The 140849-nt window shown below is 49.9% G+C and overlaps 2 protein-coding genes and 1 long non-coding RNA gene across 4 annotated transcripts in view; 2 read left to right on the forward strand and 1 right to left on the reverse strand.

Annotated features, from left to right (window-relative positions):
* Window positions 1-17842, forward strand: part of ATP9A (ATPase phospholipid transporting 9A (putative)) — a 50969-nt gene extending 33127 nt beyond the window's left edge. For both annotated transcript variants that reach the window (XM_053958583.1, XM_053958584.1), the window contains exons 17-28: window positions 1260-1343; window positions 3184-3354; window positions 5134-5232; window positions 5493-5582; window positions 6152-6296; window positions 7308-7372; window positions 8125-8280; window positions 8617-8681; window positions 9436-9544; window positions 10791-10848; window positions 12685-12888; window positions 14015-17842. In XM_053958583.1, coding sequence (XP_053814558.1) covers window positions 1260-1343; window positions 3184-3354; window positions 5134-5232; window positions 5493-5582; window positions 6152-6296; window positions 7308-7372; window positions 8125-8280; window positions 8617-8681; window positions 9436-9544; window positions 10791-10848; window positions 12685-12888; window positions 14015-14151 — 1383 coding nt within the window. In that variant the 3' untranslated portion in view covers window positions 14152-17842. The remainder of the gene's footprint in view (window positions 1-1259; window positions 1344-3183; window positions 3355-5133; window positions 5233-5492; window positions 5583-6151; window positions 6297-7307; window positions 7373-8124; window positions 8281-8616; window positions 8682-9435; window positions 9545-10790; window positions 10849-12684; window positions 12889-14014) is intronic.
* A 17657-nt stretch (window positions 17843-35499) lies between these two features.
* On the forward strand, window positions 35500-111378 carry NFATC2 (nuclear factor of activated T cells 2). Its single transcript, XM_053958731.1, has 11 exons — window positions 35500-35656; window positions 43645-44671; window positions 46080-46248; window positions 56996-57198; window positions 59001-59173; window positions 68473-68613; window positions 80104-80159; window positions 80979-81105; window positions 82642-83337; window positions 111203-111270; window positions 111354-111378. Exons 1-10 carry the CDS (start codon window positions 35500-35502, stop codon window positions 111256-111258), a joined length of 2805 nt encoding a protein of 934 aa, XP_053814706.1. The 3' UTR covers window positions 111259-111270; window positions 111354-111378.
* Window positions 37936-40984, reverse strand: LOC128796770 (uncharacterized). Its single transcript, XR_008433890.1, has 5 exons — window positions 40870-40984; window positions 40620-40718; window positions 39763-39940; window positions 38196-38351; window positions 37936-38071 (listed from the first exon to the last, which is right to left on the reverse strand). It is a non-coding gene; the product is annotated as an uncharacterized LOC128796770 (long non-coding RNA).
* Window positions 111379-140849: the final 29471 nt, after the last annotated feature.

A 140849-nucleotide genomic window follows, 5' to 3' on the forward strand; every position in this document is an offset into this window, starting at 1 on the left:
CGTGTCCCTGTGGCCGTGTCCCTGTGGCCGTGTCCCTGCGGCCGTGTCCCTGCGGCCGTGTCCCTGTGGCTGTGCCTGGGACACTGTGCAGACTTTGCAGCAGTGTGTCCGGAGTCACTGTGTCCCTGTGGCCGTGTCCCTGTGGCCGTGTCCCTGCGGCCGTGTCCCTGTGGCTGTGCCTGGGACACTGTGCAGACTTTGCAGCAGTGTGTCCGGAGTCACTGTGTCCCTGTGGCCGTGTCCCTGTGGCCGTGTCCCTGTGGCCGTGTCCCTGTGGCCGTGCCTGGGACACTGTGCAGACTTTGCAGCAGTGTGTCCGGAGTCACTGTGTCCCTTCCACTGTGCCCCTGCCACCGTGCTCGGGCCACTGTGTCCCTGCTGCTCTGCAGACCACTGCAGCAGGCGTGAAATACCCAACTAACTGCTGAAAAGTCTGCAAGCCAGAAGGTCACTGATCCTGGCAATCCCTTGGATTAGTCCTCCTCAGCCAAATCCATCCACAGGAGCAAGGGCGTCAGTGGCAAATTCAGCAAATTTAATGTGGAATAAGTCCTGCGAATAAAATGGGTTTTGCTCAAAACTGATGGACGCTCACCAGATTGGTGCTGGGCTTGATTCTGTGTTTGGATCTGTTCTAGCATGAAGGGTCTGATTTCAAAACTGCCTTTGGCAGCTCTGTACTGGGGTATGTTGGTCAGGGCAGCAGTAATGGTGGCACAGAGTTCATGGAATCCCAGAATGGGTTGGAGTCTCATCCCATTGCACCCCTGCCATGGGCAGGGACACCTTCCACTATCCCAGATTGCTCCAAGCCCTGTCTAGCCCAGCCTGGGACACAGCCAGGGATCCAGGGGCATCCTCAAATGTAGCTTCACTTACTGATTCTCTGGTGTTCAGAAAAATAATAATATCTTTGTCTTATTTTAAAGAGTTGCCAAAGATGTGAAGTCTACAAATCACAGGCTTGTGCCTTTTACTTAGAGACAGAGAAAATCTAATCAGTGGGGTTGTTTTTGCCACCCTGGTGTAGCAGAGAGGACATTTTTCTTCCTGATCACTGAGCTAGGTCACAAACTACTGCAGATCCCTCTTTCCTCTCGAGTTTATCATGCACTTTATCAGATATTGTAGACTCACTGGGGTTGCTCAAACGGGATGGTTATTTTCTTAACCTGCTATCTTACACTGCCATCTCCACACTGCTGTGCATAAATCATTTCAGTGGAGTTTATGGTTTACAATGTGATCCTTCTTTGCAGTGTGGTAACATGGCTCGGGAAGGCCTGAGGGTTCTTGTCGTGGCCAAGAAGTCTCTGACAGAAGAGCAGTATCAAGACTTTGAAGTAAGTTTTTATTTGTTTTTTTTTTTCCTTTGTTTTTAAACAAGCAATCATTGAAGTGATTCTCACAAAACTCTTGTGATAATGCTGCCTCTCACCTCCCAGCTCTCTGCTAGAATTGTTTTTCTGAAATGTCTTGATATTCTTTTAATCAAAGTTGCTTTTCAGGTGATAGGTATGAAGTGTTTATCCTAGGGAAGACCCTCCCAAGCAGTTCCTGAATCCTGAATAACCAGAATAGAAACCAGGCAGCTCCCTGGCAACACAGGCTCCACATGTGGGGTTTGGGTCTCTACCCAGGGCACTGCCTGGCTCCTCCAGGCAGGCAGAATGGGAAGGGGAACTGTTCAGTTAATGCAGGGATGTGGTGCAACTGCTTAGGGTTCTGTGGTGCCACTGTTTCTAGAAGTGTTGCCTGTGGTGGGAGGGAGCTGCTTGCAGGCCCTGCAGGTGCCACTCCAGCAGCTGCTGTGCCTTTGCGTGGCTGTGCTGCCCACCTGGAGCTGCCCAGGGACAAAACAGCAACAGCTCCCCGAAGCATTTCCCACCTTGAGCTCAGCAGCCCTTACAGGCTCCACCTCTGAATCCTGGAATCAGAACTGCATGGGTTGGAAGGCGCCTTAAAGATGATGTAGTTCCAAGCTGTGCGTGGGGACACCTTTCCCTAGAGCAGGTGGAAGGCCACAGAGGGAGGGTCACTGCTTCCCCCTGGAGCTGGCCAGCCCTGTGTCCCCAAAGCCAGGCTGGCTGTGCTGTGTCCCCAAAGCCAGTCTGGCTGTGCTGTGTCCCCAAAGCCAGCCTGGCTGTGCTGTGTGTCCCCAAAGCCAGGCTGGCTGTGCTGTGTCCCCAAAGCCAGGCTGGCTGTGCTGTGTGTCCTGGCTGGCTGTGCTGTGTGTCCCCAAAGCCAGGCTGGTTGTGCTGTGTGTCCCCAAAGCCAGGCTGGCTGTGCTGTGTCCCCAAAGCCAGGCTGGCTGTGCTGTGTGTCCTGGCTGGCTGTGCTGTGTGTCCCCAAAGCCAGGCTGGCTGTGCTGTGTCCCCAAAGCCAGGCTGGCTGTGCTGTGTCCCCAGAGCTGTGTCCCCAGAGCTGTGCTGTGTGTCCTGGCTGGCTGTGCTGTGTGTCCCCAGAGCCAGGCTGGCTGTGCTGTGTGTCCCCAAAGCCAGGCTGGCTGTGCTGTGTGTCCCCAAAGCCAGGCTGGCTGTGCTGTGTGTCCCCAAAGCCAGGCTGGCTGTGCTGTGTCCCCAAAGCCAGCCTGGCTGTGCTGTGTGTCCTGGCTGGCTGTGCTGTGTCCTCAAAGCCAGCCTGGCTGTGCTGTGTGTCCTGGCTGGCTGTGCTGTGTGTCCCCAGAGCCAGGCTGGCTGTGCTGTGTGTCCCCAAAGCCAGGCTGGCTGTGCTGTGTGTCCCCAAAGCCAGGCTGGCTGTGCTGTGTGTCCCCAGAGCCAGGCTGGCTGTGCTGTGTGTCCCCAAAGCCAGGCTGGCTGTGCTGTGTGTCCCCAAAGCCAGGCTGGCTGTGCTGTGTGTCCCCAAAGCCAGGCTGGCTGTGCTGTGTGTCCCCAAAGCCAGGCTGGCTGTGCTGTGTGTCCCCAAAGCCAGGCTGGCTGTGCTGTGTGTCCCCAAAGCCAGGCTGGCTGTGCTGTGTGTCCCCAAAGCCAGGCTGGCTGTGCTGTGTGTCCCCAAAGCCAGGCTGGCTGTGCTGTGTCCCCAAAGCCAGCCTGGCTGTGCTGTGTGTCCTGGCTGGCTGTGCTGTGTGTCCCCAAAGCCAGGCTGGCTGTGCTGTGTGTCCCCAAAGCCAGGCTGGCTGTGCTGTGTCCCCAAAGCCAGGCTGGCTGTGCTGTGTGTCCCCAGGCACGCTACGTCCAGGCCAAGCTGAGCGTGCACGACCGCTCCCTCAAAGTGGCCACAGTCATCGAGAGCCTGGAGATGGAGATGGAGCTGCTGTGTCTCACGGGGGTGGAGGATCAGCTGCAGACGGACGTCAGGCCCACGCTGGAGACGCTGAGGAACGCTGGCATCAAGGTCTGCCTAACCCAGGGTTGCTCCAGCAGGAGCACTGAGGCCCTCTGGAGTGCGTGGCACTGTCCCTCGGGCTGGAAATTCAAAGTTGGGGGGCCTTGTGGGGGTTTTAAACATCACTTTGGGAACAGAATGTGCTGCAGGTAGTGAGTCTTACCACGAGCGTGTCACCTCTTGTGCTTTTCATCCCCTCACGTGCTCTGGCTCCTCTGGCAGAGACAGGAGTGGTGTGGGCACGAGGAGGGGTCCAGCAGGAAACTTTGGGGCAGTTCTTCTTTCAGGGAGTTGCACAAGGCAGGTTTGGCTGTGTTTGCTTTGTGGTGCATGAACCCCCGTGCTGGGCTTGGAGCTGTGGATATCCACGTTTTCAGTAGCCACTAGAGGGGAGTCTGAGCCAAGAGAATCAGGGACTGGATTTTTTTTTTTCCCAGCTTTCTGGGCATCTGTGACTCCACACCTACAGCCTGAGCTGTGCTCAGCAGTGAGGGAGCTGCTGTGGTGCCTGTGTAGGTTCTCTCTCTGAAAACTTTGTCAGCCTTGCAAAAGTGGGGAAAAAATGTATTAAACATTCAGATTTGGGTAAGAAAAGTAGGTGAGAGGTCCTGGTTGTGGTTTCTCTGCTTCAGGTTGCAAAGTGAACAAAAATCTGAAGCCGTGCTGTGAATGCAAAGCAGGGCTGTGTGTTTGGGGCTGAGGTAGGAAAGGCAATTCAATACTTGGGATGAGCTTCCAAAAGTGCTTTTTTGTTTGGGGCCACCCCTGTAAGCAGAGACCTCAGCAGGGAAGTGAGACCGGGGGAATCAGAGTTCCTCAGTGGTGTTGTAGCCCTGGCCCAGCACTCCCAAGGCTTTTCCTGCCTCTCTTTCTCCTCAGCTTGGCTGGAGCTGGAGTGGAGGTGTGGGATGTGCTGAGCACTCCTTGCACTGCAGTGTTCATCAGGGCATTGCGTGTGAGCAGTGAATCCAGAGTGGAGGGGGTCTTGCAGTTCATGACAGGGACCGTCTTGTTAGGATCAAATCTCTTTCCAACCTCAGATTATTTAACAAATGAATGAGTCTTTGTGTGGGTTTTTTTTTTTTTTTTTGTTGATGTTTTGGGATTTTCTTAACGTTTTTGTATTTTTCATTAAATATTCTTGGGCAGTGTCTTGAAAGAATAAAAACACCAGTGGAAAAAAACACCCTCACTGTGATATATTTACACTGGAGAAGGAATTCCCAGCCATTGCTGCTGACATTGCTTTCTAACTGCCTCCCCTCAGCAGCACAAAATAAAAGGAGCAGTGTAAATTAAAAAAAAAAAAAAAATCTTAAAAAAAAAAAGCCCTCAACCAAGTTAGTGTGTTCCAGACGTACACATCAGCACTGAGCTAACCCCAGTTGCATCATCCACATTTCAGGCTGGGCCAGGAGGGATCTTTCTGCAGCAGGGCCCGGTTGAGAAATGGCCGGGGAGGGACACGTTAACACACAAATACACATTTTTTTTTTTTTAGCTTGCATTTCGTGGGTTTATCAGCAGAATCTTGAAATATTGCAGGCGGGAAAAATGTTACACAGAGTTTGTAACTTCCTTTGTGTCTCAGCCTCTTTAAGAGCTTTGCTTTCTTTCACGTGTGAGGATTTTCTTGCGTTTTTCAAAAATAGGGCTTTTTTAGAAGAATAATTTGTACACGTATTTTACCAGTCCTTTTGTAAGCCTGAAGAGGCAGGTGGTACTTGCAGAGGTCCTGCAGACGTGGCTGTTAAGCTTTACTGAGCACATGAAATGTTTGGATTTTAGGTGTGGATGCTGACAGGGGATAAGCTGGAGACAGCCACGTGTACAGCCAAGAACGCTCATCTGGTGACACGGACACAGGACATCCATATATTCAGACTAGTGAGTGACACCCACAGCCCCTGTCTCGAGGGGCCCAGACTCTGGGACAGGAGGGCTGTGAGATCACAACTGTTTTCCATCCAGCAGGGTATTTTTATTCTTTTGACCCAGCTTTCTGCCCCGAGTTTCTGTTTCTGTGACTGCACGCCCTAACCCAGTGTGCTGCCTGTCCTGGCTGTGTCCCCTTTGTTCCCTCTGGGATTCTTTGCTGGTTTCTCACGCCAGTGAAGCACACCTTGCTCAGTTCCATCCTCCCCCAGGTGACAAACCGAGGAGAAGCCCACCTGGAGCTGAACGCCTTCCGCCGCAAGCACGACTGTGCCCTGGTCATCTCGGGGGACTCGCTGGAGGTACTGATGCCTTAGGTGTTAGCTTTTATGTTTTCCAGATTCTGCACTGCATTGGTGTGTAACTCTGAACTCCATATGAAGTGTCAGCAAGTTCTCCTCACAGCTCAGGCACACAGAACAATCCTTTTCCAGCCCCACAACCAAGGACACCCTTGCAGCTTCAGGCCCAAAAAGTGCAAACAGCAGGGAATGGAGGAGAGCAACCTGGGAGGGTGGGACTGCACAACCTGGAGCTGGAATTGGGCAATGAACCCCAGTGTGGAAATGGACCCAAACTTATAATAAAAGTGTGAAAACTCATGACACACTGTCCATCTTGGGTCCATCTTGGGCTGAACCATGGCCAGGTTCTTGTACTGCCCAAGATGTATCCTTTGAAGGCCTTTTAATAAATCCCTACTTTATTAAAGTATTAATTTAGTTTATTCATAGTCTAGTTTATTAAATCTCTGCTGTCTAGCCTCTGTTCTAGGGAGCCTCTCAAGGCATCAGTAGGAGCAGCCCGGGCTGGAGAAAGCCTGGTGCCCACCGAGCAGGTGTGAGCCAGGTGTGTGCTGTGTGTAAACCAGGTGTGCCTGAAGTACTACGAGTACGAGTTCATGGAGCTGGCGTGCCAGTGCCCCGCTGTCGTGTGCTGCCGCTGCGCCCCCACGCAGAAAGCCCAGATCGTGCGGCTGCTGCAGGAGAGGACGGGCAAGCTCACCTGTGCCGTGGGTGAGTGACAGCCACCAGCGGGGGCCACGCAGAATGGCAGCTGCCAGTTCTTCCCTTTGAGCGAGCAGTCTCACGTTGTAGCAGCCACAGGCCCTGCGAGGCCTCCCTGGCTGTCACTTGTCTAAGATAAGAAATGCCGAGCCATGATGACTGGACCAAAGCAATCCCTCTTCTGCCCTCGGACCCTCGTTATCTCTCTGTAAGACCATGGGTCATATTCACCCTGACCCTGGCTGCTGGACATTTTCAACACCCCTGTACTCTATATAAACCCCCACTTCTGCCCAGTTTGGCAGAAGAGCTGTCACTGGAACCCTTCACAGGAGCTGCCAATAAAGACACTGCTGTGGAACCTCACACAGCCTTCTCCTCTCTCTCCCTGCATCTGCCCGGGGCACCTTAGCAAGCAAAGAGCTGAAACCACTGAAGAGCTGAATTCACCAAATGCTGATCTCACTTAAGAGCTGAGCTGCTTGCTAAGATTGCCTGAGGGAGCTGGACAGGTTGTGCCTGTCAGCCCAGTGCTGATAGTCCAGGACAGCTACAGCAGCCAGGGTTGGACAGACCCCTGGAACCCAGGGGTAATACCACACCTCCTGGAAGTGGTCATGTAGGGAGCGGTGGTTTTGTGGGGCGATAGAGAAAATGATGGAAATTTTGCACGTGGAAATTCAGTGCCAAACTCCTCATTACCCTTTCGGGTGGCATCTTTGCAAAGCAGAGCTTGACCCTCATCTGTTCGAGATTAACCACCACTGTTAATCTGAGCTGTGTTGCAGCATTGTAGAGGTAATGGTGCCACCTGCAAGTGAGATACATCAATCACTGATCTGGGGGTCTGTTAAAACAAAACTTAAGAGCTTAAATTCATGATTTCTGTTTAAAATCTTGCTTTTATTGACTGGGTTAAGTGTTTCTTACAATATTCCAGTGTGCTGCAGACGACTTTGGTGGGGTTGTCTGTTGCCCCTGTTGCTTAACTCCCAGTTTTGTTTGTGCTCTGCCCTGCAGGTGATGGAGGGAATGATGTTAGCATGATTCAGGAGGCTGACTGTGGTGTTGGAGTTGAAGGAAAGGTGAGATTACCTCATCTTTAATGGGAATTTCTGTGGCCAGTTTTCAAGCAACTCTTAAATGAATCCTCAGATATTTGTGCAAAAAGGGGAACAAGCTCCCACAAGAATCATCATCAGACCAGTAACCCTATAATGAGAAATAATTTGTCTATAAAGGAGACTACTGTTAAAGGGAGTTCAAATTCATTATTTGGTTATTGGCAGAATCCCTGAATTTGTACCCTCATGGTTAGTTTTGGGGGTTTCTGATGCTCCAGGTGCTGGAGTTATAATTACACTGATAAGATACACCCTACATGCACAATTAAAAACTGCTCAAATTAGTTTGCAAAACAAACTCTGGGTTAGAGCTCTGATTCCTGCACCTGGGACTGTGTGGAGCTGCAGGACTGGATTGGCAGTGGCAGACAGACTCTGCTTGCAGTGAGCCAAAATTTTGTGAACTTTTGAGGCTGAGAATTTGTTCAGCACTGACTTGATAGGAGTGTCACGTTAACATGTGTGTTGTGAATCAGAATCCAGAGGTTGCTTAGAACTGGAGGCCAAGGTTCAAATGGGAATTCTCCTCATATTTTTGCTCTTTGCTTAAAACCCGCAGTGGAAGGAGAAGTACTGAGGCAATGCTCTCCCTCACCTAACATACTGCAAATATTCCTGGAAATTCTGTCAGTGATAACTCAATAATAACATGACGTTCTTTGTTTCCAGTGCTGAAATGGTCTCACTGTGCTTCTCCTCGCTCTTGTTCCCAGGAAGGGAAGCAGGCATCGCTGGCAGCTGATTTCTCCATCACTCAGTTCAAGCACCTGGGTCGTTTGCTCATGGTCCATGGAAGGAACAGCTACAAGAGGTCTGCAGCCCTGAGCCAGTTTGTGATCCACAGGAGCCTCTGCATCAGCACCATGCAGGTAAATGGGCTGCCAGGAGGGGCTTTCCAAAAGAGGTGGAGAAGCCAAATCATAAAGGAAAGGTCCTGTGTCTCATTTGGAATGCTGCTATTTCTTCTCCTGAAAGTTTTCATGGGTTTGGACTTGAGGTTGTTACTTTGATATGAAAACACATGAGAAAATTCCTGGTATTGGACAAATAGCAACAACTGCTCCAAAGGAATAAAAAGGGTTGATATTCCATTAGTCTGTCTTCATTTCAGGAACTGGGAGAACCCACTGTTAGAATGTTCCAGTTTGAACAGAGTGTATTTTTACACAGTATTTCAGTGTCTAAAAAGCTCATTTCTTTTCTAGGCTGTTTTCTCATCAGTGTTTTACTTTGCTTCCGTTCCTCTCTACCAAGGCTTCCTCATCATTGGGTAAGAGCTCACTCTTTACTGGCAGTGAGGAAAACCTCTGCACAATGGACACTTTTGGGCTGATTAACATGCAAGCCATGCACATCTCCACTCTGCTCACAGCACTGCTTCAGGAGCTGGATGTGAGCCTTGTCCCCTTCCAGTGCAGACACTTGCAGAAACCTTTCCAGCAGGATGTTTGTCATGTTTGTGAAGCAGCCCATCCTCCAGGAATGTTCCTTTGATCCCAGTAAGAGGGACAGCTGTTATGGGCTGTTGTCTGCACAGCAGTGAGAGGCAGTGCCCAGCTCCTGGCAGTGCCAGGAAAAGAGACACCCCAACCTCAGTTCCTGTCCAAAAACTGTCTAAAACAGGGCATTGCAACTGTAATCCCAGTGTGGCTTTTTATTCTTTCAAGTACCTAATTTAAAAACCAGCAAATTCACCTCCATTGCCTTCTGATGCAAACAGAATCAGACCTGAGCTGCAGAGCAGACTTTGGATGGGCATAGGTCAGTCCTTGGCTCCCTTAAGAACCCACTGCAATCCTTGAACCAGTCACTTGTGTATGAGTGTTCCTGATCAAAAGTCACTCAAAAAGCCAATCCTGATGGGTTTTCCCTACCTGCAGAACTCTGGTGTGCTCCATTTGCCAGTTTTTATAATGTGTACGTTTTTGGGCACTTAAAGAACATGGTATTTCCTTTCTGCAGCCTAGCATTTGTTTGCTCATCTCCACCTGAGATAATTTACTGGTCTCCTGCCTTCTTCCCAGGTACTCCACAATTTACACCATGTTTCCCGTGTTTTCCCTTGTCCTGGACAAGGATGTGAAGTCTGAAGTTGCAATGTTGTACCCAGAGCTCTACAAAGACCTTCTTAAGGTATGGGAGACTCTTGTTTGTGTGCTTTGCATGAAGGCAAGATCCTCATCTTGATTTGAAACTGTAAATGTGTGAAGTTATATATATATATTGCCAGGAGATCCAGAGCTTTATCAGGCGTTTTCAGGCAAAATTCTGTTAAAGTCAAATTTCAATCAACAGGTAGAACAAGAATTCCTGGCAATTGTTTATTGAATGCTGCATAAAATGCAATTTATTAGAAACGGCTGGGCAAGTAGAAGTTCCATTCTGTGGGAAATTCTAGGGATTTAATATTACCAAGTTGTTCCATAATAAAGGGAAAAGAGAAATTGTTGGGGATTTGGCACTGTCCTGAAGCCAGAAAAGGAAGAGGGGAAGGGATGTGCTCATTTGATGGAGGCAGGGGGTTATCCCAGAGTTTCTTCAGTAGAAATTTGACTGGAGCATGAACTAGAGGTTTGCTTGCTGTGCCATTTTTGTAGCTTTAGCATCTAAAGGTCCTTCTCCTTAAACAAAGAAAACTTTATTTTATGTTTACCATAGAAATATCAGGAAGGTAAATCTTGTCTTAAGCTCCTTTTAAATTTTTTTTTCTCCCTCCCTGGAAAACGTTTCTAATAACTGGGGTATGCAGCCAGGATACATCTTTCTTAGCTGGAGGAAAGGGTGGACTGAGTCTTCCCCAGATCCTTTCCCTCAAGGATTCCTGTTAAACAGATACTCTGAGAAGCACAGCCTGTTTTTCCAGAGCCTCAATAAGTCTCCATCTGGTTTCACTTGGATGTTGTCTCTTATGTCATAAACCACTAATTCTTCAACCATCCTTAGGCCTGGTCTAAACATAGGGGGTTTTGTGCTGGTATAGCTGTGTTGGCTGGAGATGGAGTTTTAAAATCTATCTGCCTTCAATATGAGGGTGATTTGTGTGTGTCTAGAAATACAGTATTAATGTGTTCACGTCGATGTGTGTGCACACATCTTCTGTTTCACAGTACGGTGATTGAACTCCTGAGGCATCTTTGCACTGAATTAATTGTGTGTGCAGTGGGGGCCACGTTGTGCTGGGGGGACCCTGAGCTTTCACAGCCCCTTCATGCACCCAGAAAAATGAGAATAAAGGGGCACTACCTCAGCATTGCTTGATTTGTTTTATTTTCTTTTCCAAAGCACTTTCCAATTATCTTCTTAATTTCTAAGTTGATCAATAAGTGAATTTTCATAAAAGAAAACCCCAATGGAGCTTTGTCTTTTTTCCCCCACCCAGGGACGACCGTTGTCCTACAAAACATTTTTAATCTGGGTCTTGATAAGCATTTATCAAGGTAAGAAATCAACTTTGCCTTTAGATGTTGTAGTGTCTGTGTGGCTATCTAAGTTTCGGTGTTGCTGAAGTTAAGTAAGGCACGAAATGAATTTCCCAAAGCATCCTTGTGGTGATGAATATATGTTTTTTTTTGTCTCGGAAAATGTCGGTAGCGTTGCCAAAGGAAAAAATTATCTAAACCCAAATATTGGCAGTAATTGGTCAACCCTGTGATGCAGAATTCAAAGCATTGTGCCTCTTCCCTCAGAACCATCCACTCTGTGCAAGTTCCTTGCAGTGTGCTGCATTTACCCCATCTGTAAAGCAGAGCTCATCACTCTCCCTCCCCTTCTTTTGGGAAAAGTTCTCCAATCTATGGATTTTGCAGGTTGTTGTCGACATGGAAAATGCAGCATCTGTAGCCTTCTGTATTTTATCCAGGAATGGAAGTGGCAAGAGTTCTGGTTGCTTCTCAGGCATCTGTGATTCAGGGTCACAGTCGAGCTCACGTTCTTGATCATATCTCATACACTCTAATTAGGCTGCTAAAGCAATTAAGTAAATGCCTTAATTGCAATGCATTTTCAACAATGGATGTAGTAATTTGGGTATATATCTAAGAAAGTATTTTCTTTCATTTTGTCTTTTTTTTTTAATCAATTACCCTCAAATTCAAATTCTCTCTATATGTATTAATCAGGGAATTTTAGAAAACAGGTCAATAATGTGGAGCTGAAAGCTGAAGTGGCAAAATTCCTTGTTTTCTCTTTATCAACAAGAGTGATAATAAGGGGTCAAGATAACCAGGTAATTCTTACGGATTTAATTGACATTGCCATCCTAGCAGGGAGCGAATTGAGGAGTCTAAAATCTCTGTTAGCTTTATTTTCTGAAGTCTATCACAGGCATCCTGCAACAGGGATCGACAGCTTGGGATGCTGAGTAACACAATGGCAAAGCCAAGGCATTGAGAGGACACTCCCAAGTGGTGGAAGGCTGCAGCCAGAGGGTGATGCACAGGGGGAAAGATTCCTCCTTGAGCTAAGAGCACTCTCTGGTTACAGGGTTTGGTTAAAGTGACTTCACCAGTGCTGTGCTCAAGAACCAGCAAACAGCGGCCAAACAACGGGGCCAGTTGCTAGCAGAGATGAGCCCGACCAAAACTTGAGCAGTCCCAAAGTTTGGAAAGTTCACGGCTGGGTTTGAACTCTGTGGCTCGAGCTGGGTTCCCTCACAGGTTTTCCCTTCCGGAGGCGGCCTGAGTGATGGATGTTGGTGTGGATTACTCACATGAGTTATTTGTGCAGGTGGCCTGGAGGAGCCCTGCCAGCCAGCATAGGAGCACAAACAATGCCTCGTTAGCAGAGCTTTAATGGGATTCTCTTAGGGGGAGGTGTAAAGGGGAGAGACCTCGGCCCAGGCAGTGCAAATTGAGCCTTGCTTGTATCCACTGAGCTTTTCAACACTTGGCTGCCTCTTGGCACCGAGGCAGTGTGGTGGGATATAGAAGAATTTGATATCTTTTAGCTTCTGACTAGTGACCAAGTGCTTTTGTGGGAGGATAGAGTTTCATGAAGTTAGAGATCTCCAGTTGCCAAAACAGCATGTATTAATTTCCTATCTCCACGTGTCTATGAGCATGATAGACTGCTAGAAAACTTTGGGTACCTCTGCTGTAACTTTTCCCTGCCTTCTCATCAGTTCTGTCTCCTAAATAGTAACTGATTCGTTGTCATTACATTCATCAGTTTTCATGAAAAACAGCCTCAAGATAGGATTGTTTCAGCCTTTCCAAGACCTAACTGTGGGTTTTAGAGCTGAGCCTGGTGTTTGAAACAGTTCCATTCCCTTGCAGGTAGCATCATCATGTATGGAGCACTCCTCCTCTTTGAATCCGAATTTGTGCACATTGTTGCCATTTCCTTCACGTCCCTGATCCTCACCGAGCTGCTGATGGTGGCACTGACAATCCAGACGTGGCACTGGCTCATGATCGTGGCCGAGCTGCTCAGCCTCTCCTGCTACATCGCTTCCCTGGTCTTCTTGCACGAGTTCATTGGTGAGGTTTAATGCTCTCCTCCAGTCAGTTCATGGCCTGGATGGTAACAGGACTGAAGTGAGCAAAAGGCTCGTGGTGGGGCCAGCAGTAGAGGCACGGTGGTACCACAGTAAGCTCTCTGTGATTTGAAGGCACTTGGAAGATATTTTATGGTTTCTTCCCACAGCAAAATGCTAGAGAAGGTAAAGGTGGTCAGCAGAGTGTGCTACCCAGTGAATCTCATCCATTCTTTGAGCTCCAGCACGTGTCACCTGTCTCATGTAGCAGTGACCTTTATTTCCATATGGGAATTTGAGATGGGAGGTTGAAGTCTCTGCTGTTGGATTGAAAGATTTGGTCTTTTAAACTGGGAGAAGGAGCTGCCTCCTAAAACTTACCTTATTTTATCTGTTCACTGGGACCATTTTCTTACGGTTTTGGTTGTTGGTGTTTTAGTTCCCTGAAGCAGAGCTAATTCTATTCCCTGGGCAGAGGAGGAAGGGTGAGGAGTTCCAGATTCCTCAGTAACTGTTGAGTTGCAAATATCAGAGCCATGGGCTTGTTCAGTGTTCACTCAGGAACCACAAGATGTCACTGCTCCTTCCATAAAGCTCTTTCCTAACTGAAGGCAACAGGGATCACTTCCCCAGGCTGGGTCTGTCTCTTGCATGTGGTTATACCAGTTCCATTTTGAACGATGCTTTAACTCTTTTTGTAAAGGTTCTGAGGTGTTCTGAGTCAGGAGCTGTGTTTGCTGGGCTCAGCCAAGCAGCAGAGGCAGCTCCCAGAGTGGGAGGACACGCAGTGCTGGGCAGTGCCAGGAGGATGTCCCTGTTTCAGGTGGGGTTTGGGAGGGCAGTTACCTGTGAGAGCCACGTTCCGTGCACCCCGCTGCTCGGCGCATCTCTGCATCTTCTGGGGAAGAGAAGGGCAGAGCAGTGAGGAGCCAGGTATCATATGAGCTTTGGTCTTGGAGGTGGGGCAGCTTTAGGAATTGTAAAATCATAGAATGGCCTGGGTTGGAAGGGAGCTTAAAGATGATCTGAGTCCAGCCCTGTGCCGTGGGCAGAAGGAAGCAGTGGTGGATTTTGCTGCTTTTCTGCACCCCTCCCCGTGGTTTTGACTCCGTGCTCGTTTCTCCATGCAGATGTTTACTTCATTGCCACCTTGTCGTTCCTGTGGAAGGTCACTGTCATCACCCTGGTGAGCTGCCTGCCCCTCTACGTCCTCAAGTACCTGAGACGGAGGTTTTCTCCCCCCAGCTACTCGAAGCTCACGTCCTAGGGCTGCTCCTGGCACACAGAGACAGACATTGCCCAGGGCCCAGAGACAACCCCCAGCTGTTCCCACAACGAACACGTCCCGTCCCTGCCTCAGGACCCCGTGGTGATCTCTGTTACCTGCTGCTGTAGGGAGAGACTTCCAGACTGCCCTGGAAGAAGCTAACGCCAAACGGGAGTGTTTGGAGGGTGGAGGCTCTGAGTTCATCCAGTTCTTGGCACTTTTGTTCTGCTCAGCTGGGGTCCAATGCATGGAACTGCGATGGCAATGGGTTTCTCTTGCATGGTTCAAAGTCTGTGGAAGCTGCTACCTGACCTTGGGATTTACATTTGACAATTTAAAGTGAATTTTTTAAGTGTCTGCGCTGTTCTTTGCATTGTGTTACCTTTTTTTAAGTTTGTTATTTGTCTTTTTGATTCAAGTAGTTACATTCTTTTTACATCTTGGAAATCCCTTAATGTAGGTGATGCACTACCCTGCTGACAGCTGATTCCTGATTTATGGCATGTTGTTTCCATAATGGGGCTCCAGCCTGTCGGATCTACACACGCTGGAGAATCTGAGTGTGCCTGAGATTTTCCTTCCGTTGAAATGTGGTCACCCCAGTGATTTTGGAGGTATCCAGCCATTGATAAAGACAGGGAAGTGGTAGCTCAAAACCAGAGAATTCAGTTTTGTTTAGCTTTTGTGCTTCCTGTTAAAAGGAGCAGTGACATAATAGTTTTACTCTGTATTTATTTGTGTAGGAGAAAATTATCTAAACTAAAGCAAATCCTCTTTGGAACAGAACTTTGCAGTTGATCATCCTTGAAATGTGTCGACAACGTGAGAAGAGACTCGTACTGTTCTGCAGACAATGTGGCAGACGTGTCTTGAATCCTTGGAGACTGAAAGGAGAGGTCACAGAGCTGCTACTCCTCACAGCTCCATGAAATCTGTTTCCTGTTAGTGTGAAACTTTGAGGATGAGCTGCAAATAAGCAGAGGCATTCCCAGGTGGATGTTTTAATGACATGCTCCCTGCAGAGAGGCAGTTTTTGGAGCCTTGCACTCGCTTGGCTCTAAAAACCAAACCTGAATCACAGGAGTGGGTTCATACAAAGTCTTGTGTGCAGAGCAAATTTATGTGGTTTTAATTTTCAAAAATTAAACTCAATGAGTTCTGCCATTATTATAAATTTTGGTCCATGTGATAATATCATGAGGAGAGCCACACATACTTGGGCTTCTCAGTAGGACAGAGACTTACAGGGACCTTTTAGAGCTGGGTTGGTGCATCAAACACGGATGGGCTTTTAGTGGCAGCCATCCTTGTCTGAGGCTCTTCAGTCTGTGCTAAATTAGTTGCTTGCTGTCTTCTTCCCACATCAGAGAAACCACGGGCAGAGCTGGCACTGCTTGGTGCCCTTGTTCCTGGGCTCCCTTCTGGGAGGTGGGCTCACAGCCTCCTGTGAATTAATTAATGCCGTTTCGCCAGGAAAGTCCATAACATTGTCTTCATCATGCCTGGATAGTGTTGGCCATAATCACTGTTCTGGAGTCCCCAGACAGCATTTCACAGAATCATGGAATGGTTTGGGTTGGAAGGGACCTTAAAGCCCATCCAGTGCCACCCCTGCCACGGCAGGGACACCTCCCACTGTCCCAGGGGGCTACAAGCCCTGTCCAGCCTGGCCTGGGACACTGCCAGGGATCCAGGGGCAGCCCCAGCTGCTCTGGGAATTCTATTCCAGGACCTCCCCACCCTCAGAGGGCAGAACTTCTCAATATCCCATCTAATTTGCTTTCATTAGTTTAAGTGCAAGAAGCAAGAATTCCTTTTGTCCCCAGGTGGTGACTGAGCAGCCCAGTCCCCGTGGGCTCTGGTGCCCAGCCCTGCCCCTCTCTCCTGTCTGTTGGTAGTTCCATGTCCTGCAACAGCAGCAGTGCCAAGCTACTGTGTGTAAATATTTGAGACATATAAATGGTAGAATTCACTGTTTCCTCAAGTCAATACAGTTTACACTGAGTGGACCATATTTGCAAACTATTAGCTTACACCAAGAAAGGGAGTGAACTGTGATTTCATCTGTATTTATTGCATCATAAGTTGAGCAGCATATTTAGTAGAGTTGATAGTGATCTAGAGCTGTGTTTCGGGGTGTGGATTATGTTCTTTGCAGTTTGTGTTTTTGCACAAGGTAGTAAATCCAGAAGTCATTTCTGCCTGGATATACACTACATTTTTTCAAAGCAGTCAGAGACTAAAACTGCCATCTAACAAACAGCAGGAAAGAGGAACACTTCCATTTTTCAAGTTCAGCACTTTATGTTTGCAACCCATTTCTCTTAAGTTATTTAAAAATGTTTTTAAAAGAAAAATTTAATACACATGTTCCTATTTACTGTACATTAAAATAAATGGATTCTCTGCTGGAAATTTCATCTTTTCCTCTAGTATGCTCATAATTTGTACTCTTGGGGAGTGAAGCATTGTTTTCTTCTTCTGTGTAGTATCTTGTTTGTGGCTTTAGTGTTCTTCCTCTTCCTTTATCTGTGTGGGTTGTGCTGTAGCAGTTCATGTGTGACCTGTGAGCTTTGGGGCTGCTCCAGGTGACTCCCCGGGTGCCAGTGGAGTCTCACCGTGCTCCTGCTGCCCCTGGCTGCCACCACCCCGTGCTGAGCTGCTGCAGGGTGGGGTTTTGTGGCACACTCTGTTCTCTCCCTGCACCTCTGCAGCAATTCCAGGTGTGTCACAGCCCTCTCTGTCCCCTTACCTCTGGATTTCTCTCCTCTGCAGAGCTTGTCCTGTTCAAACATTTGTTTAGCTCCGCTCGTGGGGCAGTGGAAACCCAACGTTGTGTGTTCCACAGCCTGTGCAGGGTCTGATGAGAGCTGGCTGATGAGGGGAGGTCAGGACCATCCCTGGTGTCCACTGGGACCATCCCTGGTGTCCCCTCGGGGTGAGCACTGTGTGCTGGGGGCTGCACCAGGCGTGTTCTCCTGTGCTCCCCAGAGCTGTCCCAGCCCAGCCCCGGGACAGCCTCGGCCTCTGGAGCTGCCTGGGCAGCTGTGCTGGAGGTGAGCTGGGTTTGTCAGGGAGCCCCAGGAGTCCCTAAAGCTGCTCTGTGGGGTTTGTGTGTGAGAAAGCTGCTGCAGCTCTGCTGCATCACGAGGCCCTGGTTTGCACAGGCAGAGCTCTGTGAACCCCTGCCTTGTGCAGCTCAGTGTCCCGAGCTGTTCCTGTGCCACTGGGCTCATCCCACAGTGTCTGGGGCCAGCCAGAGCCCACTTCAGCAGGATGGGCTCTTTATTTATTATTGGTTCTTTCAGAAGGGTTAAACTCTATGATTTGCATGAAATCCTGTGGTTCACAGCTTTGCCAATATGGTCCATTACTACTGCCTACGACAACTTGTGTACTTATATGCCTTTGAGAACATTTTTAATTGTTAAAATTGTTGAAAAAAATCAGTGTTAATTTAATTTTTAATAGGGAAATGGATTCTGGTGTCAAAATGGTATTTACTGTGATGCTGATGTTTTGTACCTGTCATCCAGCTAAACAACCTGTAAATACCCTGAGTCAAGAGAAACATGAATGCCAATTATTTATTGTTCTGTGGAGTTAACATGTCGCAGATGTGTAAGACCTTAAAAGGGAATATTGTAAAACAAGGTGGAAAAAATAAATTTTATGCAACTTCTTTACTTCACCCCTGTATGATGCACCTGGTTAGTCCTGGCATGATCAGTCCCAGATGTGTGGGAATTGTCAGGACGTGGGGAAGTTGTGTGCCTTGAACCTGTGTGTGGGAAATTATCTCCAAGAAGTGATCAGAGCTGCTTCGTTAAATTCCTTTTTGGTTTTAACAGGGGTGGTCATTGCTGCTAGCAGCCACTGCTGGGGATGAGGAGGGAATTCCCATTGGAACACAGATCTGTCCTGCCCTGGGAAGAGCAGTGATGCAACAGCATTAGGAGCAGCTACTTTGGGCATGTTCTCATCCCTTGGACATCTGACTCAGAGAGTGGCTCGGCACGAGAGCAGTCCCAGGGTCAGGAGCAGGGGGAGAGGCAGGATTTAACACTGAAAATTCTGCACAGGGGAAACGTCAATAATGGTGGCTACAAACACAGTGCAGCAGTTTTCTACCAAAAATGTAATAGAGCCATAAACACTCTTAAAAAAAGAAAATTAAGAGTGCAATTGGATAAAGTAAATCTCTAACTTGGGAGACTGTTTACTGAAAGCAGTGATAAACTGTCCCTGGGATCACTGACCATCTATGGGAGTGTTTCTTTTAGATTCTATAGGACACAGACGCCCTTTTTCATGACTAACTTTTTTTGGTATAAAGTAGTTAATGCAAATATTAAATAAACCATTTTTGTGATGCTTGCACACATCAAATGAATGGTCTAGACTCCAGAAATCACAGGAACAGACTTTGCTCCCAAGTGTTACCAATTTCCCACTCTGAATGGGTTACATAAGCCCTGGCTAGTGGTTCCTTTAATTTATGGATGGTTTCTTTTTAATGGTGAAATGTGTAATTAAAAAAAGCTAGAAATAGTTTTTCTAAACTCACTCTGGAAGGGAAGGAGAATTTCAGCAAATTTTTTTTTTCACCCAAACATTGCATAATAGTAGAAATGTCAAAGATTTCCGTGGGGTTTCATTCCATTCTTCATGTGGCTGTGGTCATGCAAGAAGTTTGAACACTGCAGGGGCTGGCAGATTTTTGGAAGATCACACATCCTGGGGTAAGTTTTTACCAAAGAATGCCAGTGGCCTTGTTTTCCAAACTGGGCTTGTGTTAGACACTGGCGTGTCTCTGGTTTTCCTTTTTTCTGAGGAGAAAGAATAGGTGCTGGCTGGAGCTGGGTGTCTGGCTCTGAGCCTGGTGGAGCTGTACAGGCCTCCCTGCACATGAATAATTTGGGGAGAGGAAAACCTCGTTGAGCTGCTCTGTCCTCACCTTCAGCCACTGGCTCTTCGTCCCTGCATTGCTGTGGCATTAAATAATTGTCTTACATCTTCACTAGAGGGAGGGAACAGCTCCTGTTCCCCTTTCCCAGCTAGGAGATGGGGCCAGAGAGAACCAGTGGTCTGGGCTGGCCCCACAGGCAGAGCACAGGAACTAAAAAAAGAATTATTTTTTGGTGATAAGATTTTCTCAGCACCTTAAACATGGGAGTCAATCTTGCAGGAAAGTTCCTTCTTCCACAGAGTATTTGGATGTCTGGTTTTAAATGAGAAATGTGATTGCAGGCTCTAAAAACCTTCTGATTGGGAGTGCTGATAAGCCCCAGTCCAAACATTTCAGTGGATTCTCTTCTGTCTTCTTCTGGAGCTGCAGACCCACATCCCATCTGTGCTGAACGTTGAGCGTCAGTGCCTGTGGGAGCTGTGAGACTCCGGTGGGAGCAGCAGGGGAGGGAAGGCACCTCTGCAGCTGCACAGGCAGTCCAGGCAAACCTGGAGTGTGCCAGCACCGAGTGCTGCTGCTGCTCAGGGGCACTTTCAAAGCTGATGCTGAGGCTTCCTTAGGCCATGAGCATTTGATGGCCTGATCTGGGTGCTGTGGGGCTCTCTGGGTTACGTGGTGCATCTCCGAAATTTTGCTGCTGAAATTAAAGTTGATGAGCCTCTTGCAGGATCTGGCTGTGAGAAGAATGTCCTTCCCTCTGCTGCTCTTCCTCCCTTCATGGCCCAAGACCTGAGTGGGCTACAAAAAGGGCTTCAAAATCACTGCATGGCCACTTTAACGCCTCCCTCTCTTGGCTTGCTGGAATTGTCCACGTAAGGCAGAATGTTGTCTGCTCTTCAGATTCTCTCAGAAAGGAGGAGTAACAAGAACAAGCTGTGCAAAAGAATTTAACGCAGTAAAGATGGGGGTAATAGTCATTCTCATTTGTCCTTTTATGTGAAACAGATTTTATTTTAAATGTACACTCTGAGTAGCTTAACCATACCCAGAGAGCTGTTTACCAGGGTAAAAGCAGAGTCACCCACAGGATGAACTGAGCATGAGTGGAGGTGAGCGGGCTGCACTGAGTGGTGGTGCTCAGTCAGCTCAGAGCTCACCTTGGTGGCACTGGGACACAGGGGTGTCCTGCCCTGTGCTGGTGGCAGCAGATTGGCTCCTGTGCTGCACAGCTGCTGCAGAGAGCTGTGCTGCAGGTGTGGCACTCCTGTGCCTGCCCTGTGCTGCCTCTGCTGGCTTTAAAACCTCACCTCAGATTCCTTTCCTACAGATGCCACCAGCCTGTGACAAAAAGTGATGCAAATTGCTGTTGACCAGGACTCCTATTAAAAATAAGAACAAGTCAAATTTCCCGTAATGGTCTCACTGAAGCATTTCCCTGCTCCAGCAGCAGTGGTGTCACTGCCATGGGGAGAAGCTGCACTCAAAAAAACTCTGGGAAAGGCAAGGGAGGCAGAACTCCTCTGCACCTTTGTATTCTGAGATTAGGGTTTGGAATAAAAAGGCACATTTATAAGGAACAGCATTCCCTCTGTCAGATTTTAATACATGATTTTTCCTAGAGACGCTCCAGAAGACAAATTGTGAGTGAAATTCTGTTTGCAGCACTGACCCCTGAGGAGAGGAGCTTCCCAAAGCAGATGGAACATGAGCACGGGGTTGGTGTCTCGCTGGAAGGCCCAGGGCTGATGGAAAGGATCAGGCCCCACTCACCCACCCCTCACACACTCCTCGGGTTTTGTTCAAGCCCCAGCTGAATTCTTGCCAGTGCTCGTTACTGAAGAGTGGAGCTAATTCTTACAAGCACTGTGTTCTCTAAATTGCCTTCAAAGAAAGGAACTTCTTGTGTTTCCCAGGTGAGTGCCAGCCACTCCCTCCAGCGCCGAGGCGTCCCTGTGATGTCCCCAGCCAGGAGCCCAGGTCCCTGTGATGTCCCCAGCCAGGTTCCCGTGTCCCTGTGATGTCCCCAGCCAGGATCCCATGTCCCTGTGATGTCCCTCACCAGGATCCCAGGTCCCTGTGATGTCCCCAGCCAGGATCCCAGGTCCCTGTGATGTCCCCAGCCAGGATCCCGTGTCCCTGTGATGTCCCTCACCAGGAGCCCATGTCCCTGTGATGTCCCCAGCCAGGATCCCATGTCCCTGTGATGTCCCTCACCAGGATCCCGTGTCCCTGTGATGTCCCTCACCAGGATCCCATGTCCCTGTGATGTCCCTCACCAGGATCCCATGTCCCTGTGATGTCCCTCACCAGGATCCCATGTCCCTGTGATGTCCCTCACCAGGATCCCGTGTCCCTGTGATGTCCCCAGCCAGGATCCCGTGTCTCTGTGATGTCCCTCACCAGGATCCCGTGTCCCTGTGATGTCCCCAGCCAGGATCCCAGGTCCCTGTGATGTCCCCAGCCAGGATCCCGTGTCTCTGTGATGTCCCTCACCAGGATCCCATGTCCCTGTGATGTCCCCAGCCAGGATCCCATGTCCCTGTGATGTCCCTCACCAGGATCCCATGTCCCTGTGATGTCCCTCACCAGGATCCCATGTCCCTGTGATGTCCCCCACCAGGATCCCGTGTCCCTGTGATGTCCCCAGCCAGGATCCCGTGTCCCTGTGATGTCCCTCACCAAGATCCTGTGTCCCTGTGATGTCCCCAGCCAGGATCCCGTGTCTCTGTGATGTCCCTCACCAGGATCCCAGGTCCCTGTGATGTCCCCAGCCAGGATCCCAGGTCCCTGTGATGTCCCTCACCAGGAGCCCAGGTCCCTGTGATGTCCCTCACCAGGATCCCGTGTCCCTGTGATGTCCCCAGCCAGGATCCCAGGTCCCTGTGATGTCCCTCATCAGGATCCCAGGCCAGTGCTGATTTACACAGCCCCAGCTCATCCTTCCCTCCGCTCCTGCTGCCCCTCCAGGCCTGAAGAACAAAATACCACAAAGCCCCCGGTGAGGGCAGGGCCTGCAGGAAGTTCCAGGTGTTAAGGTGCAATAAAGGCTGCCACGCTTGGCTGAGCTGGGATGGCAGGGCCCGGCCCAGGCAGGCCTGACCTAATGCAGAGGTTTATGGAGGTGGCAGGTAAGGACTAATTATAGCCCCTGCACTCCATCACGGGCTGCCTTGTCAGCTTAACTTAGGGACTGAAGTGCCTACGGTCACTCGGGGGCTGCCTGCCCCCCCTCTGCATAACTGGATGCAGTTGGCTCCTAAAGAAACGTGGGGAGTAAATCTGAGGTGCTGAAAGAAATACTGCAGCAGAAATGACACTGTGGGGAAGGTTTTATATGTGTTGGGGTGAATTAATGAATGGGTTTGGGGGTTTTGGAGAGAAAGAAAAACACAACAAACTTTGTGCACAAATACATAGTTTAAAATATATTCTCTTTCAAACGCCAGCTATTTTAACAACAGTGTAAATCAGATTTTACAGACCACATATTTCAAGTATGAAGTTCATTAAATGTGTGAAATTCTAGATTAGCTGCCGGGTGTGGCCAGAGCCCCAGTAATGAATTGTAAATTCTGTTCAGGATATAATATCAGATTCCCTTGGTCTGGCGCTGATATGAAAGGACTAAAGCCACCTTTTCAAAACAGTCATAACCTTTCTTTATTATCTTTATTTAGTTTAGCCATCATATGATATAATGAATGACTGCATCAGTGTTTCCATCCTGAACCTAATGCACAGGTGTTTAACTTCATTAATTTGTGGGTTTATTATTATTAAACCAACTTATGTCTGAATGTAACTGAAATTAATGCTATCAATTTATACACATTTTCTGCCAGTGCCCTGATAGTGGGTGGTTGGCTGTCTTTAGACTGAACAATATCACTCTAAAATACAATTCCCTTGGAATTTGTGTGAAAAAAAATCAATTAATTAATGATGCTGTTCTCATTCCATAAGCCCTTCCATGAGCTGGGAGCAAGGTAGCAAAGGGATCAGATCTCCCTTGTGCTGCTGTGTGTGCAGTGACATTTAGGGACAGATCTCAGAGGTGTCCAGCTCCACTGGACAGAGCAGGCAGGACAGAAATCCGGGTGGAGCTGCAGGGATGCCGTGGCTGGACCCAGCACGTGCCTCTGGACCTGCACGGCCTGGCCTTGTTGTTTCTTCCTCTCCCTTCCCCTCCTGCACCACCCAAAGGGAAGGAGCTTCACCAGCCAGTTCTAATCCTGCTAGAACCAACAACGGGCATTTTCCAGGGCTAAGCAGAAGAATCGGCACCTCTCACTCATGGCTGTTGGTTGGAGACCTCTCCCCAAAGCAGAATTTCCAACGGTAGATGAAAAGCAAGTTCCCATTTGGAGGGAATTCAAGCAGCTCTGGGTGGGTGGATTCCCTGGGCCGGTGGAGCTCAGGGCAAGATCAGACACTCTGTAACTCAGCCAAGGGAGTGAAAGGTTACTGACACCCGCGGTCCCAGGCTGTGAGGATGCTCCAGGCCCGCTCGGGAAGGGGAGGGAGCTGCCACATCGCAGGACCGGGCGCTGCCGGGGCCGGGAGGGGCAGTGAGGTGTGGCAATCCTGCTCGGCCCCGCTCTGCAGCACGGCACGGACGCGTGCAGGCTGCTCCGGGAGCCTCGGGCGCGAGGGCACACTCGGGGAGAGCAGTATTTACTTTGGAAGGGCGAGCAGCTTTTGTCAGAAAAGCTTATTGTTGCTGTGAGACTGAAATACCTTCTGCAAGTGGAAAACAGAGATGTCTCCATGAAGTCTCTGATGATAAAATCCAGGCAGCTGCCCCAATGGCCTGAGAGCACATCCTCAGGAAGCCTTGATGCCTTATCTCCTAAAGAGCATGAGAAATAATAATAATTTAAGAAAATAATGGGTTTTATTGCCAAATGCCTGCGTGGAGCCAGGCAGGGAGGCTCATCCTCCTCAGGGCAATGCTGTGGGCGGCTGCCAGGGGAAGTCAGGGACCCCCCCCCGGGGCCGGGACCCCCCGGGACCCCCGGGACCGCGGCTCCCCAGAGCCCCCGAGCCCCCCGGGCCGGCCGCCGCTCTCCCCGGCCGCCTGCAGCTCTCCTCTGCCGGGCACGGAGCTCCTCGCTCGGCCTCCTGGGCTGCGAGCCCGGCGGTGAGCACCGGCCGGGCTGTCCCGGGGACAAGTTCAGCTTCCAAATCCACCCCCCCCGAGCCAGGGAGCTGCTCGGGGTCGGGGCCAGCAGATGCATCTCTCCCTGTCCCCAGAGCCAGGCATCTGCTGGGCACATCCCAGAGGGTGCCATGGGCATGGGGGGGGAGCTGGGTCGGTTTTTGGGGGGTGGGGATGCAGTTCAGAATGTGCCCCTAAAAGGAAGAGGAAGTATTCTCCTAAAGAGGGAATAAATAGCTAAAAATATTAGCTATTAATAGCTCCCTACCTCCAAAAATAAAATCCCTTAGTGATACCAAAATAAGAAAGCAAAGGAAAGTCGGAGGTATTTGGCCTTCCTTTGAAAAAGGCGGCTAAAAATAACTATATATATATAAAAATCTCTCGTTTCTAGGGAAAGTCTCTGCCCCCGCATCCAGCTTGCACAGTTATATAAGACTTGAACTACATCCCCCTCTCCTCCGCGGCCGCTCACAACGCGCTGGAGCCGCGGCCAGATGGAGAAAGGTTCCGTCAGGAAAGTTTAACTCAGCGGGGAAGCTGCAGCCAGTGGAGGACACGATTCTCTCGCTGAACTCTCCAAAAGCCTTGGAAATCTTACAGTTGTGTCATATGCTGGTTTGGGGAACGCTGGTCCGGAGGCAGCCGCCAGCCCTCTTTCACTTCTTTATTTATTTATTTCTTTTTTTTTTTTTTTTTTTTCGCGTTGCACCGAGTTTAATTTGGGTAGCAGGATTCAGCAGTTTTAAGTTGGAAAAAACTTAGTGGAAGAAGATATTTTAGGAAAAGCCTGTCATGTGAACTAGCGGGAGCCGATCAAACCGAGCTATTAAAAGCAAGACATTGTATTTTTAAACGGTGCAGCCTAGGGCAGCCAACCTGCGTGCCCAGAACCGCGGGCCGGGGCTGCTCCCCCGCGGCAGCTCCGCGTGGGCGGAGGCCGCGCTTTCCGTCGGGGTGGCCCATTCTCCGCTCGCTCCGGGATCCCCTTGGCCAGGTGCCCCCGGCTTGTGGCCCCCAGTTTGCCCCTTCCCGGCTCTGCCTCGCCGCCCCCCATCGCCCCAAGCCCCGTCCCCGCTGCCCTGGGCGCTCCCCAGTGCAGTTCCAGCAGGAGGGACTGGGGTCACTGGTCAGAGCCGCAGCGAGGAGCTGGGGCGGCGGCGGGGGAAGCTGCGCTAATTACTTATTTCTCCCGACTAGTAATTAATTAAATTCGTTTTGCTCTCCACGCAAAGCAGCAGCTTTAGGAAACCTCGGTTTCCCGGAACCGTTCCCAAACAGGAATCTGGCGAATCCGACTGTGCTGCTGCCGGTGGCGGATGCGCTCAGAGCCGGCGGGGAGCTCAGGTGTGCCACCCGTGCCGGGGATTTGGGGAGCTCAGGTGTGCCACCCGTGCCGGGGATTTGGGGAGCTCAGGTGTGCCACCCGTGCCCGGGATTTGGGGAGTTCAGGTGTGCCACCCGTGCCCGGGATGCGGGGAGCTCAGGTGTGCCACCCGTGCCGGGGATTTGGGGAGCTCAGGTGTGCCACCCGTGCCGGGGATGCGGGGAGCTCAGGTGTGCCACCCGTGCCCGGGATGTGGGGAGCTCAGGTGTGCCACCCGTGCCAGGGATGTGGGGAGCTCAGGTGTGCCACCCGTGCCCGGGATGTCAGGAGCTCAGGTGTGCCACCCGTGCCGGGGATTTGGGGAGCTCAGGTGTGCCACCCGTGCCCGGGATTTGGGGAGCTCAGGTGTGCCACCCGTGCCCGGGATTTGGGGAGCTCAGGTGTGCCACCCGTGCCGGGGATTTGGGGAGCTCAGGTGTGCCACCCGTGCCCGGGATGTGGGGAGCTCAGGTGTGCCACCCGTGCCCGGGATGTGGGGAGCTCAGGTGTGCCACCCGTGCCCGGGATGTGGGGAGCTCAGGTGTGCCACCCGTGCCGGGGATTTGGGGAGCTCAGGTGTGCCACCCGTGCCCGGGATGTGGGGAGCTCAGGTGTGCCACCCGTGCCCGGGATGTGGGGAGCTCAGGTGTGCCACCCGTGCCGGGGATTTGGGGAGCTCAGGTGTGCCACCCGTGCCGGGGATGTGGGGAGCTCAGGTGTGCCACCCGTGCCCGGGATGTGGGGAGCTCAGGTGTGCCACCCGTGCCGGGGATTTGGGGAGCTCAGGTGTGCCACCCGTGCCAGGGATGTGGGGAGCTCAGGTGTGCCACCCGTGCCGGGGATGTCAGGAGCTCAGGTGTGCCACCCGTGCCCGGGATGTGGGGAGCTCAGGTGTGCCACCCGTGCCGGGGATTTGGGGAGCTCAGGTGTGCCACCCGTGCCCGGGGATGTCAGGAGCTCAGGTGTGCCACCCGTGCCCGGGATTTGGGGAGCTCAGGTGTGCCACCCGTGCCGGGGATTTGGGGAGCTCAGGTGTGCCACCCGTGCCCGGGATTTGGGGAGCTCAGGTGTGCCACCCGTGCCCGGGGATGTCAGGAGCTCAGGTGTGCCACCCGTGCCCGGGATGTGGGGAGCTCAGGTGTGCCACCCGTGCCCGGGATTTGGGGAGTTCAGGTGTGCCACCCGTGCCCGGGGATGTCAGGAGCTCAGGTGTGCCACCCGTGCCCGGGATGTCAGGAGCTCAGGTGTGCCACCCGTGCCCGGGGGTGCCGGGCCCGCCTGCCGAGCAGCGCCGGGGCGTTGCGGGACCTCGCCCGTGGATGAAAGCTGCTCGTGGAGCGGGCTGTGCACGGGAAAAGCCTCCAGGTACGAGCCTGAGGGGCCGGTGCAACTTTTCGGCCCTGCCCCGCCATCCCAGGGCTCGGGCAGGAACATCCTCACGGGAGAGCGGCTCAGCCCTGCGGGCCGGGCAGGAAAAGGCTCCCCGAGAGCCGAGGGGTGCGAGGGGGTCCCGCAGCGGGGCTCGGGGCGAGCTGTGGCCAGCGGGGTGCCCGGGCCGGGGCTGCCCCGCTCCCCGGGGGAAGCCGGTTGCATAACGGGCCCGCGGGGCTGGGGAAGGTATTTCCGCGCCCGACGTGTCCAAAAATGACAGAGGATAGGAAAGTGAGGTGCGCTGAGTTTCCCTGGGCTGCCTGCAGTTGCTAGCCTGCAGGACAACAAACGCGAGCAGCAGAAAGTTTGATTGCGATACCTCCTTCGAGTCGATTTGGGGAGCGAGGGAGTGAAAAATGGAAATGCGGGGCGGGCGCCAGGCAGCCCTCGGCGCTCACCCGGCCAAGTCCGGCTGCCGTGACTCACCCGGGGCTCCGGCTGACCCCGGCGGCTCTCCCCGAGGGGCGGCAGAGCTGCCACCCTCCCCGGAGAATCGTTTATATATGTGACCTCTGCATCCCTGCTGGAATGAACTCTGCGCGAGTGCAGTGCCTGCGCCTCGCACGGAGATACCGAGCCCAGCGCCGGAGAGAGAGGCACATGCTCCTCACACAGCAGTGAAAACCATACATTGTGAGACCGCCGCGGTTCCTGACATCCCCGGCTTAATTTTCCTGTTTTCTTTTGCTTTATTTTCCTGTTTATACATAGGACTTGTAAACACACACGGGTTGTCTTGGTTTCGGAGGCTTCCTTGGCTATTTCATCCTTGCTGAGCTCCACGTGTATCAGTGGAAATCCATGGGGTTGCTCCTCTCCTAAATTGATCTAAAAATAGGAACAGAGAGGTCTGTGAAACGCCGCTAAACAAACTCACCGATTCTTAATTTTTCTTTTCGTCTTTGTAAGAAGAATTGAGCCAATGGTAATTAGAAGCCAAAACCTGTGCCAGTAACAAGATGGGTATTAATAGAGTGCTGCTGAATTTAAAAGACATAAATATAAGCTGGGGACTTCGCTTTTCTGAATGATTTATTCAAAGGTAAAAGCAGCAGCAGCCTGAGCTTGTCTCTGCTGGGAAGAAGGAAAACTTCTGCACAGAAGCCCTGTTGCTTTGAAAGGCTTTGCAGTTCCTGCAAGTTTTGTTTAAAAAGCACACACTGGGATTTTTAACATCATCCATATTTCTTTCTTACTCGCTCTCTAACTTTCTGCTCAACAATTAAGTGCTTGTGCTGCAGACTGAGAAAGCCGCAGAGCTGCCTTGGCCCGGAGCTGGGAGACGTCATGGATTCCTGAGTGTGAAGTTGCAGGAAAGCCCTCAGTTTGGGAGATGGAGGCGATCCAGGGGTTTCCATGGCACTGGGATAAACAGGAGGAAACAGTGAGGGAATCCCGTTATTTTACAGCATTCAAAGACTATAAACACTCGGAGCAGGGAAGGAAGTGGCCTTTCCCTCTCTAGTAACCCTCATCTCAGAGCAGAGAACTGACTTCACTTCAGGAACACGCTCAGCCCAGTTCGGATCCCTCTTTGCACCTCCAAACACTTACTGAGGAGGCGAGCAAGAGGGGTTCCCTCTGTCCGGGCGGCACTGGTTGAAGATGGTTTAAAGGAGAATTTTTTTTTTTTTCCTTTTTTTTTTTTTTTTTTTTTTTTTTTTTTTTTTTTTTTTTTTTTTTTTTTTTTTTTAATTCCTGATGCAGCGAGAAACTGCCTGCAGGCTGGTACACTACCACCACATCATGAGGTCTATGGATCAAGGTAGGGTGTGACTGCTGCGTGCCGGGGTGCTGTGTGTGCGTGTCGCTCCCGTGCCGGGGCTCGGGGCTCGGGGCTCGGGGCTCGGGGCTCGGGGCTCGGGGCTCGGGGCTCGGTCCGTCCCGCGGCTCCGGCCCGCTGGCAGGCGGGTGGGCAGGAGGGGTTCACGGCGAGAAGGACCCTCGGGGAAGGGACTGGGCTGGCTTTAGGTTTGGTTTGGTTTGAAGCGATCCGCCACGGCGATACGAATCTGTCTGGGGCAGCCTCTTTAAACTCCAGCCAGAGGGACTCTCCTCTTCCAAGCCATCACCCCAGGAGTCTCGCTGACTAGCCCGGCCGCTTAACCCTTGCGCCGCCTGCCCGGCTCGGGGGCTCGGGGCGCCGCGGCGCTGCCCCGGGCCCGGCGGAGGCTGCGGCAGCGCGGCCGGGCCGGGGCTTGGGCGGCCGCGGCCCCGGGGGCTGCCCGGGGGTCCCGTCGGGGCCGGTGCCCGCGGCGCGGGGGCGCGGCCGGGCCGTGCGGCGGGCGGGGGTCGGCGCTGGGGGCGGCGTGCGGGGCCGCGGGAGGAGGCAAGAGTTAAGCGCGGCGAGAGGAGGAGCCTGCCCCGCCGCCGGCCCCGTGCGCGGCCGCCCCGGCCCGAGCCGCCGGCCGCTCCGCAGCGCGGCCGTGCCCGCGGCCGCCCGGGGACGGGGCAGCCTTCGGGGATGCCGCGGCTCCCTCGGGCATCCTCCGTCCTGCCCCGCCGGCCAGCCGGGCTGCGGGCCCGGGGTAGGGCAGGGCGCGGCGCGGGCGCGGCCGGGCGTGCGGAGGCGGAGGGGCTCGGGCTCGCACGGAGCGGGGCACGGGGCACCCCTGCGGGCGGTGCCGGGCCGGGGGCTCCGCGTCCGGGCGGAGGATGCTCGGTGCGAGGGGAGCCCCCGCCGCCCGCAGCCCCGCTCCCGCACGGCAGCCGAGGACCAGCGAGCCCGGCCGCTCCCCCGGGCGCTCGGAGCGCTGCGCCCGCCGGGCGGGTGGGCTCGGCTGTGACAGCGCTGCCGGTGCGGGGAGAAGGGTCAGGAGGTGCAGGAGGAGCAGAAGGGAAGGGCTCTTCCACCGGGCCGCTCCATCCTCGATTCCCCCGCCCGCGCTGGCAGCGCCGCTCGGCCGCTGAGTCAGAGCCGGGGCCGCGGAGGCTGAGCGGGCTGCGGGGGACGGGGCGAGCGCGGCAGCGCTGCCTTGCAGGGGCCCTTAGTAGCGGCTGTTTGTTTTCTCCTACCGCAGCGAGCTCCCCGGGCACCTGCCAAAACACACTCGTTAACACCTACACCCAAAGGGGATCATCCGAGAGCTCCGATTCTCGGACAAGCCAATGGAAAGACTCTTGAGTGGCTTTATACCGCCTTAGGATCAGGCCATTGCCTTGCCTCCTGTCTCCTCGGCTTTCTCCAGACAAAACTCCCTCTCTCCTGAGCGCTCCAGCTGCTCTTAGTCACTCTCACAACAGACCGTGGAAGTTATTTTGCTGCAGAGCAGCAAAGGGAACGAAGAGGCTTCGTGCTCCTGCCAGGGACCTCACCTGCTGCAGGGCAGCAGCATCAAAGCACAGGGCAGCACCGTGGCAGCACCACAACCCCTCCCAGTGCTGGGCAGCTCTGCTTTCCCTGCAGCCACAGCCCAGAGTGAAAAGCAGTAATTTATTTTTTATTTCCAGATCTAATGGTTGAGAGCACAGTAGCCAGTGGAGCAGTGCAATCCGTTGCACGACAGAGCCTTGAGATGCTCCAGAAGGATCATGCTCCTGGGCCCCAGAATGTACTTTTGCCTTATGCAAACGCTTGCTCCTGTCAGTGGCTCAGGAGTGATTGGAGCAGCCTCTGCCCCCGACTTGCCTTTGTGTCACAAGGCTGCTCCCAACACTCCCACAAGGAAAAAGCAGCAGGAAACTGCAAGGGGTTAATAATGCATGCAACTTTTGGGATCGGTCTCTGCCTCTGGGAGGATTCCTGCACCCACAACAAAGTGTTAGAGTCTTACTAATGCAGGGTGTGTAAATGATGATGTGTTAATAATTTTAAGCCCTTCTCCCCTTTTATGATTGGAGCAGGCTTAGGATGAGGAATGAAGGCTCTGCACAAACACCCTGCCAGCAAAAAGCTGCTTCGGTGGCTTTGCTCCCCGAGCTGGGCTTCAGCAAGTCTCAGCCACGGCAGAGACCTTCCCCAGGTGCCCGAGGGGCCCCGTGTCATCCTGGGGTCCCACAGCTGTGAATTCTCTGTCACTTGACCTTTCTCTCCACCAGCCTGTCCTGTGGGACACCAGCTACAGCCAGCAAATGATTCCAAAGTCCTTCGTGCAGGGCAGGAATCACATTCACAGACGGGACCCTGACAGAACTGGAGCACTCTTCCATAATATTCCAATAGATATTCTAAGTGAAATTTCATCACTCATTTTTTTAAAAAAGATAGCCAAGGATAATAATATCCTAGAATTTATTTTCCACTACTGGTCTAATCTATTTTTTAGAAAAACCTATGATATGTGCATTCCTTTGGTTTGCCCAGCAGACTTCAGACCTTACTGGGAACGTGGAGATATGAGCAATTTTTCCATTGTCCTTTCTTGCCAAACCACTTTAAGCTTGAAATTGGGGGGTAATATCTCTGACTCAACCTGACCCCAAAATTGAAAAGTAGTGTGTGTGCCTGTGCCTCTCAAAGGAACTACCAGATATTTCTCCCTTCTCTCTCCCTCCTTTTTTTTCCTCTAATAACACTCCCCACTCTCCAGACCAAGCAACCAGTCACTCACAGTCTGAGCTCATTTTAAAGAGCTTGGATTAAGTCCATGTGCAAGTTTTAGTCGCCTGTTAAATTTCTAATGCCTGCCACATACACCATTAGAACACTTAGATTTTTAAGACAGCATTGACTCATATTTTCTTTGGGTTTTAGCAGCTAAATAGACATGCAGCTTTCTTAATCTGCTTTTTTTTTCTACCTCTTTTTCTTTTAAAAAGTTTAATGTGAAGGTATTGCAGTATTAGAGATCCAGAGTAAATTATGTATCGTGTGGGACAAATAATAATTAGCACAGACATTTCTGAGATCAAATAAAATTTCTTCATCTCAGAGCATCCTCTGCTCCCTTGCATTAGTGAAGTTATTGGTGCAGGGAATACAGTGGGGCAGTACAAGTAGAAACTGAAAATAGTAAATGAGAAGTTACATTGGCAGTGCATTTAATCACTGAGAAATACGTTAAGTACTCTCTAACTCCCAGTTTGTATTACACTAGAAGTGCTCTTTTTAGCTTTGTTTTTGGATTCCCCGTCCCCCAGTACCTAGGTAGTCCAGTATTCACATTCTTCTGAAGTTTTATTAAAGCACAGCCCTGCCAAAGGCCAGCACGGATCCAAGAATGTGGAAAAGGACTGCTCCCATTCTGCAGTTCCCTGAAATGGCAGCACAGTGGATTTCCAGTTCTGCTCTGTGTGGAGCCTGCTGCAAGCATACGTGGCTGCAAGTTTTGTTAACGCTGCCAAGGACAGGCTTTGCTTCAGTCCTTCAAACACCTTTTTGGCTCACGAAAACAGCTTCATAGAAAAAAACCCAGAGTTAATGCTGGCTCCTGGATCTCAGGGTGGGTGCTGAGAGCCCAAGCAGAGCTGGCACCAGGCTCCATGACCCTGGACACAGGAGAAACGCATGGGGGATCCCTGGAGAAAGCAAGGCTCTGATGTGAAAGAGATGGAGGTTTAGGAAAACCAAGTGGTGTTTCTGGTCTTTGGACCCTGTACTCCAGTGTTTCACTCCAGCCTTAAGGAAATCAAGCTTTGGGAAGCGTTTGTCACATTGCTTGGGTTTTTTTTCTTTGATGTTTCTGAGTGTATATGCTGGACTGAAGAACCCACAGTCTACTTAAGTCTAGGATCTTTCCTGCCTTTTCTTCACCACTAATTATTAATGACAGACTGTGGGCAGTATTTGTCAGTTATGTAGTTATTAACAGCTAAAACTTAATTTATAATGTTTTATTTTCATTGTGGGCTCAAGAGCCTGTTTTAGGTCTAAACTAAATTCCACTCAACCTTTGGAAGGCTCCAAAAACTTCAGCTGTCACTTGAGCTGGATTCTGCAGCTGCCTGCACCTACCAATGGCTTCATGCCCCTCTAATATTTAGGCCAGGTCTGTATTTTGTGCATTTGTAACATTTCTGCTCGAAATAACACACAGGTAGGCCCAAAGCCAGCCCCCAGAGTGTTCCAGCTCACATCTCTGTGCTCTCAGAGCGTGTGGAAACTCTCGTTCCTATGGGTTCTGAGCAGTGATCATATGGGAGCAGTGTCCTCGTGTGCCCTGAGAGCAGCAGGGACACACTCCACTAAAGCCTGGTGGCTCTTGCTCCCTGACGTCGGTCAAGTTGTCTGCTGGGCAAAAATCCTTGAATCCTACAAGCTGAGCTAATTCCTACGTTTCTCTAGCACTTTCCTCATTGCTGCCTTGTCACCCTCATTCCTGGGCAGAGCCAGAACTGATGATTACGTGTGCTAGCAGCCAGACTCTTTCGCATGACACAGTCCTCTTGGAAAGCAAAAGGTGCATTTTCCATTTGTGGAGTATTACTGATCCTAGGCGTAGCTGAGGATAAGCTTCAAGCTTCACCTGATGCCCAATGAGAAGTAAAGGACAGGACAGAGCTTTAGCAGAAGTCGGGGTCATCTCCCCCTGCCCTCCTGCCAGTCACCCGTGTCTCACTTAAAAAGCCCGGTGTTTTTGTGTCATTTCTTTCTGTGGCTAATACAACTGATGCTCTCCAGTCGTGCTCCGCGTGGTGTCAGCTGTGAGGATGACAGCTCTCTTTAGTGCTAAGCCAAGATCAGCAAGTATATTTTGTTTTTCTAATGAATTTTAAATAGCAGAGCTGATGGTAAAAGGCCAGTGCTCAGCAAACGGTAAGGATCACTGGACAAGAGATACAAACAATCCCATTTAATAGATGTCTAAACAATTCAGAACAAATCAGGCTCTCAGAGAGAGCAGCACACGTTCCCCAGGGGGCTGGCAGTGTCTGTGAATACCTCAGTGAACATTCTGTCTGCAGGCTCACCTGCCCTTTCTGACAGACCCTTTTCCCCATCCCCTGGCACCTCCCAGTAACCAATTAATGCCACAAGGCCCGATTCCAGTGTGGCTGCTGCCCACCTGGCCTGATGCAGCCTCCCAGCAGGTCTGGCTGCTCCCCGAGTGCCCTTTCAGCCCCAGCCCTGGGCGGTGGTTCTGCTCACCCAGGGGTGCCCCTGCTGCCACCCAGGAGCTGCAGTGGGACCAGCCAGTCCTGGGCATCTTCAAAACTCACTGAAGAACCCGACTGCAAACCGTAGGGAAAGTCTGAGCTCTTGTCCCCAGGGCGAGCAAAGGGTGTGATGAGAAGGCGATTTGTCATTACTTGGCTGGACACATTAATGGGAAAGGCAGTAGGTTAGAAGCCCAACTGCAGAGATTCTGGTTCATGTGTGCTTTAAAACAGACTTTCTGTGACCTTAGACAACGTAACTTAAAGATTTGTCCTGCAGTTAATGCCGCCGTGCTGACAGGCTTAGCAAATAAAAACAAGCTGAAGTAAACACCAAAATACTTTTTTAATGATCTTGGTCCCTCTGCCTTTTCCTCCCTGCCCTGTGTACAGACTAGGAGCGTTTTTCAAACTCACAGACCTGATGACAGCCATGTCATAAAGGGCACCACACAAACAGGTAAGCGAGGGAACAGCCCTCTGACCACAGGCGCTCTGAACACACAAAGCCAGGGTCCCCCGTCACCCACGAGCGAAGGCACTGCTGGTTGTAGCAGCCATCCCAGGGGCAGGAGGCTGTCGGGGGGCAGTGACCAGCACCCTGTGCGGGGCCAGGGGACACGGGATGAACGGAGTCAGTGTGGTGGAGGTGGCTGGGGGCACCTGGGGAAGCTGGCAGCGGGCGGCTGTGGTCAGCAGGGAACGCGGCGAGCGCCCATCCTCTGAGCCGCTGTTTGTGAGCGAGGCAGGAGGAGAACAGAGGCCTTGTGCACGCTGGACCCGGTGCCTCCGGAGGTGCTCCAGCTAGGAGAGGCTGTCCTGTGCTTACAGACACCCGCTGCTGCCGCAGCCTGCCGCGGGAGCGGGAGCACGTGGCGTGGGATGGGCGAAGCCCGGAGCCGGCAGGGGCAGCGGCCGCGCTGCCGGAGCGGCGGGGACCCTGCCAATCTCCGCAGAGAGGGGCTGCGGGACGGACAGCCGCTCACGCCGAACGGGGGGCATCAGGGCGGAGATGTTCGGCCAAAGGGCATCGTTTCTGGAGCCCCCCGTGCCGGGGCAGGCCCGTTATCCCCGCTGCTGCCAGCCCGGGCGCGGGGCCGGTGCGGTGCTGCCGGGCCGGTGCCGGCTCCTCCCCGGGGGCGGCCCCGGCGCAGGTGGCTGCGAGGAGCAGGAAGCTGCCCCGCTGCCGCCCGGCCTCCCGTGCCGTGCCGCTCCGAGCCGTGCCGCTCCAAGCCGAGCCGTGCCGTGCCGCTCCGAGCCGTGCCGCCCGGGGCTCGCCGCCCGCACCCGCCGTCGGGGCACCGCGCCCGCCGCAGCCTCCCCAGCCAGGGCATTTCTCGGTGTTTTCTCGCGTTGTTGCCTCCGTTTCCCCGCTCTGACCGCCCGGCTCCCGCTGCCGGAGGCTCCGCCGGGTCGCGGCTCTCGGGGCAGCCCCGCTCCCGGGCCGCCATGAGCGCCGCGGGCCCCGGGCCCGGGCCCGGCCCCGACCCCGGCCCGCAGGAGGGGGACCCCGGGCACGGCCCCGGCACGGCCCGGCCGGACAGCCCGCAGGAGGAGTTCGACTTCTCCATCCTCTTCGACTACGACTACCTGAAGCCGATCGAAGGTTGGTGAGGGGCCGCCCGGGCGCGGCGGAGCCCCCGGCAGCTCCTCGGGGCACGGCGGGCACCGCCCGGGGCCGGCCCGGCCGGGCCGCTGGCGTCTGGGGGCTGCTTGGCCGGCACGTGCTCGCCCAGGGCTACTGGAGCCGGGTGGCTCGGTGTCCGGCCGGGATGCAGAGTCCGGGATGCAGTGTAAATGCCGGGATGCAGTGTCCGGGCCGGGATGCAGTGTCCAGGTCGGGATGCAGTGTCCGGGATGCAGAGTCCAGGCCGGGATGCAGTGTCTGGGATGCAGTGTCGGGCCGGGATGCAGTGTCTGGGATGCAGTCCAGGCCGGGATGCAGTGTCTGGGATGCAGTGTCTATGCTGGGATGCAGTGTCCAGGCCGGGATGCAGTGTCCATGCCAGGATGCAGTGTCTGGGATGCAGTGTCCAGGCCGGGATGCAGTGTCTGGGATGCAGTGTCCAGGCCGGGATGCAGTGTCTGGGATGCAGTGTCCATGCCGGGATGCAGTGTCTGGGATGCAGTGTAAATGCCGGGATACAGTGTCCATGCCGGGATGCAGTGTCGGGCCGGGATGCATTATCCATGCCGGGATGCATTATCCATGCCGGGATGCAGTGTCGGGCCGGGATGCATTATCCATGCCGGGATGCAGTGTCGGGCCGGCTGCGGGCCATCCCCGCGGCCCCCGGAGCCGTGCCGCCGGCAGCGAGCGCTGCAGAGGCAGCGGAGGCGCTCGGCACAGCCCGGCCGGGCTCTTGCTGCCCCGCTCCGGGCACAGCGCGCTCCGGGAGCTCCCTGGCAGCCGGAGCGCTGGGGCGTGCAGCCCTCGGAGCTGCTGCCCGCCCTGAGCCCGACCCTCCCGCAGCGATGGCAGCGGGCCGGGCACAGCTGGCTCCAGCCTGGGGACAAACACCACCAGCTTCAGTTAAAATTGAGGAAAAAAGAGAGGTTTGCAGACTGTTCTGCTTTTCTGAGCTTCTGCTGTGATACTTAAAAGTGCAGTGACAAGTGTTCCCTGACTTTCTAAATGGTAATTCTGCTGTTGATGGTACTAAGCAGGGATACTTCCCATAAAATACAGATTTGTGTAAACCAAAGCTAAAAGAGAGGACCCAGAGGAATGATTTGTTGGGATGTTGTTTCTAAGATACATTGGTTTTGCTTCTGCACAGTGGAGAGCTGGTGTTTCCCTGGGGCCTCTCAGAGATGTTGTGCTCCTCTAAAGGAGGAGACCTTTGAGGCCTGAATCGTGGTGTCATCAGTGAAATGGAGAGCTGTTGCTGAGTTTTATCCTCTCTGCCCTTGTTTAAGTGTACAGATGTGCACCAGCATCGAAGCTGACTGGGCACGGTTCATGCCATCAGATGGACAAAGCTGAATTTTCCTTCCAGGCTTCATGTAGATCAAAATAAGCTACAATAAATCCCCGATGGGGAGGGGTTCCTTAATGGTTTTAATGAAAGCACACTGAATGTCAGTGAAAGCTTCAGATGCTGGTGTGTTCACATCTTTACAGTAGACAGTGCTGCTGTGAAGCCTAAAGTGGGAAGTTCTACAGAATATAATCATGTGTAGGTGGGGGGTAGGAAGTTTAATCTTCAAACCACATAAATGCAGAGCAGTGTGTGCTTGTTGTAGAAGTAACTTCCTTCTTGAGCCTGCTTTCTTCACTTTTGAATGACTGGAAACCATAATTAGTAGTAATTTTGTTTCAAAGATGGAAATCATTAGCATTAAAAAAAAAAAAAAAAAAAGAGATCCCAACAATATATATGAGCTTTGTAATCTGGAGAACATTCTGCCTGGCTTTGAACAGGCAGCAGCTCCAGTCTGTAAGCAATCCAGGATACACCCGCAACCTTTAATGTACAAAAGATTAAAGCATGTTTACATGAGAGCAGAAAATGATCAAATTCTGAGCAAGGGCTTTGTCCACATGCTGGTGGTAACTGATGCTCATTGTTCATGTGCAGTCCTGGCCTCATCTGAACTGCACTTGGGCAAACAAGTCCTGTGCAGAGGAGGATTCAAGGTGGAACCAAAACCAAAGGAGTGGGTCCCAGCACTTGAGTCTGGTTCCTGCATTTGGAGTCCTCCCAGCCTGGTCTGCTCCGCCCACTGCTCATGACAAATCCTAAAATAGCAAATATATAAGCATGCTAAAAGGGATTTTTTGAAATTTAAAAAAATGGGAAAATGTAAATTTTGGGCTCTAGGAATGGATTGGGGTGAACGTTTATTCCTGATAAACAATTTTTTAAAAGGAATTTGGCAGTATCCATCCAAAGTTGTGTTTGAAAAGCAGGACCTATATCACAACTTGTTGTCATGGGGATGGCAGAAATATCCTTCCTGAAAGTGTCTGGCATTCAGTAGTGCTTGTGTGTGCCCAGGCCAACAGGAACAGGGACTGCTATAAAAGCAACAGGAAAAAGAAGGGTCAACAGAAATCCTGCAGTCAATATTATGAATATTAGATGTTCCTCTTGAAGCCAGCCATTTCCAAAAGCAGCAGTGCTGCAGAGAGTGCTTTTTACCTTTACTTGCCAGACTTTAATTAGCAATCTTCTCAGGATTTGCAAACAAGAAACATCTGCCCAGGTGAACAGGATTTGGGGAGTGTGGGCAAGGCATTCGCTGCTTTCAGATGGGAGCTGTGATTTCATTTGGCCACTGAGGATGTTTTCTGTGTCCTTTAAGAGAAAAAGTGTTAGATGCGTTCTCTGCAGAGTTCCTGTGCAGGTGTTGCCAGCGGTATCAGTGACAGCCCAAACTTTAGCTCGTGTCAAACATGCCAGGTGAGTTAATGAGCATTTCCAAATGAGCTCCTACAAACAGGGCTCCCGGAGGAGCAAGCTCTGATAGCTGCTCCGTGTGCTCTTCCCAACCACCTGTTGCTGGCTGCTGTGAGACACAAAGCACTGAACTCCAGGCAGTGCTCTGCTCCAGCAGCTCCCTTCAGGTTTGTTGGGCTCCCTGTGTGCTGATCTGCTGAGAGGTAAAGCTGCCACATCATTTTTAATGTTTGAGGTCAACCCTTCTGGGAGCTGATGCTCTGAGGGGTGTTCTGCAAATCCAAACAAAACCTGTGCTTAAATAAGATTCCAGATGAAACCCTGCCCTGGGACAGCGGGTAAGAATGCAGACTGGTTTAGAGCATTTTCTCAAGGCTCAGGCCGTTGCTGTAGCTCATTAGACTCTGAGACTGCATCTGGTGATCTCAATCTACAAGGCCTGTGTGTGTGTAGTGTAGAGAGGGGAAGCAGGGAGCATCCATAAATATTAATATTCCTCCAAATGCCTGTTTGTATGTGGACAGGCTCCCAGGGACATTGCCACGTCTTGTAGGTGTCAAGCCCTGAATAATTTGCCTCGTTCCTTTTTTTTTTTTTTTTTCTTCTCCCAGATGCAAAGCTATTAAAAGGAAAAAAAAAATCTGAAAGTGCATGCAGTTGGGTCCTGGGGCTGGCTCAGGAACACAGGAGGCAGTGTTCAGCCCTGCCATAAAGAAACAAATATGCACATCTACCAGAGAATTCCAGATTTCACTCAGGAAACCAGCTCTCACTTGGAGCTTCCAAGCAGTTAGTGTAAATAGCAGACAACTCAGCTTTTGAAAAATGCAAAGTAGCTCTGGACTGGCCCCTTCAAATGACAATAAGCAAGTTAATTAAAAAAAGAAAATAGACTCTTTTACTTATGCAAATAAGGGACTGCAGTTAAATCCCGGGAGCTGCAGCCAGCGGATGTGAGGTCAAAACCCAACTTGTGCCCCTGGCCTGCACAGGGCTATCTTTAGCTTTTCCTAGAGGATGGTTTGGATAAACCCAGCATGGAATGCAGCTGCTGGGTGGGCCTCTATTCCCTAATTTCATGCTGATTGTCACATTTGGCTGAGTGGCTGGCTTTGAAGGCACTGCCTTGTTTTAAACCAGCGCGGGGTGGCCCTCCCCAAGCCATGTGTGCTCACACTGCTGTGCCCCGGGCTTGGGGAACCTCGGGAGCCTTTCCCTTTTCCTTTCTGCCCTGTAGAGAGGTGTGAGGAGGAGTTTGGTAAATCAAGGGCCAAGTCCTTTGAAACTGAAATCCCTTGATCTCTTTCACCTGTGATTCAAGTCTCGCTGGGTTCCGAAGGGCACACTTGAGGGTCTCCTCCTGGGGAGGCTGCCTGCCTTCCAGAGGGTTGGTGGAGCTGCCCGCACCCTTCCTGGGCCTGCCCAGAGGAGCTGGCTCGGTGGTTATTTGCAGTACAGGAGCATCCAGACCCCTGCTTCATTCCCTGCTGTGGTGAGGGAGACAGTCATGTGGGTGAAACCTGTGGGAAAAAGGGGCAGTGAGAGCTGGCAGCTTGTAGGCAGTTTGGGTGGGATCCCAGAGGGCTTGGGCGTCAGACTGCTCTAGGAAGAGGAGCTGAGTGACACAGGGAAGGAAGGCTGTTTGCTGGCAGCAAAGCTGACTGAGAGCAGGAGGCGGTGCCAGCGCTGCCTGGGTGTGAAACTCGCTTTCTTTTAACCCTGTCAAAGCAGAAGGATCTTTTGGTACTGAATCAGAGGGTGAATCAGCAGTGAAACCTCAGGCCGGGAAATGCTTGAGAGCAGGGAGTGGGGAAGTGCTGGAGCTGGCCGTGCTGGGGAGCTGTCTGTGAGATATCCATCAGAGCAGCAGTGGAGAGGACAGTCCTTCGCTGGAGAATTCCAGTCTGTGTTCTGGGATGCAATATGCAGAAATGGATGAACTCTGGAGGGTGGCACAGCCCTGGGAGCAAAGCTGTTATCTCCGAGTCGCTTCAGTCCTTGGAAAACACCTTTGCTGGGCTGATCCATCCTGTACCTGTTCTCTTGCGAGGGCTCTCCCTCCCTGGGGAGCCCAGCTGGAGGGTGGCAGGGCTGTTCCTTGCCATCCCCAGTGTGGCAGAGGGTCAGCAGTGTGAGGTTTGCTGCCCTGAGCTCCTGCAGCCCTACCCAAGCTCTTCTTGGCAGCTCAGGGAGAAGCCTGAGTGGTGCCGGGGTCATCTGCCTGGAGCCTTTGCTGTGTGCTGGGCTCTGTGTCCCCGCTGGCATCTGCAAGGGCAGAGAGAAGGCAGCTGAGCTGCTGGCCAGCAGCCTCGGCCCCTCACAAAGGCAGGGGCTTGACGCTCTTCACAGAAGCAAACTGCGCTGCCGCTCCTCTCCTGGGGCTCTGCTCTGCCCTTTCCTCGAGCAGATCCCTGACCTCAGCCGAGCTGGCCGGAGCAGAGCAGCCAGTCCCCTCCTGCTGGGGCAACAAGCAGAGTTCCTGCTTGGCAGAGCCGTTTATTGGTGGGAGCAGCGCTTGCTGCTTCAGCCCCGTGCCCGCATCCCTCCGCGGCGAGCTCAGCGCCCGCGCTGTGGCATCACCGGCGTTGCCACGGGGACAGACCGCGACGTCACCGGCGTGGGCAGGAGCGGCCGGGACAGTGATTTCATTGTGCCCGCAGCTCTGCGGGGCCGGCAGGGCTCCCCAGAGCCCCGAGCCGCGCTCCTGACGAAGCCGTGCCGATGAGTCAGGGCTCAGCCTCTCCCCTGCCCGGCCGGCTCAGCGCTGGCATCGCCGCTGCGGGCACTGCCCGGGGCAGCGCGGCGTTTGTGTGCGGCCGTGCCCGCTCTGCTGGCCCTTTGCCACGCGGGGGAAAGTCAATATTGTTGCTGCACAGAAGCTGTGGGTGTTTGCCGCGGTGGCAGGGGCAGGCTGGGGCTTGCTCCGTGTGTGTGTGAACGTTGTTATTCGCACCTGGAACGTGGGTCCTCCGGGAGGGGCAATGCCAGGGCGAAAGGGCTCTCCGAGGCACAGTGTTTCAGGGATAAGCCGAGAAAATGTAGGTTGGCTGAAGCCCGGGTTTTGACGGGCTGTCACAGTGGGTGAGGGGTGTGTTCCTATTCAGCAGACTTTTAAAATTCCACGTGCACATGCGAATACATTTGCTCTTCCCATACCCCTCAACACGAGGCTCTGCTGCTGGGTGTGTTGAGGTTTGGTTCTGTACCTGCAGTCTGCATCAGCTCATTCAGTCTAAGGGCTGTGCTGGGGCAGCTTTAGCCGCGGGTGCGCTGCACGGCGAGCTGCGAGGCTCACCTGCTCCTGGCGAGGTTTCTGCTCCTGCTGCTCACCGCACAGATCCTGCCCCGAGCCTGGCATCCAGCCTGGCTCTGCCTGGGGCGGGTTTTGCCCCCTGGCATCAGCTGGAGTCGGGGTGTTCTCCCCAGAGCGGCTGTGGGGGGTGTGTTCCTCTGCTCACTGCGGAGACGTGACGAGCTCTGCTCAAAGGGAATCTCGGCTGCAATCTCGAGGCTTGATGTGTCAGACCTGAGTGATGGGGATGACACACTGCTCCAGAGTGCCAAGGCTCTGAAATCAACGGCGCTAAAAATACGTTTGGCTCAGCAGCCAGTGACTCGTTGCTGCTTTCCTAGCCCCAAAACAGCTGTGTGCTGGGATTAAGAGCCAGAGGGAACCTTAAGAAATGTGCAAGCTGGGCTGTCCTGTGCAGCCCCTCCTGTCCCAGCCGTTCTGTGTGTTGGCTTGTTTGCTCGGCTCTTGGGGTTTCCCAGTGAGCACGAAGGCTCAGCAGTTCCTAAAAATGAACAGAAGCCTGCTGAAAATAAGTCAAAAATCTCTCTGCATGTAGACGTTTCACCAGGAACTTCTGCTACTTTTGCAGAAAGCACAGTCAGCTCCTGGCTGGCTTTCTGTGTGGTATTTTCTCATGGGAATTGCTGTTTCATGTCATGTAGTAGTAACAGAAAATGCTGGAACAGTAATTTAAATATTTAAATGAAACCCTCTGCCTGTGACATGCACTGATTTCTGCCCAGAGCAAGCAGATAGGGTGACTTAATCCCAAACTGTGGAGCTGGATCAGGTATTTCCTGCTGGATACACTGAAATCTTTAGAAACATATACAAATCCTGGTAATGTTTTGCATGTTTTTGTGTGATAATAAATATTCTTCGGCTCCCAGGCTGGGGCAGCTCCAGGAGCTGCTGTCCATGGGAATACCTGCCATGACTCTGCTCTCTGGGATGCTACTGCCACGGCACGCCCTCGGGTGCTGGGACCAGACTGGAGCTGGGCTCTGCAGGGCTGGTGGGAATTCTGTGTTCCTGAAGCATCCCTGTGCTCTGCAGCCTGGGCAGAGTTTGCAAAATCTCTGAAAACTGAGGATTTTTGGTCCCAGCAGAGAGAGGGTTCTACTGAACACTTACTTGTTATTGTGTATTTTATAATTCCTGTCTGAAAATGTTCCCTGGGCTGAAATTGGAATGTGATTGCCCTTAACCACAGGGCTGGATTCTTTCTCCCTCTCTCTCTTCTCTAACAAATAGTTGTGAATGTGTTTTCTGACTCACATGAAACCTGTCACCAAACTTGCTGTCATGATACAGAGCCAAACAAATCATCACACAGAACTGACTTTTCAGTTTAAGAGTTTGAGCTCAGCTTTGGTTCATGAAGCCTTTCCTGGCTGCGTTTGGCTGTGTAAGGAAGGTGTTTCTCCCTTCTCCAAAAGCTGTTCCTCAACGTCTGGTTTTATGTAGACCTGTTTGGAAGCGATTTTGTGATGTGCTGGTCTCAGTCCAGCTCCTAGTTGGCAAAATGTGACCAAAGTCACAGCACCCGAGGTGTCACTGAGGGCTGTCCTTGGCAGGAGGGCAGCCCTGCTGTGGACAGAGGGGCTGACACGCTGCTGACCTGCCCAGGGGATCCCTCAGGTGAGGCTCAGGCAGCAGGAGCCCGGCTGGAGTTGTCTGCAGTGCTTCAGTCCACGCTGCACCTGCCCTGAGCACTTGAGCTTCCCTGGCTCTTAATCCAGTACTTCTCACAGGCATTAACTGCAGTGAAAAAGAATTAAATAATAAGTTAATATCAGATGACAACCAGTTTATAAATATGCTTTTTTTTTTTTAATCCATGATTGCTCAGCTTCTGTAACAATATTTACAGTCTTAAAGAGACCCTTCTTTTTCCAGAAGAACCGACTCCACATAAAACCAACAGCCCACCCTCTGGAGTTACATACGCTCATGATGTCTTGGACTGTGGCCTCAAGCCATGCCCCCTGCCTTTTCCTAGCCTTTCTGCAGATCCCATGGGCAGATATGGACAGCCAGATAGCATAGGGCCAACACCTACACACCCTGCCAACGCCGCAGGGGCCTCTGCTCCGAGCCCTAGGATTGAAATAACTCCATATCATGAACTGATTCATTCGGGGGGTCCCTTCCGCAGCAGAGACACAGATGTTCTGTTGGTAGAACATCAGCCAAACTCAGCCACCACTAGCCCGAGGGTTACCCTGCCTGTCCCTGGCTTTGAGGGCTACAGAGAACCACTGTGTCTGAGCCCAGCTAGTAGCGGCTCCTCTGCAAGTTTCATTTCAGAGACAAATGTATCTCCTTGCACATCACCATGTGTTTCACCAAATAATGGTCCTAGTGATGACCTTTGTCCACAGTTTCAAAACATCCATACTCATTATTCTCCTAGAACCTCTCCAATAATGTCACCACGAACAAGCATCACGGAGGAAGCCTGCTTGGGACGCCATTCACCATCACCCTGTCCCAACTCAAGGTCTTCGTCGCCAGGTGCAAAGCGGAGGTACTCTTGCACCGGGCTCTACAGCACTCAGCTGCCCTCCGCCTCTCCTCGGCACTCACGGACCCCCTCTCCACAGCCCTCTCCTCGCGTGCCCCTGGGAGAAGACACCTCTGCAGTTACTTACACACAGCTGGCCAGCGCTCCCCTTTCCATGGATGCTATGAGCAGCCTTCCCACGGATCCTTCCTGTGGCGTCCCCACGAAAATCTGGAAAACCAGCCCGGATCCTCCATCCATGTCTTCCCACAAAAACAGCATTCCGTGTCACGTCTTTCAGACCGTTGACTTCCACGGGCCTTGTGAGCAGGAGGACAGGAGAAACTCGGCTCCAGAATCCATTCTGTTGGTTCCTCCGTCCTGGACAAAGCAGCTGGTGCCTGCAATACCGATCTGCAGGTATGTGATGCTTCCTGTGGGTGTGTTTTCCATGGTTTTTCATGGTTTGGTTCCTTCTGTCATGGCTGATGATCCCTAGGGAGGGTTTTCTTGGGCACGTCCTGCTGCAGACCAGAGCTGAGTGCTCAGGGACAGCACTGGTTATTGGGAGCCTGGTCCATTAGGATTCTGAGATGAAAAAATCAGGGCTTTGAAGAAGCATCACCAAAGAGGTTCACTGATAGCACAGCACGCTACAAATTTCCAGATGATTTGCCTAAATAGCAGATTGCAGACAGCCTTTGACAAAGGCCGAACACTCTGGTGCCATCCTGCTGCTCTTAACATGGTGGGACTGCTTTTGTAAAGTCACTTGCAAATTTCCACCAAGGAAATGCTTTAAATAATGCCTGACTCAAAACAGAGCTCCAGGTCAGACAACATTCGGTCAGCTCCAGTGACTTAGTGTTGGCTGTTAATTTGTCAGCTGTCCCTCAGCCCAAATCTCAGCCCTCCATTGTCTGGCTCTGTGGCAAATGCCAGGAGCGAGGGTGCCAAGTGTGTGACTGCTGCCAGTCCCTGCTGGCACCCTGTCAGTGCCATCCCGCTGGCCACTGGGGCTGTCCCCACGCCGACGTCGTCCCAGGGTGTTCCTGACCTGCTAAACACAAACTGTGAGTGAAAGAGCACAGGCTGTGACTTCCCTTGGCTTGTCAGACCGGTCCTGGCAGCAGCCTGGACTCAGAGTGGTTTAAAATCCAGTGCAGGCTTTAGGTGTACATTGCAGTGTATTCGTTTCATGTCATAAACCCTTATGTGTTTTCATAACAGGAAAACTAGTACCAGGTAAGAATATTTAGCACTTTATTGATGTGCATTTTAATATTTATGGAGATCATAACAATTGTTAATTTGCACAACTGGTAGGTAATGGCAAATGGAGTTAATATTTCACAATACGTGTTCTGTGATCCAAGTTTGAAACACACAGCAAAAGCTAGATAAAAGAGGGGGATCTTTGAAAAAACAAAAGCTAGATAAAAGTGGGGGATCTTTGAAAAAACAAAAGCTAGATAAAAGAGGGGGATCTTTGAAAAAACAAAAGCTAGATGAAAGAGGGGGCTCTTTGAAAAAACAAAAGCTAGATAAAAGTGGGGGATCTCTGAAGCAATGTAACTGCTACAGATATTTCTGTTTAAGGAACAGATATATCTTACTCTCTCCTGCAAGGAGATGGGCCCACAGAAATTGTCTTCTCAGCAGAGCTTGCAGCCAGATGCGAGCAGCTCAGCACAATCTCGTGGGAATCCGTAGCAGACACCTGAATGTTTCAGGTGGGGCGCTGGGAGGAAGGAGGGATCAGGCTTTGAGAAATCAGGTTCTCAGGAGTTTCCCTGGTGGTGTGTCTCTCTCTCTCTCTGTGTCCCAGCTTGCCCGTGCAGTCCCTCCCTCCCCTGGAGTGGCCCCTGTCCAGCCAGTCTGGCTCCTACGAGCTGCGCATCGAGGTGCAGCCCAAGCCCCACCACCGCGCGCACTACGAGACCGAGGGCAGCCGCGGCGCCGTCAAGGCTCCCACCGGGGGCCACCCCGTGGTCCAGGTAAGGCACTGGGGACCTCCTGGAGGAAAAGGGGGGGGGGCGCACAAATCCATCTCTGAAATGCTCGCTGGGGGCTGTCCCTGGGAGAGGAGCACCCTGTGAGCTTTTGGATGTGCTTAAAGGGTCTGAGCTGAGCCGTGGCGAAGTGCGGCGCCCCGGGAAGGTTGGTTTGGATTGGTTTCTGAAAGCTCAGAAATGTGGGCAATGGATTTCCTGCCTTTTCTGGGCTGTGTAAACCTCGTGTGATCCCCTGTCACGGCTGTCATAAGGTGCCTGGCAAGCCACTGCTGAAACAAGTGAGCAAAATTCAGGCTGCCAGTGGTGGAGAGAATGAATTTGTCCCTTTGCTGACCTGAGAGGTGAATGAGCTGAGCCCTTCTTCTGTTTGGAGTGTGAACAGCTTTTCCTTCACCTTTCAAAGGGTGCTATGAAATAGTGGCTGAGTAGCTGCAGTTGTAGCCAAGTGGGGGCACATCAGTCATTTCCCTCATTTCCCCTGTTTTCAGCCCATGTTTCCTGAAGGAAAGCCAAAGCCAGGCTGGGGTCGGGGCTGTGCTGTGTCAGTGGGAGAGTGCTGCAATGATGTGTGGAAGCTGAACAGGACAGCCACAGCTCCAGCCTTCACTAAACAAAGCTGGCTGCATCCCACAGATGTTCCTGACACGCTCAGGGCTTGCAGGAACCAGGAAAACATTAACATTTATGTGTAATTTCAAGCATGTGATCAATACCACTAATTTCACTGGGTTGATTTGTGCTTAACTTCAAACATATGTTCAGTATTCCCCTGCAGGCTCACTCCCTTTTAAAATCAAGCCATAAATTGTTAAATCAATGAATTTGTTTGCTTTGATGGAGCTGGACTTACATGCATGGCCTGGGTATTTGAGTAAAGGGTGCAGGGTAATAATAAACAGCAGTGCCATTTGCCATACCTCAGTAATGCAGGCTTTTTGCTTTGGGTCTGACAGGGTCGTAGCCTCCTGTGGTGTGTTTGAAGCTGCCTAGAAGCAGGAATGATACCAATCAGCACTTGCTCCTTTCTCAGTTTGCTTGCAACTGCAGTATCACTTACCCTGCCAAGGTATTCCTATCAACAGGGTCCCTATTGCAATGAAGGAGTTTCTTGTGATGTGCAGAAATAGAATTTGTTTCCTGCCTGCAATCAATATCAATCAAAGAGGCATTTATATTTTCTGTTGAAGACAGGAACCAATATTGCTAGTTTTATCGTAATTTGCCATCAAGCTTCAGGATCTAAAACTATAAATTCAAATGTCCACGTTAGTTCCCCGAGCAGATGTGCCTCTGCACAGCTGTGCCTGCATCTGGGGAAAATATGGACAGTTTCTTTCTGAAGGTTTATTGTAAAGCTGGAAGTATTTGTTGAATTTGTGTTCACTTGAACATAACCAAGTTCATATGGATGCCAAGTAATGAGATAGTTGCACCTGTATGGTTTATGACATCTCAGACTGGGGGATGCTAGTAAAATCCAAAGTTTTCATGTCAGAAGTTATTTGGCTTCGAGGGATCTTTTTTTTTTTTTCCCTCTCCTTCTTTCCCATCTGTGAAATTTAATTTTTGTGTTTTAAATGTAAACAGAGTATTTTTCTAAAATGCAATCTCTTTTGCAACAAATCTGATTTTAAAAAAAGCCTTCAATTAACCCTCCACGTGACTAATTAGCCAGCTGAACCTACTGGCAGAAGAGATCTTGGCTGGTTTTTGCAGCACAGGGTTGGTCTGCAATATTTATTTTTTGGAAAATGCATTTTGCATGCAGATTTCTTCTTCTGGGCGCTCTGAAGCTACAGACCAGCAGATCTCATATCCTCCAAGCCTTATCTTGTGGTTTATCTTTCTGATGCTGCTTCCTCTTCTTCACGTGTCACGCCTCGAGTTTGTGCTCAAGGCTCTGCACCAGTTGTGCACTCCAAGCATGGCAGGAGAAGGGTCTGGTGATCAAAGCCTCTGGGAAGCTGGACAGGCAGAGTGGGACATTGGCTGTGCCAGGAGGAGGGGGAGAAGCCATGCATGCCACGGAATGCTCACATCTCTGATTTCAGGGCCGTGTAGTCACGTGGAGAAGCACGGGCTCCCAGCTCAGGTGTTTGAGTCGCTCCTGGGAGGAACCTACAGCTTGTGTTAACTGTAGAGCAGCTCAGGTTTTAGGGATGTGAGTTCCCCTGCATGTTAAGGTGCTGAGAATAGCCAGGAGACGCTTTGTAGCCAGGACAAAGCTGAAGTTTCCATGCTCCTTCCAGCCTGCAGGTCCCCCCGGTCACTGAGACCACAGAGGAGGGGGAGGCGTGTTTGGTTCCCAGCTTTTTTATCCCCAAAACTGCTTATTTGTAGCCAGCTGCTCCAGTCAAGGCTGTGCAAGAGCCTGTCCGGTGGGAAAGGCAGTGGCTGCTCCTGTGCAAAGAGCTTGTGGATGTGGCTGGGAGAGAGGTGGCAGAGCAAGCACAACCCTGGAGTGTAATGGCAGAGGTTAAATCCACGGCCCAGCTGTTTACCTTGGTACAACATCCAACTGCAGAGCAGGGCTGCAAAACCCCAGTGCTCAGGTGAGGGCAGGGGCAGGCACAGGCACCCCCAGCCCCTCCACCCCTGTGTGCCAGGCTCCTCCTCGCTTCTCCTCTCCAGAGCAGGCAGGCTGTGCAGAGAGGGGCTCCTGTTCAGCACAGCCAGCCCAACGTTCCCCTGGGCTTTAACTTTTAAAATTGTGGTGACTTTCACTGCCTCTTTTCATTTTTCTTATTAAAAAGAAGCTGGAATGGCAGAGTTGTTAGTGGAGCTCACAGGAGCTGCTTTACAATAACAAACGTATGTTCCACTTTCCTTTTATATTTGAATTTTGCCCTCTGTGTTTTCTTGTGGTTTCGCAGTCAAAGGAGACATTGTTTCTTAGCCTGGGCTTCCCATGGGGCTCTGACTTTTAACTGTATGTGACTTCCAACATTCAGCTAATTCATTGGCGTGTTAGTGAAACCAGAGCCTTTGATGGAAACTCAAAACCAAATCACAGCTCACGGTGTGATTCGCGCTCTCACACCGGGGCCGGGCTGGAGCCCTGCTGAAACCCCGACAGCCCTCCCAGGGGGGTTTGCTGCCGAGGGCACATCCCAGCAGCTGAGTTTGTCCTTTTCCCCACCTTCCCGAGGCCCCTGTGCGGGGAAGGGCGAGGCCAGGCTGTGCTGGAGCCGGCTGGTGCTGCTCAGCATCTTCGTGCCGCTCTCGCGGCCGTCACTCGCCTGGTCTGGAGCTGGGTTTGGTGTGACAAAGCACCTGCACCTCTCACACCTGATTTACCTGCAGGACCACAGGGCTTGTTTGCACAATGGGGTCGTTGTAGGGGCCCCTTGAGCTTTGGGCTCTGGCCGTGGATGGATTTACTGTGGTTCTGTGAGCTGCTGCAGGGATTGACGTGCAGCGGCCAAAGCAGGGATTTTAGCTGCGCCTGGGAAATTCTCTTCAGAACTAATATGCCATCAAATGTAAGGGTAGGTCAGCAACCCCCCTGCTGGGCTGCGAGCATGGCTGTAACTCTGAGCAGAGGTGAATGAAAAGCTCTCACTGAAACTGTCCAGCCTAACTGAGAATACGTTGCTTTTGATGGAGCGGAGTTCTGGCAGAGGTGAGGGGAAGCAGCGTGTACCAGCTGGTTTGAGGGGGATGCCTGTGCTGTGCAGGTTTTGTGGGTCACAAATACTCCTGGAAGAGGCAGATGCAAGGTTTAGTTATTATTATTTCCTGTAGGTTCTCGCTGCAGGACTGTGTAAAGCAAAACTGGGATTTCAGATGTGGGTGCTTCCAGCACAGAGCTCACCCCATTCAGAGCCTGCTGGAGTACCTGCAGGAGTTCACACAGCGTGGGCAGTGTCCTGAAAACTCCCACCAGAGCTCTCTGCTCACGGGCTTCCCTGCCCAGCTGAGCCCCCAGCTCTCCCTTGCTCTCTCAAGACTGCTGTCTGTGCAGCTGGAAGTGCCCAGGTGAGGGCTCCCAGCCAGGTCTCCCGTGTCGTGGGGAGTGTCCTGCTCACCAGGCTCAGGGTGTTCAGGGGGGACAGGACTCCTCCTGCCTGCTGCTGCTGCTCAGGGACAATTATCTGGGGTCTCTCTGTCATTCTGAAACCACTGTTGAGCCCTGATGCTTACAGCAGACCTGAATTGTTCTCTCTAACCATGCCTCGTGTTGTGGGTTTCAGCATGAAAGAAACTGAGGAGGAGAGAGGTTCCTGAGACTCACTATTTTTTTACTTTTTCTCATTTTCCTTTTTTTTTTTTTTTCCCCACAAAAATGCTTTTTGGCCAAGATATTTTCAAGATCTGGCTGACATTGAGTCCATTGCCCAGTGCCTGAGCCAAGGCCAAGGTGGGTTCCTGGGCCCCAAAGCCACCTTGCAGGAGGCCCAGCACTGAGCCCTGGCAGAGGGCTCAGCTCTGGGGATTTGGCTCAGTGCAGTCAAATCCATCATTTTGGACTGGGATTCATCTCCAGGCTGTTCTTGGTGCTGCCACATCCTGCCCCCTGTCACCACGGCTGCCGTCAAGCTTTGTGCCACACCGGGGTTGCACAGGGGGATGCTCCTGGGGAAGGATGAGCTGAGTGTGGCAGAGGAAGGTGAGGTTTTAGAAGAGCCCTGCTTTGCCACCCTCTGCTCTGCTCCAGCTGGGCTGGGCTGGTTCTACAATGCCTCTGACAGCTGGCAAGGGTCCAGCTTTGCTGACTGCTGCCAGAGCCCCGTGCTCAGGGACTCTCCCAGTGTGATTCTGTCAAAATCATCCAATTTTCACCCTCTGGTTTCCTCGTGGCACAGTGAGTTCTGTCGTGCTGGGGAGGTTTAGCTCTTTTGACATGAGTGTGCATGGAAGAGCTTTAATGGCACAAGTTGGTTTTCTTAGCCAGCTGTGAAAATGAGATCTCCAAATCCTCCTCCCTGTACATGGACAGATGCATTGTGCCTCTTCTTTTAAACTGTTGTCTGAGATAGTCAAAGCATGCTGAAAACAGGAGCAGCTCTTCAGAGGGGCAGGGAAACTGGAGCCCAGAGAGGAAACAACTTGCTTACACTGCGGTGTGAGGTCAGCCAGGAGCAAACCCTCCCGACTGCTTTCTCCCAAGAGCTGCTGTCTCTGTCTCTGTCCCAGACCTGGGTTAACCCCATCTGAAAGCAGAAATCCCAGTGAGACACTGGGAGTTTGGTTCTCATTTACTGTAGGGAGCAGCAGAGCAAGTGAGATTCAGCCCTTGGAATTTTGGCTAAACTGTCACCAAAATAAGAAACACTTAAAACCGAGTGTCAAAAAAATCATAATTTAGCAGAATCAGATGTTCCAAAGGATTTCCTACAGAGGCCTTTTTCGACAGCTTTGGTAGGGAGCAAAAGGAACTAAGGCAAAGATTTCCTTCTGGTTTGCGTTCTTTTGCAGTGTCCCAAGTACATTAAATTGAACAAAACCATGTGAGAAGATTCGGCTTTGTTGCTCAATGTCAGCTCCAAGTGAGGCAGGCGGAGGAGCTGCTACATGATACAGTGGCTGGACGAGGTCTTTGTTGGAGTCCTGACAGTTATTGATAAGCCACTCTCCCTGAGACAATGCAGTGACACTTTCCATCTCGCTATGAGTATTGTTGAGCAAAGAACCTCCCCAGAAAAATCCTTGACATCATTGTGGTCAGCGGGGATTAACGATGGGGATTAACGACCCAAATCCAGGGCTGGAGCTGCGTGCGGCAGGAAAAGGGGACAGAAACGGGGCTGTTGGCCCAGAACATCTTCTCAGAGGGTCTGGAAGGCTCGGAGCGAGCGCTGGGGCTGGCGCAGGGCTGGTTGGCGGTGTCGGAGCGCTGGCGGGGCTTGGGCTTCGCTTTGGCCGGAGCGGAGGAGGGCGGGCAGCGCAGCCCCGGCTCGCAGCGCTTATCTCCGGCACGGCAGCAGGAAGGGGAGCCGCGGGAGGAAGCGATTTCTCACGGCTTTGTGCTCTCTTCTCATTAAACGCTGCTCGCCGGGCTCTGTTTTCCCACTTGTCGCTGCCGGCCGGGACGAGTGTGAATCGCCCGAGCTGACCACACGCGTGCACGCCCCGAGTGACTTCCAGGGAACACAGCCAGAGGGACACAGTCACGGACCCTGAGCCCGGAGACCCGGCCAGCTGAGTGCTTTCGAGCAGATAAAAGCTAGAGAAGCCAAGTGAATCCCTTCCCCACATCGATACTTTCCTGCTGGCCACGGCTTGCGTTGTCTGGACAGGAAGGTGCTCTAAAGATTCAGCTTTGTCCATCCCAGGGAGAAAGACCTAAATGCCCCACAGGCAGAGCTCTGTTGGGATGAATAAATTGGGAAATAAATTACTCCTCTGTAGTCTCTAGAGCAGTCGGTCTCACAGGCTCTTTCTGGGGCTCTTCAAACACCCCAGCACGGGTTGCAGATGCTGCTGCTTTCACCGTGCAAAGCCCAGCACTGCACGGAGGATTTTGATGTGCAACAGCTAAAGCAGAAATCCCCAAGAAAATCTGGCTCTGCAGCCCAGCAGTGAAAAGGCAAAGCTTGCAATACTGCTGGGAACTGGGGTGCTGAGTGGTGCCTGAAGTGCCAGTTTGGGGTGCCTGCAGGACGGGGTCAGCATTCCCTGTCAGCGTTCCCTGCAGCAGGGCGCAGGGCACCACGGGTTTCTCACTGGGCTTTGGCTGCTCATCCCCTGCAGGACCTGGGAAATCACTGCCCCTCTCTGGCCTGGCTCCTGGGCAAGAATAAAAAAGTTATCTATTTCCTATGAATCTCTCTTTTTCCTGCTAATAATGTAATTCTACATAAATTATAATAATATTTAAATTCAAGAAAGCACATCCCAGATTGAAAGATCTAAACTTCAAAATTGCACTGATTTCCCTCTGTAGAGACATGTTGTATCTACAGGTGATCACTTAGAGAATCTTTAAAGAGTTCCTTGCTTTCTGACTCTGCTGTGGATTTATCCCTCGGTTTTAGCACAGTTAAGCAGTGTTGCAGCCTTCACCTGTGCAGAGATCTGCTCTTTGTGCAGCACAGCAAAGGTGACCCTGTGTTTCACATCCCCCAGCCAGCTGGTCGGGTGCAGGGTTTGGGCCATCTCAGCACTGGGTAGGGAATGGTTTAGAAGGGAATTAACACCTCTGGCTGTAAGTGCTGTGTATTTGGAGCTGGGGCCTCTGAGTTTTGGAACAGAGCAGGAGGAGAGAAGTGTTTCATGTGCCTGGTGTGTGCTCCTGATGGCTGCGCTGCCGGGGCCATCACAGGGCTGGTGCTGGGTGTGTAACTGAGCAAACTCAGCAGCTAAGGGCACATCTGCTCATTTTTGCATGCAGAACTACACGGGTGCCTTCTGCAAATGGCACCCAAATCCCCCCCTTTCCCAAATTTGACTGGTATTGATCCATGGATGAAGTGCAGAACGAATTTGATTTCTGCAGAGGTGAGATGATGCTTTTAATCGTGCCACACATTTCCATTTTGTTTAGAAACCCAATCATAGCAGCAAACCAAACAAGAAAACTCTCCTTGTTTTTGGAATGATGTTATTTGTTTATCTGCCAAAGTGCTTTGCATTTCCTCAGGTCACAGACCAGCCCATGTCTGGCTGTGTTAATATTGTAAGAGTCGGGTAAAAGCAAAGTTTAAGAAAAATCTTTCAACTGAAAGAAATAGGATCTTAAAGTCCCAAAATAGAGTATGGAAAGGTACACATCATGTCTGGCTTCTCTTTCCCCTTGTGGCAAATGTGACTCAAAGGAGTTGGGTTTTTTCCAGCTCGATCTGTATACAGTTTGGGGGAGTTTTATTGTGAATAGGTCACCTTATAATACACAAAAATATTTCCTCCCCGAGTTCTGTATTCATAAATCTTTCTTGATCCTCGCTCTCTTGAAACTGAAATCCAGATGATTTTGTTTTCTCCATGGAAAGAAGAGTGAGAAAGAGTGAAAGCACACCTTGGTGTGGGGCTGGTGCTCCCCTGGAAGGGCTTGCGGGGAGCAGCTCTGATGAGCAGAACAACACTGAAACACAGAGATTTTAGAGCAGCTTGGTTGTTGCTAAGGGAGGAAAAAAAAAAATGAATTTCAAAGTTAGTGTTTTAAAAAGCATTTTAAATCTTCACTTCTCACAGTTTGTTTAAGGGTCAAATTTATTCCTCCTTTGCTTCTCCAAAGAAAAGATCGGCGCTTTGGTTAAATATTAAAGCAGCTGCCTGGGATAGTGGAGGCGAGTGTTTATTGACAGTGGCAATCTTCAGCAGGTCAGTTTTAAGAAGAGACATCTCTCTGAAGCGTAGCTTTGATGTATTCATTCATTCTAGCTCGCAGTGAATTTTCTCCACACAAAAGCAGCACAGATCCTCCACAGCATCACTGTTCCCTGGTGCTGGTGAAGAGAGAGCTGCTGTGACATGACCAGAGCTGTGCTAAATTGGAGGTGAAGATGAGTGTAAAACTCTGATTTTAAAGCTCCTGGAGTGTTTCTGTGAGCTGTTCATCTCCATTTTTTTTTGATCTTAAGTCATCCTGCTGTGTTCATAGCAAGTGAAAGGTAGATGGAAATGGTTATGGTAAATGATCAGCTATATTAGCCCTGAAAATGCAATTAGCTCAAGGATAATCCCTTTAAAACACTTGACTCTTTTGAATATATCTTTTTTTTCTCTTTGTATTTGCATTTTATAATGCTATTCCGATTTTACAATTACATCATCCCACAGCATTGCCATAATACCATAAATTATAAAAAAAAAAAAAAAAAAGTAATTTTCTTCCACTGACCAAACAACTGATTTAAAATCTGGTTCTGTGGAGGATCAGGAGGCCTTTTACTGTGTGTTTTATGCCCCTGGGCCAGCAGATAATACAGACAGTGCCATATGAACAGGGAATCAATTCCTCTCTTCTTTAAGTCTGCATGCATTTATACAACACACACCCACAGACGTGCACATTATTGGACATCCATGAGCAGTTTTGTCTTGGGAACTCATTCTGTGTATGAGCAAACACCACTTAAAATTACTTTTAAAGGTGGCCACTATTAAACCCTGTGTATGTAGCCAGTTCTGGTACAGCTGCTACTGACTGTGCTCACTGGGGGCAGATTTTCTTTTGTAATTTATGATCTGTTTTCCTCCATTTCAGTCTCCCACCCGTAACTCTGGGATTTTGTTCTGCCAGGACAGAGGGGAGAGCACAAGCTGCTTTGCTGTCACTGTAATAGCCCCTCCTGTCCAAAGGATGCTCTCGTTGTTGTAGCTGGATCCACCAAGAATTACTCTGTCAGGCGTGACAATAAACACGCTCAGTGCTTAAAAACTGCTCTTCCCCCTCGCCCCTTGTGAGGACAGGATGGCTTTTGGTGGCGCAAGGGCTTTGCACTGAAGGGCAGGAAATGCTGGATTTTGAAAGTCCCATGCTTAGGGCGAGTTCCCGTGTGGCTCCCAGTGGATCTGGGCTGTGGATCAGCAGGGGCTGATTGCCCCATCAGTGCCTGTTCCCAGCAGAGCTGTCGTTTTGGCCTCTGTTGCCTTTCATCTCCCATCTGCTTTATCCGTTTCTAAATGTGCCTGTGGCTGCTGCTGTGTTTATCACGTTCCTGGCCATCCCTCAATACCAGCCCTGGCACTCCTCCCCTGGCTCCCAGAGCCAGCTGAAGGTTTGCACAGAGCCTCCTGCCCCATTCCCCTCCTCCCCATCCCCAGAACACTGGTGCCAGCGAGGTATGGGAGGTGTCTGGGCTGTGCCTGGGCTGGGCTCTGCAGCTTGCTCTTGCTCAACCCCTGCCTAGGGCCTGGTGCCTTCAATGGAGCTATTCACGGAGCTGTTCATGCCAGGGGGGGGCTGCTCGCTCGGGCCTTGGCTGGAGGGGTCCCTGGGGCACAGCCCCTGCCTGTGTTGCCTCCAGGATGTGTGCTGGATGAGGAGTGATAGCTCTGGAGTGTCGCTTACATTTGCCGTGCTGGAGGAAGGCTGCCAGCGCTGCATTGATGCTGCATGTGGTCCCCTTCCAGGGGGGAATTAATCCTTCTGTGCAAGGATACCTCCTGCTGACTGGTGAAAAGAAAAAAGAGGAAAAAAAAAACCCTGGTTTGGCCATGAATACCATTAGCTTAATCTTCCTTTTCTCTGATCTTCCAGTACTATTTGCTTTGTATGGCTTCATCAAGGTTTTGTATGTGGACAGAGTAATTGAAAACAAATTTAGCATGTCTCAGACCATAAAGTTCCCTTTCAGCTCGGTCCCTGGCTATGTGGTAGATAAATGTCTGGTTCTCATTTTTGGTTATGTGAAAAATTTAGAATGGCTTGATTTGTAATTTTGAACGTTAATAAAGGAGGAGAAATTTCCTTGTCTCCCGCTCTATGGAGGCATTCTGGTTTCCTTGCAGCAAATGGTGTTTATAAAAAAAAAAAACCAACAACAAAACAGAAGAATCTGTGTCCTTGAGGCCTAGAAACCCCAGGCTCTAAGGTCAGCTAAGACATCCATGTGCTGTTCAGTCCCAGACCCAAAATGCCATCTCTACCTGTGCAGGTGCTGTTTTAATGTAGCGCAAGAGGAATGGTTGAAGGTGAACCAACACCTGGGGGAAGGGTGAGCTTCAAAGAGCAGGGAATCAAAGCCAGATACCGACATTTATCTCTACGTGTCTGCAAATCTCCTTGGTTCCCGAAGGCATTGCAGGCCCAGTGTGTGACAGCAGATGTTTAATGTCTTGCCAGCTGCACGGGTACATGGAGAACAAACCCCTGGGGCTGCAGATCTTCATCGGCACGGCGGACGAGCGCATCCTGAAGCCCCACGCCTTCTACCAGGTCCATCGCATCACGGGCAAAACCGTCACCACCACCAGCTACGAGAAGATCATTGGCAACACCAAAGTGCTGGAGATCCCCCTGGAACCCAAAAACAACATGAAGGCAACGTAAGTAGATTGCTTTTTTGTTAGCAAAGTTGAGGCGGATTAAGTTGGCACTGAAGTTCTTTCTCTTTGGAAAGGAGTCACTCAAAAGGATAGTGATGCTCTGGATCCCCCTTCCAGCACGCTGGGGTGGTTTACGAGGGCAAGACCCTTGTACAAAACCAGCTACAAGCACCTGGGTTAAAGCTGCTGGAAGAGTTCCCATGCAGCAGGTGACCATGCAGGCACTTCTGCTCTGTATTCCAGTTTCTGCAGTGCTGTAATCACAGAATGGTTTGGGTTGGAAGGGACCTTAAAGGCCATCCAGTGCCACCCCTGCCATGGCAGGGACACCTTCCATTGTCCCAGGCTGCTCCAAGCCCTGTCCAACCTGGCCTGGGGCACTGCCAGGGATCCAGGGGCAGCCAGTGTCTCACTAATCCATCATCTTCACAGTCACAATGGGTTTGTAGCGCTCTCAGGAAAGGTAGACTTGAATCTCAAGTCCTTGTGCTGCTGGGACACCGTGAGGAGCAGGGGTAGGATGCAATTTACAACATTTAATGGAATACAAAACCTCTCTTCTGAGCTCAGTCAAGTGCTGCTTTGGCCGTGAGATCTCCTCCTGTAATAGGTTAACAGAAAAGCAAGTACAGGCACATCTTGTCTGTATTACTCCTTGCAGTTTTATGGAAGCAGAGGGATGAAGTGGGCACCAGTCTGAAAACTTCAGGCTTGAATGTGTGCCAGGCATGAGAGTGATTGCTCTGCAGAGGGAAGAGCTGTATCTCCATCCTTCAGAGGAGCCTGACAAAATTGGCAGAGCAGTTATGTTTTTAAGCCCCCCTACTTCATTGCAAAATCCACATTCTTTCTTCATATTTTTAGAGAAAATATACCTCATTCCTAACAAGGAACCCTGGAATAATAAACCCCTGCACATATGCAAGGGCAAGGAACAGTGTGGGTGTAGGAAGCAGCTTTGGGCTTATACCTCCCCAAATGTGATTTTAATTCATATCAAGAGAAGAGAAATGATGTGTTTTTAGAACTGATATCAAAATGGGCTGGCAGTGCCTGTTTAATAGCAGTGCTCACTGCCTGCTCTGGGAACTATTGCTGAGCTTGACAAATAGTTGTCACATTTTCTTAACACAGGCATGTTTGCAAGGTTACACTGGACTCTGGAGAAGCCAGCCTGCACTCACACCAAATATTTAGCTGCAGTGCTGATTTAAGCAATCCTAATCCTCCCATTGCTGCTCAGCCCCCTCCTGCTCCCTGCACCCTCCCTTTGTGCAGGGACACAGTGAACGGGAGAATGCAGATCTGCTCTTGCCTCGCCTGGGAACAGCGTCCCCGGGCTTTGGAGGAGGACACAGTGACCTGGGCCAGGCTGCAGAGCCCGCCCTGTGCAAAAGGAGGACACAGCAGTCTGGTCGCTGCTTTGGAGCTGAATTCCACGTGCCTGGCTGGTGCGGGCAGTGGGGATTCTGTACCAGCTGCTGTGATTCCCCACGGGGCTGAGCTGCCCTGCCCGGGTGTGGAAGGGCTGCTGGGCAGTGCCTGGGGGCTGGGCTCTGGGGAGAGCTGCTGATGGAGGCTCCTGCCCTGGGGAGGAAAGAAAATTTGGGGTTTCAATGCTTGGAGAGCAGCTGCTGCTGTGGCCAGAGAGCGGGGAGAGGTCCAGCAGCACCCCCGGTGTGCTGCAGGGCTGGGGTTTGTTCCCCGGCTCCTGAGCAGAGCAAGTCCTTGGAGCTGCTCTCAGCCCAGAGCTGGAGCACACCCCGAGCAGAGCTGTGAGCCGGGGCTGTGTGTGTTTGCAGCATCGACTGCGCGGGGATCCTGAAGCTGCGCAACGCGGACATCGAGCTGCGCAAGGGCGAGACCGACATCGGCCGCAAGAACACGCGGGTGCGCCTGGTGTTCCGCGTGCACATCCCCGAGCCCAGCGGCAGGATCGTGTCCCTGCAGGCCGCCTCCAACCCCATCGAGTGCTGTGAGTATCCCCGGCGCTGCTCCTCCCCGTGCCCCGCTCCTCCGTGCCGGCCGCGCGGTGGCTGCGGCGCTTCCCTGCCGCCACTCCCTGTGCGGGAAGAGGTTCGGGGGCAGGTCGCTCTTCAAGGCGCCTGTGGCTTGTGAGGACAGCAAGCTCCGTGCTTGGTTTGGGGGCTTCTGCAAAGTCCATTTATTAGTGCATTGCTGCGTAGTGCATTTGTTAGTGCACATATTAGCGGGTCCTGCTGGCTCTCGGAGCAGCGCGGGGCTGCGTGCAGGGACACAGCTGGGCTGTCCCTGGTGGTAAAGTCTGCGAGCTGTCTGCTTTGCTGGCTTTATTTCGAGCGGAGGCACAATCAGAACTTGTCCTCCACAAAGTGGCAGGTGGCTGGAGGTCTGAATTCAGACTGGGCTGGCTCCAAGCACTGTGGCCAGTCCTGGGTGCCAGAGGAGTGACCAGATCAGACCCGAGCTGTGGCAGGAAGGCAGCTGAGATGGAGGGGCAGCTTTGGTTCCGAGGCTCAGGTGCATTCCGGTCTTTGTTTTTTTCTAGCTGTCAGTGCCAAGGCGTGCACAGCTCAGGAGGCTGAAGCAGGGAAAGCACAGGTGGTTCTGGTATTCCCCTGAGGGACAGAAGAAAAGTGGCAGTTTTGATTTTTGAAGTGCAAATCCCATAAGTGTGTGAGCTCAGAACCTGCACCTCCCACTCGTTATAACTGACTGGATCCTGAGAAAGAGAGGCCTCTGATGAGGCCCCCGGTGTCACAGTCATTTCTGGAAGGGCTCTGCCCACCTTACTGGTTCCTGTGCATCCTGTGATGCTTTTTGTTGTTAAGTGGTGCCTTTTTGGTGGTTTGGGGATTTCACAAATATGTAATGAACAGTTTTCCTCTACTTTTGCTGAATGACTCACCCCTTTAGCAGAACCTGTCTTGCCATAAGTCATGTGAAGAAAGCCATTGAGTCGCTCACGTGTGAGCTGTATTTATTGAGATGCACTTAAGTATTTATTGAGATTCACTTAAGTACAACTGCTTAGAATGAGAGGAGCCAGTCCTGGGTGGGAAATCAAACTGGCTGGTGAATTACTGAAGGCAGCTTTTCAAAAAGCAGTACAAGTGAATAACCCAGGCAAGGCTGGGAGAGGATGATGGCTATGGGTGATCTCTGGGCAGTGTTTCTGAGAAGGTACCAACTGTCAGAGCCTTTTAGCAGCTGACTGAAGTCTCTGGGCTCTGTGATGGGGAAGGGACAGCAGTGGGAGTAGCCACCACCTCTGTCCATAGGAAATTGTCCCGTTCCTCCGTGGGAGCAGATGGCTGAAACAATAGTGGCCTCCACCCCAAACGTGTCCCTGCTGGAACAAAGCTCCATTTGCTAAAGGAAGCGCTCAGTGAGGAGCTCCTGGGGTGGGGAAACTCCAGGTGTAACTCCTACACCCTGTGGGCAGGAAAACAGCACCGGCCCGGGGCAGGGGGAGGCTGGTCCTGGATCCCGCAGGGAGCCCCACAGATCACCCCCCACCTACTCAGATTCTCCTCAGGAAAAGCAAGCATGAGCAAGCCAGGCATTCCCAGGGCCCTTCCACAATGGCACGTTGTGTTTGTGCCCATCACTGCATCTAAAGCAGAAATCCAGGCATGGTTTGCAGAATAAATCACATTTTTCTGAGCTGTATGCACACACCTAATTTGCCTGTGCAGTGACTGCTGTGGCAGAGCCTTGGTTAAGATGTTGAGGTATTTATTCTGAGATGTCTTTGCATTGATGAGTCTTAGGGGTATTAAAAAGCCAAGAGTGGAGATACCAGTATAAGTGGCTTATTGTTAGTGGTTTTGGTGTTTTTTTTTTTTTTTTTTTTTTTTTTAATGAAAGTATTAAACTGTTGGCTGCATAGAAGACGGCAAAGCTTATACAAGGAAAAAAATGTATTTGATCCCCAAGGGAATAAAATGAGAAAGTTTTACTTTTGGAATAGTGGATATACAGGCAGTTTGGGGAGATATGTTAAGGACTGCTTTTCTGAACTCAAGGAAGCAGGGAATGAAGTGATCTGGAGTACTAAGCCTCTGCCATTTAGTGTGTATGTTGCATATTTAGCACTGGTTTTGCATTTCAGTGGCACTTCCTGATCTCAGCCTGGTTCTGGGAAGATAGTTAAAAACATCAGGGGGCTCAGCCAGCATTAGCAATGCAGCCTAAATCTCACTAGAGGTGGTAACCTCAGCTTGTCCCAGCCAATCTGCCCACCTTGCAGAGCTCCCAGGCACTCCCAGGTAAGCTCAGGTGCCCTGCCAAGAAGGGGCCCTGGGGCTGGGGGATGTTTTCTTCTTGCCCCACCTTCTGTGCTGCTGGGGTTCACTTTTTCCCCCTTTGTTTTCTGGTTTGTTCGGGTGTTTTTTGGCCACCTGAGAACCCTGATCCCCAGGGGCTCTCCTCAGGGTCCCTCCTGTCTGGTAGCAGTAATGATGTCCCTCTGGGAGAGCCCTGGTGAGCAGCAGCTCCAGGATCCCTCTGGGAGAGCCCTGGTGAGCAGCAGCTCCAGGATCACGGCCCATTTCCCTTCCCAGGGCTCCCCCCCGAGCACCGTTGCTACCAACAGAGTATCCGAGTGCTCTCCTCCCCAGAAGCTGATCCCGAGGAATTCCCACCAGTGTCAGCAGATCATTAGCTGCAGTGAAGCAAGAACTGTGAAACAGCTGCTTTTCAGAGGGCTGTTTGATTCCACCTCATCTGTGTCACATTCAGCACTTGACAGATTTTCGGAGGGGATTTCACAGGTTCAGAGCATCATCCGGAGCAGTTCCTCCCCAGGCAGCTGTGTGGGAGGACGAGGGGGTGATGTGTTGTTAAATGATCAGTCGTGCCTTAAAATGGACCTCAGACCCAGACAAGCCTGCACAATTCAGCAGCTTTTTTCTGCTGTTGCCTGTTGATTCATCCTGAAGCCACTGAGGAGGCAAAGGCATTTGAAATCCCTCTGACAATTGTAGCAACAGGCCATGGCTCAGCCAGGTGTGGGAAACCACGCTGCTGTAGGTGTGTGCTGGAAAGGTGAGAGAGATTCCTTCTGCTGGTGCAGGCTGAGTCAGTGAGGTGGCAGCGAGCCCCACGGGGCTGGGAGGGATCCAGAGCCCGTGTCCTGCTTGGCCTGGGCCTGCCCCTCACTCACTCTCAGGGCTGTCCCCTCACTCTCAGGGCTGTCCCCTCACTCTCAGGGCTGTCCCCTCACTCTCAGGGCTGTCCATGTCCACGTGCCCATCCCTGCCAGGACAGCTCGCTGCTTTGGGCTTGAAGCAGCTGCTGCTGGGTGAGCTCCTGCTGGGCCAGAGCTGCTGGTGACATTGCAGCTGAGGGGTGACTGAGTTCACCTGTCCCTTCAAACACAGCCACGTGGAAAATCACTCCTGGAGAGGTTTGACACTTGCAGACCGTTGTTTTTGAGCCATGAGGATGACTTCTGTAACATCAGCTCCGTTCCTTTGCCTTTCACCGAGAGCTGCAGCTCGGTTCTCGGGGAGTGGGTGGGCTCTGGTGTTACAGAAGTTGTTGACACGGGGCTGCCTCTCCAAGAGACAGATTTGTCATGACCTCTGGGAGCTCGGGCTGGGTGCCCCAATTCTCTTTCCACTCCTCGACTGAAGCATCCTGGAGCAGAGAAGGAGCAGGATGGAATCCAGGGTAGTAGGGCAGCTTGTTGTGCTCCATGCTGTCAGCAGCCTAAAACTGCTTCATGCAAATGTCTCAGGGTGCCCCAGTTTTTATTCTAATGAATCCTGTTAAACCTTCCCAAAGTCTGTCGCAGTTCTTGCTTTGTGGAATTCCTGTTTGCTGACTCTGAGCTCTGCTCATGAATCCCTTAAAATGCAAACTTAAATTGCACTTGGCACGAGAGAAGGAGACTAAAATCTTGTTCTTATAATAGATGTTCCGAGGTGGTAAAAAAGCAAAACAAACAAAACTTATTGCTAAAGAACCGTGTGTCCATCTAGAGGAATGTAAATAGTTTCTATTATTGACCGTATTTTGTTCCATTAAATTGGGTCAAATTTCTTATTTCCCTTTAATCAATTTCCCTGGAAGTTTCCTTTATTTTTCTCTCCTTCTAGTAGATTTTCCCATAATATTAGACAATCTGAGCCTATGATTTGTGACACATTAATAACTACAGAGGAAAGAGCTAGTCATGTAAAAGAATGTTGTCTTGGCAAGGCAGCGAGTGCTTTTCCTCAGCTGGGAGTTGTGCTGCTTGGAACAACAGCAGCAGGCAAGAAGGAGCCCTGCTTTATTCGGATAGAAAAGCAGAAACAAATGGTCTCTTTGCACTTGGGAGATACCTATTTGCAAATTTAACCATAACCATGATTAGTATGGGAGTATCACAATTTCCAGTTGAATTAAATGAATTTTTTCCCCCCTTTCGTTTCAACTTCAAGACAGTCACGCAGTTGGCTGCAAGTGCAGCTGACAGAAAAACTGCTGCTTTCTCTAAAGAACATCTTCTCTCTCCTGAAGCCCAGAATGTAAAAGCTAATTCTGACAGCATTTGCCACTCTGAACGTGCAGCCGAAATATTTCAGTCTTTAAAGCTGCAGTCAGAGCGAAGGGGATGCCTGCCCCTCCTGCAGCCTGCCAGCCTTGCTCTGGGCTCAGCTCCTGCTTGCTTCTTGTCTTCAGAGCTGCTGGTGGCAAAAGCAAGCAGCACAGCACAGGGAGCGTGGACTGCTGAGCAGCGTTTCAGCTGAGCAGAGCCTGCAGCAGGGACTGAAGGGAAGTGCTGTGTGTACCCACGGAGATGACTGGCCCAGGGGTGACCCCAGGGCTTTCTGTCATTCATCACACGCTGCCCTGCTGAGCTGGCTGCAGTTCACAGAAAGTGTCACACTTACCTGACACTGCTGCTTGTCACTCCTCCTTTGCGAGGACATCATAAATTATCTGCAGAGGAGGAGGTGGAGAAAAGCTCTCTGTTTTTTGTGCTTTTTGCTTGGATGGCTCTGCACAAACTGCTGATTAAGTCTTGCTGGCAGCAAATTAGAAACTGTTGTCAGTCACACTGCGTTCTTCTTTGCAGAGTTTAGACCACATTCTCAAGGTTTCCCCACGAGGGCTGGAAATTAGCTTTATTTACTTGGTTTGTACGTCTTCCACTGCTCCCTGCTCCTACCAGCAGGGAAATGATCCTGTCCCTCTGATCAGAAATTTGCTTCTCTCCAGGCTGCTTTGCTGATGTCTCCCTGGCTGCTGGAGGTGTCTCCTGCCCTTGGTCCTCCCCTGGCTGCCCAGCCTTTGTCTTTTCCCTCACTGCAGAGCTCAGGATGCTTCAGGGAGTGATGGAGGGCATCAAAGTCTCTCAAACATTAATGACTTGGATAAGTGTTGAGCACAGCAGCTCTGCTCCTATCAATCCTACCACAGGCAGCTCGTGGTAAATAAACCCAGTGTGACAGCAGGAATGAAATATTTGCTTTGGCTCTCTGAGGTTTGCACCGAGGTGGAAGAATTAATCCCATAACAAATTACACCTCTGCTATTGCTTCCAGGGGTCAGGGTTTCTTTAGCAGCAGACATCCTGCTCTATGTGCTCTTCTCAAACCCAACAGCAATCAGTGGCTGGATCAAGAGCCTTTGGGGGTTTGGAAAGACATGTCAGGGGTGGTGAGTCCCAGCTCAAAGGCTTCCAGCAAGCTGGGGTGAACTGGGGCTGCTCTGGGCAGGGTAAGGACAGAGGTGTCCAGAGAGGGATCTGAATAATTGTTCTGGTGAGGCCACTGCACTGGGGTGCCAGTTGTGACCCCACCCCTCCTGAACAGCCACATTTTTGGTTTATTGGCTTGTGAGTTAGTCACAGGTAGCAGTGACTTTGTCCTCACTGAGCTGCACGTGAGCCTCAGTCCAGCTCCTCCTGATCAGGTGTCACAAGGACACAATCTCTGATGTCTCACTGTCAGCACTGGGGACAGCAGAGAACCTAAGATCTGTGCTGCAGGCGTTGGAGGGTGTGGAGGGGCTTCATCACAGAATTCTAGAATGTCTTGGCTTGGAGGGCACCTTAAAGCTCCTCCAGTCCCACCCCCTGCCGTGGGCAGGGACACCTTCCACCAGGCCAGGCTGCTCCAGCTGAGATTGTCCCTTGTCACCTCCCAGCAGCAACGGGTGGCACCCTCGTGGGGGAGATTTGGAGCTGCAACAGACTTCTGCAGGTCAAAATACCCTTTTTTTTTTTTTTTTTTTTTTTCCCTGAAAGCCAGATCTCCTCTCTGCTGCAAAAGGAGAGGTGTGGATACTGTGGGGAAGCAGGAGCCACCTTTGCCTGCCTTGGCACAGTCCCCGTGGTCAGGTGTGCATCCCCTGTGAGCTGCCCAGAGATTCAGGCCATCCTCAGCTTCTCCCCAGCTGCTGGCACAGGGCTGAGGGCTGGAGCTGGCAGGAGTTGGGTGCAGGGGAGCCTGGCTGGGCTGTGGGCAGCAGGGGCTGCTCCCTGCAGGCTGAGCTCCCTGCAGCTGCTGCAGGGCTCTGACAGTGGCTCCCTTTCTGTCTTGTGTCACTGCATGCATTGTATTTCTTGGCACCACGGATCCACGACATCTTGATTTGCAAACAGTCAAATAAAATAGAAAAATAATGTCCCCTGTTAATAGGTTGACACACTGCTTCAGGCCAAGTGTGAGTATTTCTATAGCATTTGCTTTGCTGCCTTATGTCAGTAACTGTTGCTATTGAAAGTAAACACCCCAACTGGTTAAATCAACAGTGTTTTGTTTATTCAAAGCTCATAAACTCCAGTAGCTGTAGGTCACTTTATGAAGTGCCAACCCCTGGGGGAAGAGAAGGAATAGTGTGAAATTATTGCATGCAGTGCACCCATCATGAGCCTTAGAGGAAGGGGATTTATTAGCAATTAATATTTCTTGCAGAGGAAAAAAAAAATAATCCTATTGAGGCAGCTCCACACTGAACCTTGAACCTCTGTACTGGTGGAAATGGGGAAGGGGGTGATGCCTTCTTACAGGCTTGGGTGGAAAAAAAGAGACCTTGGAAAATGAAAAGTGGCTGGGGTTTTTATTATTAGAAAAGGATTTCAGACCACCCAGAGGGAGGAGAAGAATTCAGGTAAAACAGGGCAGGGGAAACCCTTCAGTGTGGGGTGTGCACTGGGGAGCTCAGCTGGAGCCCTCCAGCTGGGATTGCTCTGCAGCACAGCCGAGGCACAGGAGGTTTGCACACCTCCACTTGTCTCAGGGCAAGCAGCTGCTGGAGGTGCCCAAAGCCGTGCCAGGTGCAGCAGCTCCAAATGGCACTGAGATGAGTCAGAGGCACTTCCAGGCTAAAATCTGTCCTTGCTCATGCTGAAAAAGCCTTGGAAATCACTGATCTGTGGGATGGCAGGTACCAAGCTCTCTATTAACACAACAAAGCTGGAAAGAGATGTAGCTTAATCTGGAATTTTGATGACTTAGGATGTTTTGGAAGTGAAATTTGGTGATTGAATAGGAATAAGGAGTGTCCAGGGCAATGTTTAAATACTTAAATGTTTTCTCTTGACTGTTGTAGACATGCTTCTTAATGATTGCTATCTACTCTTAAGCCTTTGGGGTTACAGATCTGTCTTTGTGATAAATCCAATTAGGAACTCATCAAAAATGTGAGTATTTTGGGAAATAAATTAATCCTACAGCCATGTGAAAGAAACTACTTTGAAAGTAATCTGAATATATATTTTTTAACTGGCAGTATATTAGCCCAGATGTTCCATACTTGAAAAGAACAATGAGTCCTAAAGTAGTTTTAAATAGATTTCAAAAATGCCTCTCAAATGTCATAAGAAAGTTACAACTATTGAATTACCTCTATTCTTTAGTAAGAGCAAAATCTCTGTCTTGTGGCTGAAGGGTTCAGCAGAGCTAGAAAAGTTGCTGTGAAAGGTTTAATGCTTGAATTTTCTCACCAAATACTGCAACATTTCCTCCAGGTGACAAGAGAATTTTGTCTTTGCGAGGGTTGCAGAGCGGTAGAGCAGTGCCAGGTCAGGTCACAGCCTGCCTGGGTGTGAGTCAGGGCCAGCACTGCACATCCAGCATCACATTTCCTCATTTCTGGCTCAGCAGCCAGCCGTGCTCAGTGAAGACACAAGTGCTCAGGGTCTCTGTCAGGGAGAGCTGAAATCCAGCCAAGGCAGCTGGGAAAGAGATGAGCAGGATCCTCTGGAGGCCTTTCCAGTTGGGGTGGATGAATCTGGAGGAGTTGGAGTGCAGGTCATGAACTCGCAGTTCCCCAGCCCCAAGCTGCTGCCCACCTGGTCTGCTCACAGGGAAGCTCCTGATGTTTTCCAGCTGTGTGTGTTGTAGGGAGCAGTTCTCACATCTCCACTTCCCCCAGCTCCCGCCGCTCGATAGGAAGCAGTTGGGATGGCTCTGCAGGGACGGTCACCAGGGCTCTCCAAAGCTCTTCTGACCACGCAGTGGCTGTTTTAATGGCATCAGAGGAAAGTAGCTGCAGAGATGGTGCTGAACTGGTTTTCTGGCTGGGGAAAGAGAGAATAACTTGCTAAAGTCACGCTCCAAATTCGTGGCCAAGAACAGTAAAGACCTTAGAAAGCGTTGCTGACGTCCGTGTCCATCTGCATCCCACCTTACCTTTCCTTCCCTTGCCTTTTACAACCAGACTCGGTCTGTGACACAGGGCCCTGCTCCTCAGATGTTCAGGCTTCTGCAGAACGTGCTTGGACAAACCCTGGCCTGCAGCAGTCCTGCTGTGACCCCTCCTGATCACCTCTGGGCCTTCGTGGCTGCCCCCCCAGGGCTCGGTGCCCACACATGGAGATGGAGATGGAGCTGTTGTTGGCAACCCCCTGTGGGAGGCAGTGGGATTTTGGAGAGGAGGTTCATTTTCTTTTTTCCCCTCTGAAGGAATTCAGTGTTATTCAGTGGAATCCTCTGTGCAGGTGGAATTTTTGGGCTCTAGGGCTGTAGTGTGCCTGCACTTGAAAATTTGGCCGTTGACTTGGAAACAGGCATGGGCAAGTTTCAGCTCATTCATCCAAGCTGTCCTTTCTCAAGGACAAGGAGCAGGGCCAGCACAGCTGAACAACTGCAGCCAACTCCTGAATGTTTCCAAATAAAATGCCTTGAGTAAGTTTATTTTTCCCTCTCAGACCTAAATTTAGCACCCTGGAGAAGCTGCTTTGGCAGTCAGTGGATGGCAACGATGACAAGATCAATCTGTGGATAGTTCTGGGAAGATTTGGAAAGTCCCGGTAAAACAGAGTTGGTTTCATTCATGTTTGCAATTTGTCCACAGCCCAAAGGTCTGCTCATGAGCTTCCAATGGTTGAAAGACAAGACATCGACAGCTGCCTGGTTTATGGAGGTCAGCAGATGATCCTCACTGGACAGAATTTCACAGCAGAGTCCAAGGTGGTGTTCACAGAAAAAACATCAGGTAAGGCAGGTTTTTCCCAACTTTCCCTAACAGGATAAGGCAAATCTGTAGTGCCAAATCTCATCCTAAGATCTGTGCTCATCATGCTCAAGTGAGCAGTCCCATTCAGGTTCATGTAAGGAAAACCATGTGGGTAAAGTTAGGCTTGGGGGCAACTGTTTGTGTTGTTGCTTCACAGGAATCCAGGCACTGGGAATCAGCAGGGACAGGATTTGTTAGCAAAGAAAAGAGATGAGCACTACATCTTCCTCTGTGCTTGTTTAATCTCATGTTTAGTGGATGCTACTGTAGAAATCATCATTGAAATGAACATTTTTATTCATGCGAGCTACAGGCAAAGATTGTGTTTTCTTCCCTTTAGAAATCTGTGGAGAAAAAACAAACATAATGTGTCTTTTTATATAAAGTTATTTTTATATGTAATGAGATACAAGAATCTATCCCTTCTCCTTGCATATTTTTTATTGCAAACTTTGTGTTCCCTTTTTGCTATGAAGAAAACCTGGGGCTTGGAAGTTTTCTGTCAGTGAGCCGAGATAGAGCTGTCTTAAATGATGTGTCCAGTGCCTTGCAAGGAGTTTAAGAGATTGCATTGCCCAAGTGAGCAGCATGTGCATGACCTGTGGGGTAATGCCATTGGAAAAAAGTGAGAATCGAGCCACAAATGAATGTACATTCATGAATGTACACGGGCACCAGCTGGTGACATGGGGGGGAAAGCATCCTGTGGGTCCCAGCTCCTTCCCACACCAGCAGCGAGCCAGGCTGGTTCTGCAGGTATGGGAGAGCTGTGGAGGTTCAGGTGAGCCTGTGCAGTCACAGGATTTCTTCTGGCACGCTGTGGTTCCTTTCAAGCCCATGGATGAATTCCTTCCCCCTGTGCTGCCCCTGTTCCACCATGCCAGCACCTCGGGAAGGTACATGGGGACATCTTGGCAGCCTGCAGTGCTACCTGTCCCAGGAATGTTCTGCAGGAGCTGCAGGAGATGATCCCCTCAAAGGAGGCAGCTCTTGATGCCATTTCGAGGAAACATCCCAAACGCCCTGCCCCTATTTCCATATGAGAGCAGAGAAGGCTCTGGCTGGAAGAGATGTTAGAAAGTAAAAAGAACAACAATATTTTCCACATTAAATCTAAAGCTTTTCTTCGCTGCTGGGGAAACTGCAGGGTTTTTCCCTCTTTTTTTACCTCCTGGAAGGGGAGAGACAGGGCTTATCCCAGCAGCAGTGCCCAGTCTGGAGCAGGGATTTGCTTGCTGGTGTTCCATATCCTGCCTCCCCCCCAGCCCTTGGCCTCTGCAGGCAGTCTCAGTCTGCTGGACTCTGAATAAATGACTGGCAGAAGGGGATTTGGAGGATGGGAGGTCCAGAGTCAAATCCTCAGGTTGAACGAGAAGTCTGTGTGGTTTGCAGTGGGTTATCTGGGGGATTCTGCTCTGAGTGGTGCTCTGTGTGTTCCACAATGCAGCAGCACCTCTGGCAGAGATGCCCTGAAGCGCTTTTAAATGAAGATTTCTTTATTTAATAGGTGTATCCTAAGGTGAGGAAGGTTAAGAAGCTGAGCTGGACGTGCAGATCATGCATGGGCTGAGTGCAGCAAACTGAGAATTGCTTTGAGCCTGGCTTGTCAGAGGTTGATGAGTGTCCCAGCTCACCTGAAAATCAGGATCTTGTGCACCTGAGGCTTTCAGCCTCCCTCATTCTGCACTGTAGACAATTCTAAATACCTCTAGGGTGTCTGCTCACAGCTGCCAGTGCCGTGGGCTGCAGGAGCCCAGAGCAGTGAGCCCTGCTGTGCAGCCCCGGGTGTTGGAGCAGTGCCTGGGTGAAGGAGGAGCAGCTCACCCACGGCTCCCCTGCCCTGCACAGCCCGTGCAGAAAGTGCTGATGAGCTGCTCAGCAGCAGGGTAAGCCACCAGCCACCGTGCTGGGGGTGGATGGCAGCCCAGCTCTGCTGCCCCAGCTGCAGCAGGCTGTGTCTCTTCCAGAGCACACCGCTGCCCCAGAGCCTGTGAGACAATCACGCCTTTGTCAGGGCAGGAAGATGCAGCAAGCTCGCAGGGGAAGCTTGGTTTGCTTAGAGTTTCATTTTAACAGCTCACAAGCCTTGTCTGTGCTAGTAAGTGGTGCTGGATTTCCCACTTTTGCCACCAGTTTTAGCTGTGCTGGTAACAACAAGGCTGAGAGCTGCAGTGAGGGCAACCATCCCACAGCTTTTGGCATGCCGGGCTCCACAGAGCTCCTTGGCTTGGGTGTCCAGTGTTTAGGGTGAGAGTGGCAAGGCTCTTTTTCCCCCCCCCAAAAAAAATCTTTCTTCAAGTACTTTTGTGCAGCCAGATTTTCTGCTGTTCATTGTTGCACAGACTCCAAACTCCGGGTGCCCTTGGGTCTGGGACGCGGGTGAAGCCGTGCTGGGAAGGCGTCACTCACGTGCTCTGCAGAGCTGAGGGAGCTGCTGCTTGGGCTCACAACTGGGAATTAGGTTTCATCCCTCAGGGGAACACTCAGAACCTCTTTCCATTTCCTCTGGATCTTGTAGACGATTCCTCACCCACCATTAGCAACGCAGAGGAACGTGGAACTGGTCGCATTTGTGACTAAAATACGTGTCTCTGCGAGCAGTAACGGACAGGCTTTATTTGTCTTTTCACAGAATTGCAGATAGTATGCCTTTCCATAGAAATACCTGGAAAATAAGGGCGATTCCCCGAATTGTGGGGGTGTTATTGTGAAAGTGAGTGTCCGTGCCCCGCGAGCCGCAGGCGGTGGCAGGGAGCTGGCAGGGGACAGGGCTGGGACAGGCTCGGCTCACGGCAGGAAATGGCAGCAGGAAACGGAGTGAAGGGGCTGGAGCTCAGTGCTCTGAGGGATAAAGTGCTCGTCTTTGAAATGCTGATGCATAAATAGCATTAATTTTCTGAATGCTGAAGTTTATCAACATGCAGGCCTCAGGGTTCCGAGTTCTTACGGTTATCTCTTGCTGATGCAAGATCGTAAAGCGTAGCTGCTGTGAGCCAGGGGAACTCAAGAATTCCCTAAGCCCAGCACACAAAAGCAGAGTTTGGCTGATGGAGTTTGAAGGTCTGAACTTGGAGACACGTAACTGAGCCCAGCTAAACTAAAGTAGGTCAGGGAAGCAACTAGATTGGACTGTACTCTTGTAATTTTGATCTGGAAGAGAGAGCTTGAAAAGCAGTCTTGGAGCTATCAAGGACTTGGAATAGGGTGAGGGTTAAGGGTGTCACTGTTTGGTTGGGGCCCAGATCTTACAGTGCAGTTAAAAAAAGAAGAGTTTTGGAATTCCCCCTTTTATTTATTTTAATTGTCATGTAATAATTTGCAAGTCAGATGCCGGTTGCATTGTGTTTACTCCCGTTTGTGTACTGGTTACTGCTGCTCTGCTGTCAGTGCTAGAGGAGGTTCGTGTTTCTCGGGGAGAAAAGTGCAAATGGGCTGTGATTTCCCCTGCCAAACTCTTCTGGTGGCCACATGGACATCGTGAATCATCTCTAGGACAATGTGGGTGGTGGAGGAACAACCCAAACACAACGTCCATCCTTGGAGAGGCTCCACCATAAATCTCCAGCTTGGGCCAGGCAGGGTGAGGGGAGGAGGTGCTGCCTGTGCCCTTTGAACGGGGGCAGCTGCCAGGGCCCCCAGGTGTGGACATCCACAGCCCCTGTGACAAAATAGATCTGCCCAGCTCTGGAGCCAGCAGTGGTGTTGGACACACTTGGATGTGTCCTGGCTGCAGGAGAGCTCAGCCAGGGCAGGCTCAGGCTGTGGTGTGCAGAGTGGGGGTGCTTGGGCTGAGGTTTTGTCTGCACAGTGCCCAAAATGCTGCAGCCCACGTGCTGGAAACAAGCCATGGAATGTGTGCCAGGGGACTCCAGGAATCCTGCAGGACAATGCACTGGTGGGATGGCATCAGGGCAGGTTTAATGTGAAGAGAAGGTTGCTGCTGTGTGGGTTTGATGGTAGGATCATGCTCTTTGTGGGAGAGGTGAAAGGAAATTCCAACTCTGCCTACAGCAGCGTTCCCCTTTTTGCTAGGTCAGCTCCTCACCGGGCTCCAAACAGGGAGAATCCCTTTTTGTAGTCTGACAGTTTGGTGAATGATCCAAAAGCTCCTGGGGGATGCAGAAAATACCAAATGGTTTTCAGCAGCTAACTCTGTGAACTTAATAATGCAACATTAATGGTGCAATTTTCTCAGGCAAATTCGAGATAAAATAGACAAAAAGCTTTTTAAAAAACTTTCAATGTTTTCCCAGGTCCACTCAAAAGAGCTGTTTACTACTTGAACAAATAAACAACATTAAATATTGAATGTGAGAGTAATGAGTATTAATCAGGAGGATTGGTTTGCCTGGTTCTGCTGTGCAAATTAGAAAGTTTCAGGGTAATGGGGCCTTTGCCTTGTGCCTTTCCTTGCTCCTGTAGCTGCTGAAAGCCAGCAAACCTTTCTCCCCAAGGGTTTCCCCCTGGCTGGAATGTGCTGCCTGCCCCAGGTGTTCCTGTAATCCTACGGGGCAATCGCCTGCCCCGGGATTCCAAAAAAACACTGCAAAACAGGAAAAAATCTAGGGCTCGCACAGAGAAAAATGCAGGAGAGTGTGGCTGCAGAAACGGAGTTGCCATAGCTGTTGGAGACTCAGCGAGACAGGGTGGAATCCAGTGTTTTGGAAGGTTTCCCCGTATGACACAAGATTTTGGAATTTTACAGCTGGTAAATCCTTATTAACACAGGCAGCCACTGCTGGCCTGGATTCCCTGGCTCACTCTTTGCTATGGGGGCGCCTGGTGGAAGTGTGCCTGGTCCTGATTATTCAGCTTAATTGTTTAGGGAGAATATTAAAAAATAATCATAATTCTTGGCATAAACAAAAGGCAGAGAGACAAGCTCCCATCACCTGTTGACAGAAAATTGATCATGAAGAAAGCTGGCTTGGGGAGTGGAATTCCCTGTTCTCCCACTTAGTCATCGCATCCTGGTGTGACTCATTTTATTACATGGAGGTTCCCAGTGGTTTTATTTTGAGAGAAGCTTTTGTTTAATAATTTATATACACACACACAAAACACACTTATAATCTTAAAAAAACAACAAATCTATTCTGATGAATTGGCATAAGGAATTATTTGGAAGAGCTCTGGAATGAAATACTGTTCTCCTGCTTCACTGTTCAACTACTGTATTTATGTTTTATTTTAATGGGAATTGAATTCCTCAACAATAGATGGGGAGAATTCGCCTCTAGACTTGTTCTCACTGTGCAAAATGTCAGATTTGGGGCTGGGCTGGCTGGTGCATGACTAATCCATTGCCCTTTTACCTCCCAGACCTTGCCTTGTATCTCCAGCCTTGGTGACTCAAACTTCTGTCCTCAGTGCAGTGAAAGCACTCTGGCCTCTGCTCTTAACAAACAGAGCTCCAGTAACTGCAGTGGGCAGTCTTGCTTCAGAAAGAAAAAGAAATCCATGAAAATGAAGCTCAGGAATAAATTTAATAGCTCTACTTTTCATGAGTTTTAAATAAACTCATGCTGTATTTGCTGTAAAGCTTGAAAATTGTTTTGAAGTAAGAGCTTAGAAGGAGACAACTGCTCAGGACCAGATGCTGAGCAACCTGGTGCTGACTTGAAGCAGAGTAACTTCCCAGCTGAAATCAGAATTTGTCCCTGAATTTGTCTGGGATTTGTCCAGAGCAGCAGAGATTATGAGTGAGGGCTCCTCATGAGTTTCTGCTGCCCAGAGTGGTTTTGTCCTTTTGGAAACCGTTCAGTGCTCTCCCTTTGTTCTTGGGGTGGCTCTAAAAACCCTTCTTTGTTTTCCGGAGATGTCTGTTATCTGCTGATAAAAGCTGACAGAGATAATTGCTGTACTTTTCTGGAAGGCCTTCCAAGAAACGGAGAGAATGGGGACAGTTCCCTGCAGGCCCAGGGGGAACTGTGCAGAACTGTGCAGAACTGTGCAGAGCTGTGCAGAGCTGTGCAGAACTGTGCAGAACTGTGCAGAGCTGTGCAGAACTGTCCAGAACTGTGCAGAACTGTCCAGAACTGTCCAGAACTGTGCAGAGCTGTGCAGAGCTGTGCAGAACTGTCCAGAACTGTGCAGAGCTGTGCAGAACTGTGCAGAACTGTGCAGAACTGTGCAGAACTGTGCAGAACTGTCCAGAACTGTGCAGAGCTGTGCAGAACTGTGCAGAACTGTGCAGAACTGTGCAGAACTGTCCAGAAATGTGCAGAACTGTCCAGAACTGTGCAGAACTGTGCAGAGCTGTGCAGAACTGTCCAGAACTGTGCAGAACTGTCCAGAACTGTCCAGAACTGTGCAGAGCTGTGCAGAACTGTGCAGAACTGTGCAGAACTGTGCAGAACTGTCCAGAAATGTGCAGAACTGTCCAGAACTGTGCAGAACTGTGCAGAGCTGTGCAGAACTGTCCAGAAATGTGCAGAACTGTGCAGAACTGTGCAGAACTGTCCAGAACTGTCCAGAACTGTGCAGAACTGTGCAGAGCTGTGCAGAACTGTCCAGAAATGTCCAGAACTGTGCAGAACTGTGCAGAACTGTGCAGAACTGTCCAGAAATGTGCAGAGCTGTGCAGAACTGTCCAGAAATGTCCAGAACTGTGCAGAGCTGTGCAGAACTGTGCAGAACTGTGCAGAAGTGTCCAGAGCTGTGCAGAACTGTGCAGAACTGTGCAGAACTGTCCAGAACTGTCCAGAACTGTGCAGAACTGTGCAGAACTGTCCAGAAATGTGCAGAACTGTCCAGAAATGTGCAGAGCTGTGCAGTCAGAGCCCTGCCCCTCTGGTCACCAGGCTGGGTTTCTCTGGGGAACCAGTAACAGGTTGTTCATTAAGTAATTTGTGTAATGCTTGACTGAAAAGCAGTGTACATTTGCAGGCCTAAAATCACATGCAGGAGTGGAATCCCATCCAGAATCAGCACAATAGTATATTTAGTCTTCAGCTGCAGAGAACTGCAAAGAACATTTCCTGAGCCTCTCAGCCCATCACTCATGCTTGTTCAAATAAAGCAGTAAGTTTGTTTCCCTGCTAGTTACTGACCCCAAAGTCATGAGTAAGGGATCCTGAATAATGTGCAAAGGCTGTAACTGGTTCAGAAAACCTTTAATTGGCTAATTAAAAAGAGTCCTATAAGGGGCTGCAGAGAATCACCCAAAATGCTCCTAATGCAGACTGACGTTTTGATTTCCCCCAGTTTGAAGCAGGACTTTGGTATGATCGCAGTTGGAGTTAGGAAGGGTAGAATTACTTTCTTCCAACAACTCATTCATTCCCCCAAAGAGTGCTGACACAATCAGATCTCTCATCGGGGTTTAATGCTAAGTCTCATAGCCCTGAAGCAGCACAAAAATCTCTATTTCCTGAACATTTCACTGACCTGTGGTGTTAAAGACTTGCCAACTAAGACAAACCATTAAATGAGCAGGGAACCACAACAGTAAAAATATTGCATGAGGCAGCCATGGCTGGTAAGACCTCAGGGTCTAAATCCAAGACTATTTTATCATCTTGAGAGCAAGTGCTGCCCTTTCCAGAGGCAGGGATTGAATTCCCTGTGGTGGAGGCACAGTTTGAAAGGCACCACACACGCAGACCTGGCTCTGGATTCCTCAGTGATCCTTTGCAGCTTTCTCTCCTGTCCATTGTTCAGGCAGGTTTCATTCTATGCAATAAGCAGCTATCTGCACTTGTAGACTTTGGATTAAATTATTAATCAAGCTGGGCTTTAGTCCTCTGTGTTTCCAAGCAGGAGCTGTTTGTCCCGTTTGTGGCATGACAGAATTACGGGGTAATTAAGGCCAGAAGGGATCTCTGGAGGGTTGAGCACAACCTCCTGCTCAAAGCTAAACACATTCCTGGTGCCCAGGCACCACCTGGCCTCCAGGGAAGGGCCTTTGGTGTGACAGGTTTTGTGCTGGGGGCTGTGCTCCACTGTCACATCAGCCTTGGGATTTTTAGTACATCCTTACAATCAGAATCCCGTTTTTGTTGAGGACTTCCTCCAAACATCCACTTTCATTTCCTCCTAAAAATATTTGCATTTATGCACATCATAAAGGTGATAAATGTGTTGACAGTTTGGTGCAGGTTTTGTCTATTCATAATTTCCTGAAAGGATCCTGAGACTTCTCAGTTTATTCCTCCTGCTCTCCATTAGCTCCCAGAGTGTGCATAATCTGAAGTTTTCTTTTCATTACCAGGAAAAAGAATAGGTTAGAGAGAGAGACTTGTGAATGCAGTTGTATTTTTCATTTTCCTCACAGCCTCCCTCATCCTTCTGCCAAAAGCTCCCCATAATGTGCGTATCCAGAGCGGTTAAAGGAAAAGCAAATATTGATTGTCTCGAGCGAAAGTGAAGCAGTGAGACAGATGGAGCCACATCATCATATTGAAGCATAAAGGTCAGGGAGTGAACTGCAGAGTGCTTCAATTCAACAGGGCTCAAAGATCAGGGATTGCTGCTGCTGACAGATTTGTTAGAAACCTGTTTAGCTGCCACAAACGTGGAATATATCCAAACAGAAGCATCTATCATTGTTGGAATGGTAACCCCAAATATGTTTGTTTCTTGTTTGCCTTTTCTCATTCTTACTTTTGACCCACACAGACTTTGGGCTCAGCCTGAACATCATTTGATTTTTATGGTTGGCTTCATTAGCTTTTAGTGCAATTTCAGTGGCTCAGTTACTAAATCAAATCCCCTGTGGTTGTGCTTGCATGTGTTCCACAGCTCCTTGAGTGTGCCACATGACTTGGAGGCCCGTTTCTACTTTAGTTTATGCATTTTGGATCAACAAATCCTTTTGATTTCCACCTTCTTTGTGAAGTTAGTGCTGTTGTATCTGCACAGACTGTTTGAATTTAGCAGTACAGAAACAAAGATGAAAACATTCTGCCTGGAGCAAAACCAGTGTCAAACATAGGAATGCTTGGCTGTCCTTGTCAGGACATCTTCATGTGGCATTGCTGAGACAGCTCTGATGTGTGTCTCTATCAGAGCTCTCACTTTATGATGTATTTTCTTGTTTCCTTTTCCCTTCTCTTTCCTTAGAGAACTCTAAAAAATTATCCTTTGGGGTGTTTAGGAGTGTGGGGAGGTTCCTTAACACACACTGTGATGGTTTCTTTTCTCTAAGGTCGCCTAGAAGAGGAATCTCCCTGTTGAGCATTTGCTGCTTCATAATCAGAGAAGGATTTGCTGGACTAACCCCCCTCCCCAATATTTTGGCTCCCCCTTCCCTGTTTCTGTCTCAACAGCAGCAAGGAGTTGGCTGCATTAACAGGGCTACAGATTGAGTATAGCAGTGGCCAAAGTGGATGCTCATGTTAAATGACATTAAATAATGGAATATTTTCCATGCCTTTGCAGCAGCCCCTTGGGGTGAGCAGTGCCACAGCTCTGCTGAGGCCATCCCAGCCCCAGCAGCCACTCAGCCCCACGGTAGAAAAGACACCTGGTTCACAGGAGGGAGCTTCAAAAAAGGAGAGAGAAAACTGGGAGTTGTTCAGTGTTCCTTCCTTGCAGCAGGAGCAGATGGAACCTCCTGATGGGGACAACTTCCAGCTCTTTGGGGTCTCCTGATGGGGACAACTTCCAGCTCTTTGGGGTCTCCTGATGGGGACACTTCCAGCTCTTTGGGATCTCCTGATGGGGACAACTTCCAGTTCTTTGGGGTCTCCTGATGGGGACAACTTCCAGCTCTTTGGGATCTCCTGATGGGGACAACTTCCAGCTCTTTGGGATCTCCTGATGGGGACAACTTCCAGCTCTTTGGGATCTCCTGATGGGGACAACTTCCAGTTCTTTGGGGTCTCCTGATGGGGACAACTTCCAGCTCTTTGGGGTCTCCTGATGGAGCCACACTTCCAGCTCTTTGGGATCTCCTGATGGGGACACTTCCAGCTCCTTGGGATCTCCTGATGGGGACACTTCCAGCTATTCCCTGGCTGTGTCCATTGCCCAGGGAGGGTTGGGGTGAAGGAGCCCAGCAGGGCTGGTGCCCCCTGCCCCACCAGCAGCCCCAGGAGCCTGTCCTGAGGGAGGGATGAGAGCCCTGACTCCAGGAAAAGCTGCCTGTCCCCAGTGGGTGAGCAGAGCTGTCCCAGGGGTGCTGGGCAGGTGAGGCTCTGTCCCAGGGGCTGGGGCAGACAGGGAGCCCAGGGCTGGGTCCTGGCCACAGCTGGGAAGAGGCTGCCTGGAGAGCCCAGCACATCTGTCAGCTCATTGTCTGGGCCCAGCACAGAACAAAGAGCACAACAACAGAAGAAATGCAAAATGCATTTAAAAATACTCTTTCATTTCCCTTTTCGCCAGAAGCAGAAGTGCTTAAATAACAGAAGACAAAAGCAGCTCTTGCAGAACTTCCAAGAGTTGGGAAAAATAAAAAACCCTGTGAGAAGGACTGGGTTTAGGAGATTTCCCCCCTCATCCTGCCCAGTCTGGGGAGCCCCCAAAGCAGGCAGAGCTGCTCCCCCTAAAGCAGACAGCAGCTCCTGGCTGCAGCATTCCCAGTCCAGCAGGTCCTTGGGATATGTGTCCCCTGGCCAGTTTAAAAGCAAGCTTTCAGAAAGGTACGAAGCAATTTTCCCCCTGCCCCCATCAGTACTTTCCTTCTGCAAATTGCTTGGCTAAAAGGCTCAATGGAATTGTGAAAATCAAAGGGGTAAAGATTAAAGTCTAAAAAAAAAAAATAAAATAAAATAAAATAAGGAAAGCACTGCAAAAAAAGTTTCTATATTTAAGGAATATTTGTAGCCAGAGGAAGCACCCAGTCTGTAAATGAATGTCCTGTCACTGCTGATACACTCTTACAGCACAGGGGTTACTGTGGTGGTACTCCATACAGGGGGAGCAAATTTTATTTTCCTCTCTAAATACAATTTTGTGTGACTCAGGGTGGAGACAAGCTGCATGGGTGCAATGGTTAAGGGCAGCAAAGCTTGCAGTGGTTCAGGGTAGGGCTGTCCCACATGCAGGGAAGTGCTTTTGCACTGAGTACAGTGAATATTTGGTGCTTTACCACGGCTCACGGGCTGTCAGTGGCATTCTGTCTTGGCTTAGAGCAGCAGAAAGTTTGCTGAGCTGCTGACCCACTGTGACCATTCACAACTTATGTGACCTCCTGATGCCCTCCACCAGTCAGGCTGGCTGGACTCAGGCCTGGTAAAAAGCAGATGCTGCACCTGTGCTAAATATTTCATTCCTCAGCTTGGCTAATTTCTGCATAAACATTGAATTTTAATATGTATGTAAGCTCTTTCCTGGCGAGAGAAGTGTTCAGTGATGTGTTTAAATGAAATGCTGTTGCTTTTGGTTAGGACTGGGAAGGTGCTTGAAATAAAGTCCATTTTGAGAGCTTTGCCAACTGAATGCCCTTGATTTGTCTCTATTTTTTTAATAACTTCTATGATTAAAAAAAAAACCCACAATGAGGTTAATGTTGTGATATTCTTCTAGATGGGCAGCAGATCTGGGAAATGGAGGCAACAGTGGACAAAGACAAGAGCCAGCCTGTAAGTATGGAACACTGTGTCCTCTCCTGCAGCTGCTGTGCAGCAACTCGTGTTCAAGGGGAGCTTCCAGGAGCATCTCAGAAGCAGAAGGAGCAGCAATGCCACGCTGAACAGATGTGCCAGATGCTGCAGCAATGCATGTGCTGCAGGAAGAATCGATTCCTGCAGCAGCAACCCCCCAAGGGAGTCACTGCTGGAGTCTGTCCTGCACACCCGCAGTGCCAGCCCAGGCTCTGCAGGATGCTGCCTCCTGTGCCAGCCCTGGGTGCTGTGTCCAGATCCAGGGCTTGTCCTGCAGCATTTCCAGTGCTCTTTGGAGGGAAGGAGCCCCTCTGTTCCCTTGGCTTGCTGGGACCCTGCTTGGGCAGGCAGAGCTCTCGGGAGCCAGCAGTGGCACTGCCATGCCCCCCCAGAAGGCAGCAGGGGCTGCCTGTGGATAAATCAAAATCCTATGGAATAATTGAGTTAATTTGACAAAAAGAGGGAATTCTGCAGTGCACGCTCCTTCATCAAGCACTGTGGGATTAGCAGAGTTTCTGCATTTGTCACAGTTTCGTGTTTTACTTGTAGCTGAGACTTCTCCCTCCAAGTTCAGGACAGCACCAAGTGCAGGAGGGATACAGTCCATAGAAACCAATTTAGCAGTACCAAAAATCTTCTGGTCTGCCACCATCTGCCCCTTTTTTCTCATAACCTTCTTTGTAGGGGTGAATAGGGAGATTCCTCTTGTTGTGGAGGTGTAGCAAGGGGAGCTGCACACAAACCCCTGGCCAGCCCCAGGTGCTAATCCCTTCCTGTCCCCTGTGATATTTATTTCAGAGCATGCTTTTTGTGGAGATACCCGAGTACAGGAACAAGCACATCCGCACAGCAGTCAAGGTGAATTTCTATGTCATCAATGGCAAAAGGAAAAGAAGCCAGCCCCAGCATTTCACCTATCACCCAGGTAATTCTCAGGGACAGAGCCACTTGTTCTCTAAGTCCATGAGCAGGATTTGATTTTCTGCTCTGCTGTTTTCTTGCCATTCTTTGAGGATCAAAATGTCGCTGTTTTAATTCAGCACTCGACAGCTGCTTGGTTTAAAAGCTGCCTGTGACTTATGGTCAGGAATTTGGGGTGTCAGTTATCTGTTATTTTGGCAGTGGGCTGATGCTGCCCCATTCACTTGGTGGAGGTTTGCCAAGAGCCTCAGTGGGAACAGGCTCAGTCTGGGACACGGTGTGACCCTCTGAAAACCATGAGTGTTGCCTTCTCTGACGTGTCCAGCAATAAGAAAACATCAGATCTGGGAAAGGGCTTGGGATGGAGGAAGGCAAGCAATATATATTCTTCAGAGTGAGGCTAGCTGAGAAAAATACAAATGCTTTTGTGATGTTCTTCCTCTGGGGGATTGGTGAGCCATGTCACAATAAATGCAACAGGATTACTAATGAGATTCCCAGAATTTCTCAGCTTTGGCTGGGGGGAAAATATTGTGAGAAAATCAGAGTATTGTGTGTGTTTGTGGAAAGCAATGAGCATAAAATAACAGCACCAGATTTTATGCAAGCTTCAAATGATGTCTTAATTTGACTTGTCTCTAAGGAAAGGCAAACATTCATTCAGACTCTTATTTTGCTCTCCTCCAGCCTGAAAATCTCTGGTCCTCTCCCTGAATTTATGAACTCTATAGGGTATCACCAATGTGAAGGGTTTGTACAGTTGCTAAACTGTTCTGAGCAGGATTGAGAAGCACACTTCTATCTAAATGCAATCCCTAAAATAGACCACTTAGGAGAAGGAATCTTTACTTCCAGACAGGAATTTTGCATGACCAAATTTGCAGGAATTTTGTATGGTTTCCATTGTGTGGTGTTTCTGTAGTGAGTTTTGGGGAAGATGTGACAAAAAAATCATTGGAAATGTAGAGGACCATCCTTTACCCCACCAGGATTCACAGAACTCTTACTAAATCATGGGCTTTTAAATGATGGTGTCAGACAGGTCTTCAGCTCTCAGCACTGAGGAAACTTTGTGCAGCAGAGACAAAAACTCTAAAACAGTTCAGCTCTGCTTTTGGTGACTTGTTAAATGTTTGGCAGAAAGATGGGGAGTTGTTTATGTCCTGGGATTTCTACTGATTCAGTCTCCTTTGAGATGGAAGTACTGCATGAAACACCTATCTATGACTTCTTATTTTGTCTGGGTTCCAGAATGGCCCTTAAATGAATTGAAACAGGGGCCGAAGTGCTGAATTTTTCAATGTTAGCAATTTGTGGTTCATTAGTACATTAAAGATTTTCAAGAATCTCTTAGCACAGAGCGCTGTGAAGAATCTTTGCTGTGTTGCGTGTGGGTGATTTATTAAACTCAGTGCTTGTGATGTATGAATTTACACACACAAATCTCGTAAAAGGCTTAAATCTCTTATTGCTTCAAGGAAAACCTCTCTGTTTCTCCTCAGCTCGTTACGAATAACGTCCTTTGCATGCTTTGTTCTAGTACCATCAATCAAAACAGAGCCCATTGATGACTATGATCCAGCCCTAATCTGCAATCCAGTGCACAGTGCTCTGGGGACAGTAACACAGCCTTACTATTCACAGCACACAATGGCCACCGAGTCCCCTTCCTGCCTCGTGGCCACCATGGCTCCTTGCCAGCAGCTGCGCTCAGGCCTCTCCTCTCCCGACTCGCGGTACCACCAGCAGAACCCGGCTGTGATTTACCAAAGGAGCAAGAGCCTGAGCCCCAGCCAGCTGGGCTACCAGCAGCCCGGCCTGATGGCCACGCCAGTTGCCATCACGGATGCCCACAGGTCCGTGCTGGTGCACGCTGGTTCTCCAGCCCAGACCTCAGCCGTGCTGCAGCACTCCCCGGGCCACCAGCAGCCTTCTCCTGTCATCCACTACTCTCCAACCAACCAGCAGCTGAGGTGTGGAAGCCACCAGGAGTTCCAGCACATCATGTGCTGTGAAAATTTCACATCCAACGTGTCCAGACCCAGCCAGCCCCAGGCCAGCCAGGCGCAGAGGCTCAGCCCCAGCTCGTACCCCACCGTGATCCAGCAGCAGCAGGCGGCCCCGGGCCAGCGGGCAGCCAAGAACGGGCCACCAGGCAGTGAGCAGAAGGAGGTGCTGCCAGCAGGAGTGACCATCAAGCAGGAGCAGAACCTGGACCAGGCGTACCTGGATGATGGTAAGTGCTGTGCCCCTCTCAGGGCTGCTTTGTTGGAGGGAGGGGGTGAGTTTGGAGTTCTCAACGCCCCTGTTCCTCGGCGTGGCCACCTTTGGTGGGTGTGGACATGGGCTGTGCATTCAGGCTGGATTTGGGAATTTCATTAGGTGCAGTTTTGGCTGATGGCAAAGCACTTTGGCCACTCACCCACAGGACCCCTCTGCTTGCTCCGTGCCACGGGCTCAGCTGCCACGTTGAGCTGCTCCCATTTTGTCTCCCTTTGCCAAGGGTTCCATTGCCAGTTTGGAAGATGGCAGATCTGAAATGAAATGCACTTCTCAATTATTTTATTATATTTCTTCATATCAGGGCAAAGTCCACTTTGTAAAATGCTCTTGTACATTTTGTACCAAAAAAAAAGCCCATTGAGCAATCTATCGAGGCCTGTAATGAATGGGGCAGTGCTGCAGGCAAAACCATTGCAGATGTTCTAGATGAACAGTGGGACATTGATAAGTTAAACAATGCTCTTCCTTTGTTGTGAGCCAGCTGATTTAGCCTTTAGGAATGAGCATAAGTAAGAGTAAAGCTTTCTTTGAACATATCCTGCTTATTCTTAGGTAGGCAGCTATTGGCAGTCTGCTTGATTGGTTCTTTTATTAAAGCATGCTTCTGGCAGGAGGAAATCAATGCAAAATTAATAGTGCAGCTGGACACTGCAATCACAGAGAGCAGCAGCAAACCCAGCATGGATTTGAGTGGGAGCAGAGTGAGGCTGCTGGAAATATTGCTGCAAATGCAGGATGTTCCTGTGCAGGAAGTACAGACCTGGTTGTCACAGATGGTAACTCTGCTCTCCTCTCAGTGCAGGCAGTGGCAGGCTTGGTCTCCTGGGTGTGCACCAGGATGTGCTCTAAGCACCCAACAGCTCGGGATTTTTGCTGCACTTACCTAGAGTTGTGAAATTGTGCCTGTGAAAGTTTTTGCTTTCCTCAGCTTGGGTCCTGAGTGCTCTGTATGGTGTGCAGCCTTCCCTGCTGGGTTTGTGGGCAGAGTTTGGATGGTTTCCTCTCTTAGCTGTGTTTGCAGAGTGGTTGATGCACCTTTGGTGCCATCGCAGTAAAATCTGGAGAGTTTTTACTGGTTCCCTTCTCTGAGCAGGAGATTCAGGAGTCCTAAATTTAACTTGGGAGATTCACTTTTCATTCAGGGAATTGGGTGTGATAACAAAGCAAGAGAATCTTTCTGACAGGAGAGCTAAACACTGTTATTTTGGGTAATTTTAATATGAGAAGCTGAGAGATTCTTCCACATTTTAAAAAATACTTGGTACACACCTTGTAAAAGAAAGAAAAGAGAAAGCTTTTACTTCAAGATTCTATCTTCAAAGTCAAGCTGTAGTCCACTTAAAAGAACTCCCAATGTAGACTGCAGAGTTAATTTTCCTAGTTTTGAATCAGGCCAGTGACACCCAACTGCAGCACAGCTCACCAAGAATGCACTCAGCCTCCCTGCTAAGGGAGCCTCTAGGCAGAAGAGCAGCAACTCAGAATGAAATCCCAGGCTTCTCCTTGGCTGCCTGGATCATCTTGAATTGATTTCTTTATCATTGATTTCTTTATCAAATCTTTTAGAGATTGCTTTATCAATCGTGCCACCCAAGCCAGGCCAGGCAAGGTGGGCCACATGCAGTCTCTGTACTGACCTCAGTGAGTTTACATCAGCTGGAAGTGTGACTTGGAGAACTGTGATTTACTTTAGGGCTTTGCAAAGCGTTTCATTCTGAAATGTTCAGGACTTGAATTGAAAAGCCACATTGTTTGCTGCTGGGGAAAAGTGACTCAGAACATAACAAAAGCCATGTTTTTCCTGACTAGAAAGTTTGGGTTTGTGCTTTATAGTATTAAAAGAAAGCAAACCTAAAGGATTATGGAGGCTTTGCCCTTAAATCCCTTTTATCCAGAAAGCCCTTGTGAGATAAAGCGAGCTGTGAGGTCTCGCAGTGATTTTCACGGGCAGACTCGGAGCTGGTGCTGGCCCAGGCAGGCTTGGCACGAGCCAGCTGCTGCTGCTGCTGCTGCCCAGGCTCTTGGGCAATCACTGCTGGTGTCTCTCACTTCCCTTTGCTCTTCCCATCTTCCTCCTCCCCCCGCCTTGTTCTCCTTTCTCCAGAGTTCTGCTGACATCCAGCTTTCGTCCCTTTGCTCTTGTGGCCTCCTCTCATCAGCCCTTGCCCGCTGCCTTCATGGTTAACACACAGCCTTGGTGTTCTGGGCTTTGTTTCTATTCTGAGCCTTGCCACGAACTTGTGCAGTGACCTGGGCATGGCCCACGCTGGCAGTTCCTCATTCCTGGAGCTGGTGCCTCTCAGAGTGGGCACGCTGAGAGTGCTGGGGCTGTCCTGGCAGTGACCAGAGCAGAGCATCCCGCAGTGACACCGTTCTCATTTCTCTTCGCCTCTCTCAGCTCCCTGAAGTCCCTGCTGGCAGCACCTCTCATTGTTTTCTTCTCTTCCCTGCTGTAAAAAGATGTTATTTGTCCTTCCTGAGATGGTGGCTTGGTTTTGCTCAGAGCCTTCACTGCTCCACAGGGCACAGTCACTGGGAATTCAGCACATTTAACCTGCCTTTGAAAAGATGAGAGCTGTTCCCCCTCTGCAGGAGGATTACCTGTGGGCTCTGGAGTTTGAGTGCAGCCAAACCAGCCTGGAGCCCGAGGCAGGTGATGGCAAGGATTTACCATCTTCTGATGGGTTTTGCTGTGTGCCAGGAGCGCTTGGTGCCCAGCTGGTGCCCTCCCCAGCCCCTTGGTGATGGTTTCAGCAGAGCTGTAGCCTGTTTCTGGCCCTGCTGCAGATGTGCACAGCTGCCACTTGCTTTCATCGGTGCCTCTCCTCCCCTTGCTGGTGCAGCCTGGGAGAGGAGGTGCCCAGCCCAGCCTGTGGTGCCTCTGCAGCTTCCCAGCCTTCCCCTCGCAGGCAGAATGGCAAAACAGGCTTGCAGGAAGGAAGGATGCACTACCCAGTCAGAGAGGGTGGATTGGGATATGCACCCATCAGGGACTGATGCCAGTCCAGCATTGCCACACGTTGCCTTCACACACCTCCTCCTCCACGTTTCTCTGTGAAATACATACATCTGTAACGTTCTGACATCAAACACCCCCAGAGGAGGGGGCTGCTCATGGAAAATGGGCAGGGAAACCTTTGTTACACACCTCTGCCTCAGAGATTCATTACTGCTGGAATTGCTTTGGGGGTGAGGGGAGTGTCAGGAGTGTCCCTGAGTGTCAGGATCCCTTGAGGATGCATCGGGTGTCCAGGCCAGTGCTGGCAAGCAGGGACCAGCCTCAAATGCAAGTGAAAGCCACGGGGTGACAGAGTGATAAGCTGCTTTCAGCCGAGGCCTCATCTTAATATTATTCATAACCAAACCACCCACGATGGTAAAAGTTAACCCAAACAATCACATAAATATGTTGACAAATAGAATGTAGTTCCTCCAGCACCCTCAGAGCACTGAGATGAACTCTTTAAAGCACAAAGCCAGCTCAGAATGTAGTTCTTTGCAGCACTGTCTGCAATCCCCTGGTGGGGCAGGATGGAGGGGGGTGACCCAGGGCTGGGGCACTGATTGTGCTCCTCCTGCAGAGCCACTGGGCTCCTGTGCAGCTCAGCTGCCATGGGCCAGTTCCCCATCTGGGCCACAGACACGAGGCTCAATTCCACACACAGGTCATGGTTGTGTAGCTTGAGTGTTACCAGCCTGCCTGCCTTAGATTGAGATATTTTCACTTCAGCTGTCAGGCTGAACTTTGCAAGAAAAATGATTGTCATTATTCAAATAGTAACTGTCTAACCACATCTGACACCCCGAATCTCTGCTGGATACAGCAGCTCTAAATTATTTTTGGTGCACAGTAATCTCCTTTGGGGAGGAGAGGAGCAAGGCAGATGCTGTGTAGTGGTTTACCAGGCTGCTATCAGCAGAGATGTTTTATAGTGAGCTCAGGTATTTCGCAGAAAACTTCAGACGTCAGATATTTCTTTAGAAAGTGGCTGTGCAGGATGTGCAGTGTGGTCCTCACATCAGCACTTCAGATCACCTCCAGGACAAGCTGTGTGCTCTCTTGTGCAGTTTTGCTCATCCAGCAGCACTCAGAGCGTTACATCCCTACATTTCCTTCCTGTGTTCTTTCATTCCACACCCTCAGTCTGTGCCCACGGTACCGTGACATGAAATCCACATCCCTTCTTTCCTTCATGTTCAGCTTTCTTCTCTGGCCAGCTCTGTTCTCCTTGGGCAGGGAGTACCTCCAGGAAACCCTGTCAGAGCCCAAAGTGCTGCTCCAGGACCGAGCTCCGTGCTGCCAGCCAGTCCTGGGGGCTCTGGCTGGGTGCTGGCACGTCCTGAGCATCCTGCTGGCCCTGCCCGGGGGTGCAGGGCTGGCACAGGCAGCTCTGGCAGCTCCTGCCAGCTGGGGGTTCCAGAGGGAGCCCCTCTGAGCACTGGAGCTGCACTGGCAGGGCCAGGGTGCTGCCTGGCTGGGGAGCAGCTGCTTTTCTCTCTGAGCACTGCCTTGAGCCCATGCACAGACAGCACAGAGCATGGCTGGCTCTAGGGACACGTTTTAGGTCGGTTTGTAGTTGTTTGCATCTTGTGTCCACACACAGAGTTAAGTAGCAGGACGGGGCAGAGGGGACTGTTCTTGTTTCCTGGTATTTTAGACAGGGGTGAATTTGAATCCTACAAATGGGCTGGGGTTCAGTTTCGAGCAACTATTTGCATCTAAGAAACCATGCTCTGTTTTTAATTAGAACTCCTTTTCATAGAAGGTGTGGTCACTTCTGCTCAGGCAGAGTTTGACTAAGAGTTAAGCCTGTATGTTCTCCAAAACATTTTGCTCAAACATTCTAGCAAATCTCTGTATTCATCAGGCTCATTCCTGAAGCTCTGACTCACATTATTACAGATTTTCTGTTCTCTGCTGGGACCTTGCAGCACTCCCTCGGTACACTGCAGCTTTATTTTTGGATCACTGCTCTTGTGGGTTTGTGTTAGGATCTCCATGCCCCTGTCCTGTGCCTTGCTTTTCTAGAGGCACTATAAAAAGAGAAAAAGCCATCATTCTGCTCCCAAAACCCCAAAGTCTGTTGGCAGGAAGTAGAAAGATCAGTCTGTTAGGAGGAAGGTCTGGGTTCAGTCTGAGCTTGGTCTTTCAGCAAGGTATTTAAGTTCCCTGTGCTTCAGTTTACCATTATTAAAAAGTACCTTATCCTTCCCTCTTGTACAGTTAAGCATTAATTAATTTGTGTTAGCAGCACACACAGAGATTCTCAGAAAAACCCCTACACTTGCATACCTGAATATGAATGAAGTGTTTTATTGCTATAGCAGGCTCCATCTGATCTTCCTCACCTCTAGCAACAATTCAGTGTTTAAAAGTTCAGACAAATGCAGCCCCATTTGAAGACTGCCCTTTCCCCAGCAGCCTCAAAGCATGCAAACCAAAACAAAGCGAGAAGAAAAACCCATACATCCCAAATCAGCAGTAGAGGAAGGAAGAAAATGAATTGAGTGATTAAAACCATCGTTCCACTGGCACCTCTTTGTTCTGGAGCTCAGGAATCTTTAATTGGTGCAGTCAGTGCCCACAGGCGAGTTGTGTCACAAAGCGTTTCCTGTGGAGGAGCACAGGAACATGCAGAGCCCATTAGGAGCCCAGGGCTGCAGGAGGGGCACGTGGGCACTGCTGCCTCCTCCGTGGGCAGGGTCCCTCCAGCACCTGGTCAAACCCCAGTTCCCGGGATCCGAGGGGGAAGGCACGTCCCCCTTTGAAGGCTGACTGTTATCAGCTGAAAGCGCTCAGCTTTTGGGAGGCATCAGGCAATTTTCAATGATAGTTTTGAAATGCTGGCAAAGAGTTACTTGAAAAAAAAAGAACTTGTTCGTGCAGTTGGGAATTGAAAGCTTCTAAACCACAATAAAGTCCTTTCCCAGACTTGCTGTCCATTTAGTCCAAGCTCATGGCATTCCTTAGACAGTCTGAATCACAGGCAGCAGACAGCTCTTACAAAGGAGACCATAGACACCCATCTGTTGGGAGGCATCTGCCAAAATAGACCATACATTTACTTTTATTCCTTCAATCCACTTTCAATTTAAAGGGATAATAACAATAACATTTTTCACTCCAGTGCAGAGAAATGGTAATGAATTCAAATTATTCCGCCGCAGAAGGAGGCAGACAGCCTTGTCCCCAGCTCTCACAGATGGATGAAGCAGGATCAGAGCTTTTGAGGGACTTGGCTCCAGCTGAGGCATGAAGTTAGTGGTAAAGCTGTGGCTTTCCTGAGGAATTCCTGACTTCCAGGTCCCCCCAGGTGTGCAGGAGCTGGAGCAGCACTGGTGGTTAAATCGTGTTGCACTGAAGGGAGGGACTGCAGAGCTCGTGTCTCCTTTCTCTGCCTTTCCACAGGCTCACTCCCTTCAGGCTGTATCTGTCAGAGAATTGGAGGTGCTTTCCAGCAGTGACCATTGGCTGGCAGGTCACTGGCACTGCCAGAAACGTTCTCATTTCTTGGGGACGAGTCTGGAGGCTGAGCAAAGCTGCTGTGTGAGTGAGTGCGGGGTGTGAGGAAAAGGGATCTTCTACAAGCTGGGAGTGACTCTGGGTGCTTCACACTGAAATTCTTTCAGTGCAGTCAAAATCGTAACAGTTTTGACATCAGTTTTTAAAAATGGGGACTTTGGTGATGAGAGATGTGCAGTTAGAAAATGGTTTATAGCAAAATCGTGCAAAGTAGGAGGGGATTAACTCGTTCTAGTGCTGAATTCTCCATTTTGCATTGAACCAGAGAAGTGCTCTCTGAAAACCTCGAGCAGGGCTTGTGTTACACTCCAGCAGCTCACCACAGAGCTGTGCTGGTTAAGGTGGTTGGGGTTTTTTTTTTTTTTTTTTTTTTTTTTTTTTTTTTTTTCAATTTTATTTTGCTAACACAGCTATTATGGTGAAAACCCATGTAGAGACAGCTCTGCTGGTGTAAAAGCCTGGGATCAGCACAGTCAGGCCGAGTCAGGGGAGCCAGCAGCTCTTTCACTGCAGGGATTTGTGCTGGGGTGACTCTGCACGGGCAGGGGGTTTGCTCCTGCTCAGCTGGGGTAGCTGATAGAATAAATAGGAACATTGGGGGAAACAGAAGGGATTTTTATGTGACAGTAATTGCAGAGCTCAGCCTGCTCGGTCTGTTGACCTCCTCAGAATGAATCCCAGTAGCTCCCAGCAAAGGTGGTGCACTGAGCTGGACTCATGTACAGGAGCAGGCTTTGCTGAGGGGCCTGCAGCAAGGTGGGTGTTTGCCCTCACAGATAGGGAGGACAATAAAATCCTTCTAGCTCCCCTTCAGAATGAGCACGATGTAATTGAATATTAATCAGTGAACTAGCTCATATCCATAGCATCTCCAGGCTTTTGCTAATTCTTTGCCATTTCATTGCAGTTCTTGGAACATTAATAGCAATTTAAAAGTCCCTGTGCAGGTGACTTTTCTTACTGATCTTTTCAGGTCCGATCCAAAAAAAAAAAAAAAAACCCAAAATGTTAAAAATACCAACCTGGATGGTTTGGGCTTTTAAAATTCAGACAGACCAAACTGATGCAACTTTGGGGCGGGAGGTTGATTGCATGATTTAAAAACCAGTCTCATGATTGCTGGAGGCCTGACTCATGAGCCCTGAACGCCTGGGTTTGGCATTGCTGCTCCTCACAGCTTCATTTGGTACAAACTGGGTTAATGCTACGAATGTGCAGAGGTGGGGAAAAGATCTTTTCTCCCCTTAAAGCTCGATGTAACAATTGGGAGGATTCAGCTGCTCCTGCAATGGCTCTTGAAAAGGCAACTCGAGTCCTTTTTGAGCTGCACTTTGAAATGTTGGGAGCAGCTGCACAGAGCCTTGCTGCTCGGAAAAGTTTGGAAAACATCTGCACATTTTTTTAACTGTTGTGAAATAAAATGCTTGGCTAGAATAGACGCCTTAAAGATCTACAGTCTTTTTATGGTGCAAACTGAAAGGCAGTTATAAAGTCTTCTACTGTAGAAAAATGCCTGGGTTCTCAGCATTACTCGCACAAGCAGAATTTCTCAGCTCAGGTCACCTCCTGCCAGGGAGCAGGGATAGTTGGTGGGGGACTTCTTGTCTGTATAGACCTCTTGTCTCACAAGAATGGAGACCTAGAATTGATTAGCTTAAAATCCATTTTTTCCCACCTGTTTTTCATAGTTTGTTATAAATATTAATGTAATTATTTATTTATAATTAACTGTACATATAGCAATATAATAATAATTTATAATCAGTATTTATTGATAAACCTCTGGCCATTTTAAAATTAAGAAAATGAGGGTGAGTCATCTGAATTTCCCATCCCAGTTAGTTTTCTTGTGAGAACTCAGAGCAGTGAGAGCTGCTTTTCTGCCCAGCAGAAGCTGGTATGGCCTTACACTGCCCAGCCACTTTATTGCTGTTTCCTCACCAGTTCCAAGAGACTTCTGTGCTCACATTTGCATGCAGCGAGTGCTTAGGGGCATTTTTAAAGCAAATGTACAAGACAATCCTGCACTGGCTCTGAGAGGTACTCCATGACCTCATAGGTCACTGCAGCTCCTCTGATGTGAAAAGCAAGCAGCACATCCCTGGCTGTGCCAGGGGGAGAGTCAGGGATGGGGAAGAACAAATACTTGGAGACCATAAAACTCCCTTCAGCACTTTAGCTGCTAGTTTGGATTTTCAGGCAGGTGCTGGCTTTCGCACTCTCACTCTGTAATACAACTTTTTTTCTGTGTTTACCAAGAAGAAACCTAAAATGTATAAACAATGCAGTTGTGCCTGAATCATCACTCTGAGTCCCCATGCTTCAGTTTTGCAAGCACAGAAATCTGGGCATACATCCAGCTGGGAATTTCACAGATGACTCCTCGCTCTAAGAGGGGTCTGCACAAAAACCTGAAATCCAAGGATTCCCAATTTTGCAGGCATTCATGTCCTCCAGTTTGTGTGCACATCTCCAAGGGATGCTGCAGTCTGTTTGGAATTAAAATTCTGATCTCTACAAATTTGCATGACTAATGGTCTGCAAATGACTGAAAACTTGGTCTTGAGTTGGATTTAACCAGTGTTAGGTATAAAAGAGTTAAATCTTCAGCTACTGTTAACTGGAGTCAAACCACTGAGGATCACAGAGCTTCACCAGGAGCAGCTTTTAGTGACCCAGTGACAAACAAGGCTGACACTCCTCATCTTACACATTCTTTTAATCCACACAGTTCCCATTTTAATCAAGCCATGTCCTTTTGTGGATTTTTAGTTTGGAAACTTTGTACTCCAAAATATAAACTAACCTCTGCCTTCAGCTGAACAAACACTGCTTCTTTAGAGTGAGATGACAATTTAGATGTAGTGAGAAAAGGATTATTGACTTCTGCCTGTGGATGTTGGAGTGCTAGGCTTCCACCTGAGGGGGAATTCACGTGGGCGATTGTCAGGTGTGGAAGTAAAGGTCAGAAGGGGCTGTCCCTTGCCATGGGCATTGGGAAGGGCTGGTTGTGCACCAAACTCTGTGCTCTGCATGAAGCTGAGACCCTGCACAAACTGTGGGGTGATGTCCCTGCAAAGTGCCAGCAGCGTGGTCCTTTCTCAGTGGTGACTTGCTCTGACTCTCTGCAAGGAGTAACTTGGGCCAGGGCAAAAGCAGCAGTAAATTAGAAAAGTGTGAGTTTGCAATCATTCCCTGTGCCAGGGCAGTCTAGTCAAAGATTCCCAAATTGTGGTGTGGTTTGGTTTGGTTTGGTTTGGTTTCTTAATGATGAATGACTTCATCAGCCGTGAATGAATGGAGTCAAATGTAGGACAAATAGTGAGACACATGAATGACTCCTGTGACATTTGCAATGGATGGGTGCTGGTTTATTTAGGTGGTTTCTAAGTTTCTTTGGAAAGAGTGAGAGTGACTAAAAGAAGGGGGAACCACTTCATAAGTGTGGGCTCACTGGTGAAATTACTGTGACAGTTAAACCTCCCTGGGCTCAGCATCTGTCATTATGAGCAGCTCAGCCTCAGTTCTTTGGTAAGATCTGGGTTCCAGGAGACTCCACAGCCACGGGGCCAGAGGCCTGGCTGGTGGAGCAGACATTGCATTCCCTTTGTGGTCAGATACCTCCCAGTGCTGGGTCTGCATCAGCCACTTGTGGGCCTCCAGATCTGCCCAGGAGGCAGCAGGGCTGCTCTGCTGGAGTGCCCCTGGTCACCAGCAGAGGAATCTGGGCTTAGGACTCAAGGAAGTGGCCCCATTCAAGTCACTGCAGATGAAGTCATTATAATTCTGTGCAAATTGATGTTTGCAAAGGCTGGAAAAGGCTGATGTTTGCCTGAAAATCTACCAGGCATCAGGCAGATCCAGGCTTAAATCAGGACTCAGGCAAACATGAGGGGAACTTTTAGCAGCTGCATTTTTTAATTGTAGTTTGGGTTGTGTATCTTTTCTTCCTTAAAATTGCATTGCATTTTCTCTTATCTGATTTCTTCTGCACCCTTGTTCATTTGCTTTGAGTGGGGAGCTGTCTCCTTCCTTGGAAAGGAGTCCAAGATTGCAGCATCTAAGACTCCAGCAGGTAGACCCTAATTTTCAGCTAGGTAGGCTGGGTTACATGAGGGCTCTTCTGAGGCCATCCTGCAGTTTCATACCCTCAAATAACTTAGTGGTGTTGTAAGAGATGTTTCCTTTTTTTAAAAACGACATTGATTTTTATACAAATTTTTCTTCAGGACAATTTTATAGGCTACTATTAAAACACAAAACTAGTGCAATATCTGTTTTAGAAATTAGTATCTCTGGCCCTTTGTTTTGTTCTTGGTTACACTTCATCACTCTTCAAAACTAACATAAATTTTAGATTAAGATGATGACTTCAGAGAATTTCAGGCTGCTCAGATAACAGTCTTGGTTTAGATGCAGCACGAAATGCTCCTCCAGAGTGTCATGCAGAAACACATCTCTGCTTTCAGAACCTGCTGCTGAGCCCCAGTGTCTGTGCAGGGGCTGGAAGGAGCCTCTCCCATGGGAGACATCCCAGTGCAGCCCTCAGGGCCAGCAGCACCCTGGCACATAATCCAGCCCCTAGTGCCAGTGAGTAATGCCAGAATTCCTGCAGGAATCCCTTGGTTTCAGCAGTCTGTGTGAGTAGCACAAGCCATTCGTATCCCCCTGAGCGAAGCACAGGCTGGCAGGATGGGAGCCTGCAGGATGAAGGGTTAGCAAAGGGCAGCCTGCCCAGCCCCTGAGTGCCCCAGGGCAGAGCCTCTGGGGGTCTCTCTCCTCACCACACCTCGGATGCTGCCGTGATCTGGGGAGTCCCTGTCTGTGGCACGGAGGCAGAAATGCTTTGGCAGGGCAATAAGTGAGGAAATCAATTTTCTTGTCTTTGAAAACAGCGCGGCCATCACGCCTGGACGGCTCGAATTTGTTATGATAGCAAAACAAGTTCTATGGAAACCATTGTGAGCCCTGAGCGGGGCTGCCCAGGAGAGCTGGGGAAAGCCGCTTTTGTTTGTTGTGCTTGGCATCGCTCTGCTCTGGATGAAGATGCTTTAATTTTGTGGGGAGACCCAAGAGAGCATTCCTCTTTTTCCATACCAGAAAGCCTTCCAAGCTGGCATAAGCGTCCCCTCTTTCCAGCTGCTCCTTTCCAAACACACTGTGCCTCCTAAAGATAGTCCTTACAGTGGCTGGGGCTGGTGGAAAACATGAAGCCTGCATGGATTAGCACAGGAATTCATTTGGGCTGACGAATTGGGTTTCCCTCTATAAACAGCAGTAGTGTTTTCATCTTCTGGACAGCACAGCCAACTTCACGTCCTCCTGCTCCTCGCCCTGCCCTCCGCCTGAGTCCAGCCCAGCTGAGAGCACAGCAAGGCCTCTTGTGGGGGATGGAAAACAGCACGTGTTCAACAGGGTGTTTGCACCTATCTCCCCTCTCACACAGGTTTTTTTTCCAAGCCTTAGAAGAGGTGGTGGGGTTATTTTGTTGGGCTGGATTTTTTTCCTGCAGTTTATTTTTCTTTCCAGGCAAAAGGGAAATGAAAGTAGTCCCTTCTCCCTGGCTTAGTGACCTTACAAGCAGCCCACACTATGTATTTTCTTTTCTGCTTTGTTTAATTTTAAGTACAACGTGCTTAGCATCTGCAGGAGTTGGGGATTCTCTAGAGAGGATTTTGCCTCCCTTTTCCCCCCCAGGGCCCTGCACAGCATCACTGCCTCCAGGGCCGTCCTGCCCCTGCCAGGGGAGCACCTCCAGCACAGCACTGCTCCAAATGCACTTTCCTATCACTTAGGCTTTCTTCTGTAGCTTACTTAGAAAATATAATGATGGGGTTTATTAATCACCCCACATGGTTCCCATGGTTGCTCAGGAAAGGTGTGAAGGCCAATTTTGTGACCAGGCTGCATTTAGTGGTGGTTTGTATTTACCTGGCTGGTCAGTGATGGATGATTTTATCCACGTCCCTGAGTAACTGAGTGTGGAATTGCAGTTGTTGTGGATAAAAATGGGGGGATTTGTTCTTCAGCTGGCAAATGGAAGAATGGTTCAGGTAGTGAAGCTCTGTCCCTTAACTTTGCCTAATCACCCTGTTTTCACATGTATAACCCACACCCCATTCAAGATTTGTTCCTTGAAAATAAGTGTCAGCAAGCCCCCACCTCCTCATAACACTGCAGTCTTCCCTGCCCTTTCGAGGCACTCTGATCCAGCCTGTGCTCTTTCTAAATCTAATAGATAGCACTGATTTTTTCCCATCATAAGATGGGACTTTAAAAAACCAACTGCAAGAAAGCAGAAAACCAGAAAGTGGGTAGCAGTGCTGTAATGATTTGCAGTTTTATTGACGAGTACCTATTTGTGCAGCCTCCACACTCCCCTGGTGTGATCCCAGGGGAGTTTAGCCCCATTCCCACCAGAGTGAGGAGGGGGCTGCCCAGGGGGAGCCCGGGGTGCTCTCAGGACAGGTTTTCACGTCTGGGTCCTCCAAGCAAACTCGCTGGCTGCCAGGGGTTTGCAGCTGGAGCATCAGCCACACGAGGCAAACAAAACCCAGCAGATTTCCAAAGGGCTAACAGCTGGATGCAGATGGCATTCTTGAATTAAGAAAAGCCCAAAGCAGTTGCTCTTCCCCCCTTCCCATGCTGGGCAGCAGCAGGGCCAGGCTGGGCACTTCACACCACTGGGAGAAAAAGAAAACAGCTGGGGGTGTTTCTGGGCACCTAGAAATGAGAAGGGGGGAGTCCCCACTGGGGCCAGTCTCCCTCCTGAGTCACAGGAATTGTCCTGTGGCCAGAAGGCTGCAGCCTGTCTCTCCTGAGAGTCATCCCACCCTCAGCCGGGGTCAGCAGTGACCAAACCCTCTGGAGACTCTGCTGGCTGCCTCCACGCCCCATGGTGATTTCCAGCCCAAAGATAAACGCTGTGATTATTTTCAGTGTTGATTAGTCATGCTGAGGGGTTGCTTACAGTGCTGTCGAGGGGACCCCAAGGAAAGCCCTGTGGTGTGACCCGTGTGTGACCCAGCCAGGGCACAGCACACTCCCAGCCCACCAACAGGATGTTGGCTGCTGACTTGGCCATGAGACATAACCCAGCTCTGCTTGAGGGGGCTCTCCCAAGGCCTCTGGTTGCTGTCAGTTCAAATCAGGGGAAGTTTCCAGTTCCGTGATGCTCCTTCTGCCCTCCCCCAGCACCCACTGCAGCATGAACTTGTTCTGAAGTTGCCAAGGCTTAGCCACCCACTTCAGCTTGAGCAAACTTTAGCTTCTTGGCCGAAAAGAGCAGAAACACGCAGCCTCGGGGGTAGTCTGGTTTTTCCCATCACTCCCATGTTTAGGTCTCTTGATGTGGCATTTTGGTAGTACCTGGGATATTCCCTCTCCTTCACCAGGCCTGTTTTGGCACAACTCCAGCATGGTTGGAAGTGTGGCACGTGCTCCCTGCCAGGCAGTGCCAGGGGACAGCCAGAGCTGGCTGGGACAGGCTCTGCAGCTGGCCTGCAGCCCACGGCCAAGTGTCTGAGCCTCTTGACTTGTGGGGGAGCACAGGTCAGGATGGACACGTCCTGCTGCTTTGTTTGGTTTCTCCCCTCTGCTGAGCCTGTGGCAGAGAGCAGCAGCTGGTGGCATCCAGCCATCAGCGCTGTCCCAGAGGTTGTGGCAGTGCTGTCACTCCGTGGTGGTGATGGTGGTGAGGTCCCATCACGGTGCTGCACAGCCACACCAGGAGCCTTCCTCAGGTGATGCTGTGAGAGCATGCGAGGAGTCAGCCGTGCCTCCCCAGCACGAGCCAGCCCTCAGAAGTACAGAGCCTTTCCCCTCTGCTGGGCAGCCCACAGGCTGTTCCCTTGGGCCATCCCAAAGAACGTTCCCTTGGGCCGTCCCAAAGCCTGTTCCCTTGGGCCATCCCACAGGCCATTCCATTAGGCCATCCCAAAGGATGTGTCCTTAGGCCATCCCAAAGAACGTTCCCTTAGGCCATCCCACAGGCCGTTCCCTTAGGCCATCCCACAGGCCGTTCCCTTACGCCATCCCACAGGCCGTTCCCTTAGGCCATCCCACAGGCCGTTCCCTTAGGCCATCCCAAAGAACGTTCCCTTAGGCCATCCCACAGGCCGTTCCCTTACGCCATCCCACAGGCCGTTCCCTTAGGCCATCCCAAAGAACGTTCCCTTAGGCCATCCCACAGGCCGTTCCCTTAGGCCATCCCAAAGAACGTTCCCTTAGGCCATCCCACAGGCCGTTCCCTTGGGCCATCCCACAGGCCATTCCCTTAGGCCATCCCACAGGCCGTTCCCTTAGGCCATCCCAAAGAACGTTCCCTTAGGCCATCCCACAGGCCATTCCCTTAGGCCATCCCACAGGCCGTTCCCTTAGGCCATCCCAAAGAACGTTCCCTTAGGCCATCCCAAAGAACATTCCCTTAGGCCATCCCACAGGCCATTCCATTAGGCCATCCCACAGGCCGTTCCCTTAGGCCATCCCAAAGAACGTTCCCTTAGGCCATCCCACAGGCCATTCCCTTAGGCCATCCCAAAGAACGTTCCCTTAGGCCATCCCAAAGAACATTCCCTTAGGCCATCCCACAGGCCATTCCATTAGGCCATCCCACAGGCCGTTCCCTTAGGCCATCCCAAAGAACGTTCCCTTAGGCCATCCCACAGGCCATTCCCTTAGGCCATCCCAAAGAACGTTCCCTTAGGCCATCCCACAGGCCGTTCCCTTAGGCCATCCCACAGGCCGTTCCCTTGGGCCGTTCCCAGTCCTGCTCTGGACGTCTCTGTGGTGTTCCCGGAGGTGCTGGGCACGGCCTGGGCACATCCCGAGGGGCGGCAGTGCTCGCCCCTGGGTGTGTTTGTGTCTGACACGTGGCTGGCTGTCCATCCCCAGCGCTCCGGCCCAGGCTGAGCTGCCCGGGTCCCTTCAGGAGCGTGGCCTTGCTGCAGGTGCCGGTGGCTCGTGTGGCTGCGCTGCCCTGTCTGTGTGAGCCGGGGCATTTCTCTCCTGCTGGCAGCCACCCTCCTTCCAGCCCTGCTCGCAGAGACCTGTGGGGATGTGCCCCTGGCCCTGGCTGCTGCTGGGCGTTCCAGCTGTCCGTGCTGCTTCCCCACTGCAGGACAGACAGAATTCCCATTGAATCCCCGTTCCCGGCAGCAGGCACGGCCTGCCAACTGCTGCTGAATGTGTGCTGTGCTTCGATGAGATCATGTCAAACCTAAGCAAGTTTTATCTTTCTCTTAGGCAGGAGGGTGTTTTATCGTGCTGTGGCTCCAAAGCCGCCGTTGTTGGGTTGGAATTCTCCCAGGAAGTGTAGCAGTGCATGGTTAAATGCAAATAGGTTCAATATGAGCCACAGACACAGAGCTCTGAGCTGGCTGAGCACACTTGTGTTTAAAGGAGGACGTGGTTACACAGCTGCTGAGAACTCGGGAGAGGTCAGGATGGGCTTGCCAGGTATCCCAGAGCTTGCAGCATGCCCCTGGGACACTGCCCTGAGCACAGGATTTACCTCCTGCCTGCCTGGCGTGGGGATCCACACAGCTCCCAGACCTCACAGCTGGAAAATTGGGGATGGCTCATCATGAAATCCCGGGAAGGATTCCCTGGGGCAGTCTCTTTGGGTGGTGGTTCCTACGTCTTGATCTGGAATTGGGATATCTGAAATAATTGAGGGAGATCTGGAAATAATTGAGGGCTAATTTCTGAACAAAAGTAGGTTATTGCTGTTGTGGTGAGGTTGGGAATTGCCCAACCTCAGTAGTATGGGCTGCACTTCAGCTAAAGGTGAACCTCCACTGGACATGGAGGAGCTCATTCTGTTTCTGGTAATTGATAGCCCTTCTTTTCTCTTTCCTTTAATCTTTTCTCTTTTCTTTCATCTTCTCTTCATATTGAAAACAAAAGTTTTCTCGTTCATGCCATTGATTCAGGTTGAAAGTTTGAAGTCTTTGGATGATGCAGATAGCATTTTTCTTGTTCTCTCAAGCTGTTTACTGTCAGATGTTCCTGGCCTTCTTGAGGCGAGATGTAAAACCAGTTACAGTTTCTGCTCCCCGTGGTCTCTTGCACTCCTTTTTCCAGTTATCCGTGTCTCTTATAATTAGGTCTGTCTCGTGGTCTCTGATTTATACATATACCCCATAGTATTATATAGTATTTTTATTGGTACATTATTTTATGGTAGAAACTCCAGCACTCTGTTGTGGCAGATGCTGCTTTGACTCCAAAGTTAAAAAAAGCAGTTCCTCCCTCAAAGGAGTTCCAGTCAAAGTGCAAAATAAGAGCAAACAGCTGGATGTGGGCAGACACACAGTATCTTGTATGTGGCACCTCCTTGACATTATTAGATGTGAATTGTAACACTCTGTCAGTAACCAGTTAAATATTTCATGGTCTGGATGCTCTCCAGCTGCCTTGGGAGCAGTAACTGCAGCCCCCAAGCGCTGGGCTGCTGCTGCCAGGGCCTGCAGAGCTGCTGCCCATCTCTGCCCGTGGCCTTGGAGGCAGTTCCCAAAGCGGGGGAAGAATCTTCCCCCAAATATTCATTTGTGGAAGGATGTGGAGGCATAGCAGAAAAAACAATCCGTGTGTTAAAGTGATTGTGTGTGTTCCCCTGCTCAGTGTGGTGCCTGTTGCCCATAGTCCTCCTGAAAATCAAGCAGATGGGAGCAAATGCCTTGTGCAGGCTGGCTGGGCTGGGGCTGTTTGTCAAGCAGAGGAATTGCAAGCAGAGGGAGATTTACATGTCTGGGCCACAGGGGACCTGGGTTTGCTTGGCAGAATTCCTCATGGGCCACTTGTGCATCTTCCCTGTTACCTTAGGATAGGGATTTTCTGCTGTTTTCCCCTGAGAAGCAGGCTCAGAACCAGGCTGGGGTTCTGCAGGGGTGCACAGTCCCTCAGAGGGGACATTGCAGAGTGAGCACACAGCACAAGATAAGATGCCAGAGAATTAGAGCCAGTGAATAGTTTTGTGGATTAATAGACATAAGCACTAGAGCTCGAGGAAGGGAAACAGATTCCATTATTGACTCTTCATCCCCTGCAAAACTGCCTAAAGGGATGGCTAATATGGTTTGTTTTCCCTTAATTAAATATTTGTTACATGGTTTGTTTCCCCTCAATTAAATATTTGTTCTGGTTGTTCCTTTGTGACAGGAATAAAAAAGCAGCAGCATTGCCTATCTTGTACTTTCAGCTAATCCTGCACATGCTGTAACTGTTCTTCTGTCCTCCCCCCCCCAGTTATTTCCTGTAAAAAATAGCTTTCTCGCATCCATTCTCTTTTCTCTCTCTGTTTTTGAATCACTTTGCTGAATGACTCACCCTGCCCCAGTAAATAGGTTAACTCTAGGAGAATGATGAAACTGCACAGTGGCATGTGGATTGTTGCTGCTGTGCTTTCCCTGCAGTTGCTGTTTCAGAGGCGTTGTGGTATCCAATACAAATTCCATCAGGTTTTAAACCATGAGGTGCTGCTGCAGGGAAAAGTCATCACCAGACTCCTTTGGTCGTGCTGGTTTTGATCTAAAAGAAATATGTCTTAATACCAAATGGCACTGCTTATCTCAGCAGTTCTGGATCAAATCCCTGAGGTGCAAACTCTCCCTTGTGCTTTGCAGCAGCAGCAACACAGTCAAAACAAGAGTGACAAAATGAGGACTCTTGCCTTGCATTTCCTAAGCTTCAGTCCATCAGCCTAACATTTCTGCATGGGTTTAGCCAAGTAACGTGGTTTATAAAATGAACTCCATCCCCTTCTGGTATAAGTTTTTGTGTATTTATTTATTATGTGCTCATTCTACTTGGAATATTTTACTTGGTCTTGTTGCATGTAAACTAAAGCTAAATACAAACTCCATCTTTTCTCAGTAACTCACTGACTATCAACAAGAGAGAGCCAACTCCATGACTCAAACACGTGTCCCTTCCCTTGCAATTGCAGCCAAAACTCTCTGGCATCAGAGTGCTGCAGAACGAAAGTCATATCTAAATATATGTGAGCAGAAAGAAAGTCAGTTAAAAAAAGACTTTGTTATGGAAAGCTACTACAAACCAAATCCACGGTGGCCTGGAGTTCCTCATCACACCCAGGCTGATCTAGTTTTCCACTTTCAAGGTACTCTTCCCAAAGCAGCTGCTGACACTCGTGGAGGAGCTGCACAGAGCCAGCTGAGCTCCTTGCAGCCCCTTTCTGCCTCCTGCGTGGTGGCTAAACAGGCTTCAGCTTTATCCTGTGATAAAGCACAGGATATTTATCACCATCCTAGCAAACAGGAATACAGGAGCTTTTGTTTCATGCCCATGTAGCTCTGGCAGTGCCAGCATTGACTCTCAGAGCCAGTTCTGGTCAGGTAACCTGGGAAGGGCCTGGGCAGAGCCTGGCCCCAGGTGCCACCCTGAGCACCATCCTTGGTTTGGTGTCAGTGTCTGCAGTGCTCTGGACTGGGCAGAGAAAGGGTGCAGAGAATGAGATCTAAAGAAACAGAAACACCCCAGTTTGCTGGGGTGCCTGTCCCAGCTCTGCTCCAAGTGTCTGACACAACCTCTCTAAACTCAGCTCAGGGAGTCCGAGCCTGCAGAACAGCTCCAAGGGCTGCCCACAGGCATTTGCTGAGGCCTGCTGGGGCAGGAGGGAAAGGGCAGAAATTGTTCCTGAAGGTGCCCCTTCTTCCTCCAGTCCATGTGTAGGCAGGGCTTGCACAAGTCTTAGAACTGTCTGGTGAAAAAAGTGGTGACTAAATACTGGAATCCATTGAGCAAACAGGAAATCACACTCTGGAGCAAAGATTGCTCTTTGTGGTGCTGTTGCAGCCAGCAGCCCAGGATGGAATCCCAGCTCGTGTGTGTGCATGTGTGTCCTGCAAATATCACAATTCCCTGGGTCATGGAAACATGCCTCGGAAACTTAACTCAGTGGATTCAAACAGGGATCAAACGGATTAAAAGACTGAAAGCACCACAAATGGCACCCATCAGCCTTAGGACTGTTCCCTTCAGCTCACTGTAGGGCAGCCTTTGGCAGCTGTTTCTGCAGCAGAACGTGTCATTTGTGCTCTAACTCTCCTACTGCCCCATTTTCTGTGTCATTTGTGCTCTAACTCTCCTTCTGCCCCATTTTCTGTGTCATTTGTGCTCTAACTCTCCTTCTGCCCCATTTTCTGTGTCATTTGTGCTCTAACTCTCCTTCTGCCCCATTTTCTGTGTCATTTGTGCTCTAACTCTCCTTCTGCCCCATTTTCTGTGTCATTTGTGCTCTAACTCTCCTTCTGCCCCATTTTCTGTGTCATTTGTGCTCTAACTCTCCTACTGCCCCATTTTCTGTGTCATTTGTACTCTAACTCTCCTTCTGCCCCATTTTCTGTGTCATTTGTGCTCTAACTCTCCTTCTGCCCCATTTTCTGTGTCATTTGTGCTCTAACTCTCCTACTGCCCCATTTTCTGTGTCATTTGTACTCTAACTCTCCTTCTGCCCCATTTTCTGTGTCATTTGTGCTCTAACTCTCCTTCTGCCCCATTTTCTGTGTCATTTGTGCTCTAACTCTCCTACTGCCCCATTTTCTGGGTCATTTGTGCTCTAGCTCTCCTTCTGCCTGAGTGAGCTGGCGCCTGATGGTGCTTTGAGATCTAAATTGTCTCAAGTCCTGCCTAAGGACTTTAAAAGAGCCCTGTAGGGGCTCTTGGGAATGCTTGCTCTCTGCTACATCTCCCCACGGAGCAGAGTGGATTTGCTGAGGGTGTAGCTCATCCTGTGGAGGTCATCATCCTCTCAGGCTGTTTTCCCTCAGCCGAGCAGGGATTATTGGAGTTCCATGAGTGTGACCTCACAGACTTTGAGCATTTTTCAGCCCAAAGCAGATCTGTGGCAGGTCTGGTCCTGCAGGGATGCTTTGGCCAGGGCCATAAGGCAGGATGAGGACAGAGGTCCAAGCCCTGGAGTCCCCCCCTTCCCCTCTGGGTCACTTTTCCTGCCAGCTCTGAGGCCGTTGTTTTGAGGTGGCTGTTGATCTTTTCTGGAAGTACAGTGACAATAATGAAAGTGCTTAGAGAGCCCTTAGCGTTTCTGAGGTGGTGTCACAGACAGATTTGTGTTTTGAGTACTTCCTTCCTGCTAGTTTTGATCTGCAGTGCGTTTAGGGCACTGGCATTTTTTTAGCAGAAGTGCTATCTTTATTTTTTGCTCTTTTCTTGCCGGCACACCCAGCTTCCTGTTAAACATTTTGGGTAGGGCAGTACTAAAGATACCAATTGTTTGATTTTTGCACCTCACTCTGGCACTGTACTGAAACACAAGGGAAGGATATGTACATGTCATGAGTGCAATCCAGATCCCATAAATCCAGAGCAGTTCAGATATTGATTTCAGTTGGGATGGGCTTTAGCCAAAAATATGCATTTTATTTAGATTCTGTTTTCCATCAGATATCTGTATTATGTTGCTAAATTCATGGAAAGATGCCAGTGGCTTTGGAGTCTGTTGATACTCCTACAGCAAAAATGCATCCTGGGACTTGACTTGCTGCTTAGTTTGAGGTCAGCAACCTCTTGCAAGAGTTTGCTTAATTAATGGAGGTGACCTGATTGCTGTTGGGCTGGAGGGTGTTGAGGAGGTTCACAGTTCACACAGCCTCCGTGGGTTACAAGCAGGACAAGGCAGAAAAGTTGCAGGGTGCATCTCTTGGCATTATTTCAGTGAGGAGGAGAGCCTGGTTTTGATGTGTGATTAAACCTTTACAGCTGAGAGCATCTCAGTGATTGTATGTCCCCATTTTCCAGAAAAAAAAAAAAAACAACCAAATCTTTAATTGCTGTTGATTTCTAAAACAACCCCACATGCTCTCAGTACTTTTCCCCAGCACAGTTTGTTGGGCCTGGGCTCCTTGTGCACCCAAATTGGTATTTCCCAGTCAAGGAGTCGCTGTGCTCTCGTGTGCAGAAGCTGATTTTCCAGGATGCAGAATATAAAATATGCTGTGTACTGAGTGGGAGGTTCCAGGGTATGATACGTGGCTGCACAATCCTTGGGAGCCAAGTAAAATACTTCTTTTCTATATATAGTCACCTGAAATCCAGCAGCAAAGACACTTCTGAATCTTGCACTCAAAACTTAGTTTGTAAGAAGCACTTTTTGCTCCACTTTTTGCATTTTTTTTTATTATTATTATTATTTCCACATGGTTTTGCAAGAGTGCCAAATGCTCTCACAGTGAATTCAAAAGAAATCTAAAAAGATTTTTTTAAAAAGGCAGAAAATTTTAAATACTGCCTTTTCCTGAGGAAAATAATTCCCCTTATTTGCGTTTGAAGCAGAGACTGTAACTTTCATGATTTCTTTGCCCAGATCTCTCCTGTTCTGTACAAGAAGGCAAAGTCTGATCTTCACAGCCACTGTGGTTGGATCTCTCAGTTAAAAGGGACTGAGCTCGGATCTGCCATAACTGTGTTGGATCTTATTTGGGCACTGGGGTGACGACAGAAGTGAATTTTGCGAAAGGCAGTGACGAGTCTGAGCTGACTCAGGAGTCACAGGGACCCCCTGGGCCTCTGGAGTCCCGGATCAAATAATCAGCTTTTCACCTTTCGCCACCAGTTTAGGACTGTACGTTTTTGAATATTCATTTTTAGATAATATCAGTTGAGAAAAGAGGGGGAAAAGAATGAAAATCTAGTGCTGGATCTGAGCAAACAGAAAGGTCAGTGGTTAAGTTCTGCCTTATGTGTTGTATATGCTGAAATGTCCTTTTATGAAATTAACCCACAAAATGGAAGAGTAGCTGAAAGCTGTAACACTTGGCCATGCAACATAGGTCAAAGGTTACCTTTTTTCTCAAAAATGGTTTTGCAAATCTTTTTCAGAGCTGATAGATACACACCTTAGCTGGATACAAAACATTATATGAAAAAGAATGACTGTGATCTTTGATCCAAGCAATCAAAAAGAAAGGTAATTGGTATTTTTCTGCCTTTTCTCCAGCTGTGTGTTTCTCTTAACCTTTATTTATTTATTTTTTCAATTAAGAAGTCATGCCCCTTTTTATTTGGCATAGAGGGTTTAAAATATTTAATTTTATTTAATTTTTTTTTTTTAATATTCGTTTTCTTCCCCACGTGCGTAGCACAGAGCTGTCCTGAGGTAGCTGGGGCCTGGTGGGCAGGGAAGGAGAGGTGGGGCTGTGCATGCTGGGCTGAAGCATCTCAAGGATCCCGTCCTTCCAGGCAGGGCAGGTTCGAGGGCACTCTGCAAGCCCAGCTCAGCTTTCCTGCACCAGTTCCTGCCCAGGGCTTGGCTTTGCATGTCCCAGTTCCTCCTGGGCATGGCAGGACGTGGAGCACTGCAGGGAGGAGCCACTGGGGCTGAGCTTTGCCTTCTCTGAGGAGCCCCTCTCTGCTGTAGGATCCCCAGAGGGTCAGTGCCACACATGTGGAACACCCACAGCATCCCTGGTACCCACACTGTCCCCAGAGGGTCAGTGCCACACGTCTGAAACACCTATGGCATCCCTGGTACCCAGACTGTCCCCAGAGGGTCAGTGCCACACGTGTGGAACACCCACAGCATCCCTGGTACCCAGATTGTCCCCAGAGGGTCAGTGCCACACGTGTGGAACACCTATGGCATCCCTGGTACCCACACTGTCCCCAGAGGGTCAGTGCCACACGTGTGAAACACCCACAGCATCCCTGGTACCCAGATTGTCCCCAGAGGGTCAGTGCCACACGTGTGAAACACCCACAGCATCCCTGGTACCCAGATTGTCCCAGAGGGTCAGTGCCACACGTGTGGAACACCTATGGCATCCCTGGTACCCAGATTGTCCCCAGAGGGTCAGTGCCACACGTGTGAAACACCCACAGCATCCCTGGTACCCAGATTGTCCCCAGAGGGTCAGTGCCACACATGTGGAACACCCACAGCATCCCTGGTACCCAGACTGTCCCCAGAGGGTCAGTGCCACACGTGTGGAACACCCACAGCATCCCTGGTACCCAGGGGCATCTGTGGGATTGTCCCAGAGGGTCAGTGCCACACGTGTGGAACACCTATGGCATCCCTGGTACCCAGACTGTCCCCAGAGGGTCAGTGCCACACGTCTGAAACACCTATGGCATCCCTGGTACCCAGACTGTCCCCAGAGGGTCAGTGCCACATGTGTGGAACACCCACAGCATCCCTGGTACCCAGACTGTCCCCAGAGGGTCAGTGCCACACGTGTGGAACACCCACGGCATCCCTGGTACCCACACTGTCCCCAGAGGGTCAGTGCCACACGTGTGGAACACCCACAGCATCCCTGGTACCCAGATTGTCCCAGAGGGTCAGTGCCACACGTGTGAAACACCCACGGCATCCCTGGTACCCACACTGTCCCCAGAGGGTCAGTGCCACACGTGTGAAACACCCACAGCATCCCTGGTACCCAGATTGTCCCAGAGGGTCAGTGCCACACGTGTGGAACACCCACGGCATCCCTGGTACCCAGATTGTCCCCAGAGGGTCAGTGCCACACGTGTGGAACACCCACAGCATCCCTGGTACCCAGATTGTCCCCAGAGGGTCAGTGCCACACGTGTGAAACACCCACAGCATCCCTGGTACCCAGATTGTCCCCAGAGGGTCAGTGCCACACATGTGGAACACCCACAGCATCCCTGGTACCCAGATTGTCCCCAGAGGGTCAGTGCCACACGTGTGGAACACCCACAGCATCCCTGGTACCCAGATTGTCCCCAGAGGGTCAGTACCACATGTGTGGAACACCCACAGCATCCCTGGTACCCAGATGGATCTGTGGGGTGGCACAGGTGCAGAGGGGTGTGAGTGTGGCACCCTCACAGGGTGACACTGCCACCTCAGAGGGGCTCCTCTTGTCTCTGGGCTGCTGGGACACAGCCCAGTGTCACCCCACGGGGGCACACCCCAATTTCCAGCTGGGAGGATGTGAGGGAGCTTGGCTGTCAGTGGGGCCTGGGGCAGGGGCTGATGCCCACCAGAGGGACACAGAGTGCCCCCATAATTCCAGCAGCCTCTGGGTCACCTCACTGGGCATCCCCAGGGCTCTGTGCCACTCCTACAACAGCAGCGTGGGACAGGGGACACGCTGAAGGGAGCCCAGCCAGGCCTTTCCTTGGCCTCATGGCTGATGGCAGCTGTCATTTCAACATCTTTCCTTATGATTTAATCTTTCATTATCTTTGCATATGTGCCTGTGGCCTCATTTAATCAGTTCTCTCATTAAAGAGATCGATAGTGGTGTGCTCCAGAGCAACCAGTGCCAGGCACCTTAACTAACAATGTTTTATTCAGTAATCACATAATCTCCTGTTCCTCTCAGCTAGAAATGAGCAAATAATGAGAACTGATACTTGAGGTACTTTTTAACCACACTACCAAAAAGAGAGAGCTGGGAGTTCAGAAGAGCAGGTTCAGCCCATGGTTGGGGCTTCCTCTGAGGTTTAGGCATGGCTCAGTTTGCTGATTTGGTTCAGCCAGACTTGGTTCAGGCTCAGTTTGCTGATTTGGTTCAGCCAGACTTGGTTCAGGCTCAGTTTGCTGATTTGGTCCAGCCAGATTTGGTTCAGGCTCAGTTTGCTGATTTGGTTCAGCCAGATTTGGTTCAGGCTCAGTTTGCTGATTTGGTCCAGCCAGATTTTGTTGAAGCCCAGGTCTCTTGGGTACCCCTGGATCTGGGAACATGTGCTCACAGTTCTGGAGCAGATCCCCAGGGACATGTGATTTCACTGGCCTTGGCTGGAGGTGATTTCCAGCTTGGAGAGCGAGCCATGCCTTGGGATCATGCCTGGTCATTGACTGGGTTTAGGGACTCTGCTTGTAGGTTTTAGTGCTGGGACAAGCCCTGACACACATTAGTGATGCCCAGCTTAACCTGCACCTGACACTCCTCTCACCACTTGAATTGGGGTGAAGTTCAGGGTGACTGTGGGACATTCAGGCCAGCTGATAACAGGGAGCTCTTGACATTCAGGTTCTCAAAAAACCCCTAATTTTCCACATGGAAGAGCTGGCAGGGAGCAGTCCTGGGTGTGCCTGTCTGTGGGGTTAATGCTTCAGACTGTTCCCCTGCAGCTTTGAGCCCTGATCAGGCTGCAGCCCCCTGAAACCTCAGCCCACAGAAGCCACTGCTGACCTCAGGGGAGGGAAAGTGAAGTTTGCAGGCTGAGTCAGCACTTCACCACAGCATCCAAGCTGCCCAGAGCCGGCCCCAAGCAGGGAACAACCAAAGCTGGACCCCTCAAAGCCTCTTCAGGGAACTCCTGAACTATCTGTTCGTGTTTCACTTAATATTTAACCCTTCCTGGATGCAGATGACTGTTGGCTCTGCTATTTCCATGACTGTATTAGATAAAAGGAATAGGTAAAACTCATCTATGGTATTTTTGGTAGCACAAACAAATGTGTTGATAAATAAATCGCCTGCAGCCTCAGCCCACTTGTTTCTCGAAAGGAAATGACCCTCTAAGAGTGGGTGCCCACTTCTTTTACCTCACTGCTATTTTCAGCTGAGGCTGTGAAAACTTTCCATTGAAGACCTGCTCCTGTCATTTCCTGGGTAGAGCAGGCAGGAAGCCGTGAGTGAGCAGGAGGAGGTTCTGCCTCAGGCTGGACCAACCTCCCCTCCCTCTGGCTGCTGCCCTGCACTGCAGAGCAGCCCTCCCTGAACACCCAAATGTTCCATCTTTGCCACAGCTCACCCCAAAGCCAGCAGCTGGCAGTGGCAGGTAGGATGCAGGGCAGCAGCAGTGGGCAGTTCTGCCCTTCTTGCCCAAAACATCTCCAGGAGGAACCAGCCTGGCTCAAATCAGGCATCTCCCAGCTGGAATTAGAAAGAGCTGAGCCATGGGCTGTTACTGGTGGGATTTTTGAGCATGGAGTTCCTGGAGTGCAGCCCCCCCACGTCCAGCAGCAACATGGAGCTTTGGAAAAATACAGATTTTACTTTCTCAGAGATGAATCCCAGCATGCAGAGAGGAAGGAGATTTCAAACCATGAATTGTAACTATTAAAAAGCAATTCATGTGTTTCCCTTCCCAGAGACTTGCCAGAGACTGGGCACTGGGTTTTTAGATAGGGGAAGTAGTGAAATTCTGTGTTAATTAGTACTATGTTAATTAATGTTTCTCATAAGCATTTATTAGAAATTGGATAGAATATAGAAGAGCCTTACAGCTGCAAACCTGAGGATTAATCAGTCTTGGGTGAGGGCCTGCTTTGGTTTGATTTAGTCCCTGTTTCAGCCCTTAAATATCAACAGGGAGAAGTCATTTAGATCTGGGGTCTGAAACTTAGAAAATTTAGTTTTCTTGTTTTAAGGCAAATTAGTCAGAGTAACTAAACAGTTTCCACACCATGATGAATACAACACCAAGGAGCTGCAGGTGAAATGGAGCCCCAAAAAAGGCAGTTCTGGAGTTGTGCATCAAAATGCTCATGGTTTAGGTCTCTCCTAATCAAAGTGCAGAGATTTCTGCACTTAAATTCTAGGGAGCACCTGAATTCTAGAGAGAGAACTGTTGTTCCAGGAGGGGCCTGAGGGTGCTTTAGGCAAGTGAGTGTGAAAAGTCGCCAGGAGGCATTGGCTGTTGCCAATAAAGTGATATTGTTCTGACTTTTAATCAAGACAGCAAAGTTCTTCAGTGTCTTCCCTTGAGCTTTATCAACAAGCCTGGCCCAGCCTCTCCCAGCACCCTGGTGCTGCATGCAGGTTGTTTGTGCTCCAGTCTGCAGATAAATGACAATAAAGATGGAAAGCAGGTAGAGTCTAGAGTGGGATTAAAAAATACCAAACATAAACCACCCAAATGCAAACCTTTCACCTGAATTGCAGTCCCTGTGTTTTCATCACTGTCCACTGTTTCCTCCAAACCTGGAGGAACCTTTTTCAAATATTTTTCTTTCAGCCTAGTGAAAACGTTCAAATGCTTAGGTACCTAGAGATGTTTCTTTCTTTTTCCCCCTGGGGTAAGGGCAGTGTCTGTGGCAGAGGGAATGTGTGTGAGGGATGTGGCAGGCCCTGGGCACGTGCTGCAGCCTCTCTCTGTTTTATGGCACCTGAACCACGCTGAACACAGTGAAAACCCCTCTCTCCCCTCCTTCCCCCCTGCCTTCCAAAAACGTGTAATGTGGGCAAACAGGACCACTTAGATTGTAATAAAATTAAGTTCTGAATGCAGAGGGGATGTTTTCAGCTTGGCTGCCCAAGGATTGCTTTTACTTTTTACTTGTCGTGATGTTGGAAGTGCTTTAATGTTTCCTCCTCTTTCTTTTATTTCCCAGTTAACGAAATTATCAGGAAGGAATTTTCTGGACTCCCTGCCAGAAGTCAGACATAGAAGAAGAGATTTGTGAGACAACTTTTACCAAATCCTTCCATAAGTGACCTCTTAGATCCTTCCAGTGCCCCTGCAACCTCTGGCTTCCTCTGCAGTTCATCTCCAGGCAGAGACTCGGTGCAAGGAACAATGAATTGGCACCAAGTGACAGCCTTGGCTGAGCACCTCGCCACCTCCGTGTGTAAACACCACGAAGGACACCCTTCCTTTCATCCAGAGACCACATTGTTCTCCTGCAACAGAGCATCTGTCTGAGGAAACACTTCAAGCCTGCTGCAAACCATCTGTCCGTGCGTCCATCCATCGGGGGAGACAGGAGCTGTCCCCTGGGCAGGGCTCAGAGCCTGGGGGGGACACTGGGGGGTGGGCAAGGGGGAACACAGAGTAATATATTCCATGGAAGAGCAACACCGTCCTGCAGGTCACTAACAATGATTTGCCCTCCAGGTTTCAAAGCCCTCCTGAGAAATATTATTGTAGGAAACTGAGGCAGCCAAGCTCGCTCAGCCTTCATCCAGTCCAGGATCAAAAGCCAGTTTGCTCTGAGCACTGTGGTTGGTATTTCAAACAGGAGATCTCAGCTGAATCCAGGAGTCTTCTTCATTTTTCTCGTCAGCCTGGATAGGAATTTGAAGGAGAGGGATTCTCATAACCAACCAGTGAAAAGAGCAATTCAGCAGTTGCAACGCATGCCCCAAGGTAAAATAAACCCAGGTAAAACAGAGATTAATATATAGGAGTCACAGTAAATCCAAAGATTTTATGGTTGTTCCTTATTAGTATTTAGGCAGTGTATGAACACATCTTAGGTATTTTCTCTCTAACAAATTGCTGCTGTTTCTTTTCATGTAGAACCTGCTCTTGGCTCATAACTTGTCTCATTTAGCAGCTGGAACATTTACTCACCCCAGCTGCAGAGGAAAAGAATTGCATCTTACAGAAGCCATACATTCCAGAGAAAATAGACACTTATTTATATTCACCTGGCCTCTTTAGCTTTGCAAAGCTACCAGCAATTCCTGGAAAGGTTAAATTTCCATGGGAGTTAGTGTTTTGTTATGTTTTGCTTCGTGTGTTAGAATATCCTGTCCTGACTCCTGCTTAGCACATTCCAGGTAACCACTGCCACCTGCAGTTGTACAAGTTAGAATATTTAGGGGAGTCAGGGATAAAAAGGCTTCTGAGCGGGCAGTCAGTGTACAGTAAAAGATAGCCATCATATTTTAGGAATTACATGTTAATCTTTCCTGGTTTTATAAGTAAAGAATGCTGATATTTTCAGGAATGCAGAGCCTGAGCTCTGCTCTAGAAAGCACAGTGAAATAATCCAGTTTTCAGTTGTGTCACAGTAAACTTGGCAGAATAGCAGCGTGTCCACTGCTCACAGCAGGAATGAGGGGATGGGAATACAGCAGAGCAGCCTCAAAATTGGTTCCCCAATGTCTCAAGAAAGAATTTACACAATCCCTGCAGAGCACGTGCTCGGTCCAACAAAAATCTCTTCAGGACTATCAGGAAGAGTATATTTTCTGCCACTAAAAACTGGTGCTTAAACTCTGCAAGGTCTTGGGGTTTAGAGTGGGAGACAGAAGCATTAGGTTCTGAAGAACACCTGACCTGGGGCTCAGCTAAAATTCGGCTCTTGAACAGAAATCTGGATTTCACAAGAGCAGCTCTGAACTCCAGATTCAGCCCAGCTCAGATCCAGAACCAGAGCAGAGCCCTGCACATCCCACCCTGGCATTAATGGCACACCCTGGCCTCTATTCCTGCTTTGTGAGGTTCAGATCTTTCACCCCAAAAGGAGTTCCCCGTATCCCAGCACCCAGAACTCCTGGGGTGGGAGCCCTCCTTGTGAGCTCTGCCCTGCAGCTGCCCCTCAGCCTGGGCCTGCAGGAGTGAAAATGCCCTTTTTTAATTGCTGATTTTACAGAAACAAAAGTGAGGCCCAGCCTTGCTGAAGAGGGGAATTCCTGTTAGACAGCACTCAGCAGGGCCGACGGGCTCACACGCCTCAAAAAGCTATTTGGGATTGTTAAAAGCTGTCAGTGGGCCAGAAGCTGACACATATCAAGGGGTTTTTAGTGCAGTCTGATGAATTCGACAATTTTGACATATTCTAAAGGCCAAAAGTTGCCTTGTCAGAAGTTCTTTGATATAGCTGAGTAAAAGAACAGACCAAATGCATCTCCCAGTTTCACACTTGGATGTATCAAAGGTTTTCCATGATCCAACCTGTAAAGTATAAGAGAAAATTTAAAAACAACCCAGAAACCCATCCACAGGAAAAAAAAAAAAATCCTCATATTACTGGCAGAACCTTTTCTTTGCTGGATTTTAAATAGGAGCTCAAAGAAGCCCAGGAAGGTCTTTTCAGACCTGTGATGTGCTGCTGCTCTGGTGGTCGTCTGCAGCAGCTACTCATCAATTTAGGAGAATAATTTTTTGCATATTTATTTTTAGATTGCATCAATTTAGAAAAGGGCAAAGTAAAATCTAGTGCTGGATCTGAGCAAAGAACCAGGTCAGTGCTTAAGTTCTGCCTTCTGGATTGTCGAGGCTGAAATGTCCTTTTAATAAGTTAACCCCAAAAAGAAGGAGTAGCTGAGACCTTGGGTTTGGGCTCGGAGCAAAGGCTGCTCAGGGGCCAGAGGGAGCCAGGCAGGCACAGCCCTGCAGTGCTGCACCAGGAGCCAAAATACACGAGATTTCCACTGTGCTCATGTGTTCTTCAGGCCCTTTGCTATGGAGGGGGACAGAGGGTTGGGTTTTGATTTGTTGGATTTATTTTTGGGGTTGCTTTTTTTTTTTTGGTTTGGTTTATTTTGTTTGATTGGAGGGGTTTTTTTTGGATTTTTTTTAGATTGTTTTGTTTTGTTTTGTTTTAGTTTTTTGGGGCTGATTTTTTTTTTTTTGTCTGTGTTTTTTTTTGGGGGGAAGGGTTTTTTTAATGTGCTACAGGTGCTCTAGCCACACTTGCATTGACTGTATTCCTTCTTCCTCTTTAATTCATAGGTATTAATCTGTGTACATACTCAGAGTACAATGTCATTTATATAATACACCCACACAGACAGGGACTATTTACAAGGGCTGGTAGTGACAGGACAAAGGGGGAACGGCTTCAAACTCACAGAGAGTCGCTTTAAATCAGAAATTAGGATAAAAATCCTTCCTGTGAAGGTGAGGAGGTCCTGGCACAGGAATTCCCAGAGCAGCTGGGGCTGTTCTGGATCCCTGGCAGTGCCCAAGGCCAGGCTGGACGGGGTTTGGAGCAGTCTGGGACAGTGGGAGGTGTCCCTGCCAGGGCAGGGTTGGCACTGGGTGATGTCTGAGGTCCCTGCCAGCCCAGGCCATGCCCTGCTCTCTGTGGCTGCATTATTTTATCCATGGTTAGAAATGAGCACCCCGTGCAGAGCTGGGTCCCTCCTGTGCTGGCTCCCAGCACCTGAGCAGCTCAGCATGGAGGCTTCACCCCATGTATTTTATTTTTCAGGGGTTCAGCCACAGCTGCACGAGCTCAGGCTCTGCTGCCCCATCTGCTTTTCCATGCAACAGTAGTTAAATAATTCAGCTTCAACCAACTTTGTATTTATTTCCGGAGAAAAGGAGCATCCTCAGACATAGTGTTGTGCATTGTTGCCTCTTTAAAAAGGAAACTGATATGTTAAAATATATAGCTAGGCTGAGGAATTTCAATATATGCAGTACTAAATTATTTCCTGTTCTTGCTGAGCAGTGTTTTTCCAGTATTAGTATTTCTGTTACTTAATACAACTTTCTCTCTGTAGAAGCACGAGCTTAACCTTGGAAGAGTTAATAGCATTTTGTGAGCAATTTGTTCTCACTTTATCTGGAAGATAGCCATATTTGCACATGAGGAAATTCTGTCTTTCCTCAGTTATGAATGTTTCACCACAGTGCCTTCCTGCCATTGTACCAAAGGCCTACAAATATCTTGTCTGCAGGGTGAACAGCTCTAATGCATTTTCCATCAAAGCTGCACCATGTGAAGTTCATGGGGCATGTTGGAACTCAAAAGTTCATCTCTTTTTATTTGTCTTGTGTGCGTGTGTCTATTTTTTTTTTTTAACTTCCATTTTTCCATCCGAGCTTTGGCTGCAAATACAGGATGAGCTTCTATAAACTCTGCATCAAATATACGTAGAATAAAAATCATCATTCATGATATGTAAACAGTCTGAGAGTGGAATGGGAGTGGGCAGATATCAGGAAGATTTTTTTTTTGGCAGTTATGAGTGTTGGAAGTCGAGTTTGCCAGGAGAGGAATTGCTTGTGAAGATACTTGCAATGAAATACGAAGTCCTGGTTTTGTTTTTCTCCATGAGAATGAGCAAAAAATAAGATCTGAGCAACAGCAGTGGAGTGAAAGTGTCTCATGTATGTTGTTTTTACTGGGAGAAAGAATGTAGAAGAGTCATGGGTTTTGCACTTGCTTTATTTGTATCCATGTAAATATGTATCCCTCCATTCTCCCCGTAGGAATACAGCATTTCCTGAATGTAGAGGATTTCCAAAACCAGCACTATGCTATTCTCTATTGTATAAAAAGCTGCTGCTTCATAACATATCTAGACCAGTTCTCAAAGTAGCTAGCATGTTTTTAAATGTATTTTGTAATCCGTATCTTTACAACAAAAGTGAGTGTGCTTTTTGTCTGACCAAATATGCAACAACTTTTGGATTGAGGTTTGTATTTATAAAGGATCAATTTTCATTTTCTGAATGCCTTACTTGTCTATGCAGTTGTTGTTGAATTGTTGTTGTCCTAAAAAAAAAAATATGTATTTGATAGATTTCCCAAAGACTTCAAAGACAGCTTTATACACTTAAGAAATATGTTTCTAAATATTTCAATCTGACTTTTTCCCCTGCATTTCCTTCCAAATTGCTACTTAATAGGGAACAATGATCTGCCAGATGGGACTCAAGAAAATGACTGTCTTAATTTCAGATCTTAAACTGATTCAGATCCTCATAATTTTTGCACCACTTAAAATCATCTGATGTTCCAGTTTAGCTGCAATTCTGAGTGTTTGTTATTTATGTTCCATATTCCTGTGCAATAGGATGAGATGCCACTGCTGGGTCTCAGTGGGGTGAATTGTAAAATTCTCCAGAAATCAACTCTTTTCCTCATCATTTACACTGCAGTGGTTTCTTACCTGTGAGGCAACACTCTGCCATCACACGTGGAAGGTTGTAATTCTTTATTCATCTCAGTTCAGAATGAATAATCCACCTTTTGGAACGTTTGACATCAGATTGGCATCTGTATCTTTAATATCTGCTGGTTATAGCTGCAGGGCTCACAGCTGATACCAACTTCTCTAACACCAGCCAGTGTCCAACCCACTCTAGTCTGTTTAAGGGTTTTTAGCCATTGGTGTTGCTTCAGCGGTACAAAAACATAAACCAGTCCCTGCACATCGAATAAACTTCACCTGAAGGTGCTGATGCTGCAAAAGATGTCCTCAAATGCAAAACGTTACCTGGGGGGGGGTTGAGTTTCCTTCTTTAACTCCTAAAATAGCAACATTGGGTAGAAAGCTCCAGAAGGAGTGAGTCTCAGAAATGAATAATGTTTGTAAAGGCCAGGAGTGCCAGATGTGCTGCTGGAAGCAGCAGCTATTGCAGGATGGGCCCTGCTCTGCTGTGGTGGCACCTGGGCACAGAGAGCCTGACCAGTGCTGGCCTGCCTGGCACTCTCAGTTTTGTCTGAGTGTGTATTTCCGCAGTGATACCCCACTCCCCAAGTCAGCCCTCCCTGCCCTGGATGCTGAGGTAAAGCCATACTTTAACAGACACACGAGTGAGCACTTGTCACTCACATCATCCTAACAGATGTCTTTTGAATCAAGTTGCTTGTCCAGAAACCTGTCACAATTGAAAAGGGGTTTATATCATCCACATTCCTACAACAACGTTGTTAACCTCCAATGTAATGATTTTTTGCTATCTGTAAAGTATTTTTATATATTGCCTGTACTATGGTAGACTAGCAATAAATGAAAGGGCATCATCTGCTGCAAGAGTGTTTGGTCTGTTCTTAAATACCTTTACTGCCTTTAATAAATGAATATCAGGGGGCTGAGTCACCCACTTGTCTTCTTGTCCTGTCACCCTCAGAAACACTCAGGGAAGGGTTGTGCAAAAGGATTTCAGAGCATGGAGCATTTCACCACTAATGAGCTGCTCAGCTCCCCTGTGGGTCAGGGTCCCACCCAGGTCCTGTGGCTGACACTGGTCTCACTGAGACTTCTTCATTTCCTCTTGCTGTCTGTTTTCCCTCTTTTAATTTTCTATCCCCACCACCCCAATAAAAAGCCCCAAACAATCCACACCAACAGGTACTGCAGAGCCTTGGCCTTAATAAAGCAGTCATTGCCATCTATGTAAATGTCCTTCTGCATCAGTAGATGTTGTTTTAGAGACGGGGGATGGACTCCATTTCACTTTTTTTCATCTAAATCTTAATTCTGCATTTCTCTACTGGAGACACTAAAAGAGACATTTCCATACTGCTGTGCTGGAGGGATGCCCAGAGCCCATTATGGCCCAGTGAGAGCTGAGTTTATACAGCATTCAGTTAAAGACATTTACCTTAACAAAATCAGTATTATCCTTTGCATTTTAACCCAGAGAATTCAAACCATATTCCATGCATTTGTTGGCCATGGAGCAAGTGTTTTGCCTTGCTTATTCACAAAAGCCTCAGAGCAGGGGCCATGTGGAAGTTCTTAACTCCCAAACCCTGCACAAAGGCTGGGAGCCTCATGAACCAGACAGGCTTCGCCAACAAAGAAGCTGTTACTGGCTAGGAGAGAACATTTTATGATGAGCAAATATATGGCACACAGGATTTGAGCTTCATTCAGCAACAGGAAAATTTAAGCAACTTAACCTGGAAATTCCACAGCTCTGGTCTGAGAACTTGAGCACCTGACCTGATCCTCTGGCTTTAATTTACGTCTTGGGGCCGAATTAAAGGACTACAACAGCAGCCCAGGTTTTTCGTCTTAACGGGAAATTTCCTGGATTTTGTAGACTTAACTCGTTCTTTTGTAACCCTTCAACATAGCTGACTTTTTTCCCAGTTTTCAGGGTAGCAGCAAGGAAGAAAAACCCATGTTTCTAATGAACATCTGGGTCTCGTATGAGCACTCGCGTGCTCCGCTGTGTAAATATGCGATTTACAGCTTCTTTTTCTTTTTTGAAATACAGATGTAATTTAGTCAATTTAAGGAGCTGCCTTTCAGCTTCAGAGCAGATTCTTTTCTCAATACATCATCACTGGCTTGCTCAGGTGGCCAGGCTCAACTGGGCTGCTCCGAGGGAGCTTCATGGGGAGAGGAGCTCCCACCCAACACCATCCTCATCTTCCCCATCCCTGTGCCTGATTTGGACTGGCTGCTCCTCTGAACTCAGCATCTCTGGTGTAGAGGGGCTTGAATTAATTTTATTTAGGGAAGGCAAAGCCACAGCAGAGGATCTGAGCTCCTACTGACCCAAAGGGCAAAGCTGCACAGAAAATTGCTGGGGTTTGAGGGATCACTTACCCGGAAATCCTGGGAAAGGGAGGTGGGAGAGGCTGGCAGGAGCTGCCCTGCACACGAGTGGGTCACAGGCAGGCACCGGGGGTGACTGCAGCCCAAAGGCACCTCCTTATTCCACAGACCAAACTACAGCCAAATCCAGGAGGGCACGGGGGCAGCCACTCAAATGAAGCCATGAGCTGTTGCTCAGACATAGCCACAAAGAGCAGAAGGCTGCATGTCCCTGGGTTGCTGCAGCGCAGGGTGGCAGTGCCATCTGCAGGGAGCTGAGCCACAGCCCGGCTGCGAGCCCACCTGAGAGAGCCCGAGGAGCAGGGCTGGCCTGGCCATGGAGGGACCCCTGAGGTGCTGGATGATGCCCTTTCCTGACCCACAGATGGGGCAACTGAGAGGTGTTTTCAAAACTTTTATTCCATTTTCAGTCTCATGTGAAGGGTGAGACAATACAGATCTTATAATTCACACCATCACAATCAAAAACTAATTATTTCTTAATTACAATGCATTATAAGTGTTTCTTGGCCTATCAGCTTTTTGCCACACCATGCTGTAAATGCCTTAAAGCCAATCATCTAAAACCACCCCTCGTGGGTCCCACCACAGTGCATCTTTCACAGTTCTATTTCTCCAAAGCATCCAGTCTTATTTACAAATCCATCCTTTGAAACTTGTTCCTAGTTCCATTTCTCTCTCAACAATCTCCGTCCTCTTCCATAGCATTTAACATTTCTTATCTCAAAGTTCACATACAAATGCACACTTATGTGAGCCTCCTGTCAGACTTTACAAATTCTCTACAAATCCATTTCCTGCACCAAGGGAGCAGGGCTGGCCTGGCCATGGGGACCCCAGGGGAGCAGGGCTGGCCATGGCAAAGCCCCGTGGGCACAGCTGGCACTGGCCAGGAGCCTCCCCGTGCTCTGCTCACCTGCAGTGCTGTTCAAAGCCTGGCTCTTTCACTGTGCCACTTTCTCTGCTCCATCTCTGTGCCACTTGCAGTGTCCCTCTCTGAGCCCGAGTCCTGAGCTGCACCAAGCTGGCAGTGACTGAGCCTCGCTGGGGGTGCTGCACCTCAGCAGACACAGACTGACCCAGAGAGCCTCACGCAGGGTTTTCCCAAAGCTTTTTTTCCAACTTAGCTGTTAAAAGACAAAAGGGGGGATAGGGAGAGGAGTTCATCCCACTAAGTGTATTTCTTGGTTGCTGAGAGACTTCAAATCTCCCTAATGAATAAACACAGCACACTTAATTTTGTTTATGAAAACAGACTTATTGTGATGGCAAAAAGCATGAGTCAGTGCCCGGGGTGAGGGGAGAGCAGCAGCTGGAGACACTCACCGAGGAGCAACGCCTCGGAAAGCAGAGCAGCTCTCCTCTCCACAGTGCCAAGAGATGCAATTTCTCCTCTAACACAAACCACCAGGACACAGGGAGTGGGAGAAGGCTCCCTCATGACCTGGCAGTTGGCTGCTGAGCAGATATTGCCAGGAAAACTGCAGGTCTGTGGGGGAGCAGCGGGCACTGCACACCCTGAGCCCAGCTCAGCACAGCCCCAGGATGCTCCTGGCACAGCTCACCCGAGCCTGGCCTGGGGCTGGGCTCCTGGGCAACAACCAGAGCTGCTGCTGGTCCCTCACTGAACCCAGCAGAGTCCCCAGGGAGGGTGAAGGTCTGAGACCCTCGAGGAGGAGGAGGAATTGCTGATTCCACAAACCACATTCCCCATTCATCCCTGCGTCCCTCCTGATGTGTTTGGCATTTATTTTGCTTGAAAATGAGCCAAGTGGGGTCTGAAAGTGCTCCCATGGCTTCCTGGCCTGGTGAAGGTCCCGAGGCTTCACATCAGCAGGTGCAGCAGGAGCATTATTTCCTTGAACTGATTTTACTGTCCAAGAAATGTCTCACCATTGGATTCCCTTCCCAAATCCCATCTTCCAAAGGGGTCTCCAGTGTCCAGAACACCTGAGGAGCCCTGAGCTGTCACTGTGACACTGCCACCAGCACCCTGCAGAGCCAGCCTGGCAGATCTTCCTCTGCTGCTCAGCACGTCTTCAGAAATAACCCCAGCCCTTCCTCCCAGCACGGGCCTGCTGCTCCCTTCCTCAGTTCCACTGGTGCAAATGTGCCCCGACTGCACGAGGGATGGAGGAGCCTGGACAAGGAGCCTCTCAGCCAGCTCTCCCTGGACAGAGCCCCTTTGTGTGCTGGGGGGCAACACACAGGGCTCTGTTCAAACAGAATGGGCCAGACACAAGCTCAACGCTTTTCCTTCCTCCCTTAGAAAAGAATTTAAAGTGGAACCCATTTTCGGAAGGCCAAGCATGGAGGAAGGAAAGAAATGTCAATTAAAAACCTTAAATTGCAATTAAGAACCTTAAAAAGCTAAAATCGCTCATCTTACATTGGCAATGCCACCACATGCACCACAGGAGACAGGCCAAGCTGTCCCAGCTCCCCAAAAAATGTCCCACAAAGGCTGAAAGAAGCAGAGATGTAAAATTCTGAGCGTTGCACTGTCCACGCGAGGCAGAGAGCAGCCTGTCCCTGCAGTTACAATCCCTGATGGCAAAAAGACAACGAACCAGAAAGGAAGGAGGGAGTTTAGCTTGTCCAGTGCTGAGGGCCCCTTACAGCAGAAAGAATTGTGGGCTCCTGGAGGCTGGGCTTTGCTCTACAAGCACACAGCCATCACTTTCAGATATTTAAACCAGTTCTCTGACAGGCCAAACCATTGCCTGTCACACCTGCTGCCACAGCAAGGCTGGGGCTCCTGGATTTTCATCACTACAGCCTGCACCTTTAGCCAAAAAATCACCAGCTATAGAAAATATAAATCACTGGCTACAGAATAATAATAATTTTAAAAAAGAAAAAAAAAAAAAAAGGAGTGTAACTTCAGCAGACTGAAAGGTCATATTTATCCACGGTTAAATGGTGTCAGGGATCCAGGAGTGCCAAATCCAGGATTTTCAGCCTGATTCTGCACTACCTCACATTAAAAGCCAGTACAAAGCCCGGAGGTGTGACTGTGAGTGGCTCACAGTGCCACTGTTGTGCCCAAGGGGTGTTTTTACCTGTTCTGTTATTTCTTGGCCAGTGTGATTGATGTGCTCCCTGCCCCACGTTCCAGGGGGTTACTGCTCAGCAATTTTCAACAGTAACTGTGTGCTCCACTTAGAGAATTCTTTTCAAATTGTGTTATGTATCAAACAAGGCCCTGGATAAATAAAGGTCAGCAAGCAATACCAGAAGTCCTTCTGCAGCCTGTGGTAGTTCCAGGCCAGTGTTTCTGTTACTGCAATTCACAGAGAAATTGCCATAAAAGAGTGAAAACTCTGTGATCAGAGATCTTCTGTTGTTTTTCCTTTTGTCCCCTAAAGCGTAAGATGGTTGAATTACAGATGGATTCTTTTCCAGCTCCTTTGAAGTTCCTGATTAAACAGAGACTTTTCATGGATCTTCAGTACAAAGCCAATTCCTCATCTGCCACAACAGCACAAATGGAAGAGGATGTGACACCAGCCCCAACAAAGTGCCAGAAGTTTCATATAAAACCTGTGACAATTCCTCCTCTGGTTCTCACAGAAGTCAAAATTTCAGGTTTTCCAGCTCCAGAGCAGCAGAGGCAGCAGGTTCCCAGAAGCACCCCTGGTACCATGAGGACCACTGGCTTTCCCATTTTGCTGTGCCCCTGGTACAGGAAGGTCTTGGCCCTTCTTAATATAAATCATGGTGAATAATAATTTCCCCATAAGACCCATGTGAAATACTCTATATCCAAAAGTACTTATAATTCAGGGGGGGAAAAAAAGTGTATTAAAAACTAATTCTGTGGTACTGAAGTTGGCTCAAACCAGCCCCTTTAAAACAAACAGAAACCCTCCCTGAGCACTGTAGATTAGCTGGCTTTTCCCCAGCCAGCTCTGATTGAAATCAAAGGCAGATGTGAGGAGCAGAGCAGCAGCTCCAGCTCTCCCAGCAGCCGCTGTCCCTGGCACGCTCCCGAGAATCTCCAGCAAACCCCGGGGCCAGCGTGGCCACCCCATGGCCAGAGCCCTCCTGCTGTCCCTGCTGGCACAAACAGAGCCTGCTGCAGCTCACACAGCAGGGCTGAGGCAAAGGGCTCACGTGGAAAGCTGAGTTTCTTTACATCTGAGGGGTCTGTGTGCAGCTCAGCTGAAATTCAGCCCTGCCTTGTGCTCCAGGGTGGGCACAGGGCAGGGGGCTCGAGTCCTCCAGCGCAGGGCAGAGGGGCTCTGTCAGCCCAGAGTGCAGCCAGCCAGCAGAGAGCTGACACAGGCTGGGCCAGAGGAGCCCCGAGCAGCCTCAAACTCCTTTAAAAGAGAACTGAAGAAGAGAGTGTGATGATAAAAGAGGTTTTGTGCTGTGCTGGCAGAGGAGCAGAATTGATGATGTGATGAGTCAGTTCCAGCATTACCAACCCTCCACATCCCTCTTCCAAAAGCAGCCTCTGTTCGAGGTCCCTGGCTCCAACATCATCCTTGGGACAAGGATCTGTCCTCTCTCCAACGTGACTCTTCTTCTGGGGGAAGAGAAAACGACCACAGCACCACGACAAATGGTTCCAGGGCTCAGGGGCTGCCTGGCCTCTGGGCAGGAGAGAACTTTTTGTGTCAAAGTACATCCCATGTGCATGATCCTATTTACAGCACAGACTTCAGCCCATTCTAGCTCGCCCTACCCAGAAATATTAGGAGACGTGAACTTGAAAATTGAAAATCAGATCCACTTCCACATGCAGAATTGAGCTTTGCAGGATTCTTTTTTTTTTTTTTTTTTTGTTGGTTTTTTTTTTGAGGGGGGGAATTCTTACCACTGGGAGCACTCCCCTGCACTCCCAAACACTCCCTGCTGCAGGATGCCTGCAGAGCCTGTCACACCAATGACACTTTGTCTCTTGGCAAAAGATGTGCCAAATGAGACCTGACTCAGAGTCCTGCTCGCCAACAGCAGCGAAAATTCCCCTTGAAGTGTCCCACAAAAGCAGGTGAGGAGGTAACCCTTGCTCTCAGTTAGCTCTCTCTGGATAGTGAAAACTTGGAATATCTCTGCAATATTGGGCAGCAGTGTGTGTGCCTGTCATAACAGAGAACCTCAGGAGCATTAGTTTTACTCATTTTGTCCTTTTCTCTAAAACAAAATAATCTGAGAATGGCAAAATAATCTGAGAATAGAGAAGGTGGAAATAAGAATCTTGCTAAGAAACCACTCACCAGCATGGCCACAGATAAAAGATCAGCTCTGCTTCATGACTCACCTCTGAAATCTGTAGTGATTTAAATACTCAAGTACTTTGAATTTTATGTGGTCACAATAAATAGCAACAGGCAATTGAATTCACATCCTCAATGTGCAAACCTCGGTTAAGGGAAGCTCTCCACCTCACCATCTGCTCTCTCTTCCCCCTTTCTCTTATTCCTGCAGCATCTTGGATTTCTACCTCCTTTTTCTCCCAAGAGAGCACAGAACCCTGAAAAGCACTCCCAACACTGCAGAACCATCTTGAAAGAAATGAGGAAATAGTCCACGAATCTTTACAGGAGCAGCTTTCAAACCCTTTACGCTCTCTCACCTGCAGACTTTGGGCACTGGGGGCAGGATCCCAGTGCAGTACAGTCCATGTCAGTCCTCCTCCCAGCACGGGAACACGCTGGCTTCACTCAGTGAAAACAACAAGTAAGAATCAATCAATCAATCAATCAATCAATCAGTGATGGTGTAACAGTGCACAGTAAGCACGGTCCCTGCTGGAAGTGGGAGCCCTGCACGCACAGCCCCGTTTGTCCCGCTGAGCCGAGCCTGGCCCTGCACAAAGGCTCCCATTCTGCTCCAGCCCTTCCCTCAAGACAGAGCTGGAGCTGGACTCCAGCCCAGCAGAGCCCTCACGGGAACCAGCTGCTGGAAATGGGCTTGGACACACGGTCCATAATGGCCCAGCACACCCCAAACCTGGGCAGCGTGGCTCTCCTGAGTGCCTGCTGACCCTGGAACCCAAGGAACAGCCGTGACTTCCGTGGCAAGAACCTCAGCAGAGCTATCCAGCGACTCCAGAGCTGGCTTTTCAGCCTTTCTCCTGCTGCCAGAAAGGGTTTTAGTGCTAAACCCAAAGCCTCCCAGTTCCTTTGTTGTGCAGCTCTGTCTGCACTGGGGCTGCCCCAGCCGGGAAGCACTTGGCCAGCAGGGCTGGGCCCCACGCAGGACCCTGAGGTCCCTTTCTGCAGCAGCCAGCAGCTCTCACCTGATTCCTGCAGGACCTGGAGTGCCCCTCTCGCTCAGCAGCTGCCCCACGTGCCCAGGAGTGCACCCAGATGGAAGCACCTGCAGCATTCCCGGTGCCGAGGCCCCTGTGGGAGGACGTGGGTGGGAGTTTGGAGCAGACAGGGGCTGTGTCAGCATTAGACCTTATCAGTCTCAGCCACCTGGGCTCGTCCCTACCTCGGCGAGGGACACGACGTGCACGTTGTTCCCGTGCTGTTCTCCAAGGGACATCTGCAGTGCATTACAGCCTGCTCAGAGAAATGTTGTCTACATTAAGTACAAGTATTTAATTAGCACTTCATTTAGAGCATGTGGTACAGCTCACAGCTCCAATTTGGGCCAGAGATGATTTTCAGGGGTGGGTGGAAGCAGGGGGTGATGCCAGGAGAGCAGAGCAGCTCCCAGCAGCCGCTCCCAGACCCTGCAGGGAACCTGCCCTGCCCTGGAAGCGGAGAGCAAGCACAGCTCACAGGAACCACGCCACAAGTCATGCAGGACTGAGCTCCCTCCCCTGCTTGGCACCTGTGGGTACTCCCAGGCCCAGGGCAGGGAGGCTGTTCCTGCTCCTGAGGGGAGCTGGAAGCTGATCCCGTCCATCCCTGGACACGCGGCAGGGCCCCGAGCCCAGCCCTGCCTCGCCCGGGGAAGCCCCGATGATTCAGACACCCCTGTGAGTCACCCTCCATCCCTCCCTCCATCTCTCCCTCCATCCCTCCCTCCATCCATCCCTCCCTCCATCCCTCCCTCCATCTCTCCCTCCATCCCTCCCTCCATCCCTCCCTCCATCCCTCCCTCCATCTCTCCCTCCATCCCTCCCTCCATCCCTCTCTCCATCCTCCCTCCATCCCTCCCTCCCTCCATCCCCCTTCCATCCCCCCTCCATCCCTCCCTCCATCCCTCCCTCCATTCCCCTCTCCTGCCATCCCTCCCTCCATCCCTCCCTCCATCCCCCTCCATCCCTCCCTCCATCCCTCCATCCCTCCATCTCTCCCTCCATTCCCCCCTCCCTCCATCCCTCCCTCCATCCCCCTTCCATCCCCCCTCCATCCCTCCCTCCATCCCTCCATCCCCCCTCCCTCCATCCCTCTCTCCATCTCTCCCTCCATCCCTTCCTCCATCCTCCCTCTATCCCCCTCCCTCCCTCTCTCCACCCCCCCTCCCCAGGGAGGGCTGATGAGCTGCTGGCCAAGGCCAGCACCACTTGGGCTGTGCAGAGTGCCCAGGCCAGCAGGAGTTCCCCTTCCCAGGCCCTCGGGATCCCTGCTCTCCCCAGGACACCCGCCCCAAATCCCACCTGCACCCTTGTTCTAAACCCTCCTAAGAACAGCCTCCCCAGGAACACCCAGCCCGTGATTCTGTTGGTTCCTCAAGGACTGGGAGATTCCAGTGTCTGTATTGGCCTGAACATTCCCCCGTGGAAGGAGAGCCAAAGCCTCAAACGTGAGTTTCGTGCCAAGGTTGAGAGCAAGTCAAAAGGCTTCTCGCAGGCAGACGAGCAGAATCCCTGTCCCAGAGCTGCTGCAGGGATCCAGCTCTGGATTTCACACCTCTCAAGCTGAAGTCTTGATCCGGCCAACCTCGGATTTTTGCATCTGCTTGAATCCCCAAATCCAGCTACTTTTGCAGCACCTAAAAAAGCACAAACAAACAAAAATCCCTTGGAAGATACAGCAAATGCTCTGTAATGTTATCAGAATAAATCTCCACCAGACAGAACAAGCAGCTGTGGCTTTGTGGGGTTTTGCACACAAATGCACACACATCTATCTACTCATGTACATGGAGATCTATAAATACAGCTATTTGTGAATATATGATAAAATATCTTCCTTGGCAGTACCTAAAACTGCCATTAAAGTCAACATGGCTGTGGGGAACACACACATAAAATCATTGATTGTCTCTTTTCTGGTTTATGAGCAGTGTCTCCACTTTCCATTCTGTAGCCATATCCTGTTGCTATCTCTTTGCAAGAGTTCTCCCTGTTGCAAGGGGCACCAGTAATCTATTTTTCACCAGTAATCTATTTTTCACATTTAATTCTCTTAGAGTATTTATTTCAAGTGTCACACTCCACCAGAATATGGCCATTATCACCCAGTTACCACTGGGGACAGCAAATGACACAGTTCAGGGACAAACAGCGCTGCTGTTGTTTGATGTGAGACACTCACACACAAAATTTAAATGTTAAAGGGATGGAAGGCAACACGCATCTCTGGAACAGATTTCTGAGTTCCAAAACACTCTCCTGTCACCCTAGGCCTCGTAAATAGTCTCTGTCCATCCTTTTTGTGGGTACTGGAAGGTCACAATTGGGTCACCCCAGAGCTGCTCCTCTCCAGGCTGAACAATCCCAAATCTCCAGGACAGCTCTCCCAGGGTCTCGTTGAAAATTAAAAGGTTGATCCCAGCTGGACAAAATGCAAACACAGAAGGTGCTGGTCCTGCTCCTTGCAGCGCCTGTGCTACGTGTCTGCCACAGTAAGAGCAGTGGGAAAAGGCTGAATTTGCTCTCAGCATGACCTAATTCCTAATTCCCTAATTCCTAATTCCCACTGAGCACAGCCCGGGGAGCAGCTCCAGGCTCCGAGCTGGGGCTGAGTCCCGGCGATGCAGGAGCAGCACTGAGCACCTCTGGCTGCTCCCTGGCACTGCAGGACACCTGAATGCTGGCCAGAGGCACACGTGGAGCCTCTTCTGGGGGAAACAAGGAGGGGGAGAGTGAGCAGAAGGACCAGGGATCTCACGGGGCAGAAACTCTGGTTTACGTTGTCCAAAGGAACAGAAACAGGACATAACGAGGAGACAGGAAAGACATCTTGGGCTGGGCTTCTGCTGGCTCTCCTTCTCCTTCTCCTTCTCCTTCTCCTTCTCCTTCTCCTTCTCCTTCTCCTTCTCCTTCTCCTTCTCCTTTTCTCCTTCTCCTTCTCCTTCTCCTTCTCCTTCTCCTTCTCCTTTTCTCCTTCTCCTTCTCCTTCTCCTTTTCTCCTTCTCCTTCTCCTTCTCCTTCTCCTTCTCCTTCTCCTTCTCCTTCTCCTTTTCTCCTTCTCCTTCCCTGGAAGTTTTCCTTGTGGCACAAACTGCTTCATGTGCATCTTGTTTACTTTTGGCCTGGATCACTTCCTTTGGAGCCAGGCCAGCCCCTGTTGGGAACATCAGATAAATCTGGATTCATTTGAAACTCCCCTTTGGAAGAGGCAGGGTTGTCCTTGTCAACATGTCAGATTAGGAATGCTCCATTTGGTTTAATGGGGCTGGCTTTTGGTTTAATCCAAAAGACTCCATAAACTCCCATTGAAATTTATTCTCCAAAGCTCATGGTCTTCAGAACTCACATTCCCCCTCCTTTCCTTTCTGGGTTTTTTGGAGGTAGTGGTTTCCTTTCTAAGCTGTTCCTTTGCTGTGCATCACATCAATTGCATCCACCAGAGAAGCTCCATTTATTCTGCTGTAAGGAAGGGCTTTTATCAATCTGAAAACAATACGATTTTTATGATCTGCAACATTTAAAAATGCATCAAAGAATGAAGGGAAACTAAGGAACAGAATATTACAGAAGGGTACCTGAAATCACTACAGGATCGAGTGGGACCAGATTTATTTCTCCTAACAAAGAATTTTCAGCTGTTACTGGCAAGTGATTTCAGACACAATGGAACAGAAACTTCTGAAAAGTCTCTGTAGTTGTTATTTTGCTCTTCTCTTACCTCATAGATGGATGAACTCCTCCGTTCCTAAAGGAGATAAAGAGGACAGCAAATGGCATCCTTTACAACAGTAACTGTAGAGTTCTCTGAGATACCCCCAGAGCAGGCAAAGTGCTCTAAATACTGAATGAATCAGAAAGGTTCTTGGATATTTGAGAGGATGGATAACCACGAATTTAATGCTGAGCTGGCACTCAGGACATCTGGGTTTAAATCCCATCTCTGGCATCTCCAGCATCTGGCACCCACACATCTATTGTGTGACTTTGAATGAGCAACTGCCTGCCATTCCCAGCCCATGGAACAGGGATAATGACACTTCCTCACGCTCCCCTTTGGTCTGTCTGATCCACTTAGGTGAAAAATGAATCAGCTCAGAGCCTGTCCTTCCACAGCCGCCGGACAGGCAGCTTGGGACGCGGAGCCCGCGGGATTTGGCCAGCAGAAAATGTTTTCCAGAGATGGTTCAACCCTTTTGAAGGAGCTCAAAGGTTGGAAGGGACCTCATTCCAAGCCCTGCCAGGGACAGATCCAATGTCCCAGGCTGCTCCAAGCCCTGTCCAACCTGGCCTTGGACACTGCCAAGGACGGGGCAGAAACGATGCTGAGAAAGCTCAGCACCTTGAGGAAAACATTCCCCCATAACCCTCAGAGCTGGCACAAATAAAGCTGTCAGACATTTCTAATATTTCTTGGCTATTTAAAATGTGAATATTCATCATTCTTGCAAACCAGAGCCTAATTAGAATCATAAATTATTGCTTCAATGTAGAGCAGAGGAGAAGTTTGTGTTCTGTAGCTCATTTCAGCCCGAGGAGCTCCAGTTACACCTCGTGTGTCCCTGTGCACAGTAATGAGGCACCGAGCACAACACAGCTTTTACCTCTCACAAAGCAAGGGGCAAACCCAAATTTCCAAGCTGGATGGCTTAAATACATCTTTGACTCCCAAGAAGGCTTTTGAAGGGGATGCTGAGCAGCAGGCGTCAGTGGGGAGGGTGTTTGTGGCAGAAGGCAAGAACCCAGCCCTCCCTAACTTCTTATATGCCCAAAGGCTGCTGGTTTCCACCTTCAGTGAGGATCTGAGACCTCTGCAAGTTGTTCCTTAAATAAATAAAGCTCTCAGAATCCCAGAGTCATTTGGGTTGGAGAAGCCCTCCCAGAACATCCAGTCCCAGCTGTGCCCAGTGCCCACCCTGTCCCCAGCCCAGAGCTGAGTGCCACCTCCAGGAATTCCTGGGACCCCTCCAGGGATGGGCACTCCAAACCTCCCTGGGCCTGAGCACCCTTTCCATGGGGAAATTCCTCCTGAAATCCTAATCAGTGTGAGGGGATGAGCACAGGAGATGCCCAGCCCTCCGTGGTGCCCTTCCCTCCTGGTGGGGTTTGCTGGGCTGGCTGCAGGTGCCCTCTCTGGATGTGTTTGTTATTCAGAGGGAGAACAAACCCTGGCTGCTCTGGGGTTGTGGCTGCACCTCCTGAGAAGCCCCCGGTGAGCTGAGGATGTGCCCAGTGCCCGTGGGCTAAACACAGCAAAGACATCTGGAGATGTTTCCAGCTCCGAAAGATTTTCCAGTTTGGCAAATAAGGAGGAACACTCAGGTCCCTGGTGGCACTGCCTGGGAAGGTCCCTCAGCCCCAGTGAAAACCAAACTGATATTGATGGGCCCAAGGGCAGAACAGGGCCAAAGACAGGACACAAAAGCAGAGAAAAGCCAGATTCTCATCAGCTCTGAGAAACTGTACTCACACCAGTGCTGGGAACTCCTCTGGTCCTGCTCTGGCTCTGAGATCAATTCCATTTCCATCCCATCTCCAGGTCTTCTGAATAGATCTGCTCAACATAAGGAAAAAATGACAGGGTTTAGTTCCACAAAGTAATAATTAAAAGTGAACAAATCTGCTGTGTGTGTCAAAGCATTGGGCCTATTACATCCCATTTTAAATAATAGTAGTAATAGTAACAATAATAATAATTTTGATTATTTCAATTATTTGAAAATCATACATCTTCCTCAATAGAAAAATCTAGAAATCAAAAGGGCGTTGTTTGTATTTGGATTTTCATTAGATAAAATACTTCCCCTTTTTAGCCTGTCTTTAGTATAAAAATAGCACCAGGGTAAGGACCAAAATCTAAACCTGTTCAGTTTGTGTTAACAACAGTTCTAATTTCAGGCTGCCTCTTTCCTGCACTACATTTTCCTATATTTCCTTTTGAGAGTTGTCCAAGATCGTAGCCTTGAATACAAACCTTTTTCTATTTCCTTGTAGGTCCAGCATCAAATCCCAAGAATCAAATTATTTCCTGGAATTTAAGTGTCTCTGAAATAGATCAAATACATATTTAAGAAAAAAACCCTTCAGATTATTTCATATGCATGTGTGTTTTAAGAATATGCAAGTTTAAAGAGGAAATATGAAATAATAACAGCTTAGAGTGAGGTATAAATTAAACACCAGCTATTTAAAATTTTATATAAACTATTTCTATATTCTCAAATAGTGCATCACTGCTGCTGATATTGTAAAGGAAGTCAAGGGAGTAATTCTCCAAGAAGCTGGACAGTTAAATGAGTAAATGAGCTTTACTTGGAGTAGGAACAAGGAGAAAAGGAAATTCAGTGTGTTTGAGTTTCAGTACATCTGTGCTCAATGACAGGTCCTTCAACACTGAGAAACCAATCAGGAACTGGAAAAGCAAGAAAACTTCTCCTCTTCTTGCCATTTATCCACACAAACGAGGTGTGAGAGGCAGAGCCCCTGAGCTCCAAACCTCTGACAGACACAGTGATGAGAAACAAGCACTTGGTGCTCTGGCTTTGGGGAAGGCTTCCCTTGCTCCATAAAAGCTGATTCTAATTGTGACTTGTAACTTGGGCCTGTGTGAGCTCATGGCTTCTCTTCCTGATGCATCCAAAGCATTTCAAGACAGCTTTCGACTAATAATTTCAAGCTGCTGTTTTTAAAGCTTTGAAATTGAGTTTCAGGTTTTATTCAAAAAGCAGTTTCACACCAACTGGAAGTGAAACCAGGTGTCCTGTAAATAACAGATGCTCTCCAGCATTTCTAACCTAATAAAACCAGAAAACCTGCTCGTCTGAATGGGTGCCTCCTGATTTACAGAATGGATTGAACATTTATCTATCAGGTCTCCTCTCCGAGAGCAGACTTTATAGAGCAAAATAAATCCAACACATAAAAGTCAACATTTACTAAGAAAGCATTTTAAAAGAGCAAATGCAAAACAGCTTTAAATCTGCTCTTCACCTCTGATGTTTCTGACTGTTGATATAGATCATGACTTTTAGTTGTCATTTAAATAACTTCAGTCAATTCCCTTCAAATATTTCCCTTTCCCTGAAGCAAACAGGGCAGAGGCTGCTAAGGCCCTGCTGCAGCACAGCTGGCAGGGCTCTGTGCTGGGCTGGAGCACCACTGTAATAGAAGTTATAATTCTATAACTTCTTTATGTTTCTCCACAGCTCAGAAGCGCAGAACGCCGTGCAGAAAATGCCGTTTTCCCTCGCAGCCACGAGAGGGGAGCCTTTTCCTTCTGTAACTTAGGGAAAGTCCCTCAAACTGCCCAGCACATGGAAAGCATCGGGAGAGGGAGAGCCAGCTCCTTGGATTCAGCAGGGAAGTTTGGCATCACTTTCAAAGTCAGTGAATACATACATCCAGTCAATTAAAAACACTCCAGCCAGCTCATAACCACACTCATTATTTACGTGTGTGTGCTGAAGACTCTTGGTTCCGGGGCTTTGACATGAAATATGGATTTCCAGAGGAGCCCTCGGTGCTTCTCCTCCCTCACACGGGGCAGGGATTGATTCCCTGGGGAATCCCGGGGCTCCTGCTGAAAGGCCACAGAGTCCCAAGTCAAACCCGAGTGACAAAGTGACAGTGCTGCAGGCTGGGAGCTCATTACTTGTGGGCTCAAATGTCACATCTGCTATTAAAGCTCAGCAGTTCGTTGTGCATGTTCTCCTTTCCGTGGTTCATCCAGGTTCATCATTTGGAGATGAGGTTTGCACCTGCAGCACGAGCAGGGGAAAACTTCCCTTGGTCCATAAAAACCTAATTTTAATTGTAACTTGTGGAACTTACGGCTTCTCTTCCTGATGGATCCAAAGAGTCGGGGCCAGATCTGCACTCACCAGGTGAGAGAAACCCCTGTGGTGGCTCGGGGAGCCTGGAGCAGAGCTGCAGTGGCCACCAGCACCACTGGAGGTGGCCCAGGGCTGTTTCTGCGGGTATCAACCAGCAAAGCCCTGTCCTGGAGCCCAGCAGGGTGCTGAGGTGGGTGGCAAAGGAAGGCTGGTGTCCACCCCTGTCACCAGATGACACAAGGAAAAACAACTCACCACAGCCTTGGTCACGATGAAGAGACTCATTTATTTCCTCTGACTCCAGTCTTTTATAGTTCTCCAAAGGTGCCAGTGGATTGGAGGGTGAACGTGCCACCTCTCCAACGCCACTGGACAAATTACCTGTGCATCAAATTTCTCCACCTCTATGAAAGAATGCAAAACAATAGGTTGTTTACAGAAAGTTGTGTGGGAAAGTTCTCTACAAGAATGTAAACTCAGAAGGCTTTAGAAAACTCTTGATAATCAGGGCGACACAGCCCCAAAGCCAGGGCTCTCTCTGCTCCACTCCCCTCTCTCCTGGAGCCTGGGCTCCGCAGGGCTGCTCCCACGAGATGTGACAAGCTCAGGAACAGCAGCCACCGTCCCAGAGGGCACCGGGTGGGATTTCCATCCTCGGCTCTGTTCTGTCACCCCCAGAGCACAGATCCAGCGTGGGGCTCTCCAGGGGAGCCCGAGGGAAGCCGGGTGAGCTCTGAGGTGATGCAGAGCCCATTCCCTGGAGAGCCCCAGGCACGGAGCTGTGCTGGCGGAACCGCCGGGCTCTGGAGTTTTCACGGAAAGTTGGGCAGCAGAAATGCTGGGAATGACTCGGCTGCCCTTGCTGGGACTGCCCTGTTCCCCTCGTTTTCCTGGGACACCCAGAGGCACATCCTGGCTGTCCCTGCACTGCACAGCCCCCTCGGGGGTACAATCCACGGCCCTGCGTGCTCAGGACTCAGCCAAGGGAAGGAGCGCTTCTTACTGTCAACATGTTTTGTTTTCAGAGAAGAAACTGCATGTAGTAAAAAAAATCTTCACTTGAAACTGGTCCTCGGAAGAGCAAAATAATTGAGATTATGTTCCTTATTTATCATCAGAAAGGGATGAGGTTTTAAAGCTGTTTTGTTCCTCTTTACAGTTGCTGTCAATTCTGACCTTTCCATGCAACTCATCAGCAGTCTCTTATTTCTCCTCCTTTAAATAAAGGGAAAGAAGTGATGAATTTTTACAAAGACTTCTTATGCCTAAGCGATTCTCAGGAGTCTGAGTTAAAGTAGCACTGAGAAAACCCAAAGAGCTTCAAACTGTTTGAAGAAAAGTTCTCACCCTCACCATTGATCAGCCCTTACTGTCAATATTTCTTGCCTCATTACCCATAGGTTCTCCAGTCGTCTTGGAAGAAGGGACTTGATATAAAAGCAAAACAGAAAAATGAAATAATTCAATAAGTTAAAATGTTTGAGGCTTCTTTAAACAAGTATCTTGAAGTACTAATGACACAATTTCACACGTTTTTCACACTTTGTGGAGTTTCTCTCATCTAGAGAAACGCCTTTGCCGGCAATGACTGAACCTCTCCTCTTTCCAGCCCATTTCCACCTTTCTCCCCGGACAAAGGCTCAGGCAGGCTGAGGTGTTGCTATCCCCACCGAAGTCAGAGCTGTGATTTATCCCAGTTTTACCTCTGGCCGTGCAGGGAGGGGAGGGTGCACGGAGCACAAGCCGAGGTTTCAGGGAAAATGGGAGAGCTGAAAGGCCAGCAGCTGCTCCCAGGCATTGCTAACTCGCGAGGCTGTCCCATTTTCCCTCAAGACACTTGGAACTATTTATTCGAGCAGATAACCAGGCCAGCAGCTGGTGTGGCAGAATCTCCCTAATTCTCCTACTCTGGTCCATTTCTATGCATTTAAATTTCCAGAATAAGTTGGGTAGATACCGAAAACTTTATGGTTTTCTCTCCTACCCAAGCAAAGCAATCTCAGAACTTCACTTCGTATGAACACCAACGAGCAAAGCACCCCTTCTTCTTTGGTCACCTCAAGAAAAACCCCATTAATGCTATTGGTTTGTCACTTTTACTGTCAGGTCAGAAATCCCTGTTTCTAACAATATTTCACTGTATTTACCAGCTTCTGCCTGCAGCCCTAACTGGAACCAGGCACAAAATATCAAAACACTTTGGCACTTGTGGAGATTTGTGGGGTGGGAGAAACTGCCCACCCTCGGAGAGAAACAAAGGAAATCTCATTAATATCCACGTCTGCAGGGACACAGAGGGTTCTGTTTCTTTGGATTTAGTCATTAATCTGTTTTTATTACTTTCATTAGTATTGTCATCCATGCTTCTACTGCTTTATACTTTACCAAGTTAATTAATGCTAAAGATTAAAATGCAGCTGCCTAAAACACCCTACCAAGATTCAAACTGAAAACAAAAAAACCCCAGGAATTGTAGAAATAAAGTTTTGTGAAAGAACCAGCTCTGAAAGAACTGGTTGAGCATCTTCCTTGGCTTTTAGGAGCCAAAAAAACCCAACTTTCTTGGCTTTTAGGAGCTGATCTTCAGCAAGGTCTAGGGTCTCATCTCATTCTGAGGCAGATTAGGAAAAACAAAGAAAAAACAGCAGATCTCCTTCTCTGCTTAAAAAAAACCCCCAAACTGTTTCAGTAACATCCTCACCTGGACGATATTTTACCAGGGAACATGAAAAAAACAAAGGAGCCCAGACCACTACAAACCCATGGATTGTTTTGCCCAGGAACAGGAGAGCAAAATCCCAGTGGGGCTGGAAGTGCAGCTGGAGCTTCCAGCCCCAGGCTGTTCCCTGGCTCAGGGGTAAGCACAGACCTTTCCTGGCCCACAAAACCCAGCCCTGCCTCCTTTGCCACGTCCCAAAGGTGGAGATCTCCGTGCAATGGTCAGGCAGCAAATGTTTTGGGGCTTGTGAAAGCTCACAAAAACTAAGGTTTATAATCTTATTTAATATGGATATCTCAGCCTTCAGAGATCAAAAATGGGGAGATGAGTGGTTAAATGAGGATAAACCTCTATACTGCACTTAAAAACCAGTTGCACATCTGGGAAGATGATTTATGAGGCTGCTCTGGAAGAACTCACCAGGCATTTGAGCTGAAATGCAACAATCCTGAGTCGCTCAAGGGGATGGGAGAAAGAAGAAGAAAATCAAAAATGCTGGGGGGAGAGCTAAATGCGTAAATTGCCATATTTGTGCCTATTTCCATTCTTTTCATACTTCTGAATTAATTTAGTCTTCATAAAAAAATGATGGCAGCCTCAGAGGGAGCTGCAGAGCATTTCAGGCCATGGCACAGAGCAGAATCACGCCGTGGCTGGGGCTGGAGGGCACATTAAACATCACCCGTGGGCAGGGACACCTCCCACTGCCCCAGGTGCCCCCAGCCCTGCCCAGCCTGGCCTTGGGCACTGCCAGGGATCCAGGGGCGGCCACAGCTGCTCTGGGAATTCTGTGCCAGGGCATCCCCACCCTCCCAGGGAACAACTCCTGTAATCTCTGACCTAAGCCTGCTCTCTGTCAGGTTGAAGCCACTGCCCTTGTCCTGTCGCTGTTTCCTTGGCTTGTCATTGGCAGCAGGAGCTGCGGGCGGACCCTGGAGCCCGGCTGGCAGCGGCGCCTCTTCATCAGGAGAAGAGGGATGTCGAACGTCTCCGAGTACTTAACTCCAATTAACTGATTAGCTGGAGGGGAAATCCGAGCAAACACAAGGCTGTTTGATGTCTGGAAGTCAAAGACTGCCAGCTGTCTCTGTTTGGAACCCAGAGACCGTCTGGGCTTTCACTGTGGTGTCGAATTTGGGATGGCTGAGGAGGAGCTCCTGTGCTCAGCCTGGCCAGGGCTGGTGGCCAGGGAAGCTGCTGCCCAAAGGCACGGCAGGTCTGTGGTGCCAAAGCCTCACCTTGGGGTGCCCTGGGTGCCTGAGGGGGGCACAGGACTCCAGGGAGAAGAGCTGGAAAAGGAAAACATGGATGGGAAGGGATCACTCTGGCAGGAAACCTAACAATCAAACCAACAGCAGCTCCCTGCTCAGAGACAAGGCTTTTCACCCACAGCTCAAACAGCTCCACGTGCTGCTCCCAGTTGTTAGGGGTATTTTGAAGGAGTAGGACAATTCCACAGCCCCATGGGATCATCTGCCAGCAGCAGAGCCACGGGCAAAGCCCAGCCTGGCAGCACCAAACCACTGCCCTCCCTTTTGGGTTGGACCTGTGGGAACACACCTGGGCTGCCTGCTGCTGCTCCTGGCTGTGCTCTTCCTCCTTCCCTCCTTTTTTCCCTTCCTCTCTTGCTGCTCCTCGGGTCACAGGCTGGACTCGATGATCTCCGAGGTGTTTTCCAGTCGAAGGTGTGAAGCCATCAGTGAGTTTGGGGTGGGGCAGCCAGGTGAGCCCACACCTGCCCGGGGGAGGCAGAGCTGGGGGCAGGGCTGGCACAAGAGGCAGTGCCAGGCACCAGGGAGTGCCACCTCCGGCCCAGGATGCAGGGCAGATGTGCCTGCCTGCCACGGGAGCTCTGTTCTCACACCTCAGCACCACACCTGAGCAGGACTTTGGGCAGACAGCAGCACACAGAGCTCTCCAAGGATCTGCCAGGAGATTTCCTTCCCCTCGCTGCCTCCTCTCAGGCTCTGCTGTGATCTGTCCTGCAGGAGGTTTTCAGCTGTTCTGATTAACCCTCAAACTCCCCATGTCTGCACCAAACCCAGGCCCTGGCTGAGACTGGGACTGTCAATCCTCATTCCTGCATTTTTCCATTAAATTTACTGTCCTGTTTCACTGCTTTACCTCACATGACATTTATGCTTTTCTTTCCCAGTGTTCTTTTAGCAGCACTATTGATTCAAATGGATGCAATAAATCGTTTTCAAAGAACATGTTCCTGTTTAAGATCAAATCAGAACACTCAGCCAAGTTAATTGTCTTAAAAGGTGTGCTTAGGATCAGTGGAGAAAAGTTTCTTTATTGGATCAGATTCTGATCACAGATTTAATGAGACTTGCATGGTATGGGACAGGACAAATGTGGCCTTTAATATTTACAGTTCTCCAAAACCTTAGCAATTAGTTTTTAAATAGCAGTAGCAATATGCACACTACTACTTACTGTGAAAGCTTCAAACATTTAGCATGGGATAGTTTTCCTATAAAAATAACTTTTAAACTTTGATTGACAAAGACATTAATAAATTGCTAAAAATATCTTCCTACAGAGAACATAAATGTTATTTATCCCAAGCCATCCTGTGTCCAAGCCATATGAAGTCCATGTGCTTTCAGGGTTAGACATTTTCCACATATATTCCAAATTTGTACACAGACTGCAGTGGATTGCTGGGATGACAGGGATCCAAGGTGATCCTGATATAGAAAACAGACCAGAAGAGAGCCTGTCCTGCCCCCAACCAAATAATCACACCAGGCAGCACCCACTGCAGCCATGCAGCAAACACTGCTGGCAGGAAAGGGACACAGTCCCGGCGAGATAAACAATTTCCAGTTTCCATCCTGCTTAGCTGGGAAGCAAACCCATTCAGAGCTCAGAAAATGATGTTCTGGGCAACAAATGCAACCTGTAAAACAGGGGCACTGCAAACTCACAAAGTGCTGCAGTGTTTAATGCAGAACACCAGGACAGCTCCTCGTTTTCCCTCTGACAGTCCCCAGAGGAAAGGCTCCTAAAGAGGCCAAGTCAGGGCTCAGAAAAATTGGTTTGGAGAACGTTCTTGTTGGCCACAGCCATTAAACCTGCAAAACCCTGCCAGTACGGCCTCTGCCAAACGGCTCCAGCAGCACTCCCTTCAGCAAACACCTCTTCAAGCACAGAATAATTGGCATTACAGCCCTGCCCTCCCCTGCACGGCTCCGTGCAGCAGCCCAGGACTGGGAAGCTGCTCTGCTGTCAGCTGGAGGTGCTGCCAGGGCAGGGGTGGCAGAGCTGTGTCACACATTTTGCTCTCCTGCAGCCATGGGACAGCGTTCCTCATTCCCTCCTCGTTCCCAGGGCAGGGACGCAGAGCTCCACCTGCTCACCAAACAACCAGCATCTGGGGGAATCTCACTCCCAAAAAGTGCTGCTCCTCCAAGGTTCCAGTGCCTGGAAGGTGCCAGGAGGATAGGAGGAGTTGGATTGCCTAATTCAAAGAGAAAGCTCCTTAACCATTGTGCTCCAGCAGAGAGCAGAAGGCACTGCTCACCTGGCCCAGGTGAATCCACCTTTGGGCACGCTGCGTGAGGGCTGCAGACACCAACACCTTTCTCTTTGCTCTGAAGGAGGGCAAATGTTGATTTCTCGGGGTTCTGAAGGTCAGGGTGACCCCGAGATCGTGAAGAGCCTTTGCTTCCCTAGCCCCACACAGCCAAAGAAGGAGCCTGGGATGCTCCGATTGTGCTTTCAAGATTGTTTATTTCTTCTTATCTAAACATTCTCTCTCTGACCTGCCCAGCTCCTCTCAGCAACGGAGCCATGGGATTCTGCCCCCAAGCCTTGGGCAGCTCCCACCTTGTATACTCAAAACTACGGGTGTATGTTTACAATTTATTACCAATTCCTTTCACCCATGTTAGACTGCAAATCTCTGCCTTAAACCAACAGAAAAGTGTCACCATCACACCAAGACGTGGAGGACAAGACAAAGGAGAAGAAGGCCAGGACATGCCCAAATCCCTCCATCTTGACCCCCTTGAACCCTATTTTAAAAATCCCAAAATTCTACTTTTCCGCCCTGTTTAGTGCAAGTATCACACTACTCAAACCCTTGTGGCTTGTAATTCCTCATACAGAGTTGGCAGCTTTTTCCACAGGCTAAAATTTGACTTTGTGCCAGGGCCTCTGAGCCCCCTGCCAGGGTCTGGAGCCAGCCAGGGCAGCCAGAGGGGTGTCCTGCACTCCGACAGGCAAAGGGAGTTCCGAGCAAATCCCTGCTCTGCACTGGCAGTGGTGCCCTGGCACTGAGGCACGGGCAGGGTGGGATGCAGGGGATCCTTCCCCTTCCCAGGCCTGCTTCACACCCACCCTGACACTGCTGAGCCAGGGAGGGGTGAAATGACTCGCACGATTTCAGAGGGCAAAAATGAGCATTTATTCAAAAACACCTCTCTCTTTTATAGAGAACATCGTGAACATTCATTCCATTGGTCTTAGAGTAAAACCATTTCACCTGATTGGTGCACTGGACTCAGGTCAGTGTGGTAGAACACATCTATAAATGATATGAACAGAAAGCAAGATAATGGATTATTTACACTCCTCTCCAGGCTTAGCCTGGCAGAAATTTTTCTCTTGTTCTCTCTGACTGAACTGAGAATATCCACACCCACCCCAGGGTGGCTGAATGACCAAATCTCCCATTTGTTCCAAACCTCTACCTCCCTGTGCCTCTCTGCAGCACACAGGAGCGTTTTAATGTGTGCAATCCTCAAATGTCAGCGGCATGGGAAGCACACGAGTCTTTGATGACAGCAATTTTTCTTTCGTTTTTCCTGCTAAAACTATGCAGCGGGAATAAAAACAAGACCTAGATGGTGAAAGGTGTGGTTTAGTTCAGACATCACAAGAATTCTGCCTTTAGCCACGTGAGGCTCAGGGCAACAAGGCCACATAAGGCCTCTTTTCAGAGTGCTCAGATGCAAACTGAACTCATGGAGCTGCAGGAGAGCCCCTCTGCCGAGCAGGCTTTGTTCTGCACTCAGCTTTGGGCTGCTGCAGCTGCCTCAGCTCTCCTGGGCACTGCAGGGACTCCAGAGCTGAGGGGCAGTGCCTGCCCAGACAGCACCAGCCCCGGGCTGCAGCAGCGGGGAGGAAAAGCCATTTTTATCCTGTTCCCCCTCCCACCTCGCTCCCAGAATTTTGTACGTGGC

Source organism: Vidua chalybeata, chromosome 17 (genome assembly GCF_026979565.1).
Source record: "Vidua chalybeata isolate OUT-0048 chromosome 17, bVidCha1 merged haplotype, whole genome shotgun sequence".
Classification (NCBI taxonomy): domain Eukaryota; kingdom Metazoa; phylum Chordata; class Aves; order Passeriformes; family Viduidae; genus Vidua; species Vidua chalybeata.

Excerpts from the sequence above, each read along its gene's own strand:
- NFATC2 (XM_053958731.1), top strand. The coding sequence starts at position 35,500 with ATGAGCGCCGCGGGCCCCGGGCCCGGGCCCGGCCCCGACCCCGGCCCG. Across the intron at positions 57,199-59,000 it reads AAAAACAACATGAAGGCAAC|CATCGACTGCGCGGGGATCC; the intron begins GTAAGTAGATTG and ends GTGTGTTTGCAG. Across the intron at positions 81,106-82,641 it reads GCATTTCACCTATCACCCAG|TACCATCAATCAAAACAGAG; the intron begins GTAATTCTCAGG and ends GCTTTGTTCTAG.